We start from the raw sequence: 144,179 nt of genomic DNA, 5'->3' as shown, positions 1-144,179 counted from the left end.
TCCAAATCCTCCCCTTTCTTAGTAAGGTCGGTCAATGGCTTAGCAATTACAGAAAAATTAATGATAAATTTACGGTAGTAATTAGCGAAACCCAAAAACCGTTGTAAAGCCTTTAAGGATGAAGGCCTTACCCATTCCTTAATTACTAAAACCTTACCAGGATCCATCTTAAAGGCGTGAGAAGTCAAAACGTGCCCTAAAAACAGTATCTCCTGTACACCAAAGACACATTTCTCTTGCTTAGCGGATAGCTGGTTCTCCCTCAACACCTCTAATACTTGTTTGACATGAGACACATGAGATTCGAAATCAGGAGAGAATATCAAAATGTAGTCAAGATAGACAATAATAAATTTACCTAAGAACTCCCTAAGAATATCGTTCATTAAGTTTTGGAACACAGCTGGGGCATTGCTGAGTCCAAAAGGCATCACCTGATATTCAAAGTGTCCTATCGGAGTATTGAACGCTGTCTTCCATTCGTCTCCCTCCTTGATTCGGATTAGATTGTATGCCCCTTTCAGGTCAATCTTGGAAAACCAGGTTGCCCCCAAAACCTGGTTAAATAAATCCGGAATCAATGGGAGAGAGTATCTATTTTGGACAGTGATTTTATTTAATCCCCGGTAATCAATACAAGGCCTAAGACCACCATCCTTCTTTTTAACAAAGAAAAAGCCTGCTCCCATAGGAGAGACTGAAGGTCTAATATGACCTTTAGCAAGGCTCTCCTTAATATAATCTTCCATAGTCTTGCGTTCGGGCCCTGAAAGATTATAAATTCGCCTTTAGGAAATTCGGCACCCTCTATTAGCTCTATGGCGCAATCATAAGGTCTATGGGGGGGTAGAACCTCTGGAGTAGGGGACGAGAACACATCAGAATATTCTTTAATAACAGAGGGTAATGTATTAGACCTTACTGAAACCCCAGCCTGGACCACGGACAAGCATGAGTCACACTTAGGTCCCCATTTCACCAACTCTCCTTTGGACCAATCAATTGTGGGGTTATGTAAACGGAGCCGAGGCAACCCTAGTACCACCTCAACCGGTAGGTTCTCCAGGACTAGAAGAGAACATCTCTCAGAGTGGCACACACCCACGGTCAGTGAAATTTCAGAGGTACATGACCTCACCGTACCACCAATCAGGGGAGTAGCATCAATAGCCATGACATGGATAGGTGTAGGTAAAGCAAACATTGGAATACCCAATTTACTAGCAAACTCAAAGTCAATAAAGCTGGCCGCTGAACCGGAATCAATAAAGGCCTTACTCGGCCACTTATTAACCCCCAGAGAAATTGTTATGGGTACCAAAAGCTTACATTTAGAAAAATCAGGGTGTACCTGGTCTTTAGGTTGTCTTGCCTTAGGAGACTTGTCAGAGAGGACCCTCTTAGGACACTTGTTGATCCAATGGCCAGGATCTCCACAGTAGAAGCACTCTCCGCGTCTGCGACGAAGATTACCCCGGGTCATGCCAACCTGCATGGGTTCCTCGGTGGAGACCTCAGTGTCGTCCCTGGAAAAGGCCTCTGGCTGGACCACCATCTGAGAACAGAACTATTGTTCTTGTCGTCTCTCTCTAACTCGTCTGTCAAGTTGGACAACTAGGGTCATCATCTCCTCTAAGGTCTCAGGAATTTGATAATTGACTAATAGATCTTTTAATTTATCAGATAGACCAGACCTAAACTGACTCTTTAGGGCTGGTTCATTCCATCCTGAGGGGACACACCACCGTCTGAATTGGGTGCAATACTCCTCTGCAGGGAGATGGCCCTGAACCAGTGCCCTAAGAGCCGTCTCGGCTACCAGGGCCCTGTCTGGTTCGTCATAGAGGGTACCCAGGGCCTGAAAAAACCCCTCCACAGAAGTTAGACAACTGGCCCCAGGAGGTAACGAAAATGCCCAGTCCTGGGGATCACCCTGTAGTAGAGAAATGATAATCCCCACTCGTTGGCTCTCGGGACCGGAGGACACGGGGCGCAAACGGAAGTAGAGTTTGCAACTCTCCTTAAAGGAGAGAAACTTCTTCCGGTCTCCAGAAAAGGGTTCTGGAAGCTTGATCTGGGGTTCAAAATGTGGACTGGAGGGCAGAGGAGTGGAAGAACCTTGCCCTAACTCAAAAGAACAGAGTTTCTCTCCTAGCTCCTGCACCATCTGTGTCAAGTTAGAGACATGGTCAGTCAGGGTAGTAAGAGGATTCATGATACAGTGGTTATCGGGCCTTTTAATCTGTAACGGTCACGTCCACACATACACACAGGGGGAAGGATAGTGACCACTGCGCTTCACCCTCACCCCTGGCCCTGCCTACTTGCCTCACGAGTCCTGATGACAGGGGACAACTGGACGACAGTCCCTAACTTAGGATACGTGCAGGGAAGACAGACAAGACAAAATACGGAACATGAACGGACCGGGTCAGAACCAAGAGAGCTATGCAGTACAAAGGGTTAAGCAAAGAATGGTCAGGAGAAGCCGGGGTCAAATACCAGGAGAGTAGAGAAGTACAAGAGGAGTCCTAAGAGAGTAGTCAGGTGGGAGCCGAGGTCACAATACCAGGACGGATGCGCAGTACAGGAGGAGCAGGCAAAGGATCGTCAGGGAACGGAATCAGGTGAGTATTCAGTAGTCCAACAAATAGCCAGGAACCTAGAAATTAACAGGCAACCTGTGGCTAGCAGGCTGCCTGTATTTATAGTGGGGAGTGAGGGTCATGTGACGTGGCCAGCGTCACATGACCGACAGACCAACCAGTCGAGCACCGAGTAATCAGCTCGGCGCTCAAGGCAGACTTAGGAGCAGGGAGCCACCCAGCAGTAAAGCCGCCCTGGGAATGAGGTCAAACACAGATCCTCATTCCCAAAGCTAAGCAACAGGTCTGTGGGTAATGGGGGACCGAGTGCACCTTCGGAACCCTGTTACAATAGTGAAGCGGCCCAGACACTTTTCATGCATCCCTACTTCGAAATTCGATGAATGATCTAGCTATATCTCTCTCTAGACAGCGGAGAAGGAAATTGTGGGGACATTACATACCACATGCATCTCTGGAGCTATATGTGAGGGACTTATTTCTATGTGGAGGAGGAGAGATTTAACAAGAGCTAACTGCAATGCATACTGGGAGATGCATGTGCCTGATGAGCTGCTGCTCTCCCACAGAAAGGTAAGAAAGTCATCCAGATAAGTGATAAAAAAAAGATTTAATGAACCAAAGTGCAAGTTTATATGTGAATTGGACTAAATGCATATTGTCCAACCATAAGCCCCATACTGCAACATAAAACATGCAAAAACGCGACTTACATGTAAAAAAAAAAAAAAGATCACTTTGTATGCAGTAAAAGTGTTTATATAAATCAGAAATGAATTGAAGTTTTGGAGAACCATTTGTGCTAAATTAAAATCTGAGGATCTGAAAGAAAAAGACAGGGGACATGCTCAGGGGCAGATACTTGGTTTCCCTATGCGGAGTAGGAAGGGGAGGCTTCCATCCATGTTAGGTATTTAGGGCAGTAGCCATCTTTTGTGTCTTCTGCACTGTAATTTAGCCTTTTGTTAGCCTTTTTATACCCCATACTGTTTTTGTAGCACATTGTTTTTCACTTGCAACACATTTATAAAGAATAAGGACAATCTTTAAAATTTTTTGCTTAGAATATTGTGAGCCTTTGCTTAGTTTCACATAAATCCTCCATGATATTTGTTAATCTTCTTGCACTTTTTCTAAGTTTCATCGTGTTCTTTTTATGAGGCCTGGAATTAAACTTCACATAGAAGATGAGGTGCAACCATGGAGTTGATGAAAGGTAATATCACATCATTTTTCTTGTATCAATAACTACTTTTAAGTACAAAATATGTTTCCGGCAGTAGGACATAGTGGACTATCGCGGAGCTCCCTGTCCATGAAACTCTTCCAATTTTTATATATACTATCCCTCAATATTAAACAATCATATGCTATAAATATTAGCTTCTTTTAGATTAATATTTCAGTTTTATGCTTTACTTCATTAAAGGAGGATTCCAATATTACAATTTTTAGGCATGTTGTGTAGACACAGAAGCCACATATATGAGTGTCAAAAAGCTTTAATAAAATCTTTATGGAGTTATGGAAGCCTGCCCTAATTATCAACAAGGGATAGGCAGAGTTGGCGGACATTGAGGACACTACTGAGGAGGAGCATAATTTATGGATTGCATATGAATAGCAATGTTATGCCTTTAGATATCCCGGTTTTAAGGAATGATGACCATTCCTTATGCAGTGACCCGGTGGTTCACTGCTAAAGAGTTAACATTCTAATTACCAAGGGAGTACTATAGTGGAGCAGGGGAAGCCTCTGCTACTGGACCCAAACTCAGAAGGGTCTTGCCTGGGAGAAGGGCTGACAGGTTTTATTGTCAGGGCCCCTGAACAGTATTTTACAATGATCATACAATGACATTATGAACAGTGACATACAGTATAACTGTGTAGAAAATGGCCTGGTCTAAAAGAGCAATCTTAACTAGCCGCAAGAGTGAGGGTTGGAAGGGAGGAGTGGGTTACTGAGAGGACCCCATTCAAATTTGCTGTGGAGCCCAGTCAGTTGTAGTTACGCCACTGTAATGTACTATGGTTCACTGCTAAAGTATTAATGCCATACTGTACTGTTGTTCATGGCTAAAAGAATTAATGTACTCCTATGTGATTTCAAGAGCTGTATATAGGAGAAATAGTTAATTTCCAGCCTAGACTCAGTTGCTAGGAGTAGGCTGTAGTGTAGAGTGCAGCTAGCTGCCCATGTGTAAGCAGCTAGTTTTTGTAGATGGTGCAGTATAGAAGTATGTAACCTGGAGAGACTGGTCTTAACTTTGCAAGTGTCTGTGCGAGAGATATGCCAAAAGTGCCTCAGTAAAATACTGTGGACTCGTTACCCCCAAATGTGCCTTATTATTGCCTTCCATCGCCTATCTACACTGTCACACCATTGCCCTCCCTGGCAGCTACCTCGAGTGAGCCCTGCCTCGTACCCTGCTGTGCATCTAACACCAAAGGCACCCCAGTCACCACCACCAGATAGGAGCCCAAAAACCAGGATTGCGCCTCTCCCATTAATACAAGTGCGGCACAGGGAACCGCTTGAGCAGGGATTAGCCACTGTGAGGACTACAATAACCTTTGTTGCCCCTGTCACCACTACCACAATCCTCTCCAGCCCGGCACACCTTCCCTTGTGGGCCGGCGAGCTTCGTTTACCATCTTTTGAAGCCATGCCAGCTTTTGAAGCCCCAGCAATGTTCTTTCTAATCTAAACTTTTGTAGCTAATGAGCAGGTTGGTGAGGGATCTGGGTGCTGCTCCCGCTAAACTGGGCAATACAGAACTACATCAAATTAATTAATAAAGAGTGCCCTAATAATTAATTTTAAAGGGAATGTATCATCAGAAAATGACCTATTGTTTAAATTACATTTTTGTGTTCAAACATTCTAAAAAAAAAAAAAATATATATATATATATATATATACAGTTGCAAGAAAAAGTATGTGAACCCTTTGGAATGATATGGATTTCTGCACAAATTGGTCATAAAATGTGATCTGATCTTCATCTAAGTCACAGCAATAGACAATCACAGTCTGCTTAAACTAATAACACACAAAGAATTAAATGTTACCATGTTTTTATTGAACACACCATGTAAACATTCACAGTGCAGGTGGAAAAAGTATGTGAACCCTTGGATTTAATAACTGGTTGAACCTCCTTTTGCAGCAATAACTTCAACCAAACGTTTCCTGTAGTTGCAGATCAGATGTGCACAACGGTCAGGAGTAATTCTTGACCATTCCTCTTTACAGAACTGTTTCAGTTAAGCAATATTCTTGGGATGTCTGGTGTGAATCGCTTTCTTGAGGTCATGCCACAGCATCTCAATCGGGTTGAGGTCACGACTCTGACTGGGCCACTCCAGAAGGGGTATTTTCTTCTGTTTAAGCCATTCTGTTGTTGATTTACTTCTATGCTTTGGGTTGTTGTCCTGTTGCAACACCCATCTTCTGTTGAGCTTCAGCTGGTGGACAGATGGCCTTAAGTTCTCCTGCAAAATGTCTTGATAAACTTGGGAATTCATTTTTCCTTCGATGATAGCTTTGGGCTGGTGATGTACTGTAACAGTATACCTGGTGATGTACTGTTGTACAGTGGGGGGTTAATTACAGTATGCCTGGTGGCCTAAGGCAGTGGAGGGATCAATGTCTGTATACCTGATGGAGCAAAGCAGCCCCAAACCATGACGCAGAAAAGCAGCCCCAAACCATGATGCCCCCACCACCATACTTCACAGTTGGGATGAGGTTTTGATGTTGGTGTGCTGTGCCTCTTTTTCTCCACAGATAGTGTTGTGTGTTTCTTCCAAACAACTCAACTTTGGTTTCATCTGTCCACAGAATATTTTGCCAGTACTGCTATGGAACATCCAGGTGCTCTTGTGCAAACTGTAAATGTGCAAGCAATGTTTTTTTTGGACAGCAGTGGCTTCCTCTGTGGTATCCTCCCATTAAATTCATTCTTGTTTAGTGTTTTACGTATCGTAGATTTGCTAACAGGGATGTTAGCATATGCCAGAGACTTTTGTAAGTCTTTAGCTGACACTCTAGGATTCTTCTTCACCTCATTGAGCAGTCTGTGCTGTGCTCTTGCAGTCATCTTTACAGGATGGCCACTCCTAGGGAGAGTAGCAGCAGTGCTGAACTTTCTCCATTTATAGACAATTTGTCTTACCGTGGACTGATGAACAGCAAGGCTTTTGGAGATACTTTTATAACCCTTTCCAGCTTTATGCAAGTCAACAATTCTTAATCGTAGGTCTTCTGAGAGCTCTTTTGTGCGAGGCATCATTCACATCAGGCAATGCTTCTTGTGAAAAGCAAACCTAGAACTGGTGTGTGTTTTTTATAGGGCAGGGCAGCTGTAACCAACACCTCTAATCTCATCTCATTGATTGAATTCCAGTTGGCTGACACCTCACTCCAATTAGCTCTTGGAGATGTCATTAGTCTAGGGGTTCACATACTTTTTCCACCTGCACTGTGAATATTTACATGGTGTGTTCAATAAAAACATGGTAACATTTAATTCTTTGTGTGTTATTAGTTTAAGCAGACTGTGATTGTCTATTGTTGTGACTTAGATGAAGATCAGATCACATTTTATGACCAATTTGTGCAGAAATCCATATCATTCCAAAGGGTTCACATACTTTTTCTTGCAACGGTATATATTTAAGAGTTTTTTTTTTAATCCTACATGTCACTATCTATATTAAAAATGCATATAATCCTGCAATTTTCACACTGGCCACTATATCTAATAATACATCAATCAGGATTTCCTGTTCTGTACAGGTACCTTTTCAGTAGTGTGAGGCGGTGACAGGAGTCATTTATGATATGTGTCACCCAGAATGTTGCAGGAAGTATTCTAAAGCGGCTTGCTTATCCCAGGAATGTGTCACCAAGGTGTCCCGCCTTGGTGGAATAAAAGCCCTAGTCCAGGTGTCCACTAAAGTATTTGGGGGACACCATATAGATAGTGTATAGATGGTTCAGCTAGTTCAGGGCAGGCTTTTACTGGGAACAGGCAATGTGTTGGGTGGGTGCCTGTTTCCCAGGTTCCAGTCTGGGACTTGAGGCATGCTCATGTCCAGGGATCCTATTTAATCCTGCTAATGGATCTTAGGTGTGTCTCAATCTGGAGGAAAGGCAGACAATGTGAGGTAACACTGTCAGAGTGTGCTACGACTACTGAACCCGGCTGCGATCTGGATGTACTGGCTGTACTGACATGAAAAGCCTAAATAAAGAGGACTTTTAATGAACGGATTGGTGTCCTTGCCTTTGAACACTGGTCTTGTGAGTACAGTTCCCCACAGTAGCTATTATCATTTTCACCATTGGCAGAATTACAATAACAAGTAACACTGCTATATAGATAACACAAGATACAACATTTACTATAGCTGATATCACAGCTTATCTAGTCCCTCCCTGTACAATGACCTCTGTACAGTTTAAAGAGCATGCCTACAAAACTCTCCCATAGACGTCAATAGGGTCCCCTCCTGTCCACTGTGTCTATGGCCCATGGGGCTGCTCTCAAAAGATGGAAAGTCTTAATATTTTAGCTCAGTGGTCAGTGTGAAAAAAGCAGGATTTTAGTTTTCTTTAAATAAAGTGACATGGAAATTTTTTACAAAATTTCCAAAAATTCTTAAAAAAATGTGTTTAACATAAAAACGCAATTTAAACAATAGGTCATTTTATTAGGTCATAGTATTAAACAGCACCCAGGTGTATGCCAGTAGTCTGAAATAACTAAAATAACTTTAGGTCGAGGGCAGTGAAGGAGTTAGTCTGTTGGTGGTCTAGGACAATGAGAGGATTCAATTGAGTACTTCTGGTGGTCTAGGACAGTATATACCCAGTAAAGGTGTTAGTGTCAGCATCCCTGATGATCCAGGCCGGCTAAAGGGTTTTTGTCAATATTCCTGGTGGTCGAGAGCAGTGAAGGAGTCAATGTTAGTATTCCTGGTGGTCTATGACTGTGAATGAGTTACTGTTAGCATACCTGGTGGTCTAGGACAGTGAAGAAGTTAATAACAGTATACCTGGTGATGTACTGTTGTACAGTGGGGGGTTAATTACAGTATGCCTGGTGGCCTAAGGCAGTGGAGGGATCAATGTCTGTATACCTGATGGAGTATGGTCTATGACAGTGAAAGGGTAATGTAAGTATACATGTTCATCTAGGGCAGTGAATGGGATTAATTACACTATCCCTGGAGGTCTAGGGCAGTGAAAAGGTTAATGTTAATATTATTGGTGGAGAGCAGTGAAAGGGTTAATGTTCCATACCTGGGGTCCAGTGGTTACTCACCTCTCTAGGTTGCATTGTTATCCCAGTTGTAACTTCCTGTTTCCTCCCTGAACTGATCATAGACATGAGTTCAGAGAGAGTACAGAGAGGACTGTGCAGCTGTGACTTTACTGCACCACAGTTCTCTCTATGATTAGGAACATTAAAGGGGGATTTTAGAGAGTCGGTGTAGGAGCATGCTCTCTCAGGACTTAAGCCCCTACCCTGCTAGAGAATGGCATTGACAAGGGTTTGTTGTCATAAACTACACAACCTGTGATGGGTCCATCTACCGCCAACATGGCCATTTTTACAGCCAATGAGAAATGATTCATAAAATACTTTCACACGTCCATTTTTTACTTCTAGCGTTCAATATATTTTCAAGTGAGCAGATACATTTGCCATTACTCACTTTTTGGCACTGTTATAATGACCGTGTATGGCAGCCAATGCCTGCTTAACATCTTGTATTGCAATGATCTACAGCCTAATTAACACTGCATGGAACAACATTCTCTGCAGGGATAAGAGATAAAGAGGCTTCTCTTTGACAAATTCTATCTGGGAATGGTAATGAACAGGCCGGGGATGGTCAGGATATTATCCTTTTATAAGGGCGAAGAACAGAGTCATGAGTAATGCTCATAATTTACGGTAGTCTGGCATGAGAAGCAGCACGATAAGCAGAGGAGCAAAGAACTTCAATGACTTCACCTCTAAGTAACTCATAGACCGTTTAGCTGTCATTTTGTCAATTTATAAGAACATCTGTATTAATGATTTTTTACCTTGTATCGCCAGTGGAAATGCTTGGTATTTCTTGACTGAGATCACAATTTATTTTATTTCTGGCATGGAAAATAATGAAAGAAAATCAATTTTCTAATTGTAAAAACTTTCCAAGAGACAGCCAGGTGGAGTACACCATCGGCGCCAAAGACCAGGGACCAACAGGTTATATATATATATATATATATATATATATATATATATATATATACACAGTCAGGTCCATAAATATTGGGACATCGACACAATTCTAATAGTTTTGGCTCTATACAGCACCACAATGGATTTGAAATGAAACGAATACGATGTGCTTTACCTGCAGACTGTCAGCTTTAATTTGAGGATACTTACATCCAAATCAGGTGAACGGTGTAGGAATTACAACAGTTTGCATATGTGCCTCCCACTTGTTAAGGGACCAAAAGTAATGGGACAATTGGCTTCTCAGCTGTTCCTTGGTGTGTGTTATTCCCTCATTATCCCAATTACAATGAGCAGATAAAAGGTCCAGAGGTCATTTCCAGTCTGCTATTTGCATTTGGAATCTGTTGCTGTCAACTCTCAAGATGAGATTCAAAGAGCTGTCACTATCAGTGAAGCAAGCCATCATTAGGCTCAAAAAACACAACAAACCCATCAGAGAGATAGCAAAAACATTAGGCGCGGCCAAAACAACTGTTTGGAACATTCTTAAAAAGAAGGAACGCATCGGTGAGCTCAGCAACACCAAAAGACCCGAAAAACCAAGGAAAACAACTGTGGAGGTTGACCGAAGAATTCTTTCCCTGGTGAAGAAAACACCTTTCACAACAGTTGGCCAGATCAAGAACACTCTCCAGGAGGTAGGTGTATGTGTGTCAAAGTCAACAATCAAGAGAAGACTTCACCAGAATGAATACAGAGGGTTCACCACAAGATGTAAACCATTGGTGAGCCTCAAAAACAGGAAGGCCAGATTAGAGTTTGCCAAACGACATCTAAAAAAGCCTTCACAGTTCTGGAACAACATCCTATGGACAGATGAGACCAAGATCAACTTGTACCAGAGTGATGGGAAGAGAAGAGTATGGAGAAGGAAAGGAACTGCTCATGATCCTAAGCATACCACCTCATCAGTGAAGCATGGTGGTGGTAGTGTCATGGCGTGGGCATGTATGGCTGCCAATGGAACTGGTTCTCTTGTATTTATGGATGATATGACTGCTGACAAAAGCAGCAGGATGAATTCTAAAGTGTTTCGGGCAATATTATCTGCTCATATTCAGCCAAATGCTTCAGAACTCATTGGACGGTGCTTCACAGTGCAGATGGACAATGACCCAAAGCATAATGCAAAAGCAACCAAAGAGTTTTTTAAGGGAAAGAAGTGGAATGTTATGCAATGGCCAAGTCAATCACCTGACCTGAATCCGATTGAGCATGCATTTCACTTGCTGAAGACAAAACTGAAGGGAAAATGCCCCAAGAACAAGCAGGAACTGAAGACAGTTGCAGTAGAGGCCTGGCAGAGCATCACCAGAGATGAAACCCAGCGTCTGGTGATGTCTATGAGTTCCAGACTTCAGGCTGTAATTGACTGCAAAGGATTTGCAACCAAGTATTAAAAAGTGAAAGTTTTATTTATGATTATTATTCTGTCCCATTACTTTTGGTTCCTTAACAAGTGGGAGGCACATATGCAGACTGTTGTAATTCCTGCACCGTTCACCTGATTTGGATGTAAATACCCTCAAATTAAAGCTGACAGTCTGCAGGTAATCTTGGTAACCACGGGCGAATCTAAAGTTACCCTCGGTCAGGAGGGGAATGTAGAGACAAAAGAGAGGTGTGGGGGGCGCACAATAGGGTAGTATGTTCAGTACAAACTGAATTGTTAAACAAGTAGAGGTGCTCACCTTTTTAGGTTGTGCAATAATAGACACAACTCTATTGTAGGTATGTATGTATATAGAGACCTTTCGGATCCGTGAATGCAGCCGCAGAAGAGGTATCTTTGGGATCGGAGGCCCAATTCCCCAAAGGTTGCTTGTACAAAAAGATTTCTGATCAGGCGCAAAATCACAGGCTCCAATACGTCTCTTAATGGTGAATCTTCTTTAATTGCATAAAAGATGAAGATGTGTAGAACAACACAGATGTGCAGGTAAAGAACATCTTGTTTGTTTCATTTCAAATCCATTGTGGTGGTGTATAGAGCCAAAAATGTTAGAATTGTGTCGATGTCCCAATATTTATGGACCTGACTGTATATACTGATGAGCAAAAGGGTAACAATGTTTTTAATATATCACCATTAGGGTTGAGCGAACCCGAACTGTAAATTTCAGGTTCGTACTGAACTTTAGGATTTTTGGACCCCGGACCCGAACCCGAACATTTCCGTAAAAGTTCGGGTTCGGTTCAGTGTTCGGCGGTTTCTTGGCGCTTTTTGAAAGGCTGCACAGCAGCCAATCAACAAGCGTCATACTACTTGCCCCAAGAGGCCATCACAGCCATGCCTACTAATGGCATGGCTGTGATTGGTCAGAGCAGCATGTGACCCAGGCTCTATATAAGCTTGAGCCACATAGCGCTGCACGTCACTCTGCTCTTACTAGTGTAGGGAGAGGATGCTGCTGGACTTGTGATTTCAGGAAGAGAATAGGAGAGAATCTAACTCAGCGATCTACAGACAAATAGTTGTGTGGGTGCAGGGCACTATCGTTTTACCCTGCCCTGAGCTCATTGACCAAAAAATACTAACTTTTAGAATTCTGATAGTTAGGCGGGTGGCGGCGGCAGCCATTTTATGCATGCTCAGTGCACCAGCACTGCATCTGAGCTTTTGGGACATTGCAAATCACCATTTTTTGGGGGCAAACTACAACATCTGTATTAGTCAGTGTGCAATTTAAGGTAGAAATACACCCATCATTTTCTGGGGTTTTAAAAACACACTTTTTTCCCCCCAAAAACAGTATTTTCCAGATCTGAAAGTGTTAAATTCAAGTTTAATATATACAGCTTTCATATTCTGTTAGCAAAAAAAGACTTTTTTGGCAATCTACAACATCTGTATTAGTCAGTGTGCAATTTAAGGTAGAAATACACCCATCATTTTCTGGGGTTTGAAAAACACACTCTTTTGACAAAAACACTATTTTCAGGCCTTGCAGCATCAGCACGTGTGAAATTACAGGCATATATTTTGTTGTCAAATTCAGTTTTTAAACAAACACTCATTTGGGCACCAAAAATTTAGTTGGCAGCCTTTGATGCAGATGTCATTATGAGATACACCCTTAATACATTTGGGTTAGGCCTCATGCACACGACCGTATTTTTTCACGGTCTGCAAAACGGGGTTCCGTTGGTCCGTGATCCGTGACCGTTTTTTCGTCCGTGGGTCTTCCTTGATTTTTGGAGGATCCACGGACATGAAAAAAAAGTTGTTTTGGTGTCCGCCTGGCCCTGCGGAGCCAAACGGATCCGTCCTGAATTACAATGCAAGTCAATGGGGACGGATCCGTTTGACGTTGACACAATATGGTGCAATTTCAAACGGATCCGTCCCCCATTGACTTTCAATGTAAAGTCAGGAGTTAATATACCATAGGATCTGAGTTTTCTCCAATCCAATAGTATATTTTAACTTGAAGCGTCCCCATCACCATGGGAACGCCTCTATGTTAGAATATACTGTCGGATATGAGTTAGATCGTGAAACTCAAATCCGACAGTATATTCTAACACAGAGGCGTTCCCATGGTGATGGGGACGCTTCAGGTTAGAATATACTAAAAGAACTGTGTACATGACTGCCCCCTGCTGCCCTGTAGTTAACACATTGGTGGCCAGTGCGGCCGGCCCCCCCCTCCCTCCCCTGTAGTTAACTCTTTGTTGTCCAGTGCGGCATTATACTTACCTGCGAGCTGCGATGGCTACGTCCGGCCGGGAGCTCCTCCTACTGGTAAGTGACAGGTCTGTGCGGCGCATTGCTTAATGACCTGTCACTTACCAGTAGGAGGAGCTCCCGGCCGGACGCAGACATCGCAGCTCGCAGGTAAGTATAATGCTTCTACAAATTGCTAAGTAACCATGGCAACCGGGACTGCAGTAGCGTCCTGGTTGCCATGGTTACCGATCGGAGCCCCAGCAATTAAACTGGGACTCCGATCGGTACTCTCCGCTGCCACCAACGATAGGGGGGAGATTTTAATTAGGAGGGGGAGGGAGGGGAGAGGGCCCACTGGCCACCAACGAGTTAACTACAGGGGAGGGAGGGGGGCCCACTGGCCACCAACGAGTTAACTACAGGGGAGGGAGGGGGGGGCCCACTGGCCACCAACGAGTTAACTACAGGGGAGGGAGGGGGGCCGGCCGCACTGGCCACCAACGAGTTAACTACAGGGGAGGGAGGGGGGCCGGCCGCACTGGACAACAAAGAGTTAACTACAGGGGAGGGAGGAGGGCCCACTGGCCACCAATGAGTTAACTACAGTGGAGGGAGGGGGGGGGGGCGGCCGCACTGGCCACCAATGTGTTAACTACAGGGGGGGGGCTGCCCCCTGCTGCCTGGCAGCACCTGCCAGGCAGCAGGGGGCAGTCATGTACACAGTTCTTTTAGTATATTCTAACCTGAAGCGTCCCCATCACCATGGGAACGCCTCTGTGTTAGAATATACTGTCGGATCTGAGTTTTCACGGAGTGAAAACTCAGCTCTGAAAAAGCTTTTATGCAGACGGATCTTCGGATCTGTCTGTATTAAAGTAACCTAATGCCACGGATCACGGACACGGATGCCAATCTTGTGTGCATCCGTGTTCTTTCACGGACCCATTGACTTGAATGGGTCCGTGAACCGTTGTCCGTCAAAAAAATAGGACAGGTCCTATTTTTTTGACGGACAGGATACACGGATCACGGTCTCGGCTGCAAAACGGTGCATTTTCCGATTTTTCCACGGACCCATTGAAAGTCAATGGGTCCGCGAAAAAAAACTGAAAACGGCACAACGGCCACGGATGCACACAACGGTCGTGTGCACGAGGCCTTACATTCAGAGATTTTAAATACCGCCATTTGGTGCACCAATATTGAATTCAGGCCTACAGAGGTTCAGGCCCTGTGAGATACTCCCTCTACGAACAGGGGTTTGAATTAGGCATTTGAAATACAGCCATTTGAAATACAGCTATTTTGTGCAAAGATATATTTACTTCAGGCCTACAGAGGTTCAGGCCCTGTGAGATACCACCTCTACATACAGGGGTTTGAATAAGGCTACTTTCACACTAGCGTTCGGGGCTCCGCTTGTGAGTTCCGTTTGAAGGCTCTCACAAGCGGCCCCGAACGGATCCGTCCAGCCCTAATGCATTCTGAGTGGACGCAGATCCGCTCAGAATGCATCAGTTTGGCACCGTTTGTCCTCCGTTCCGCTCAGCAGGCGGACCCCTGAACGCAGCTTGCAGCGTTCGGGTGTCCGCCTGGCTGTGCGGAGGCAAACAGATTCGTTCAGACTTACAATGTAAGTCAATGGGGACGGATCCGTTTGAAGTTGACACAATATGGCTCAATTTTCAAACGGATCCGTCCCCCATTGACTTTCAATGTAAAGTCAAAACGGATCCGTTTGCATTATCATGAACAAAAAAAAAATAAAAAATTATTTATTTTTTGTTCATGGTAATGCAAACGGATCCGTTCTGAACGGATCTAAGCGTTTGCATTATAGGTGCGGATCCGTTTGTGCAGATACCAGACGGATCCGCACCCAACGCAGGTGTGAAAGTAGCCTTAGGCATTTGAAATACAGCCATTTGAAATACAGCCATTTTGTGCAAAGATATATTTACTGCAGGCCTACAGAGGTTCAGGCCCTCTGAGATACTACCTCTACATACAGGGGTTTGAATTAGGCATTTGAAATACAGCCATTTTGGGCAAAAAAATCTTTTATTGAGGCCTTGTCTGTTTCAGGCCATGTGAGATACACCCTTTACATACTGTCGTTCTATTCTACTATTAATTGAACACCCATTTAGGGCAAGATCCTAAATTTAAAAAATATGAGGAGAGCGTCAAATAAGGGACAGGCCCCAGGTCGTGGTGCTGCTGGTGGAGCTCCTGTTGCAGGGAGAGGACGTGGTCAATCTGTGCCGGATACACGCACAAGTGAAACCCCTTCCTCAGGTACGAGTAGGCGACAAAACCTGCAGCGGTATTTAGTCGGGCCTAATGCTGCTCTACGAATGGTGAGGCCTGAACAAGTACAGGCAATAGTAGATTGGGTTGCTGACAGTGGATCCAGTTCCTTCACATTATCTCCCACCCAGTCTCCTGCTGAAAGACCACAGTTGGCACCTGCAGCCGATGTCCATCAGTCTTTCACCTCACCCCCTTGCAAATCAGCCAAGCAGTCTGAGCCCCAAGTCATGCAGCAGTCTCTTCTGCTTTTTGATGACTCTGTTAGCAGGGTTTCCCAGGGCCATCCACCTAGCCCTGCCCCAGAAGTGGAAGAGATTGAGTGCACCGATGCCCAACCACTTATTTTTCAACATGAGTACATGGTGCCAACTGCTGGGGCTTTCGAAAGTGTGCAGACCGACAAGGAAGTCAGGGGTGAAGACTGGGTGGAAGATGATGTGGAGGACGATGAGGTCCTCGACCCCACATGGAATCAAGGTCATGCGAGTGACCGATGTAGTTGGGAGGAAGAGGCGGTGGTCGCACAGAGCCACCAGCACAGCAGAAGAGGGAGCAGGGTGCAAAAGCGGAGCGGCCGTCCTCTAGACAGTACGCCTCCTACTGCCCACCGCAGCAAGGGACTGAGCACACCAAAGCCAGCTCCAAGGAGTTCCCTGGCGTTGCAGTTCTTCAGACAATGTGCTGACGACAAGACACGAGTGGTTTGCACGCTGTGCAATCAGAGCCTGAAGCGAGGCATAAACGTTCTCAACCTGAGCACAACCTGCATGACCAGGCATTTAAGTGCAAAGCACGAGCTGCAGTGGAGTAGACACCTCAAAAACCAAGAAAGGTCTGTGGCTCCTCCTGCTTCCTCTTCTGCTGCAGTCGCGGCCTCTTCATCCACCTCTGGAGTGACAGTGCCACCTGGCACCCAACAAACAGAGGATCTGCCAGCAACACCAACACCTGGGTCACCAAGCATCTCCACAATGTCACACGGAAGCGTTCAGCTCTCCATATCCCAAACGCTGGAGAGGAAAAAGAAGTACCCCCCTACCCACCCGCGATCCCTGAATGCCAGCATTTCTAAATTTCTTGTCTTTGAAATGCTGTCATTCCGTCTGGTGGAGACGGATAGTTTTTAAGGCCTTATGGCGGTGGCTGTCCCACAGTACGTCGTGCCCAGCCGCCACTACTTTTCAAGGCGAGCCATCCCTTCCCTTCACAACCAAGTAGAGGACAAAATCAGGTGTGCACTGCGCAACGCCATCTGTGGCAAGGTGCACCTGACTACGGATACGTGGACCAGTAAGCACGGTCAGGTCCGTTATATTTCCATAACAGCACACTGGGTAAATGCAGTGGCAGCTGGGCCTGAGGCGGATAGCAGTTTGGCGCATGTCCTTCCACCACTGAGGATTGCAGGGCGCTTCAGTTTGCCTACTGTTGATTCCTCCTCCTACTCTGCTTCCTCAACCTCTACCAGCTCCTCATCCGGTCAGCGTAACACCTTCACCACCAACTTCAACACAGCCAGGGGTAAACGACAGCAGGCAGTTTTAAAACTTATCTGTTTGGGGGACAAACCACACACCGCGCAGGAGCTGTGGACGGGCCTTGAACAACAGACCGATGAGTGGTTTGTGCCAGTCAGCCTCAAGCCCAGCCTGGTGGTGTGCGATAATGGGCAAAATCTCGTAGCACCTCTGGGACTAGCCGGTTCGACGCACATCCCTTGCCTGGCGCATGAGCTGAATTTGGTGGTGCAGAGATTCCTTAAAAATTACCCCGACATGTCAGAGCTGCTGCATAAAGTGCGGGCTGTCTGTGCACGCTTTCGGCGTTCTCACCCTGCTGCTGGTCGCCTGTCAGCGCTGCAGCGTAACTTCGGCCTTCCCGCTCACCGCCTCATATGTGACGTGCCCACAAGGTGGAACTGCACCTTGCACATGCTGGCCAGACTGTGCGAGCAGCAGCTGGCGATAGTGGAGTTTCAGCTGCAAGACGCACGGGTCAGTCGCACTGCGGTACAGCACCACTTCACCACTAATGACTGGGGCTCTATGCGAGACCTGTGTTCCTTGTTGCACTGTTTCGAGTACTCCACCAACATGGCCAGTGCCGATAATGCTGTTCTCAGCGTTACTATCCCACTTCTATGCCTCCTTGAAAAAACGCTCCTGGCGATGATGGAAGAGGATGTGGCACAAGAGGAGGAAGAGGGATCATTTCGTAGGGTTTCCGGACAGTCATTCCCAAGTGGCTCCGAGGGTGGGTTCCTGCACCCACAAACCCAAGGTACACAATTGTCCAGCCAGGGCACAGTTCTGGAGGATGAGGAGGTGGAGGATGAGGAGAAGGAGATGCAGGAGGAGGAACCATGTTCACAGCAGGGTGGCACCCAGACCAGCTCATGGCCATCACTGTTGCGTGTATGGGGGGATACAGAGGACACAGACGATAGACCTCCCACAGAGGACAGCTTTTCATTGCCTCTGGGCAGCCTGGCACACATGAGCGATTACATGCTGCAGTGTCTCCGCAACGACCGCCGAGTTGCCCACATTCTAACTTGTGCTGATTACTGGGTGGCCACGCTGCTGGATCCCCGTTACAAGGACAACGTACCGTCCTTAATTCCGTCACTGGAGCGTGATCGTAAGATGCACGAGTACAAGCGCACGCTGGTAGATGCGCTGCTGATGGCATTCCCATCTGACAGTGGGGGCACAGTGTAAGCACAAGGCAAAGGCAGAGGACGAGGAAGAGGTCGCCAACGCAGCTAGGGCACCGCCAGCACCTCAGAAGGCAGGGTTAGCATGGCCGAAATGTGGAAATGCTTTGTCAGCACGCCACAACAACCAGCACCACCAGCTGATATGGAACGTTTTAGCAGGAGGCAGCATTTCACCAACATGGTGGAGCAGTAAGTCAGGCCGGACTGGAGCGCAGCGGTTGGGGAGGACGCGCATGAAGAGGCCGGGCGGTGAAGGACTGGTGAGGAAAGGGTTAGGGGGTTGTGGGGGCGGTGTAAGAGGAAGGGCGGGAGTTGCCAGGGCGGCGGGGGGCGTGGCCGGAGCGGAGTCAGAGGAAGGAGGCGGAAGTGAGGTCAGTGCGGCCAGGGGATCCAAACGGGCGGCCAGGGGATCCAAACGAGCAGGACGTACCTCAAGATGTCGGCGCCAGGGATGTCCGTGGATGAGATGCTGGAGAGGTTGCGGCGAGAGGCGGAGGTGAGGGGGCCTGGCTGGCTGCAGGAACAGGTGGGCGCCTGCATTGTATCGCCTGCTCCGGCGGCTACCCCCATTGCCAGGGCTGCCCGGCTGCGGCGGAGCATAGCGCCGGCACGCCTAAGCCCTGAAATCACCCCCCGGGCCCGGCGCCGAATAGGGAGCCCCCCTGTGGACCCTCGGCGGCGGAGAGCGGCCGCTCAGCCACCTGCGAGCCGCTCTCGCCGTGGGAGGAATCCCGATTCTCGGCGGGGCCCTGCAGCAGGTGACTCGAATGCAGGACCAGGAACGGTGGACCGGCCCAGTCCTTCCTTAAGCGGGCGGTCCACTCGGCTTTCAGAAAGGATCCGGGCTCCTCGGGCTGCTCTTAGGGGAGAGGAATACCAGGGCAGGCCCAGAGAAGATTCCAGCAGTGTGGAGGAAGATCCCCTTGCGGCGGTGGGTGCTGCGGCCTCGGCCAGGCGTCCAGCCAGCGTGGTGCAGAGGGTCGTACAGGTGGTCCAGGAGGAGCAGCCGTCGACATCCAGGAGCTTTGATGGTGAAGTGGCGTTACGGCGGGAGTCAGGATCTACGGCAGCGGGAGTCACAGCGCCCGTGGTGCCTGGTGAGATTGGTTGGGGATCTGTTTTAGCCCAGGGTTTCCCGGGTGAGGGGGGGGGGTGGGAACATGGGGGAATTTGGTAAAGGTTTGGGGCAGTTTTTGGGGGGATTGGCGGGTTGGTTGTCAGGTATGGGTGTTGGTGCTGGGTCTCCATTGCCGGGGTGGGGGGTGGTGCCGGGTCTAGGGTCAGGGACGCAGGTTGTTACGTCAGGTGCAGGGTCGGTGTCGGTGGAGACGCAGGCGGGGGGGGAGGAGGAGGTGCAGAGGTTGGATGATAGGGCTCGGGGTGAGGTGTACGTGTGCTTTGAAGGGCCGCTGGGGGCTCATTTGAAACAGGAGGTGAGAGAAAAGATCTGGAAGGGAGAGTATGTGGAGATATTCTCGCTGCTCCCGTTGGAAAGGTTTAACTTGGATAGGGGTAAGAAGGACGAGGGAAAGAAGGAGGATGAGGATAAGCGTAGGCATCGATTGATTCCACGTACCTTTGCTAATTGGCTACAGGCGTTTGCCATATTAGCAAGTGTAATTGGGGAACGGGCGCCGGAATGTTGTTCGGCGCTTTTTTGTTACCAAGACGCTATTGGGGAGGCTTATAGGGTGTATGGGGGTGTGGGCTGGCTCCGTTATGACGAGCAGTTCCGGCAGCGTAAGGCGGTGAGGACTGATATTCGGTGGGATCATAAGGATATTGGGTTGTGGTTGAGGGTGACGGCGCCTCCTAGGGCTGGGCAGTCCTTTCGTGGGGAGTCCGGGGGGTCATCCCCTGGGGCATTGGCAGCGGCATCGGCAAAAGGGTTGTGCTTCCTTTTTAATGAAGGAAATTGCAGATTTGGGGCCAAGTGCAAATTTAAGCACGAGTGCACGGGGTGTGGGGGAGCCCATGGAGCTAACCGTTGCTTCAAAGGGGGTAAGAATAGGGGGGGTGATGGTGCTGGAAAAGGGACGGACGCCGGTGCGGGTGGAAGAGATGTAGGTGTTCCTAGATAGATATCCGGATCAGGTTGCGGCTGGGTTGTTGGGGGATGGTTTTAGGTTTGGCTTTCGTATTCCGTCAGTTGTCACGGCGGGGCCTACGGTTCTTAGGAATCTTAGGTCTGCGCTTGTTCACGCGGGTGTTGTGGCGGAAAAATTAAAGAAAGAGGTGGAGTTGGGGCGGATGGCGGGTCCATTCAAGGAGCCGCCGATTCTGGGATTGAGGGTGTCCCCGTTAGGGGTGGTGCCTAAGAAGGAGCCGAATAAGTTTCGGCTCATTCATCATTTGTCTTATCCAAAAGGTGCGTCGGTCAATGATGGTATAGATCCTGAACTTTGTTCGGTGGTATATACCTCCTTTGATGCGGCTGTAAGATGGGTGAGGCGGTTGGGGCAGGGGACGTTGATGGCTAAGGTGGATGTGGAGGCGGCCTTTAGATTGCTTCCGGTACATGTGGACAGCATGGGTTTGTTGGGTTGTTTTTGGGATGGCGAATATTTTGTGGATAGGTGTTTGCCAATGGGGTGCTCGCTGTCATGTGCATATTTTGAGACCTTTAGCTCATTTTTGGAATGGGTAGTGGTGGAAGTTTCAGGTTGTTCATCAGTTATCCATTATTTGGACGACTTTTTATGTTTAGGGCCGGCAAATTCGCGGGTGTGTTCTTTGTTGCTGCACACGGTGCAGTCGGTTTTTGCGCGTTTTGGGGTACCATTAGCGCGGGAGAAAACGTTGGGGCCGGTGACGGAGTTGTGTTTTTTGGGGATTGTTATAGATACGGAGCGGATGGAGTGCAGGCTTCCGCAGGACAAGTTGGTAGATTTGCGTTTGGAGATTGATAGGGCCTTGGTCAGGGAGAAGATTAGGTTGAGGGAGTTGCAGTCATTGTTGGGTAAATTGAATTTTGCTTGTCAAATTATGCCGATGGGTAGAATTTTCTGTAGACGTTTGGCTGCTGCTACGGCGGGGGTGTTAGCGCCGTATCATTTTATCAGGTTACGCAAGGAGTTAAAAGGGGATTTAAGGGTGTGGGCGGAGTTTTTGGGTCAGTACAATGGCAGGCCTTTAGTGATGGCGGAGTTGTGTGATAGTGTGGAGTATGAGTTGTACACTGATGCGTCGGGGGGAGTGGGTTTCGGGGCTTATTGCCAAGGCCAATGGTGTGCGGGAGTATGGCCGGATTCGTGGGTAAGTCGGGGCTGGGTCAGGAACATGGCGTTGCTGGAACTTTTTCCCATTGTGATGGCGGTAGTATTGTGGGGTGAGAAATTTGAAAACAGGAAGGTGCGCTTTCATTGTGACAATTTGGGAGTGGTTCAGGCTATCAACAGTTTGTCCGCATCTTCCCCGCCGGTGGTTAGGCTGTTACAGTTTTTGGTATTGCGATGTTTGTCGATTAACATGTGGTTGGTGGCAGAACATGTGGCTGGAGTGTCTAATTCAGTGGCGGATTCTCTTTCTCGTTTACAGTGGGAGCGGTTCCGGCTTCTTGCGCCAGAAGCGGAGCTGGAAGGTCTGGAGTGTCCGTCGTGGCTGTGGGGGATCCTGGAGGAGAAGTGATGGGATGTTGAGGGATTCGTTGAGCCCGGGTACTTGGAGGGAGTATGGTAAGGCGTGGGCGACCTGGGAAACTTGGAACGGAGCTTGGGGGGCTGGTGTTGGGGATGGTGATGTGAGGTTGTTGATGTTGTTAGGGCAGTTGAAGGGTGAAGGGTGGTCGGTGTCAAAGGTGAATCATTTGATAGCGGGGGTAGCGTTTGGCTTTAAGTTGCGGGGGTTGCCGGATTTGACTAACGGTTTTTTGGTTAGGCAGGTGTTGAAAGGGTGGCGTAGGGGGGTAGGCAGGGTGCCGGATTATCGGAGGCCGGTGTCCTTTGAGTTGCTTGTGCAGATGGGTGAGAAGTTGAGTTGTGTTTGTAGTTCTGGTTGGGAGTTAGTGTTGTTCAGGGCTGCATTTGCTTTGGCGTTTTTCGGTGCTTTTCGCTTGGGGGAGTTGGTGTGTGACAGTGTGAGTAGAGCAGGGGGACTTAGGAGTGAGGATGTGGAGTTAGCGGGGGATAGGGTGTATGTCCGGATTCGGAGGTCAAAAACTGATCAGGAAGGCAGGGGGCAGCGTTTTACGTTGTTCCCGGTACCAGGTTGTAGTATGTGTCCGGTGCGGTGTGCAGGGTCTTATGGGGCGGGGCTACAGTGTAATGAGGTTCCTTTCCTTAGGCATGAGGACGGCTCCTTTTTGTCTAGGTTTCAGTTCCTGGCGGTTTTTAAGAAATGTTTGAAGATTTTGGGTGTGCCGGTCAAGGAGTATTCTGGTCATTCGTTCAGAATTGGTGCGGCAACTGAGGCAGCCAGGTGGGGCGCCAGTGAGGAAGTGATTAGGAGGATTGGGCGTTGGGAGTCGGTGCGTTTCAAATCATATGTAAGGCCTGCATTATTATAGGGGTACGGTTGGTGATGGGGGGTTGTTAATTTGTTCCTTTTTGTGTTCACAGGTCGGACGGTGGCGGCTTTGGTATGGATTCTGGGGCACTCCTATGTGTTCTGGGGTGCGATCAGAGCAGATGTAAGGCCGAGTGGGCGACAGTTGGGCTTTAGTCCGGAGTGTGCTACGGTCAGATGGTTAGGGGTTAGAGGTATGTTGTGGGGTGGAGTTTTGCGGGAGGTGCATCATTTTGTGCGATTGGATCGTCCTCCGGATGTGTTAGTTTTACATGTGGGGGGGAATGATTTGGGGAAGCGTCCTTTTAGGGAATTGGTCCGTGATGTCAAGTTTGACTTGCTCAGGATTTGGGCATTGTTTCCAGGGATCATAACAGTTTGGTCAGACATTGTGCCGCGGAAGGTGTGGAGGGGTGCGAGGTCAGTGGAGAGCCTTAATAAGGCGCGGATTAAGGTGAACAGAGCAGTTGGCCGGTTTATGGCAAGGAATGGCGGGGTTGTGGTGCGGCATGAGGTGTTGGAGAAAGGTGAGGGTGCATTTTGGAGAGCAGATGGAGTGCACCTGAATGCGGTGGGTACGGATTTGTGGGCTCTGGGGCTCCAGAGCGGCGTTGAAATTGCTTTGCGTGTGTGGAGGGACGCGCAGGGTTGAGGTGGTCAAGCTGCGCGTTCTTGGAGGCGGGGGAGGTCCTTGAAGTGGAGGAATATGGTGGTACCTGAGGATGGGAGGGCCCCGCGGGAGGGGCTGGACTCTCATTGAGGAGCTGGTAGGAACTAATTACGCGTTCCATCAGTTGCTGCCTCCGAGCTGGGTTCAACGGCTGGGGGCAAGATGGAGACGCAGGTGTTCCAGCGTTTATGGAGTTATTGGGGCTTCTAGGACCTCCCTCGTCATGTGTTAACTTATGTTATATATATTTTGTATGTATTCAATAAACGGCTGCTGTGGCCGATTAAATCCAAGCAGTGGTGTGGTGTGTTTATTTCCTGGGTTAGGAAGTGGGGTTGGGGGTAGGATGATGGTTGAGCTAGTGGGACTGAACAAATAGCCAGTGCCCTCTTCAAGTCAGGCCGGACTGGAGCGCAGCGGTTGGGGAGGACGCGCATGAAGAGGCCGGGCGGTGAAGGACTGGTGAGGAAAGGGTTAGGGGGTTGTGGGGGCGGTGTAAGAGGAAGGGCGGGAGTTGCCAGGGCGGCGGGGGGCGTGGCCGGAGCGGAGTCAGAGGAAGGAGGCGGAAGTGAGGTCAGTGCGGCCAGGGGATCCAAACGCCCACCCACCCGACCCTAGTGGAGGTGGATTGAGGTGAGCGTTGTTGTGTTATATGTCGCGGCAGTCGTGGAGGCGGGGGAGGTCCTTGAAGTGGAGGAATATGGTGGTACCTGAGGATGGGAGGGCCCCGCGGGAGGGGCTGGACTCTCATTGAGGAGCTGGTAGGAACTAATTACGCGTTCCATCAGTTGCTGCCTCCGAGCTGGGTTCAACGGTTGGGGGCAAGATGGAGACGCAGGTGTTCCAGCGTTTATGGAGTTATTGGGGCTTCTAGGACCTCCCTCGTCATGTGTTAACTTATGTTATATATATTTTGTATGTATTCAATAAACGGCTGCTGTGGCCGATTAAATCCAAGCAGTGGTGTGGTGTGTTTATTTCCTGGGTTAGGAAGTGGGGTTGGGGGTAGGATGATGGTTGAGCTAGTGGGACTGAACAAATAGCCAGTGCCCTCTTCATGTGGTGACATGAAGCTAGTTTTGCCGTGACTGAACCCCTGCTGTGCCTTTGTGACAGGGGCCTAAATCTCTCAAAATCCTATGTTCTATTGCTGGGTGACAAGAACCCCCTTTTGCCGTGAATGAACCCCTGCTGTGCCTGGGTGACAGGGGCCTAAATCTCTAAAAATTCTCTGTTCTATTGCTGGGGGACATGACACTAGTTTTGCTGTGAATAAACCCCTGCTGTGCCTGGGTGACAGGGGCCTAAATCTCTAAAAATTCTCTGTTCTATTGCTGGGGGACAAGAACCCCCTTTTGCCGTGAATGAACCCCTGCTGTGCCTGGGTGACAGGGGCCTAAATCTCTCAAAATCCTCTGTTCTATTGCTGGGTGACATGAAGCTAGTTTTGCCGTGAATGAACCCCTGCTCTGCATTGCTGACAGGGAACTAAATTTAGTGAAAACATCTGTTACTGATCAGAAGATGCGCGACTACAAGCGCACGCTGCTGATGATAGCATTCCCACCTGACAGCGGGGGCACAGTGGAAGCACAAGGCGAAGGCAGAGGAGGAGGAAGAGGTCGCCAACGCAGCTGGGGCACCGCCAGCACCTGAGAAGGCAGGGTTAGCATGGCCCGAATGTGGAAAAGCTTTGTCAGCCTTGGAGGTGCTGACCTGCCCTGCAGCCAGTGTATAGTGTGAACGTGTGTTTAGCACGGCAGAGAGCATTATCACAGGCCGCAGCCAATGTGGACAAGCTTACGTTTATTAAAATGAACCAGGCATGGATCCCACAGGACTTGTCCGTACCTTGTGCAGAATAGACATTTATACCAGCCTCAACCATCTATTCTTGTACTCAAGTGCACTTATTCTTTGTTTTATTTTGTTATATGTCCCAATATTTTGGGGGATACCCCAATTTAAAAATAAAAAATAACACAAATCAGTGTTGGCTACCTATTCCTCCTTCACCGCCGCTTCCACCTACACCGTGTCACAGTCGTTACCTCTGGCTGTGACCTTCTGTCTATGCTCTCGCTGCAGCTCCGTTCCTGTGTGTTATTTGTGGTTCTTTATGGGTTAACTCCCCTCTGTGCCTATTAGGAGTTAATCCTCTCTGACTGCTACATGGGTGTGGCCTCTCTGCTGCACCCATGGAACCTGTATATAAGGCTGAGGTTTCCTCAGTTCTGTGCCAGCTTTCCTGGTGTGTGTTGTCTTGTCCTGCTCCTTGTTTGTACTCACTCTCCCATGCTGCTGACCCATGGGATCCGTGTCTGTCTGTGCTCTGTGGGTTTCCTACTTGTTCATTCCCGTCCTCTTTCCTGTCTTTCTGTTATCTGTTCTGCCAGTTATGTTTTAGTTACCTTGTGTGTATTCATATGTCTCTGTTCAGCAAGCCCTAGCTGCAGCGCACCTAGCTGCAGAGTGCTATGGGCAAGGCCAAGCAGTATACCACTGGTGGAGCTAGTCCTTCTCTGCTCATTGCTACTCCTGTTCCCTTGCGTGAACTCCTGCTTGTGTTTTTAGTTGCCTGCTTGTATTTGCCTGTTTATGTTATATGTCTCTGTTCAGCAAGCCCTTGCTGCAGCGTGCCTTGCTGCAGAGTGCTATGGGCAAGGCCACGCAGTATACCACTGGTGGAGCTAGTCCTTCTCTGCTCATTGCCACTCCTGTTCCCTTGCGTGAACTCCTGCTTGTATTTTTAGTTGCCTGTTTGTTATGTTTGCCTATGTACCATCGGTACCTTCTGGTACCTGTTGTCCGTTTGCTCCTGTTTAGAGTTGAGCGAACACCTGGATGTTCGGGTTCGAGAAGTTCGACCGAACTTCCCGGAAATGTTCGGGTTCGGGATCCGAACCCGACCCGAACTTCGTCCCGAACCCGAACCCCATTGAAGTCAATGGGGACCCAAACTTTTCGGCACTAAAAAGGCTGTAAAACAGCCCAGGAAAGAGCTAGAGGGCTGCAAAAGGCAGCAACATGTATGTAAATCCCCTGCAAACAAATGTGGATAGGGAAATGAATTAAAATAAAAATAAAATATATAAAAATAAACCAATATCAATTAGAGAGAGGTCCCATAGCAGAGAATCTGGCTTCACGTCAGCAGAGAATCAGTCTTCATGCCATAGCAGAGAATCTGGCTTCACATCACCCACCACTGTAACAGTCCATTGTCATATATTTAGGCCCCGGCACCCAGTCAGAGGAGAGAGGTCCCGTAACAGAGAATCTGGCTTCATGTCAGCACAGAATCAGTCTTCATGTCATAGCAGAGAATCAGGCTTCACGTCACCCACCACTGGAACAGGCCACTGTCACACATTTAGGCCCTGGCACCCAGACAGAGGAGAGAGGTCCCGTAACAGAGAATCTGGCTTCATGTCAGCACAGAATCAGTCTTCATGTCATAGCAGAGAATCAGGCTTCACGTCACCCACCACTGGAACAGGCCACTGTCACATATTTAGGCCCAGGCACCCAGGCAGAGGAGAGAGGTCCCATAACAGAGATTCAGGTTTCATGTCAGCAGAGAATCAGTCTTCATGTCATAGCAGAGAATCAGGCTTCACGTCACCCACCACTGGAATAGGCCACTGTCACATATTTAGGCCCAGGCACCCAGGCAGAGGAGAGAGGTCCCATAACAGAAATTCAGGCTTCATGTCAGCAGAGAATCAGTCTTCATGTCATAGCAGAGAATCAGGCTTCACGTCACCCACCACTGGAACAGGCCACTGTCACATATTTAGGCCCAGGCACCCAGGCAGAGGAGAGAGGTCCCATAACAGAGATTCAGGCTTCATGTCAGCAGAGAATCAGTCTTCATGTCATAGCAGAGAATCAGGCTTCACGTCACCCACCACTGGAACAGGCCACTGTCACATATTTAGGCCCAGGCACCCAGGCAGAGGAGAGAGGTCCCATAACAGAGATTCAGGCTTCATGTCAGCAGAGAATCTGTCTTCATGTCATAGCAGAGAATCAGGCTTCACGTCACCCACCACTGGAACAGGCCACTGTCACATATTTAGGCCCAGGCACCCAGGCAGAGGAGAGAGGTCCCATAACAGAGATTCAGGCTTCATGTCAGCAGAGAATCAGTCTTCATGTCATAGCAGAGAATCAGGCTTCACGTCACCCACCACTGGAACAGGCCACTGTCACATATTTAGGCCCCGGCACCCAGACAGAGGAGAGAGGTCCCGTAACAGAGAATCTGGCTTCATGTCAGCACAGAATCAGTCTTCATGTCATAGCAGAGAATCAGGCTTCACGTCACCCACCACTGGAACACTTTTTCAACCCAGAACAAAAACTGTGCTTTTACGGTCACTACAAATAATTTGACCAGCTAAAACAGTACTGATTTAGAGGAATATAAATGTCAGGCCTATTTTTTAGGCGCTGTGTGACAGGTATACCTTTAATCACAGAATTAGACTTGTATCTGCACTGTAGCGTGTGTGTTAAGTTTTTCAGAATGACACTATCAGCACCTTGAATCTAATATACCCTTTTTGGGATAGATTTAAAGTAGGCCTGATATAGCAGAAACTACCAATTTAGAAAATGGAAAATTTGGGAATACTTTTTCAACCCAGAACAAAAACTGTGCTTTTACGGTCACTACAAATAACTTGACCAGCTAAAACAGTACTGATTTGGAGGAATATAAATGTCAGGGCTATTGTTTAGGCGCTGGGTGACAGGCTCAACTTGCTCCTGATGTAGTATATGGCCAAAAAATAACCACACTATTGATGGTTAAATGCACTTGGGTGACACAGGCTCAGCCTGCACCTGATGTAGTATATGGCCAAAAAATAACCACACTGTTGATGGTTAAATGCACTTGGGTGACACAGGCTCAGCCTGCACCTGATGTAGTATATGGCCAAAAAATAACCACACTGTTGATGGTTAAATGCACTTGGGTGACACAGGCTCAGCCTGCACCTGATGTAGTATATGGCCAAAAAATAACCACACTGTTGATGGTTAAATGCACTTGGGTGACACAGGCTCAGCCTGCAGCTGATGTAGGATATAGCAAAAAATAACCACACTATTGATGGTTAAATGCACTTGGTGGTAGCTTGTGCTGGCGCACCACAAGCCACAAAATGGCCGCCGATCACCCCAGAAAAAAGTGATATAAAAACGCTCTGGGCAGCCTAAAAAAAGTGAGCAATTCAATATCAGCACTTCAATGATCCACAGCTGGAGATCGATCACTGAATTAAGTCTTTTGGAGGAGTTAATCTGCCTAATCTCGCCCTAACGTCGCAGCAGCAACCTCTCCCTATGCTTGAATCAGCAGAGTGACGTGCAGCGCTACGTGACCCAAGCTTATATAGAGGCTGGGTCACATGCTGCACTGGCCAATCACAGCCATGCCAATAGTAGGCAAGGCTGTGATGGCCTCTTGGGGCAAGTAGTATGACGCTTGTTGATTGGCTGCTTTGCAGCCTTTCAAAAAGCGCCAAGAAAGCGCCGAACACCGAACCCGGACTTTTATGAAAATGTTCGGGTTCGGGTCCGTGTCACGGACACCCCAAAATTCGGTACGAACCCGAACTATACAGTTCGGGTTCGCTCATCCCTACTCCTGTTGTCACTGTCTAGTTCACACTCCAGAGTGGACCCTGGCAACTCCCTGCGGCAAAGCCTAACCCTACCATCTGGGGCCCTAGTGAATACCAGGAGTTGCTTAGTCACGCCCCTCTGGAGTATTATTAGATAGTGGCGCAGTGGGGGTTTTTCTCCCACTGTGTGGATGGTACATAGAGCTCTCAATTTCCCTGTGTTTCCCTCCTTGGATTCTGTTTGTGCAATAAACTCTGTTGTGTCTGTACCGTATTGCTGTGTGTTTTTGCTTGACGACGCAGAGGTCTCTCCTGGGACCTCCAACTCGTGACACACCGCCACGTCAACCTACACCGCCACATCCACCCATCCACCGCCTCCTCAACCTCCTACTCCTAGATCCAGATTGTTATTTTTAATTTTTCTGCATTTTATTTTATTTTAAGTAATTTCCCTATCCACATTTGTTTGCAGAACAGTTGCCATGCTCTTAAGCACATTTTGATGCCTTTTGCAGCCCTCTAGCCTTTTCCAGGACTATTTTAGAGCCATTTTAGTGCCCAAACCCGTCCAGGTGTCCGCTCAACTCTAATCACCATCTACTACAGCTTTGAATGTGAAACTGTCATCATTTTATAGACAATCATCTTGGCTATCTTACACATAAAATGGACTTACATCTATTTAGTATATGATTAGTTATGCAGATTCTTGTCATGTAACTGCATTGTTACTGTTTTGCTCCTAAAATTCTACATTTGTATTTTTATTCTTTTGTTAGGATTTTGTAAATCCACCTTTGGCTTTCAACACTGCCTGAATCCTTCTGGGCATGTCTCGATCAGACTCAAGCATGTCTCGACTGAAATATGTTCCCAGTTCTCTTCTACACGTTCCCAATGTTGGTGCATACTGGTCGACTCACTTGGGTACGATTACAGCTTTTTCTTCAACTCTACCCACAAGTGTTCAATTGGGCTGAGCTCTGGGGACTGTAGAGGCCAAGCCAGCACCTCTACCTTATTGCCATTGAACCATTTCTTTGCCAATCTTGACGTATTCTTCGAGTCATTGTCCTGCTGCAACACTATGTCATCCTTTTCATACCCATAGTACTCGAGTGTACAAAGTAATTCATCTTGTAGGATACTCACATATAGCTAAGCATTGAGACCACCATCAATCCTGGTCAAGTATCCAACGCCTTTGGCTGTGAAATAACCCCATATCATCAGGCTTCCTCCACCAAACTTGACAGTTCCTTCAATTTCTCGCAGGGGCAGACTGGGAACTTAAAGTGGCACTGGAAAAAATACTAAAAGTGGCCCCGTTTTGTAGTTAGGTCCAAATTGATGGAAGGCAGGGTCAGCAATACCATATTGTGGCACATTATACCACCCCAACAGAGCCATATATCACAGTCCATCACAAAATACTGACCCAGCAGCACAAAAAACATCCCTAAAAACCTCCACTGACTGGCTGTGAGGAGGGAAATTTCCCTGTAAGGTCTATGGCCAATCAACCCCTGATTTCTTGATCTTTGAGCCCCCTTTTCCCCTGTTTCTTTCAGACCCATTTGCACCCATCAGAGCCTAGTCTATTGACTTTCATCTCATCGCTCCAAATCACCAGTTTCATCCTTTTTTGCAAACTTGAGCCGACGCTTCTTATGACGTTATTGAAGTCAAGGCTTCTTCACAGTTTTTCAGGCCACTATTCCAGACTTGTTTAATGCATGTTGCTTGCATGGACGTGTGTGATCTCACTATTACGAAGCATAGTTTGTTGCGCCAGAACTGATAGTGTCACGGCTGAGGATGGGGAAAACCCTCAGCCGTGCGATATAGCAGATGACGGTCGCTGCTCGACCAGGGCGACAGAATTAGGGAGCAGGTCACCTCCTAATCGCATCCCTAATCTGACCCTGACTCCTAGCTGCATGAGCCGACCTTGATGGTAGGAGGGCTCATGCTCCGGAACCTTGATGTCCCTGCTAGCCCTCAGTATGGCCCTAAACTAGGAGCAGGGTAAGACGACCTATTCCTTCTGGACACGGAGGAACAGGAGTCTCACTGGCCAAGCTGCAGGGAAAAGGGGAACACAAACAGTCCTATGGATATGGCAGGTGAACTGAACTAGTTCCACCTACCTGCCACAGCCTTGCTGACTGGATCCCTGTGCTGGCAAGCTGATGTCCACACAACATTAAATGAACCCAGCAAACACACATCCACACACAGGAACCCAGATCCATAGCTGCACCAAATAACAAAAGGAAAATATCAACTGAACATCACATAGACATAAACTTATGACCACAAGGGTGGCCCTCACTGGCAGATGTTATATGTGACCAGGAGAGTGCCTCCAGCTTACTACAAGGCTGGAGTACCCCTCAGACATCAGGTCTAAACTGAGGCTATATAGCCCAAGTAGTCACACCCACACAGACACACCCAGTGCACACACACTGAGGGAGTTAACCCTTCCTTAACCAGGGAGTGTAGTGAAACCACAAAGAGGGGAATACACACAAACACTCACTGCAGCTGTTACCGTTGACAACGACATGTGTGGCAAACGTGTCCTGGGAACCGGCCAAAAGGCCGAGACACTGCCACCACATGTACAAAGACCAAACGTTGCCACGGGCAGCCACAGGGGAAGGGAAAATGTCAGAGTGCACACAACATAAAACACAGTGCACACCAGACATTCAGAGTGCATACAAACACCCACACAAACCAAAGGCAACCGCACACATACCTGTTGTCCGCGGCAACCGCACTTGAGGCAAACAGCAATGTGCCCCCAGCTGCGGTTGACACAACACCAAACCGCGGGCAACTGCATGCGGCTCCCAAGGAGTCACGGCCATGAACATGGTCGTGACACTCCCACCCCTCAAAGCCCTCCCACCAAAAAAAGGGAAAACTAGAGAAGGACCCATACAAGGGGATAGGAGAAGGGGAATCAGTGTCAACAATGCGCGTCTCCCCAGGACTGCTGCCGGCCCCTGGAGCAACACACAGGGACCAGGAGCCGAATGCCAGGCTCCGGAACAACACACAGGAACCGGATACCAGCAAAGAAACAGCCCGGGGAGAGCGCACTAACACTGCGTCCACTCTCCACTCACGTCCCCACTCCAGTCGCTGCCAGCAGACACTCCTAACCAGCTCACAGCTGGACCACTAACAGAATGCTGCCAGCAGATGACTAGAGATAGGAACATGGAGAGGGACGAGGGATCACCAACACGGACACGGAAGGTAAGGTGGCGGGGAATATGCCACCAACCGCACCGTTAACGGTGATCCCCAAAACGCTCTCCCTCCGGAGAATGCGTATGCAGGCCAAAAGCAGATGGCACTGCATGCTGCACCCTCTTTCGAAGGCGTGCAACCGCACACCAAACAAACAAACGTGTAAAAATAAGGGGATGCCAAAACAGAACACGGTGAAGGGATGGCGGGGAAAAGCCACTCACCGCGCCGTCAGCGGTGAAACCCCCACAACGCTCTCCCTCCGGAGAACGCGCATGCACCCCATCAGTTATGCTTCACCCTCTTTCGAGGGAATGCCACGTGAGGAGCCTTTGTGGTCATAAGTTTATGTCTATGTGATGTTCAGTTGATATTTTCCTTTTGTTATTTGGTGCAGCTATGGATCTGGGTTCCTGTGTGTGGATGTGTGTTTGCTGGGTTCATTTAATGTTGTGTGGACATCAGCTTGCCAGCACAGGGATCCAGTCAGCAAGGCTGTGGCAGGTAGGTGGAACTAGTTCAGTTCACCTGCCATATCCATAGGACTGTTTGTGTTCCCCTTTTCCCTGCAGCTTGGCCAGTGAGACTCCTGTTCCTCCGTGTCCAGAAGGAATAGGTCGTCTTACCCTGCTCCTAGTTTAGGGCCATACTGAGGGCTAGCAGGGACATCAAGGTTCCGGAGCATGAGCCCTCCTACCATCAAGGTCGGCTCATGCAGCTAGGAGTCAGGGTCAGATTAGGGATGCGATTAGGAGGTGACCTGCTCCCTAATTCTGTCGTCCTGGTCGAGCAGCGACCGTCATCTGCTATATCGCATGGCTGAGGGTTTTCCCCATCCTCAGCCGTGACAGTATGACCACAAGGGTGGCCCTCACTGGCAGATGTTATATGTGACCAGGAGAGTGCCTCCAGCTTACTACAAGGCTGGAATACCCCTCAGACATCAGGTCTAAACTGAGGCTATATAGCCCAAGTAGTCACACCCACACAGACACACCCAGTGCACACACACTGAGGGAGTTAACCCTTCCTTAACCAGGGAGTAGAAACAAATAGAAAGAGAGCTCATAGTACCAAAAATATATATAAATTTTATTGAAGCATGATAAAAATGACAGAAAATGAGTAAAATTAGTACATAAGATGCCGTAAAGCAAGGTGATGAGAGCGTAGAACAAAAAAGAGCGCCACCCTGGGAAGAAAAACACACGGGTATAAAGATGGAAAGATATGGTATATAATGATGTATAACATGGGAACAGAAAGTACTGGGTACAGTGCCCAACCCATGAAATGAGTGAAAAAATGATCAAGCCATAAAGTGCCAGGTAAAGCAAGGTCAACTCATGCACCCCCAATGGCAAAAAATGCAAACACATAAGAGATGGAAGTATGTTGCATAAGGAAAGCCAAGTGCAAGTGGACCAAAGGATCACACAGCCAGAGGGGGGCAGCAGGAGACCGGAGCTCACCTGAACAGACCGTGTGCAGAGAGACCCAGGGTGGCGCTACCCCAACGCGCGTTTCGGCGTGCCTTCGTCAGGGGGTGTAGTGAAACCACAAAGAGGGGAATACACACAAACACTCACTGCAGCTGTTACCGTTGACAATGACATGTGTGGCAAACGTGTCCTGGGAACCGGCCAAAAGGCCGAGACACTGCCACCACATGTACAAAGACCAAACGTTGCCACGGGCAGCCACAGGGGAAGGGAAAATGTCAGAGTGCACACAACATAAAACACAGTGCACACCAGACATTCAGAGTGCATACAAACACCCACACAAACCAAAGGCAACCGCACACATACCTGTTGTCCGCGGCAACCGCACTTGAGGCAAACAGCAATGTGCCCCCAGCTGCGGTTGACACAACACCAAACCGTGGGCAACTGCATGCGGCTCCCAAGGAGTCACGGCCATAAACATGGTCGTGACAGATAGACCTTGTGATGAGCCGACTTGTTGACTTATTATTTTGCCTGGACATCCACCTCTTGGCTTTGGAATGGATGGACGGACTTCATTTCGTATTCTTCCAACTGTCATGGCACTCACAGGATGAAGTTTGGCAATTCTCTTGGCCATGATACCACCATCGATGAGCTGGATGATGCTGTTTCTCCTTCCTTGGGAAATCTTCTTCATGGTTGCTCCTGGATTCAAACCAGTGACCTTTCGCTTGGGAATCAACCTAATAAGACACTGAGCTATTAGAGAATGTGAGAACAGGTTGTAATTTGTAGTATTCAAGAGGAAAAAGATTGTTCCACCATTATGAGCAAAACAATAACAATACAGTCATATGACAAGAATCTGCATAACTAATCAGATGCTAAATAGTTGCAAGTCCAATTTACGTATGAGATAGCCAAGATGATTGTCTATAAAATGATGGGAGTCTCATGTTGAAAGCTGTAGTGGATGGTGAGTTATGGAGCCTGAAAGTTAACAGTTCAAAACATTATTACCCTTTTGCTTTTCAGTATGTGTATGTCTGTATATATATATATATATATACTGTATATATATATTATATTTCTAACTTCAACCCCAATTTTAGCTAAGGCCAGGACAGTGTCGTACAAAATGTAAAAAAGGCACCCATCTCGCCACTCTGTTCCAGCGTTGAGAGTCTGGTCCACCACCTTCTGGTCCTCGATGTGTAAACTTTTAGACAGGGTCACGTGTTAATCACTGACCCCCGCGGTGATGAGTCCCCAAGGTGCATGTTACTGTTGGGTTACGTGCCACTTGGGGACAGATCATCGCTGAGGACAGTGGTGCATGTGATCCCATCTGGAAGTTTATACATCAGGGACTGGAGTATAACACCACAATACCACACCACTATTTAATATTAAGCAACATCTTTATTTAATAAAATCACAATTCATGATATAATTAATGAAAAAAATGGATACCAATGTGGCAGTAAGTAGCGGAGCAGCAGCAGTTCGGTCAGATAATCAAATACAAAAGGAAACAAGGAATGATGATTTCTTATACGTGCAAATAGATTCAATGTCCCCCTTAAAGCCTCACAACTCCATTATATAAATTAGTAGTATACACCAGCCACAATAAGATGACATAACCAAACAGGGAGGGATATGGTAGGATATCTGCACATGTGCGAATACACCGTATATTAATTGCCCCTTAGTATCCTCAACCCTTCACCTGAAATACTGTGTGGGCTATCACAAGAAACAGCAAGTATGATGAGAGGGGTTTGGATTAACACACCTCCCACTTGTCTCTAGTAAATATAAAGCATAAATCATTCATTGTAAAGCCCCACCGTGTAATACATCAATGGCTGATATACAGGATCATATACAGATCATAATAGGGAGGCCAAATGAGAGCGAAAGAAATAAAAAATAACAAAAGAGAAAGAGTACCACCACAACTTCCCTGACGCACGTTTCGCCGTCCAGCTTCTTCCAGGGGACAGCGAAAGGGAAGCTGGACGGCGAAACGCACGTCGGAGAAGTTGTGGTGGTGCTTCAGTGCTGCGGTCGGTACTCTTTCTCTTTTGTTATTTTTTATTTCTTTAGCTCTCATTTATCCCACTTTGTGTAGGCCTCCAGCAATACAATAGAGCTATCATTAACTCACCCAGCATTTAGTGATATTGAAATGACTCTGCTCATTATGACTCAGGCTATATAGCAACTGGAATATTTAAAGTTTTTTTTTAACTAGATATTCACATAAAATAACAAAAAAAAAATTAATATGGGGTAATATAAGGACCACAGAAATGAGGCTCCCTGTACGACTTGGAGCCCCAATAGAATAATAACAAGCCCTTATTGAATGGTAATAACAGCTAGGTCACTTATGTAGCACTATGTGGACTCTTAACCTAATATTAGTTTATAGGCTACCATATTGCTCCCTGGAGGAAGGAATGCATTGGATCATGACAACATTTATTTTATTTTTTCACAGATTTGCATGGAATCAATGAGAATAAATGGGAAAAATCTAACTCCAAAACTACGGCCGGCTTTTAACAGTTCCGGTAGTCTTTATTGCAGGCTGGTCTGACTATAACAGAACGTGATGTACTGCACTGTTATAGCACCTTATAGTATACATTACACTTTTATCTGCTGGGATGCTGGAGCTGGAATCCTAGAAACTGTGAAAGGCTTTAGCAGTAATTCAGACAGGGTTCAGGAACAGGACATTCAACTTGTCATCATCCTATTATTATACGTATATCCCCTGTCCTGAACTGTGCTTTTCATGAAGATAAAATAAAATGGATGGAACTTGAGAGGGCTGTACGGGGTTATAAAAACATGGCAGCTTTCTTCAACAAACAGTGCCATGCCTGTCCACAGGTGGTATTGCAGTTCAAGCCAATTTACTTCAATGAAGCTGAGCTGCAATACCAGACACAACCCACGGATGATGTGGCGCTGTTTCAGTAAGAAAGCAGCCAAGTTTGTGTAATCCTGCACAACTCGCTATGTTATGCTATGTACATTGCATCATCAGTCAGGCTTAGAGGAGTTCAAGTTCCCTCATGGTAGAAAGAAAAAGAAAGGATTGCAAAAATAAAAAGTTTAAAAATATTAGAAGAAAAAAATCATAGAAAACCCAATTCCCCATCAAAAATACTTTATTACATAAAAATTGAAAGGAAAACAAGGACACATAAAATTCTCGTTACTTAACCTCCATGGTGAATGATATACTGTATATAAAAAAAATCAACGCCACAATTGTTTCTTTATAATTTTTTTTATTATATATACTTTATATATTTATAGATTTGAATATCGTGCAAAAGTCCATTTATTAGTAATGCAAATTAAAAGGAATTGCATTAATGCAGCTTAAAATTAGAATTTTGTGAAAAGGTTCAATATTCTAGGCTCAAAGTGTCACACTCTAGTCAGCTAATTAATCCGTACCCCCTGAGCAAAGGGGACCTCAAAATTGTGACTTTGGGGTTTCATAAGCTATAAGACATAATCATCCAAATTATAACAAATAAAGGCTTCAAATATCTCGCTTTACATGTAATGAGTCTATCACATATGTTAGTTTCACCTTTTAAGTTGCATTACTGAAATAAATGAACTTTGCACGATATTCAAATTTTTCGAGTTTCACCTGTATATATACAGTATACCGTATATTATTATATATACTTTATTATTTAATTATTGTTAATTGTGTTGCCTCCAAAAAAAACATAATAAAAATTTGTGTGCACCCAAAAATTGTACCTAGTGTACCTAGGAACTAGTGTCAGTCTACTGGGCTGAGGAAGCTCTGTTTCACTGGGGCAGTGAAAAGGCTGTCTCAGCTTGTCAGGGTATCCCACCGTCGCTCACCCCCCTGCCTTTCTGTGCCCGCGTGTACAGGAGGCGTCTGTGTAAACTGTATCAAGCTGACCTTACGTGCTCCCAGGGAGGGCGTAACATCACGTCTTGGAAACCAGTGACTAAACCGTACCTCGTGAGCTCAACGTAGTTGACGTCAGGCAAGGCCGTGAGGTGAGGTATTGGTCACAGTGATAACTACCTCCAGTGGGATAACCCCTTCAAAAGTCAATGGAGTCTGAAAGATCTAATGCATGTAAGAGCAAAAAGCTCCATATGTCTACCATACTAGTTTTTCTCCCCCAAATTACTGGCAAGGAGCCCTGGCTTTGAAGCAGGCAATACTTAGGAATTTATCCAATAGCTGTGTGGAACAGTATACAGAAACATATGGTCAAAACAGTATTATATGGAATGTCATAATATGGTTAAGTCGTGTGCATGACGAAAACTTTTTGAAAATCTCAATTAAAAAATCCAATACTTTGGCAGGGCTATAATGGAATAATCAGTGCCAGATTAATTTACCGTGGTCTTCAAGCTCTGACAATATAATTGTCCATAATACAACAGGGCTCCAAAGGTCCTACAGAAGACAACCTCATTTTGAGGTGACTTAGGAGACAATCACTTGACACTAGGGTCTAATTTTTATAGAATGAGTGACAAGTAATATATCAGATCTTATTGATGATATATCATATGTGAGCTATGGTAATAACAAAGATTACAATGCTAACTCAAAGTAGACATGTACATGTTCTATATAGATGAATGGTTTGCCCAAGGATCACCAATCTGACACTGTCTAGAAGCCCTAACACACGATTATCACTTCTGATATCATATCAGGTATAAATTCTTGAGGTGAAATTTTACTAAACAAGTACATAAAATTGCATAAAAAAGGAATCAAAGAAATCACAAGTCCCAGTGGACCGAAAGTAAAAGACAGAGGAACTTTGATTTGGAAATTCATAGCTGCTAAGCATAGCCATAAAAATGGAGATGGTGTAAATGCCCAAAGATCCAAAAATATATATATTTCATTTTCCGAGCAGTCAGTGAAGGTTACCATGTTCTCCAGGGATATTTCATACACGTAAAAGAACGGTGTGGACGCAGATCCTAATAACTCAGATGGTCATTTGGTGACAACCATGCAAAAAGGTTTTTATTTCTCACAACTAGGATTGTCTTGTACTTCAAGAGATAAGTAAGATAAGTGAAATCTTGAGAACACAGGGTGCCGATATACAAGGAGATTAGGACTTGATGGAATACCACCAGATTAGTTCATAACATCAATAAATAAAGGAATCCCTGGAGTTTTGAGATTTCAAAATGTTTCAGGACGTGTGAGTAGTGAAAATATTAAGGTTATAAAGTTGGACCCATTGAGTCAGTTTTCTGGTGAACTCCTGACAGGAAAAAACTAATAAAGTTATATATTACATAACAACTACAAGCAGGCAAACTAAAGCATGGTAATGTAAGCAAAAAAAAGTGAAAAAAAATCATGGAAAAAGCAGCAATGAAGTATCACTTAAAGATGAACCCACAGTAATGTAACTGGAGACAATGTAGACAAGCCATCTTTATAAGAACATATCATATGTTGACAAAGAGGTGGAAAAGTATTATAGAAGGCATACGTAATGTCATGTATGCTTATAAGGGTTGTCCCACCTGGACATTTGCACATTTGAAAAAATAGTAGCCCGCCTCCAGCGATAGTATGACAAGATGAACGAGCAAGTGGATTGTTTTTTTTCTAATTACCCACAAGTCACAAAAGATGCTGAAAGTGGTCCCCGTTCAGGTCACTGCATCTTTGGGCAGGTCAGATTATGTTGGCTGATACGCTGTTACCATTTGTGATGCTGCGGATGGTGTTTGTGATGTTTTCATCCAGGGGATGTGGATTGTTAGTGGACAACTAGACAAGTTGCACACTTTAGAATAACTTTATTGCAGGACATGGCCCTCTTACTGATTATGCATGTATTTACTTCCCCCAGGTATCATTAGAGGGACATCCCTATTATATAGTGGTCCACAAAAACCAGTTTTGTCACATCTGGCTTGGAGCTAAGTATAATTTTTTCGTATCACATTTTGTATCTTACTGTATTTATCTTAGTACTGAAATCACCCCCTGATGAGCCTAAAAAGTCCTAGGCGAAACGCGTAGGGTTTCTTTTGGTTTCGATCTCTGTGAGAAAGTGGTAGTGGTATCCACCTATTTGGATAACCACCCACATTCCATTTGTTTATCATCCTTTCCCTAATTAGGGTTTTCTAGGGACCGGATAGCATTAGGTTCGGGGACAGGGAGCCTCCACCATCAGGGGGTCGCCCTGGGCTAAGCAGTCTGTAGGGCAACTAGGGTAAGTGGTCTCTGCCCTGCCCTGTCTAAGAGACCTTGGTCCCTCCGCCGTAACCTCTTGTTTTATCCCGTCACCATGTATGTTTTCTACTAGGGGTCACTACTCCCCTATAGGTTAACTGTAGTGCACAATTGTTGGTATATAATTACCTATACCCATTTGATTACTATTAAAGGTATTTTTAAAAGTCACGTTCTTTACCCCATGAAACCCTGATAAATTAAACAAAGCTTCGTCTGTCATGAAGTACAGCAATGGGTCCAAATGTCTGTCAGCAATCATTGTCAGTAACCAAGTCCAGTAATTTCCGTGTTTAGCTTTGTCACACTCTTTCAATTCCTGCACACACGTTATTCAGTATGGTTTCAGGCTCAGAGATTTCAGCACTCGCTAATACGCTGTTCGTGATACACCAACTTGCTGAGACAGTCTTCGAGTTGATTATTGGGAGCTACTTACAATCCACTGCTGAATTTCATGCACAACTTCAGCCGTCCTGATTGATGGAGGCCTCGGTTTCATTTTTGCAACAGAGCAAGTTTGATGTCATTTCTGAACCAGACTGAATAAGACCTTTAGCTGGTGGTTTTCTTCCTGGGTACTTGTCGGCAAAGGTCTCTTGCGTTTACTTAATCGATCTGCTTCGCTCATAGCCTTCCACAATCACTATTCGCTGCTCCATGTCTTTGGGCAGGTCCCCACCTCATGGACGTGTCCCTATCTCAAGAACTAAGCCCCAAAGTGAATGAGGAACATGCTGCAAATACGTGGAGTCCTCTTCATTCACTGCAATGGAACTTCCGTAAATAGCCAAGCAAGCACTCTCTGTAATTTTCAGAAGTCCCATAGTAGTGAATGGAGAGAAAACTGCCAATATGCGGCCACCTCTCCATTTTCCACTATAGAACTTCCAAAAACAACCAAGCCAGCACTCTGTTACATCCAAGGAGTTAAGGGGGAACCACTAAACTTATCACAATCATTCGCAGAGAAAACTGAACTGAACATGGAATAGGCAAAAACGGTTGGTTTATTCAACAATGGTTACAAGTACAGAATAGCAGAGCATCATACAAACAAGGCTAGAAGTAAGTTAAAGGCAGAGCACACAAATCCCGCTCATAACAGCAAGAGCAAGATCACTCCATACGCTGAAGAAGACAAGCTGGAACCTGCTCATATCACACCGACATAGGATCATAGAAGACCCATAGCAAGTACCTGCACATGGCTTTCCCAGAGAAGAAGAGAGACTCATCTCCCAGGTAGATAGCAGTTTTGTTTTGAATGGGAAGAAGAAAATAATTTAGAACAGAGGTTGGAAATTTGGGTCTAGAATCTTCTTCATCAAATGATGGACTACATAGAAGTCTCTGATTCATCATCATTGACGATCTCAGCCAGGGTAATGTTATCCTATATAGTGTTTTTACTTGGTCACTGTATTGCATGGTTATTTTTATGACAAATATGTGTATAATTTAAGCATATGGGTATCACTGGGCACTGCGTTGTGGTATTATTTGGACACTGGATGGAACTGTTATCTGAGAACTGTATAACGCTGATATCTTGACAGTGTTGAGAGGTCATGATCTATGCACACACACTTAGTCATTAAATGGCAGCATTATATGAGCTCAATATTGCACTGGTAATATTTTGGCATTGTGTAGTCAAGGGCTATTGTGACTGTTGAGAGCTACTGCAAAATCTTAACGTTACACAATCTTTTTGAATATGGATTCAGCCACATTATTAATTGGTCTCTAATTATGCCACATCTGAACCTCCAGTTTCAAAAAACTTTATATACAGTATGTTATAGTACCATGTCAGAAGTTTTGAATGGCAAATCCCTGGGTGCTAAGACCCCCAGTGATTAATCAAATAAGTAGCAGACATGCCACTTATGTGCCCATTCAGCTCTGTTTGGCTGATGATACTCTGAGAGGTGGGGTTAGTGGTGTATGTGTACACGGAAAGTATACTACTCTGTATACCACCCTGCTTTTGCTTTTTTTAAGAGAGTCCAGCAGAACTGAACAAAGCCTCTTTTTTCTGCAATTGCTGTTGGTCTCAGCAATCCAAACCTCCAAAATCTCACAACAGAAATCCAGTTTTCTTGAACTTAAACCGTTTTTCTTACTGACCAATACTGTGAGCTGCTTTCATTCCTGGATCAATAAACTTCATTTCCTTCGCCATGGAGGTAAAAAAACATTTTCAGAATTGGTCTATGCCATTCAGAAGTAGTTTGTCTTTCTCTGGATCCACTGGGGTTTGTAAGTATAAAATGTTGAACTTGATGGACCTTTTTTGGATAAGATACATTATTTTTGGTTTGTTTGTCAAAAGTTCTCTATGGAACTTGGACACTTTGGAAAGTGACTGCAAAAGCATCTCCAACTCCTTCACAATACCCTCTGCCTTGAAGACTCATTTCCAACTCTTTACTAGTTCTTTTAGATTCTAAGTTATCTTGAAATTGTATGTTAGGCTAAGGTCAGGCAATGATCAGCAGAAGGTTGGAATTTATATAGTATGGACTTCTACATATTCGTAAAGTTCCGTAACGAATGGCTGGATGCATCCATGATGCAGTGGATAAAAAAAAACTTAATTTGAACTACAACTCAAAAGCATCAAAACTAAAAGTTTGAAAGCCACTGGTAGACAAAAGTAACACAGTGAGAACTCCAAACAGACCACCACTTTTAGACGACTACCCATGACCTAATCCTGATTTTTTTTGTGATGGGTTTTCAATTCTCTTATGTCCTAAGAATATTGGCCTCTTTTTTCAGAGCACCACTCTTCTAGAAGACCACTTTTCACTCTAATTTTAGGTGGGTATTCTTCTCCATTTTGGATGATAAAAACAATATTAAATAAAGTACATGGCAGACGTGAGGAAGAAAACTGGTAAGTATGTTTCATTCCGACATCACTTTAAATACAGTCACTACTACTTGAAAATACTTGATCCCGGTACAACACAAACTCAATGACCATGTATTTCCATTTTGAATGAGTCAAGCTAATGAGTCAGTGGCAAACTTGCCCTTCCATTGCCTTGAGCCTTCCCCCTCCCCCCTCACCCAACCTTCCTTTCCCAGAAGTTATCAGTGGAAATCGGACCTTGCTTTAAAAAAAAAAGCAAAAAAACATTCCGATTCTGCTCCATCTCCAACCAGGCAAAAGGAAATGGTGTCATTGGCCCCTGAAGACCATTGATGTTCATACATTATGATCTGTAACACGAAAGCATTTATTTCATTCAACTTTTGGTCACATAGTAAGGATTTTTTTTTACTTTTTTGGACATTGAAATAGAATAGAAGGTAACTTCATGCAGGAAGTTCAAACATCTGTTACATCAATGTTTATTTTTGTACATGCTTGATGTTCAGCAAAAATGCTATTCATAATAACAGTGTGCTGTCGGACTGCATTTCAATGGAAAAAAAGGGTCAGATTTACCAATGTTGTACCTTTTAATGAAAGCATGACTTTTTAGTGTTGTAACTCAATTCTCCTCCGCTTCCAGGTCTGTTTTTCACATTAATGTATGCATTCATGTCCTACAGACTGACTTTCTAGGATGATGAAAAATGGCCTTTGAGTGTATTTTTATTGTAAACTTGGAAGTGGGTAGAGATCCAAATCTTAAAAGAGCATTTTTGAGCATGATCACTGAGCAAGGGCAGTTATTGGTGCAAATGCTCCATTGACACTATGAAGTGCCCCTTAGGAACCCAAAAGATTCCACTGACTCCATAGAAATACAGTCAGGTCCATAAATATTGGGACATCTACACAATTCTAACATTTCTGGCTCTATACACCACCACAATGGATTTGAAATGAAACGAACAAGATGTGCTTTACCTGCAGACTGTCAGCTTTAATTTGAGGGTATTTACATCCAAATCAGGTGAACGGTGCAGGAATTACAACAGTTTGCATATGTTCCTCCCACTTGTTAAGGGGCCAAAAGTAATGGGACAGAATAATAATCATAAATCAAACTTTCACTTTTTAATACTTGGTTGCAAATCCTTTGCAGTCAATTACAGCCTGAAGTCTGGAATGCATAGACATCACCAGACGCTGGGTTTCATCCCTGGTGATGCTCTGCCAGGCCTCTACTGCAACTGTCTTCAGTTTCTGCTTGTTCTTGGGGCATTTTCCCTTCAGTTTTGTCTTCAGCAAGTGAAATGCATGCTCAATCGAATTCAGTTCAGGTGATTGACTTGGCCATTGCATAACATTCCACTTCTTTCCCTTAAAAAACTCTTTGGTTGCTTTTGCATTATGCTTTGGGTCATTGTCCATCTGCACTGTGAAGCACCGTCCAATGAGTTCTGAAGCATTTGGCTGAATATGAGCAGATAATATTGCCCGAAACACTTCAGAATTCATCCTGCTGCTTTTGTCAGCAGTCATATCATCAATAAATACAAGAGAACCAGTTCCATTGGCAGCCATACATGCCCACGCCATGACACTACCACCACCATGCTTCACTGATGAGGTGGTATGCTTAGGATCATGAGCAGTTCCTTTCTCCATACTCTTCTCTTCCCATCACTCTGGTACAAGTTGATCTTGGTCTCATCTGTCCATAGGATGTTGTTCCAGAACTGTGAAGGCTTTTTTAGATGTCGTTTGGCAAACTCTAATCTGGCCTTCCTGTTTTTGAGGCTCACCAATGGTTTACATCTTGTGGTGAACCCTCTGTATTCATTCTGGTGAAGTCTTCTCTTGATTGTTGACTTTGACACAGATACACCTACCTCCTGGAGAGTGTTCTTGATCTGGCCAACTGTTGTGAAAGGTGTTTTCTTCACCAGGGAAAGAATTCTTGGGTCATCCACCACAGTTGTTTCCCTTGGTTTTTCGGGTCTTTTGGTGTTGCTGAGCTCACTGATGCGTTCCTTCTTTTTAAGAATGTTCCAAACAGTTGTTTTGGCCGCGCCTAATGTTTTTGCTATCTCTCTGATGGGTTTGTTGTGTTTTTTCAGCCTAATGATGGCTTGCTTCACTGATAGTGACAGCTCTTTGGATCTCATCTTGAGAGTTGACAGCAACAGATTGCAAATGCAAATAGCAGACTGGAAATGACCTCTGGACCATTTATCTGCTCATTCTAATTGGGATAATGAGGGAATAACACACACCTGGCCACGGAACAGCTGAGAAGCCAATTGTCCCATTACTTTTGGTCCCTTAACAAGTGGGAGGCACATATGCAAACTGTTGTAATTTCTACGCCATTCACCTTATTTGTCTGCAGTAAAAGCACATCGTGTTCGTTTCATTTCAAATCCATTGTGGTGGTGTATAGAGCCAAAACTATTAGAATTGTGTCGATGTTCCAATATTTATGGACCTGACTGTATGACTCCTGTTTCTGAAAAGTGAAGATTGCAGTCACTTGACCTCTCTGGTTTTTGAGAGTTGTAGGTCACAAACCGGTGGAATATACTTAGTGTCCTGTTTTCAAATCCAGAGTTTTACAAGAGAAAGTACAATATAGACTGAACAGAATTCACTTTTTTTGTATCTGTATAATAGAACCATCTAAAATGTAGAAAATCTGGAACATATAAGCAGTGACGTAGCGTGGGGGGGGGGGTTCTGTTGCCCTGGGCGCAAAACCATAGGGGGCGCCAGCAGGGCTACACCGCCAAGTAGGCGAGGTGTGGCGATCGCCTCAGGCAGTGCGGCCCTGGTGACAAGTGGGGGGCGGCAGCAGGGCACAGGGAGATCAGTGCTTCCATAGTAGCGCTCATCTCCATAGGATGTGCTACGACGGGGTAGGGGAGGGAGAGGCATTTCCCTTTCCTCTGATAGGCTGCAGGCCAGTACGCTGCCTGAGAAGTACAACGCGGGACACAGTCCGGAAGAGGCCTGCATCGCATCGTTGCCAGCCTGACGGAGGTAAGTATAAGTGTTTATTTTTTTTATATGGTACAATACGCAAATTCCATAAAATCTCAGTCATATAAAATAAGTGGCCCTCCTCTTGCTGATTGCCCAACCCGGGTTTCGCCTCCGCTTCATCAGGGGCATCTGCAAATCCTATTAGGTTCCTCCTTTTAATAGCGATGTGGGCGTTAACCCAAAAGGTCTTTTTACAATTAGAGTAATATCCAATCCACATCAACTACCCTATTTTCTCAATGAGTTCACTACCACGTGTCTAATAGTTCCCAGGATCACATGTTCCTCTCTCAATTACTAGCCACACATTTCATTCATTGCTAATGACCCTCCCGATCACATATTAATAGTAGCCAATGAATACAGAAACATCTAGCAACCATAGTAAAGTATCTGTAATCCTCTCTATCTCCCTACTACGCAAGCCTTGATGTCAAACTCTACATTCAATCCATCCGGTTGCAAGGTACTAAGTCTATATATCCACTCGACTTTCTTTCTATTTATTTTCGCCACCGGATTTCCTCTTATCCATTTCCCACGGGCACATTCCAGCCCTAGAAAACCCAATTCCTCCAGGTTTTTATTATGCACCTTTTTAAAATGGGCTGAAACACTATGTGTTTCTAGTCCTTTCTTAATATTGCGAATATGCTCTTGAATTCTTATCTTTAATTTTCTCGTTGTACGTCCTACATACTGGAGGCCACATGGGCACTCCAGCATGTAGCCGACTCCCATATGTTCCCGTGTGAGCTCTCCCGTAATTCTACATTTAGCCCCTTTACTTCTAGACACTACTTCTAGATAGTGTTGGGCGCGAATATTCGAATCGCGAATATTTAGAATATAGTGTGTGGCAATGTGAACATTGAGGTGTTGTTTCCCCAGGTTCAAGTCCGGGACTTAGGGCATGCTCATGTCCAGGGATCCTACTTAATCCTGCTACTGGATCTTGGGTGTGTCTCACTCTGGAGTGTCTTGTGAAGCAGAGTCCTGATGAGGCTCTGTGTGAGTGGTCTCAGCCGGGTGGGCTGAGGGGCCACGAGGCTAGGCGATAGCCTGAACTTTGGGGGACGCGGTGACGCCTGTGAAACAAGGATCACGAGGCCAGAGTCGGGAGGACTACTGAGCCACAATCCCCCAAAAGGTATTGAAGTGTCACAGCCTGGAGGTTGCTGGACTGAATGGCTGAGGAAAGCCGCATTTGTGTTCCATGTGTGAACAGGGCTCTCTAGGTGAGTCAGGGATACACTAATGTGTTTAGTTAGAGCCTAGCCAGGCAAGGGTTTTGTTATTTTGCGTGGATGTCACACGTGATAAGTTGAAGCTGCGACTTCTTAACCTGTGCTTTGCTAAAGTGTCTGAAATAAAGCAAGAGTTTGGACATTATAATCGTGTCTGCGAAGATATCTGTGAGTGTGACCCCCTGAAAAGAGACGATCCCCTACAAGTGATATATATTCGTATTTTCGAATATTCTAGATTTTTTTTCATCGGTAACCTCCCTTCTTGCTTATGGGCCAATGAGAAGGCTGCAATGTCTTTGTCTGAGCTTAGCAACATCCCTAGCAACCAATAGGAAAGCTGCCTGCCCCTTACTATATAAGAACCTCCCCAGCAGCCATTTTCTAGTTTTTTAAAGTTCTGAGAGAGAGAGCAGTGTCATTGCTGTGCTCTGTGCTTTCCACTCATTACATTAGAAAGTTAGTTAGATAGCTTATATATATATATATAATACAGATAGTGGGAGATAGTCAGTGTAGGTTATATCCTGATATAGTGTAGCTGTTGCAGTGCAGTGTGTTAGGTAGTGCTGTCCATACATACATGCTACAGACATAGTGCTGTGATGTCACAACAATACATAGTGCACCAATCAGTAATATGTAGTCAGACCTGCTAAAATGTGAAGTTTCACGTATTGCATAAAAATATTCGCATCATTAGTGCCGATTAGCGCAATCATGAATATATTGGAGCATTCTATCTGCATATAAAGTTATTTTTAATGTTCTGCCGTGCCAACCATTTTCTACAGTCAAAAAAACTTCTAGCAGCTTGGAAAATGTAGCAAAAGGGACCCATGCCTGTATTGCGCTCGCATTACGCAAATATTACATTGACGATTTTCGCAATCAAGAAAATAATCACGAATTCTCGAATATATGACGAATATTTTACAAAATATTTGAGAAATATCACTATCACATATTCACAATATTAAGAAAGGACTAGAAACACATAGTGAGTGTTTCAGCCCATTTTAAAAAGGTGCATAATAAAAACCCGGAGGGATTGGGTTTCGTAGGGCTGGAATGTGTCCGTGGGAAATGGAGAGGAGGAAATCCGGTGGCGAAAATAAATAGAAAGGAAGTCGAGTGGATATATAGACTTGGCACCTTGCAACCGGATGGATTGAATGTAGAGTTTGACATCAAGGGCAGGTGGCGGCCATGCCGGTGAAGAACCATGGCACCTTTAAACAGGGGCTGTTTCTGGTATGGGGTTTGGTTGGTTAGTTGGGGGGACAATATACATATTATTGCTGTTCTGGCCTGCAATCTCCTGCAGGTTGACAGTAAACACAGAATATTAATCAGCTCTGGCATACCCACTTCTCCAACCCCAGCGCTCTCCTGCCTTACAGGTGGGAGCCCTTCTTCTGCCATCGGCTTTTCCTCCTAATATTGATGAGAATATGTCATGAGGAACATCCAGCTCCTCCTCTCTCTATATGTTGCTGACTTTTCTAGGACATGGAGACTTTGAAGGATTATTTGGAAGAAGCCAGGAAAACATGAGGATGGTCATCATTAAGACCTGGCCCCCCTAAGGGGTGCAGACTAGATGGTATTAATTGGCACACTGGCACCGGAATAATAAATTCTTCCACTTATTGGTATTGAATTACCTATCTTAGTGATCAGATAGGCAATTTTGATATGGTGATCAGATGGGCAATTTTACAACTGCACGAGCTCACCAAAATTGGACTGTTGAAGACTGGAAAAATGTTGCCTGGTCTGATGAGTCTCGATTTCTGTTGAGACATTCAAATGGTAGAGTCCGAATTTGGCGTAAACAGAATGAGAACATGTATCCATCCTCTGATGGCTACTTCCAGCAGGATAATGCACCATGTCACAAAGCTCGAATCATTTCAAATTGGTTTCTTGAACATGACAATGAGTTAACTGTACTAAAATGGCCCTCACAGTCACCAGATCTCAACCCAATAGAGCATCTTTGGGATGTGGTGGAACGGGAGCTTCGTGCCCTGGATGTGCATCCCTCAAATCTCCATCAACTGCAAGATGCTATCCTATCAATATGGGCCAACATTTCTAAAGAATGCTATCAGCACCTTGTTGAATCAATGCCACGTAGAATTAAGACAGTTCTGAAGGCAAAAGGGGGTCCAACACCATATTAGTATGGTGTTCCTAATAATTCTTTAGGTGAGTGTATAAAGCTAAGTGTATGTGTGTGTGTGTGTGTGTGTGTGTGTGTGTATGTATGTCCGCTAAAAGAATCTGCACCTAAACATTTACAATCACGAAATTTGGCACACAGATACATCAGGTGTCTAGGAAGGTTTTAGACCGGGTCTCAGCTCTCTAGCACGTACCGTTCCTGAGATATTCCCAAAAAATGTATTAGCCAATAGAAGCCTGGTCATATGACTCTTATCAGCCAATAGAAGCTCGCAGGCCCTTAGTCTCCACATATACACAGTTTTACACCAGGTTTCTATAACAACCCAGCCATTTTTCTTTACTGCTGTAGGTCAGCTTTAACCACTTCAGCCCCCTTAGCTTAACCACCTCCGGACCGCCTAACGCAGGATCGCGTTCCGGAGGTGGCAGCGCTGCGCACAGTCACGCATATACGCGTCATCTCGCGAGACTTCCTGTGAACGCGCGCACACAGGCGCGCGCGCTCACAGGAACGGAAGGTAAGAGAGTTGATCTCCAGCCTGCCAGCGGCGATCGTTCGCTGGCAGGCTGGAGATGTGTTTTTTTTAACCCCTAACAGGTATATTAGACGCTGTTTTGATAACAGCGTCTAATATACCTGCTACCTGGTCCTCTGGTGGTCCCCTTTGTTTGGATCGACCACCAGAGGACACAGGTAGCTCAGTAAAGTAGCACCAAGCACCACTACACTACACTACACCCCCCCCCGTCACTTATTAACCCCTTATTAGCCCCTGATCACCCCTAATCACCCCTGATCACCCCATATAGACTCCCTGATCACCCCCCTGTCATTGATTACCCCCCTGTCATTGATCAACCCCCTGTAAAGCTCCATTCAGACGTCCGCATGATTTTTACGGATCCACTGATAGATGGATCGGATCCGCAAAACGCATCCGGACGTCTGAATGAAGCCTTACAGGGGCGTGATCAATGACTGTGGTGATCACCCCATATAGACTCCCTGATCACCCCCCTGTCATTGATTACCCCCCTGTAAAGCTCCATTCAGATGTCCGCATGATTTTTACGGATGCACTGATACATGGATCGGATCCGCAAAACGCATCCGGTCGTCTGAATGAAGCCTTACAGGGGCATGATCAATGACTGTGGTGATCACCCCCCTGTCATTGATTACCCCCCTGTAAAGCTCCATTCAGATGTCCGCATGATTTTTACGGATGCACTGATAGATGGATCGGATCCGCAAAACGCATCCGGACGTCTGAATGAAGCCTTACAGGGGCATGATCAATGACTGTGGTGATCACCCCATATAGACTCCCTGATCACCCCCCTGTCATTGATTACCCCCCTGTCAAGCTCCATTCAGATGTCCGCATGATTTTTACGGATGCACTGATAGATGGATCGGATCCGCAAAACGCATCCGGACGTCTGAATGAAGCCTTACAGGGGCATGATCAATGACTGTGGTGATCACCCCATATAGACTCCCTGATCACCCCCCTGTAAAGCTCCATTCAGATGTCCGCATGATTTTTACGGATGCACTGATACATGGATCGGATCCGCAAAACGCATCCGGTCGTCTGAATGAAGCCTTACAGGGGCATGATCAATGACTGTGGTGATCACCCCCCCTGTCATTGATTACCCCCCTGTAAAGCTCCATTCAGATGTCCGCATGATTTTTACGGATGCACTGATAGATGGATCGGATCCGCAAAACGCATCCGGACGTCTGAATGAAGCCTTACAGGGGCGTGATCAATGACTGTGGTGATCACCCCATATAGACTCCCTGATTACCCCCCTGTAAAGCTCCATTCAGATGTCCGCATGATTTTTACGGATGCACTGATAGATGGATCGGATCCGCAAAACGCATCCGGACGTCTGAATGAAGCCTTACACGGGCGTGATCAATGACTGTGGTTATCACCCCATATAGACTCCCTGATCACCCTCCTGTCATTGATCACCCCCCTGTCATTGATCACCCCCCTGTCATTGATCACCCCCCTGTCATTGATCACCCCTCTGTAAGGCTCCATTCAGATATTTTTTTGGCCCAAGTTAGCGGAATTTTTTTTTTTTTTTCTTACAAAGTCTCATATTCCACTAACTTGTGTCAAAAAATAAAATCTCACATGAACTCACCATACCCCTCACGGAATCCAAATGCGTAAAATTTTTTAGACATTTATATTCCAGACTTCTTCTCACGCTTTAGGGCCCCTAGAATGCCAGGGCAGTATAAATACCCCACATGTGACCCCATTTCGGAAAGAAGACACCCCCAGGTATTCCGTGAGGGGGCATATTGAGTCCATGAAAGATTGAAATTTTTGTCCCAAGTTAGCGGAACGGGAGACTTTGTGAGAAAAAAATTAAAAATATCAATTTCCGCTAACTTGTGCCAAAAAAAAAAAATTTCTATGAACTCGCCATGCCCCTCATTGAATACCTTGGGGTGTCTTCTTTCCAAAATGGGGTCACATGTGGGGTATTTATACTGCCCTGGCATTCTAGGGGCCCCAAAGCGTGAGAAGAAGTCTGGTATCCAAATGTCTAAAAATGCCCTCCTAAAAGGAATTTGGGCACCTTTGCGCATCTAGGCTGCAAAAAAGTGTCACACATCTGGTATCGCCGTACTCAGGAGAAGTTGGGGAATGTGTTTTGGGGTGTCATTTTACATATACCCATGCTGGGTGAGAGAAATATCTTGGTCAAATGCCAACTTTGTATAAAAAAATGGGAAAAGTTGTCTTTTGCCAAGATATTTCTCTCACCCAGCATGGGTATATGTAAAATGACACCCCAAAACACATTCCCCAACTTCTCCTGAATACGGCGATACCACATGTGTGACACTTTTTTGCAGCCTAGGTGGGCAAAGGGGCCCATATTCCAAAGAGCACCTTTAGGATTTCACAGGTCATTTACCTACTTACCACACATTAGGGCCCCTGGAAAATGCCAGGGCAGTATAACTACCCCACAAGTGACCCCATTTTGGAAAGAAGACACCCCAAGGTATTCCGTGAGGGGCATGGCGAGTTCCTAGAATTTTTTATTTTTTGTCACAAGTTAGTGGAAAATGCTTATTTTTTTTTTTTTTTTTTTTTTCATACAAAGTCTCATATTCCACTAACTTGTGACAAAAAATAAAAACTTCCATGAACTCACTATGCCCATCAGCGATTACCTTGGGGTCTCTTCTTTCCAAAATGGGGTCACTTGTGGGGTAGTTATACTGCCCTGGCATTCTAGGGGCCCAAATGTGTGGTAAGGAGTTTGAAATCAAATTCTGTAAAAAATGACCTGTGAAATCCGAAAGGTGCTCTTTTGAATATGGGCCCCTTTGCCCACCTCGGCTGCAAAAAAGTGTCACACATCTGGTATCTCCGTAATCGGGAGAAGTTGGGGAATGTGTTTTGGGGTGTCATTTTACATATACCCATGCTGGGTGAGAGAAATATCTTGGCAAAAGACAACTTTTCCCATTTTTTTATACAAAGTTGGCATTTGACCAAGATATTTATCTCACCCAGCATGGGTATATGTAAAAAGACACCACAAAACACATTCCTCAACTTCTCCTGAATACAGAGATACCAGATGTGTGACACTTTTTTGCAGCCTAGGTGGGCAAAGGGGCCCACATTCCAAAGAGCACCTTTCGGATTTCACAGGTCATTTACCTACTTACCACACATTTGGGCCCCTAGAATGCCAGGGCAGTATAACTACCCCACAAGTGACCCCATTTTGGAAAGAAGAGACCCCAAGGTATTCGCTGATGGGCATAGTGAGTTCATGGAAGTTTTTATTTTTTGTCACAAGTTTGTGGAATATGAGACTTTGTATGAAAAAAAAAAAAAAAAAATCATCATTTTCCACTAACTTGTGACAAAAAATAAAAAATTCTAGGAACTCGCCATGCCCCTCACGGAATACCTTGGGGTGTCTTCTTTCCAAAATGGGGTCATTTGTGGGGTAGTTATACTGCCCTGGTATTCTAGGGGCCCAAATGTGTGGTAAGGAGTTTGAAATCAAATTCAGGAAAAAATGAGGAGTGAAATCCGAAAGGTGCTCTTTGGAATATGGGCCCCTTTGCCCACCTAGGCTGCAAAAAAGTGTCACACATGTGGTATCTCCGTATTCAGGAGAAGTTGAGGAATGTGTTTTGGGGTGTCTTTTTACATATACCCATGCTGGGTGAGATAAATATCTTGGTCAAATGACAACTTTGTATAAAAAAATGGGAAAAGTTGTCTTTTGCCAAGATATTTCTCTCACCCAGCATGGGTATATATAAAATGACACCCCAAAACACATTCCCCACCTTCTCCTGAGTACGGAGATACCAGATGTGTGACACTTTTTTGCAGCCTAGGTGGGCAAAGGGGCCCATATTCCAAAGAGCACCTTTCGGATTTCACAGGTCATTTTTTACAGAATTTGATTTCAAACTCCTTACCACACATTTGGGCCCCTAGAATGCCAGGGCAGTATAACTACCCCACAAGTGACCCCATTTTGGAAAGAAGAGACCCCAAGGTATTCGCTGATGGGCATAGTGAGTTCATAGAACTTTTTATTTTTTGTCACAAGTTAGTGGAATATGAGACTTTGTAAGAAAAAAAAATAAAAATAAAAAATCATCATTTTCCGCTAACTTGTGACAAAAAATAAAAAGTTCTATGAACTCACTATGCCCATCAGCGAATACCTTAGGGTGTGTACTTTCAGAAATGGGGTCATTTGTGGGGTGTTTGTACTGTCTGGGCATTGTAGAACCTCAGGAAACATGACAGGTGCTCAGAAAGTCAGAGCTGCTTCAAAAAGCGGAAATTCACATTTTTGTACCATAGTTTGTAAACGCTATAACTTTTACCCAAACCATTTTTTTTTTACCCAAACATTTTTTTTTTATCAGAGACATGTAGAACTATAAATTTAGAGCAAAATTTCTATATGGATGTCGTTTTTTTTGCAAAATTTTACAACTGAAAGTGAAAAATGTCATTTTTTTGCAAAAAAATCGTTAAATTTCGATTAATAACAAAAAAAGTAAAAATGTCAGCAGCAATGAAATACCACCAAATGAAAGCTCTATTAGTGAGAAGAAAAGGAGGTAAAATTCATTTGGGTGGTAGGTTGCATGACCGAGCAATAAACGGTGAAAGTAGTGTAGGTCAGAAGTGTAAAAAGTGGCCTGGTCTTTCAGGGTGTTTAAGCACTGGGGGCTGAGGTGGTTAAAGGGACACTGACAGGCCCGATAAACATATTTAGTTATTCCTATGCAGTCATAGGTCTATTAAAGTGTATTACAATCACATAAGAGTACCCCCTGTCCGCATTTTAAACCATGTAAAAACGACTTTATAATCATCTGTCAATCACCTTCCTTTATGCCCAAGGGGCGGTTTTTCACATCTATTTATGCCCAAGAGGCGTTTTTACTCCTACCTTTGTGCCCAGCCGCACCTCAACTATCGCTTCCTAGCGCCGCCCAGCTCATTATTATTCACTGGCTGGGCGGCTTTTACAGTCCCCGATCCTCCCGAGCCGACGCAGGCGCAACAGGAGACGCTGACATTGAATAAGGGACGCAGGCGCACTGCGAGTGAGGGTGCCGGGCAAGTTATCCGGCGCACGCGCAGAAGGTACAAGTGAGTCCAATGCCAGGGTCTTCTGCTGCATTGAACTCACTTGTACCTTCTGCGCGTGCGCCAGATAACTTGCCCCAGATAACTTGCGCCAGATAACTTGCCAGATAACTTGCCCATCACGAAATACCTTGGGGTGTCTTCTTTCTAAAATGGGGTCACTTGTGGGGTAGTTATACTGCCCTGGCATTCTAGGGGCCCTAATGTGTGGTAAGTAGTTTGAAATCAAAATGTGTAAAAAATGACCTGTGAAATCCAAAAGGTGCTGTTTGGAATGTGGGCCCCTTTGCCCACCTAGACTGCAAAAAAGTGTCACACATGTGGTATTGCCGTACTCAGGAGAAGTTGGGCAATGTGTTTTGGGGTGTCATTTTACATATACCCATGCTGGGTGAGATAAATATCTTGGTCAAATGCCAACTTTGTATAAAAAAATGGGAAAAGTTGTCTTTTGCCAAGATATTTCTCTCACCCAGCATGGGTATATGTAAAATGACACCCCAAAACACATTGCCCAACTTCTTCTGAGTACGGCAATACCACATGTGTGACACTTTTTTGCAGCCTAGGTGGGCAAAGGGGCCCACATTCCAAAGAGCACCTTTCGGATTTCACAGGTCATTTTTTACACATTTTGATTTCAAACTACTTACCACACATTTGGGCCCCTAGAATGCCAGGGCAGTATAACTACCCCACAAGTGACCCCATTTTGGAAAGAAGACACCCCAAGGTATTCCGTGATGGGCATAGTGAGTTCATGGAAGTTTTTATTTTTTGTCACAAGTTAGTGGAATATGAGACTTTGTAAGAAAAAAAAATAAAAATCATAATTTTCCGCTAACTTGTGACAAAAAATAAAAAATTCTAGGAACTCACCATGCCCCTCACGGAATACCTTGGGGTGTCTTCTTTCCAAAATGGGGTCACTTGTGGGGTAGTTATACTGCCCTGGCATTTTAGGGGCCCAGATGCGTGAGAAGTAGTTTGAAATCAAAATCTGTAAAAAATGCCCTGTGAAATCCGAAAGGTGCTCTTTGGAATGTGGGCCCCTTTGCCCACCTAGGCTGCAAAAAAGTGTCACACATGTGGTATCGCCATACTCAGGAGAAGTTGGGGAATGTGTTTTGGGGTGTCATTTTACATATACCCATGCTGGTTGAAAGAAATATCTCGGCAAAAGACAACTTTTCCCATTTTTTTATACAAAGTTGGCATTTGACCAAGATATTTCTCTCACACAGCATGGGTATATGTAAAATGACACACCAAAACACATTCCCCAACTTCTTCTGAGTACGGCGATACCACATGTGTGACACTTTTTTGCAGCCTAGATGCGCAAAGGTGCCCAAATTCCTATTAGGAGGGCATTTTTAGACATTTGGATCCCAGACTTCTTCTCACGCTTTAGGGCCCCTAAAAAGCCAGGGCAGTATAAATACCCCACATGTGACCCCATTTTGGAATGAAGACACCCCAAGGTATTCAATAAGGGGCATGGCGAGTTCATAGAAAAATAAATAAATTGGCACAAGTTAGCGGAAATTGATTTTATTTATTTTTTTCTCACAAAGTCTCCCTTTCCGCTAACTTGAGACAACAATTTCAATCTTTCATGGACTCAATATGCCCCTCAGCGAATACCTTGGGGTGTCTTCTTTCCAAAATGGTGTTATTTGTGGGGTGTTTGTATTGCCCTGGCATTTGAGGGTCTCCGCAATCATTACATGTATGGTCAGCATTAGGAGTTTCTGCTATTCTCCTTATATTGAGCATACGGGTAATGAGATTTTTTTTTTCCGTTCAGCCAAAAAAAAGGGAGGGGAAAGGCGTCTGCCAGGACATAGGAGCTCCGCCCAACATCCATACCCACTTAGCTCGTATGCCCTGGCAAACCCGATTTCTCCATTCACATCAATCGATGTGGATGAATAAATCATTGCCGGGATTTTTTATTTTTTTTTATATATACAAAGTGTTTGCCAAAGCATATGAACACCGCCGCCTCCTCAGCTCATATGCCTCGGCAAACGTATCTTTTACTGCAGAGGAGAAATCTCATCTTGCAGCGCCGCATACACCGACTTTTGTGTAATCTGACAGCAGCGCAATGCTTCTGTCAGAATGCAGATCAGTGCTGCAGCTAGTCGATCGGTTGGTCCACCTGGAAGGTAAAAAAAAAAAAAAAAAAAAAAAAAAAAAAAAGAAAGAAAAAACCAGGCCGCATTGCAATAAGTTTTATTAACTTTATAATTACTTTTGAACGGAACATATAAACTTTATTTAACTTTTTGAACTGAACGTTAACTTTTTTGCTTACTGGTGTTTTTTTAATTTTTTTTTTATTTTTTTACCTTTTATAGGACAAACCTCTCCTTCCCCATGGGACAATGTGCAAAGCGCAAATCGCCCAAAGATGTGGCAAAGTACATTATGCACTTTATCCCAGGTGAAAGGAGAGGTTTGCAGCAGCTGTGAGTGAAAGGGCCCTAATAGCCTTGTGTGCCTGTCCTGTGAGATGCAATCCCTATGCTAAGTGTACCTGTGTGTGGTACTTCCGGAAACACTCTCCAAAGCATAGGGCAGGGTGGTCAGGGCAGTCAGGACAGAAATAGCGGGTGTCACGCCTTATTCCACTCCTGCTACAGACACGACATCTTTTTCGGGGTGACGGTTGGGTTGAGGTACCGGCAACGACATTGGGGAAATGTCGCTCGTGTAGACGGCTAACTACACTGGTGGATGGGGTCACGGAACCTCCTGGATACAGGAGGTTCTCGATGATCTCTTCCTGAAATTTGAGGAAGGATCGTGTTCTCCCAGCCTTACTGTAGAGAACAAAACTATTATATGCAGCCAATTTAATTAAATATACAGACACCTTCTTATACCAGCGTCTGGTGCGTCGGGAAACTAAATACGGAGACAACATCTGGTCATTGAAGTCCACCCCTTCCCATGAGCAAATTATAGTCGTGGACACAGAGGGGCTTTTCAATGACACGGGTTGCTCGCTCAATTTGTATTGTCGTGCCTGCGTGAATGGAGGAGAGCATGTAAACATCACGCCTGTCTCTCCATTTCACCGCGAGCAGTTCTTCGTTACACAAGGCAGCTCTCTCCCCCCTAGCAAGACGGGTGGTAACGAGCCATTGGGGGAAGCCCACGCGACTAGTTCACGCGGTGCCACAGCAGCCAATCTGTTCTAGGAACAAATGCCTGAAGAGGGCCACACTTGTGTAGAAATTGTCCACATAAAGATGGTACCCCTTGCCAAATAAGGGTGACACCAAGTCCCAGACTGTCTTCCCACTGCTCCCCAGGTAGTCAGGGCAACCGACCGGCTCCAGGGTCTGATCTTTTCCCTCATAGATCCGAAATTTGTGGGTATAGCCTGTGGCCCTTTCACAGAGCTTATACAATTTGACCCCATACCGGGCGCGCTTGCTTGGGATGTATTGTTTGAAGCCAAGGCGCCCGGTAAAATGTATTAGGGACTCGTCTACGCAGATGTTTTGCTCAGGGGTATACAAATCTGTAAATTTCTGGTTGAAGTGGTCTATGAGGGGCCGAATTTTGTGGAGCCGGTCAAAAGCTGGGTGGCCTCTGGGACTGGAGGTGGTGTTGTCGCTAAAGTGCAGGAAACTCAGGATGGCCTCAAATCGTGCCCTGGACATAGCAGCAGAGAACATGGGCATGTGATGAATCGGGTTCGTGGACCAATATGACCGCAATTCATGCTTTTTGGTTAGACCCATGTTGAGGAGAAGGCCCAGAAATTTTTTTAATTCGGAAACTTGGACTGGTTTCCACCGGAAAGGCTGGGCATAAAAGCTTCCCGGGTTGGCGGATATAAATTGAGTGGCATACCGATTTGTTTCTGCCACGACTAAGTCCAAGAGCTCCGCAGTCAAGAACAGCTCAAAAAATCCCAGTGCCGAACCGATCTGAGCTGTCTCAACCCGAACTCCAGACTGGGCGGTGAAAGGGGGAACTACAGGTGCGGCTGAAGTTGGGGACTGCCAATCAGGATTTGCCAGCACCTCAGGGACTCTAGGGGGTCTACGGGCCTGTCTGTGCGGTGGCTGCGACGGGGTAACTATTGCATGTGCCACCGTACCAGCTTCAACTGCCCTTCTGGTGCTCGCCACTTCACCATGTTGTACGGCAGTGCTGGTACTAGGTCCAGGGAGGGCTGCGCTGCTGGTGTATGCCTCACCACGTGATCCGACAGCGCCAGCCCCACTCTGCTGCTCTTGAAGCGGATCCTGCGCAACCTGTGATCCAGCGACACGGGGCCGGGGAAGCCTGGTGCTATCTGGGACCTTAACCTCCTCGTCCGAACTTTGGGTCAGACTGCCACTGCTTTCTACCGGTTCATATTCTGACCCGCTAGATTCGTCAGATGAGGGTTCCCATTCCTCATCCGACTGGGTCAGAATCCTGTAGGCCTCTTCAGAAGAATACCCCCTGTTTGACATTTGGACTACTAAATTTAGGGGTATTCCCTGAGACTACCCAAGAAAAAAAGCAAACCTGTCTTACAAATGGGAGGCTAGCGAAGTACCGGAGGCCGCTACGATTGATAAAAAATATCAAAACTGATTTTTTTATCGCCGCAGTGCTTGGAAAGTGATTGTGCAGTGATCAAAAAAATATATATTTTTTGTCACTGCGGCGGGGCGGGCGTGGGTGAACGCACGTGTGGGCGACCGATCAGGCCTGATCGGGCAAACACTGCGTTTTGGGTGGAGGGCGAGCTAAGGTGACACTAATACTATTATAGATCTGACTGTGATCAGTTTTGATCACTTACAGATCTCTTACGCTAATCAGCGAATTAGTGACTGCGGTGCGGTGGGCTGGGCGCTAAACGATCGCTAACTACCTAACCAAGGGACCTAAACTATCCTAAAACCTATCAGTCAATACCAGTGAAAAAAAAAAGGGACAGTTTACACTGATAACTTTTTTCTTTTCACTAGGTGATTGACAGGGACGAGCAAGGGGTGATCAAGGGGTTAATTGGGGTGATGGGGGGTGATCTGGGGCTAAGTGTAGTGTTGGTGGGTACTCACAGTGATGTCTGCTCCTCTGCTGGAACCAACCGACGAAAAGGACAGCAGAGGAGGAGAGAAGCCATTTAACACATCTGGCTTCTGATTAGATTTTTTAAAAATCATCAGCTTGCCAGCGACGATCATTGGCTGGCAAGCTGATGACGTGACCCCCCTCTAACTTTTGCCGGCCCGCGATGCGCATGCGCGGGCCGGCTTTGAGCGAAATCTCGCGTCTGTCTCGCGAGATGACGCATATATGCGTGACTGTGCGGAGAGCTGCTGCCTCCGGAACGCGATCCTGCGTTAGGCGGTCCGAAGGCGGTTAAAGGAAATCTGTCACCAGGATAATCGCTATTGAAGTAAAGCCATAGCCTAATAGCACTTAGTACCTTATTTGTAGATATGTCTTTGTTTCAGCAATAGATGTTTTTTATCTTCTGAAAATCTAGTTTATTTGGTATGCAGATGAGCCAGTAAGGTGCCCAGAGGGGCGTCACTCTTGCAGGAAGGAGCCCAGGCACGCCTCCTGCCACAATGTGTCCACCCTCCCCTCCTACATCACATTCAAGCCATAACTCTGCCCCCCCTTTTCCCTGCTCCCAGCATAAGGGCGGGCTTGGGCACTAGCAGGAGGAGTGCCTGAGCTCCTTTCTGCAAGAATGACGCCCCTCTGGGCACCTTACTGGCTCATTTGCATACCAAACTGGATTTTCTAAATATAAAAAAAAACATCTATTGCTGAAAGCCTGACTGTCCTGCCTAAAACCGTACCTCTGGCAACCCTAGGGGCTGGCTGCTGTGGAGGTCACAATTAAGGGGACGGTCCGCTATAGAGGTCAGTGTTAACATAATAACATAGTATATAAGGCCGAAAAAAGACATTTGTCCATCCAGTTCGGCCTATTATCCTGCAAGTTGATATAGAGGAAGGCAAAAAAAAAAAACTGAGTTAGAAGCCAATTTCCCCCACTTGAGGGGAAAAAAAATTCCTTCCCGACTCCAATCAGAATAACTCCCTGGAACAACGACCCCTCTCTAGTAGCTATAGCCTGTAATATTATTACACTCCAGAAATACATCCAGGCCCCTCTTGAACTCTTTCAGTGAACTCCCCATCACCACCTCCTCAGGCAGAGAGTTCCATAGTCTCACTGCTCTTACCGTAAATAATTATCTTTGTGTACAAACCTTCTTTCCTCCAGACGCAGTGGATGTCCCCTCGCCACAGTCACGGGGATAGATAGATGATGGGAGAGATCTCTGTACTGACCCCTAATATATTTATACATAGTAATTAGATCTCCCCTCGGTCATCTTTTTTCTAAAGTGAATAACCCTAATTTTGATAATCTTTCAGGGTATTGTAGTTCCCTAATTCCAGTTATTACTTTATTTGCCCTCCTCGGAACCCTCTCTAGCTCTGCTATAACTGCCTTGTTCACAGGAGACCAGAACTGTACACAGTACTCCATGTGTGGTCTGACCAGTGATTTGTAAAGTGGTAGGACTATGTTCTCATCACGGGCATCTATGCCCCTTTTGATGCAACCCATTATCTTATTGGCCTTGGCAGCAGCTGCCTGACACTGGTTTTTACAGCTTAGTTTGTTGTTCACTAAAATTCCTAGGTCCTTTTCCATGTCAGTGTTACCCAGTGTTTTATCATTTAGTATGTACGGGTGACTTGCATTATTCCTTCCCATATGCATAACCTTACATTTGTCAGTGTTAAACCTCATCTGCCACTTCTCTGCCTAAGCCTCCAATCTATCCAGATCCCTCTGTAGTAGTATACTGTCCTCTTCCGTGTCAATTACTTTACACAGTTTAGTGTCATCTGCAAAAATTGATATTTTACTGTGCAAGCCTTCTACAAGATCATTAATAAATATATTGAAGAGGATAGGGCCCAATACTGACCCCTGAGGTACTCCACTAGTGACAGTGACCTAATCTGAGTGTGTACCATTGATAACCACCCTGTTTTCTATTACTGAGCCAGTAACTTACCCACATGCAGACATTTTCTCCCATTCCGGGCATTCAAATTTTTTATACTAACCTTTTATACGGTACAGTGTAAAATGCTTTGGAGAAGTCCAGATATACGACATCCATTGATTCGCCGCTGTCAAGTTTAGAACTTACCTCCTCATAGAAACTGATTCAATTAGTTTGACATGACCGATCCATCATGAAGCCATGCTAATATGGCGTTATTTGCTTATTTCCGTTGAGATGCTCTAATATAGCATCTCTTAGAAAACCTTCAAATAGTTTACACACAACGGATGTTAAACTTACCAGCCTATAGTTTCCGGGCTCTGTTTTCGGACCCTTTTTGAATATTGGCACATTTGCTATGCGCCAATCCTGTGGAACATTCCCTGTCAGTATAGAGTCCTTAAATATCAAAAATGAGGGTCTGGCTATGACATTACTTAATTCCCTTAGGATACAGAGGTGTATGGCATCTGGCCCTGGTGATTTGTCTATTTTAATCTTTTTAAGACGCCGCTGTACTTCTTCCTGGGTCAGACAGGGCACTTTTAATGGGGAATTTACTTTTACATTTTGCATTTCATCTGACAGTTTATTTTCTTCAGTGAATATAGTGGAGAATTTTTTTTTAATAGCTTTGCTTTCTCCTCTTCGCTCTCTGCAACTCCCCCCTCATCATTCTGTAAAGGGCCGACACCTTCAGATTTATATTTTTTACCATTTATATAATTGAAAAACCTTTTAGGGTTAGTTTTGCTCTCTTTGGCAATTAATCTCTCAGTCTCTAGTATGGCCGCTTTTATTTGTTTTTTACATATTCTATTTTTTTCCTTATAGTTTTTTTAGTGCTTCCTCGCTACCCTCCTGTTTTAGTGATTTAAATGCTTTCTATTTGTCATTTATTGCTTTCTTTACAGTTCTATTTATCCACATTGGTTTCTTCTTGTTCCTTAACCTTTTATTCCCATAAGGTATGTACTTCTCACAATTAGATTTTAGGATGCTTTTAAAAATATCCCATTTTGTGGCTGTATTTTTATTTTTGAGGACTTTGTTCTAGTTAGTTAGGCCTATGGCCTCGCTTAGTTGGCTAAATTTTGCTTTTTTGAATTTTGGTATTTTTGTTCCTCCCTGAAGAAACACTCTTTTGAATGATAATTGAAAGGTTATTACTTTATGGTCACTATTTCCCAGCTGTCCCCCAACGTGCACATCTGTTGTTCCGTCAGGTCTATTGGTTAATACTAAGTCCAGTATGGCTGTCCCTCTAGTCGGGTCCTGAACCAGTTGGGAAAGGTAATTGTCTTTGGTTATTGCCAAGAACCTGTTTCCTTTATGAGATATACAAGTTTCAATTTCCTAGTCTATATGTGGGTAGTTAAAGTCCCACATAATAACGACCTCATTATGATTTGCCGCCTCGTCTATCTCGTTTAGTAGTAGATTTTCTGTGGACTCTGGTATATTAGGTGGTTTATAATAAACTCCTATTAGTAATTTATTATTGTTTTTGCCTCCATGTATTTCAACTCACAGTGACTCCACATGTTAATGTCCCTCACTTATATCTTCTCGGACTGTGGGCTTTAGACAGGACATTACATAAAGGCAGACCCCTCCCCCGCTCCGGTTTTGGCGATCCTTCCTAAACAGACTGTAACCCTGTACATTAACTGCCCAGTCAAAGCTATCATCCAGCTATGTCTCAGTTATTGTCATAGTTCTCCTCACACATCACTAACTTCAGTTCCCCAGTTTTATTAGTCAGGCTTCTGGCATCAGTATACATACAATTAAGAAGTTTATGTATATTTTTTACCCTACACTTTTCCTTCTGAACTGTTCTAGTCCCTCCTTCCATTCCTCCCCCAGTCCCATTACCTTGCCCCTGGTCTCTATCTGCACTATCTTCCCATCCTATAATGTAATTACCCTCCCCCCCAGTCCCTAGTTTAAACACTCCTCCAACCTTCTAGCCATCTTCTCCAACACGTTCCCCTTTCCCCATTGAGATGCAGCCCGTCCCTATGATAGAGCCTGTAGCCGACAGAGAAGTTGGCCCAGTTCTCCAGGAACCCAAACCCCCTCCTTCCTACACCAGTTCTTGAGCCACTTGTTAACCTACCTAATCTCCCGCTGCCTTTCTTGGGTGGCTCGAGGTACAGGTTGTATTTCGGAAAATACTACCTTTGAGGTCCTTGCCCTAAGCTTTTGACCTAAATCCCTAAATTAATTTTTAAGGAAGCTCCACCTACCTGTAACTTTGTCATTGGTTCCGATATGGACCAGGACTGCTGGATCTTCTCCAGCCTCTCCCAGTAATCTGTCAACCCGATCCGCGATGTGTCGAACTCGAGCGCCAGGAAGACCACACACCGTTCGACGGTCCCGGTCTCTGTGACAGATTGCTTTATCTGTACACCTAATAATTGAGTCTCCCACTACCAGCACCTGTCTGGCCTGCCCTGCTCTCCTGGTCCCCTGCTTACTGGAGCCGACATTCCCCTGACTGGCAGAGGAAGTGTCCGGCTGCAGCAGTGCTCTCTCTGAACTGTCGTCTACCTCATCTCCCAACTTTGCAAACTTGTTGGGGTGTGTCAGATCAGGGCTAGCCTCCCTGGCACTCTTCCCTTTACCCCGCTTTCTAACTGTTATCTAGCTAGCTATCTCACTTTCCTCAGCCTCCTCGCTACTACACTCCCCCAAATCTACCCCAAAGAGTGCTTGCTCAGTGAGCAGCAAACTCTTTTCCAAATTGTTACCGCCTCTCAGTGTTGAAACTCACCCGTTTCGAGACTCGATGTGCGATTCCAAACGGGCAATTTGCTCACATTTTAAACAAAGATTTGCACCCTCAAACGGCTGTTCCAGGACTGCATACATTAGACAAGATGTGCACTGGACTGCGCTGTCAATAATGGAACACATACTAAATGGGGATTACGCAAGAAAATACAATAAAATGCATTGATAAGAAACTGATTAACTGCAGTCCCCCACTAAAGTCACTTAATCTAAAGTCACACACTTAAAAATCAAACACGCGAACGCTCACAAACTTGCGTTATTTGCCTGCTAAATGGAGCTCTCAAAACAGGCTGCTTTTTTTCCCTCTGGATTCAAAGGGGCTGATTGCTGTAGAGGCAACTGTTAAGGGGGCGGGGTGTTGTGGAAATCACTGTTAAGGAGACTGGGTACTGTGGAGGTCACTCTTAAGGGGACAGGATGCTGTGGAGGTCACTGTTAAAGGGGCGAGCACTGTGGAGGTCTCTGTTAAGGGGGCAGGGAACAGTGGAGGTCACAGTTAAGGGGACAGTCTGCCATGGAGGTCAGTGTTGAGGGGCTGGGTGCTGTAGTGGTCACTGTTAAGGGGGCGGGATGTTGTGGAGGTCACATTTTAAGATAACGGAGCTCTGTGGAGGTCACTGTTAAGGGGCGGGTTATTGGGGAGACAGGGTACTGTGGAAGTTACTAATAAAGGGGCGGCCGCTGTGGAGGTCACTGTTAAAGGGGAGGGCGCCGTGGATGCTACTGTTAAGGGGGCAGGCCGCTGTAGAGGTCAATGTTAAAGGAACAGGCACTGTGGAGGTCACTGTTAAGGGAGGAGGGGACTGTGAAGGCCACTATTAAAGGGGCAGCGGGGTACTGTGAGGTCACTGTTAAAGGGAACCTGTTATGAACTCAAAGTCAGCATAAAGTAGTGACAGATGCACTGATTTCAGCAGTGTGTCACTCATGAGCTAAAGGTAAGTAGTTGCCGAGAACCAGAGTCATAATCATTGGAGCCCAGGCCTTGAAAGAGGCAGAGTTATTTATAATCTCCTGCTCTCCTCGCCCATCTGCTGATGATTGACAGTATTCTCCTTACTTTTCGCCCTAGAATAGAACTGCCAATCATCAGCAGATGGGTGAGAGAGCAGGAGATTATGAAGAGCTCTGACTCTTCTCAGGTAGATTTGACTCTTTTCAAGGCCTGGGCTGTAATGATTATGATGCTGGTTCTGGGCAACCACTTACTTATAGCTCATGAGTGACACACCGCTGAAATCAGCGCGCCTGTCAATACTTTATGATGCTGTGAGTGATGGCAGCATAAACAGGTTCCTTTTAAGGCAGCGGGGTACTGTGAGGTCACTGTTAAGGCAGCGGGGTACTGTGAGGTCACTGTTAAGGCAGCGGGGTACTGTGAGGTCACTGTTAAGGGAGCGGGGTACTGTGAGGTCACTGTTAAGGCAGCGGGGTACTGTGGCACTCACTGTTAAAGGGGCAGTCGCTGTGGAGGTCTCTGTTAAAGGGGCCAGGAATGGTGGAGGTCACAGTTAAGGGGACTGTAACCTATGGTCAGTGTTAAGGGGAGGGTGCTGTAGAGGTCACCATCAAGGGGGTGGGGTGCTGTGGAACTCACTGTCAGTGAGTGAGGGGGGTCAGTGTTAAGGGGTGGGGGCCTGTGGAGGTCACTGTTATAGTGGATACTGTCGATATCTTTTAACGACACACACAAACATTAAATTAAATAGATGAAATATACACGTGCAAAGTCGGGTCCTTCAGCTAGTAAATAAATAAAACTGACGCAGAGTAAGGGTGGGTTCACACTAGTGTTAGGGATTCCGTTATGGCTATAATGGAAAATAACGGAATCCATAAGACGGAAGGATGGATCCGTTCTTCTGCCCATAGACTGGTATTATGACGGAATGCAAAACAGAAGCCTTTAAAAGGCATTCCGTTTGCACTCCGTCCTAATAGAAGTCTATGGGAATCAAAACGGATCCGTTATGCTTTCCCATAGACTTCTATTAGGACGGAAAGCAAACGGAATGCCTTTTAAAGGCTTCCATTTTGGATTCTGTCTGGGCATTACGTTATAAGCATGTTATAATGGAAAGCCATAACGGAATCCCTAACGCTAGTGTGAACCCACCCTAAGTCTCCCGGCCCTCTTCCACTCAAATATTCTTCAATTAATTGTCTTCAGCAACACTGTCCCTAGCGCATGAGCGTATCAAAGTCTCTCCCTATGCTCAGCTCAGAGGACAATGGTGGAGACTGCACAGGATGAGGGTTTTATAGGGCTGTGACATCACAGGGGATGGCTAACTGCGGATTGGCTGGCTGCACGGCCTCATGGATGGTATCGCGTTCCTAGGCTTACTTTCACTTTTTAACACATGCAGTCGCCATTTTAACAAAAAGTGATTTGTTACCGCGAAGAGTGAGGAAATTCAGGTTTGCTGCAAATTGAAGTTTTCCTAAACATCCGGCCGAATTCCACTTCGAATGCTTCGCTGAACACTACTAGAGCATTCCTGAAGTCTGAAGTAGCTGGTCATGTATACTGCACACTGAAGACCTATCGGAGGAGCCTGGAGGCTAGAAAACATCTAGCTACAGTTGCAAGAAAAAGTATGTGAACCCTTTGGAATGATATGGATTTCTGCACAAATTGGTCATAAAATGTGATCTGATCTTCATCTAAGTCACAACAATAGACAATCACAGTCTGCTTAAACTAATAACACACAAATAATTAAATTTTACCATGTTTTTATTGAACATACCATGTAAACATTCACAGTGCAGGTGGAAAAAGTATGTGAACCCCTAGACTAATGACATCTCCAAGAGCTAATTGGAGCGAGGTGTCAGCCAACTGGAGTCCAATCAATGAGATGAGATTGGAGGTGTTGGTTACAGCTTCCCTGCCCTATGAAAAACACACACCAGTTCTGGGTTTGCTTATCACAAGAAGCATTACCTGATGTGAATGATGCTTTGCACAAAAGAGCTACGATTAAGAAGACCTACGATTAAGAATTGTTGACTTACATAAAGCTGGAAAGGGTTATAAAAGTATCTCAAAAAGCCTTGCTGTTCATTAGTCCACGGTAAGACAAATTGTGTATAAATGGAGAAAGTTCAGCACAGCTGCTACTCTCCGTAGGAGTGGCCGTCCTGTAAAGATGACTGCAAGAGCACAGCGCAGACTGCTCAATGAGGTGAAGAAGAATCCTAGAGTGTCAGCTAAAGACTTACAAAAGTCTCTGGCATATGCTAACATCCCTGTTAGCGAATCTACGATATGTAAAACACTAAACAAGAATGGATTTCATTGAATACCACAAAGGAAGCCACTGCTGTCCCAAAAAAATATTGCTGCACATTTACAGTTTGCACAAGAGCACCTGGATGTTCCACAGCAGTACTGGCAAAATATTTTGTGGACAGATGAAACCAAAGTTGAGTTGTTTGGAAGAAACACAGAACACTGTGTGGAGAAAAAGAGGCACAGCACACCAACATCAAAACCTCATCCCAACTGTGAAGTATGGTGATGGGGGCATTATGGTTTGGTGCTGCTTTGCTGCGTCAGGGCCTGGACGGATTGCTATCATCGAAGGAAAAATGAATTCCCAAGTTTATCAAGACATTTTGCAGGAGAACTTAAGGCCATCTGTCCACCAGCTGAAGCTCAACAGAAGATGAGTGTTGCAACAGGACAACGACCCAAAGCATAGAAGTAAATCAACAACAGAATGGCTTAAACAGAAGAAAATACGCCTTCTGGAGTGGCCCAGTCAGAGTCCTCACCTCAACCCGATTGAGATGCTGTGGCATGAACTCAAGAAAGCGATTCACACCAGACATCCCAAGAATATTGCTGAACTGAAACAGTTCTGTAAAGAGGAATGGTCAAGAATTACTCCTGACCGTTGTGCACATCTGATCTGCAACTACAGGAAACGTTTGGTTGAAGTTATTGCTGCCAAAGGAAGTTCAACCAGTTATTAAATCCAAGGGTTCACATACTTTTTCCACCTGCACTGTGAATGTTTACATGGTGTGTTCAAGAAAAACATGGTAACATTTAATTATTTGTGTGTTATTAGTTTAAGCAGACTGTGATTGTCTATTGTTGTGACTTAGATGAAGATCAAATCACATTTTATGACTAATTTGTGCAGAAATCCGTATCATTCCAAAGGGTTCACATACTTTTTCTTGCAACTGTATGTAATAAAGAGCTTAGCTCCATTGAAGACATCATCAGAGTAAGACGTAATAATCTTTTACCATAGTTTTCTGAACTTTTTACGCACCTAAGTCATGTTAAGTCTATTTTTTCCTGAATCTCAGATCTCAAGGTAATTCAGGGATTAAGTTGATATAATGGGACAACCTACTTTCAAATTCCTAATCTCTGCACCAGATTAGGGCATGCAGTAGTAACCAGCTCCGTTCACTACACTACAGATGGAGCTGTGTAGTTCTAGCGTCCACTTCCGGTACCTGAGCAACTGCAAAACAACCGATCAACAGGGGTGCTGTAAGTTAGACCCCGGCCGATCAAATATTGATGACCTATCTTGAGGATAAGCCACCAATATTAAATCCTGGAAAACCCCTTTAAGGACCAAGCCAATTTTGGCAGTGACATTTTCATTTAGTCTTTGTATCCCCTCCTTCAAAGAGTCATAATCTTTCTATTTTTTCATCAATTACCACCTGGGTAATAAGAGCAGTAAGATGGCAGACCTTTACTAGGTCCCCGGCTGCCGTGAGCACTGATCGGAACAGTGATTGCTACTGACCAAGCTTCTGAGGGTTTAAACGACCAGGATCAGAACGATCTCCAATCTCGGCTGGTGAAGGCAGGGGTCAGCTATGTAACAAAGCTAGCACCTGCTCAGCTCCTAAGCTCACTCCTTACGACCAATGTCCTACATCACTGGTCGTTAATGGGTTACAACTGCATAAAGTCGTCACGAGACGATTTGTTTACTATTCTTTTCCATATCCTCTGAACATTTTACTTGAATTATAGCGTACATGACAACACAAACTGAAACCCTGAATAAAATCTAAACTCCCCTTACACCGTGTTCCTTCCCCGATACAACGCGTGCTATTTATCCCTCTCTATCACATCATCAGCTTTCCTCCTCATTAGCTTTAGATGAAACATCTGGATTCTTCTTTAGTTAAGAAAACTATTAAAAGAGCCATATTTGCTCCTTTTAATAACAGTTTAGTTACGTGAATATATTTTTATTGGAAAACTCATTTGCTGAAAGTAATTGTGCTTTATCGGCACAGCGTGTGCCAACGATATGTGGCCTACTTTGCTTGTACAATGGTCAGGGAAGTGTTCTTTCAGTTTAGAACTTAATCTAATCTTGAAAAAAATTTAAATAGTTTTTGTTTAGAAAAAAACCCAGCTTTATTTAAAATCATTTAACGCACACACAAAATACAAATGCAATAGCACTCTGCAACCAGCATTCTGCCCTGCCTCTATGCTGGATGAGGCATTGGTGTACATTTTGGCCAAAGCGTAATAAGCCACTCACCACGTCAAGGTCGCCTCTATGGAGTGGTCCCTAACACTAGTTCCTACCTGTTTATGGGCCATGACAGCCACACAAAGTCCAGGGAATGCAGGTGCAGCATGCACGCCAAGCACACTCTGCTTTTAACCCTGTCCGGTGCCATTACAGCTTTCATCGGATCCAGGGATGCAAGTGCCAACATGCATGCTGAGCCCACTATATACTTCTTCTGGAGCCAAATGGCTACTGGTAGGTTCTATATAAGCAGACTCAGTTTTATACGGACTTTAAAACCAGCCTCCAGGACAGATTGACTGGTCAGGTGTGCATGACTGCATGGAGATCGCCACGCCATTTGGCTCCAGGAGAAGTATATAGTGGGCTCAGCATGCATGTTGGTACTTGCATCCCTGGATCCGATGAAATCTGTAATGGCACCGGACGGGGTTAAAAGCAGAGTGTGCTTGGCGTGCATGCTGCACCTGCATTCCCTGGATTTTGTGTGGCTGTCATGGCCCATAAACAGGTAGGAACTAGTGTTAGGGACCACTCCATAGAGGCGACCTTGACGTGGTGAGTGGCTTATTACGCTTTGGCCAAAATGTACACCAATGCCTCATCCAGCATAGAGGCAGGACAGAGTGCTGGATGTAGAGTGCTGTTGCATATGTATTTCGCCATAGCGATGTGCACCTGCATATAGGGTTGTGCTGACTCAAATCACCCACATTTAACGCACACAGTCTCGCGTTCTGTGCGTGGACTGAAGAGGGTGTCTGTCCAAGGAGCTGTCAACCTCTATGGTCCTAACTTGTACTCCATTAAATAAAAAAAATAAGAACTCTACATAAAAAATGAATTCAAGCGAAAAACTAATATTTTGCTCATTCATTTGGTGATCTTCGGCACCTATACACAGGCAGATTATTGGGAACCTTGTTATATGCATTATGTGAAACACTATATTCTACTATTATATACACATATATATATATGCGCCATATTTTTCGCTTATAAGACACAGAAAAAATGGTGGTCAATGGCTTGCATTATGGAATGCTCATTAGTATGCAGGAAGCACTGGGAGTGGTGAGTGCAGCGCTGGCTGTACTCACCGCCTGGGCACTTAGGTCAGGGAGCGGTAAACGTGGGAAAAGAGTGGCAGCACCGTCCGAAGCAGGAGAGGGAAGTTCGTTTATTTATTTTATGTCTGATCTGAGGTCTAATACAGATTGGGGGGTCCTCATCAGACCCAGAGGTTTAATACAATTTAGGTTTGGTCTGAGGTGTGAAAGTTTGAAGGCCTCATTGGGAGGTTGGGTAAAGATTGGGGGTCTGATGAGGATTGGGGGGTCTGAACTGAGGTCTGATGAAAAATATTTTTTCAGATTTTTCTTCTCAGTCTTATAAAGCAAAAATACTATAAAGCAAATGTGTTTTTCCTTCCTATTCCTCTTGGCTAAACATATCCTGAGATGTGTGTCATGAGATGACCAGTTTTCTCAAAACTTCCACGATTTTGTGTCACAAGAGGTCTATGTTATATGAGTCTATGTGCGGCCTCCAAGAGGTTGTGATGTGAACTGCAGCCTGTCAGGAGTTTTGCTAGCATCACCAATGAATGGCGAAATCTCTGGATCCATGTGAGGTACAGGGCTGGTTCTAGCTTTGTGACAGAGAGATTGTTATGTACTATATGTCAGATTTTTATTAACCCTTTTTGAGATGGGAAAGATACCAAAGTGCCCTCAAGACGAAACACAGGAGCTTTTCTGTTCTTCTCCCCCCAGGCCATCAGTGGTGTACCATCACCCTAGGTAAAACAAAAATGTGCATTGCCACATAAATCTTGGTTTACTTTGATATGCAATAGTCGATGTGTGCTACATACTGTATATTATTTCTTGCTGCTTATATAACACCAACATATCCTACATGACAGTACAGATTGTCCCCATTCATATCAGTCCTTGATCCCAATATCTCAAACACATTAAGGCGTAGTTTCAACGGAAGCCATTTATTCATCAGTATGTCTTGTAGTATGGGAGGAAAGTGGAGAACCCAGAAGAAACCTACTAGGAGAACATACAAACTTCATGCAGATGTTGTCCTTTTGTCCTCGGCTGGATTCAAACTGGAGAACCCAGTGATGCAGGGCAACAATACTAACCGCTGAACCACCATGCTGCCTACATAGTAACACAAACAACCTTGTAGCCGGAACATGGCAAAGGTTCAAACTAAACCAAGACAGGGTTAAAAAAAAATTATAATGAAGAGACGCAGAATGTGAAAACGAGACTCTGGACCAAAATACAAATTTCTCTCTGCTCACAACCATTTATTACATTTCTTCTTCGGGTTTACAGCACGTTTGCTGTGACCTCGGGCAATTTCTTTAATATCCAAGACCGTAACTGTTCTAATTCTTGTAGGCTGAGTTCATGTAAAAGATTCGGGAAACTGTGGAAAGATGAAGTCACGCCAAGACCTTTCATCCGTGTGCAAGTCTTCTCTCCCCACTGGTGAAAGACTAACTCATCGGCCTGTCCGTGGCACTGAAATAATTCTGGTAGGCTCTGCTGAGATGCTTCAAGTTCCTGCAGAATACGGAAAAAGAGGGATGAAAATAAGGAAAAAATACTGTATTATTTAAAGGGATAGTTGAAGTTCAGCAAGTAAAGACTATTCAGTTTCCCAGTATACTTTCTGTTCTAATTCTAATACTATAATAGTTACTATTAGAAAGAGTTCAAAAAGCCCAGCTTCCAAGAATAAAAATTCAGCCTTTATTGTTCCATAATTTTAAAAAACAAGGTAGCAAAAAGTCTACGTGTTTCGACTCAAACAACGACCCTTGATCATGACAAAATAATACTCCAGGCTGTAGGTGCCTATATATCCCTAACCAACAATCCAAAAGGTTGGGGCGGAACATACGCACCTGCAATCTGGCATAACATGCAAGTTAAAGACACAGTGTTATAAAAAAGAAAGACATAATAGAAATTTAACTTTATGCTACCCATACTAACGGCAGAATAAAGTAGAGGCAGGTGAGTTGATTTCAGCGGTCTGTCATTTATAAGTTAAAAGTAAGTGGTTACCGAGAACCTACATCACAATCATTGCAGACTGGGCCTGGAAGAGTCACGGCCACCTGAGAAGAGTCATGGATATTCATGAATTCCTGCTCGCCCACCTGCTGATGACTGACAGTCTTCTACCTAGTTTTCTCCCTTTCTCTCTAGGACAGAGCTGCCAATCATCAGCAGATGGGTGAGAGAGCAGGAGATTATGAATAACCAGGACTCTTCTCAGGTAGATTTGACTCTTTTCAAGGCCTGGGCTGCAATGATTATGATGCTGGTTCTCGGCGACCACTTACTTTTAGCTCATGAGTGACACACGGCTGACATCAGCATTTCCCTCCGTGAGGTCAGCATAAAGTTGATGACAGGTTCCCTTTGAGAACACATGCTAATAATGTAAGATTAAGTTGTGTCTTTTGTTTAATCCCGCTGGTATACGAGTATTCATCTGAAAAACCCCAAAAGACTCCATGTTGAGAAGTTTTTGTTTGCGATCCCCTCCACTTGCAGGGAGAGAGACTCGCTCTACCCCCTGTGCACGAAAATGGGTAGTGCTGCCTCCATGGACCACCGTAAATTGAAGACTAGCTGCAGAAACATTTCAGGTGTTTTCTAATACGAACTTTCAGTTCATTGGTGGTGCAGCCTATGTACGGTAAATTCCAGATTGTACAGGTGATACAGTACACAACATAGCTAGTATATACTGTTTAATAGGAAAAACTTGTCCACTAACCGTTGACTGTATCTCCCGTTGAACCTGCATATATTGGCAACAAGTGCAGACACGATGTCCACATTTGAAGCTACCTGGATGCTGTAACCAAGTGGGTGAGGTTTTCTTACGCTCAGTAAATAAACTGGGACTGAGCTTCTGTCGTAGTGTCGGGGTGCGACGTGCCACACATCTAACCCCCACATAAAGTAACTTTCCACCAGTCTTGCTCTAACAATAGTTACTGTTATTACAGTTTTTCTAATATGATTTCTGTATAAATTGCTCTTAGTTTTCAAGATCTCTGCTTGCTGTCTTTCCAAGATCTGTCCCGGTGATGTGATGGACATAGGTGCACAGCTTGGTACATGACAGAGCTGTGATAACTGTATGAGCAGGGAGTCTGCGTGTTTGTATCATGACCATGGCAGATTTTTATCCTCTGGAATGACAGCAAGCAGAGATCTTGAAAACCAAGCACAATTAAAGGAGTCGTCTCCCTTCGGCAAACAGCATTTATTATGTGGAGGAAGTTAAAACAAGGCACTTACTAATGTATTGAGATTGTCCATAATCCTTCCTTTGCTGGCTGGATTCATTTTTCCATCACATTCTACACGGCTCGTATCTGAGAGTTATGACCACCCTGCAATCCATCAGTGGTGGTCATGCTTGCACACTATAGTGTACGCTCACTCCCACGGTCCGACCACCAAAGAGGCTGGCGCTTTATACTACACGACCACTGCTGGATTGCAGGGTGGTTGTAACTAGAGATGCGCGAATTTCATGTTATGAGATTCGTTCACGCTTCGTTTGGTGGTAAAAGTTGAATTGCATTATGGATTCCGTTACCACGGACCATAACGCAATTCTAAGACGGAATGCATAACGGAATGTCTTTAGAGGCATTTTGTTATTCATTCCGTCATAATAGAAGTCTATGGCCTGCATAACGGATCTGTCCCGTTTCCGTTATGCAGGAGAGGACTCCCCTGCATAACGGAAACGGGGCGGATCCCTTTTGCAGCCCATAGACTTCTATTATGACGGAATCCATAACGCAATTCTGCTTTTACCACCAAACGAAGCGTGAACAAATTTCAAAATATGAAATTCGCTCATCTCTAGTTGTAACCCCTGAATACGAGCAGTGTATAATGTGATGGAAAAATGAATCCAGCCAGCAAAGGAAGCAATACGGACAATCACAATACATTAGGAAGTGCCTGGTATTCACTTCCTATACATGATAAATGACACTTGCTGATGTGAGACAATCCCTTTAATACAGAAAGTATATTAGAAAACTGTAATAATGGTGATTATTGTAATATTGTTTTCATAACTATTGCGCTTTTTCATTAAAATCTTTCAGTTTGTATGCAAACCATCAACAAGTAGGCTGATGGAACCCGTTTTAGGCTGATTGTAGACATTAGATCCGCATCTATGGAGGCTGCAGTAGTTGCTCTGCTGTCGGAGGTAACATGGACCAGACAGGTTGGATGATATGTACCCGATATTACCTTTGGAGATTGGTGGCAGCGGTTCTGGCAGCCGCCCATCCCCCTCCTGACAGGCCGATTTCAGCAAATGTTTGTATTCCCCATAATATAACACGTTTGTTTCATCCTTTTCTTAGAACCCAAGTTGTGTCATTTCTCTAGTTATTCCTACTAGAAGTTTTTAAATAAGTTTGACAGCTTCACGTTACATGTTGGGGGAGTGTCCTTACAGACCGATACTGTCCAATCAGTGCTGTGTAGGGACACGCCCCTTTGTCAAGCGCAACAGTATACAGCCAATCCCAACTGCCTCGGAGACACAGAAATTGCAGCTGCATTCCCTCCTCTCCCTCCTCTCCCATTCTCCATCTATCTGTGAGTGATATTCATGACCAACAGCAGAGAAAAAGTACAATAATTTTATTTGTGACTGGTACCTTAAACACGACTGAGTTTTCATTGAGAAAGCTTGAGAGAGCAAACACTCCCGCGACATCTCTATGGTATCGATAAGCCAAATGCATTGCCATAGCGCCACCCATTGAAAATCCTCCTGAAGAAGGGGGGGAAAAAAACAGCAAGGATGCTAAGAAATCTAGAAAACCGGATGTGTACAAAACACAGAAATAAGCAAAATGAGAACATCCAAATCAATAAAATCTCTGTACAGCACCACCTGCTGTTTTGTTCAATTTAATATTTCTCTGTCCACCTTGATAAAGTGGACACACATGCTCAGTTCCATCCTATAACTGACAGCAGCCATATCTACTGTTAGAAGCTGTGATAGAGAGCTGCAGCAGAAAGGACATTGCTTGGAAAAGAATGTTTTATTGATATGTAAACGAGGTAACTGGGGCACCGAGAGGCAGGTCACAGCCCTTGGAGCACTGGTTAGTAACACCGCTACAGATTTAGTCTCTCCGCCCTTCCCCTGAATTGTCTAGCCCTGTCCTCTTGTGCCTGCGCCATGTCCCCCGGTCTCAGTGCTTGCGCAGTAGATTTTCTGATGCTGCTCTCCAAGCAGCATAGATTCCAACTAAGCAAGTACAGAGACATGACACACGCGCGAGAACACAGGACGAGATGAGATGTCCAGCCCTGAAATCCAGAAGGGGGAGAGGACCAAAGCAGTAGGGGTGCTACTAACTCCGAGGACCGTGGCTGGCCCCTTATCAGGGTATCCTTTTTGTCAGCATAATGAACCCTACCAGGCTTTATGCCTGCTTTAATAGGGTTGACCATGCTGACAGATGTTCTTTAAAGGGTTTCTGTCACCCCGCAAAACTCATATTTTTTTTTTTGGATAGTTAGATTCCTCATAGTGCGATATAGGAGAATATAATGCTCTTACTTACTTTCATGCGGCCGATTCTTTATAAAACGAACTTTTATAATATGTAAATGAGGGCTCTACCAGCAAGTAGGGCGTCTACTTGCTGGTAGCTGCTGCAGAAATCCGCCCCCTCGCCGTGTTGATTGACAGGGCCAGCCGTGATCTCCTCCTCCGGCCGGCCCTGTCAGTAATTCAAAAATCGCGCGCCTCGCGTCATTCGGCGCAGGCGCTCTGAGATGAGGAGGCTCGTATCCTCAGCACTCCCTCAGTGCGCCTGCGCCGATGACATCACCGAAAGAGAAGACGTCATCGGCGCAGGCGCACTGAGGGAGTGCTGAGGAGACGAGCCTCCTCATCTCAGAGCGCCTGCGCCGAATGACGCGAGGCGCGCGATTTTTGAATTACTGACAGGGCCGGCCGGAGGAGGAGATCACGGCTGGCCCTGTCAATCAACACGGCGAGGGGGCGGTTTTCTGCTGCGGCTACCAGCAAGTAGACGCCCTACTTGCTGGTAGAGCCCTCATTTACATATTATAAAAGTTCGTTTTATAAAGAATCGGCCGCATGAAAGTAAGTAAGAGCATTATATTCTCCTATATCGCACTATGAGGAATCTAACTATCCAAAAAAAAAAAAAAGTTTTGCGGGGTGACAGAAACCCTTTAAAAATAGACTGTGAAGTACTATATGGTGTCTGATTTTTTTCAGTCATGAGATAAACCCTTTAAATAGATAATGCCAGGTTGTCAGACCTAAAGCACTTATACATCATGAGGACATCTAGAGGACAATATCCTGTAACCTAGAAGCACGCATGACGAAAGGCTCTCCAGCAGCTCTGAGAGCAGGAATCAGAAGTAGGGATCGACCGATATAGATTTTTTAGAGCCGATACTGATAATCTTTGAACTTTCAGGCCGATAGACGATAATTTATACCGATATTCTGTGCATTTTCATTTTTGAAAAAACAAAAAATTCCTACACAAATCTGCTGAAAATGAACATGTTTATTGTTAAACGTGTAGCTTTTTTTGTAAATCTTTCTTTTTCATTTCTACTTAATATTTTGGTGTTTGTGTTTTTTTTACTTTTATTTTATAACTTTTAGCCCCCTTAGGGGCTAGAACCCTTGTCCTATTCACTCTGATAGAGCTCTATTAGGGTGAATAGGACTTCACACTGTCCCTGCTGCTCTGTGCACACAGCAGCAGGGAGCTGACTAGGGCTTCAGTAGCGTCCTGGCTGCCATGGTAACCGATCGGAGCCCCAGACTTACACTACTGGGGCTCCGATTAGAAGCTGCCACTGACACCAATGAGGTGGAGGGGACCCTGTGGCCACTGCCACCAATGATTAATACTGGGGGGCTTGGGTGGGGGCGCACTGCGCCACCAATGTCTTTAATACTGGGGTTGGGGGGGGGGCGCACTGCAACACCAATGAAGATAACTCGCCCATTAATTCATATACAGGAGGCGGAAGCTGGCTGCAGAATCATATAGCCGCACCCGACCTGTATGAGCGGTAGCTGTGATCCGTGGCAGTTAACCCATAAGGTGTGGCAGGGGTTAACTGCCGCGGATGGCAGCTACTTGTCAAAGGTCGGGTGCGGCTATGTGATTCTGCAGCCAGCACCCGCCTCCTGTTGAATTTGAATAAATGAGTGACTTGACATCATTGGTGGCGGTGACCACAGCCCCTCCCCTCCCTCCCCTCCTCTTCTCCTCTCATTGGTGGCAGCGGCAAAAGCGGCACAGGGGGAGGGAGACACTGCTTCCTTCTCCCCTGTGCTGCTGAGGGAACACGGAGAGCGCTGGCAGCAGAGCGATCCATGTTCCCGATTCGTTATCGGCATATCGGCAAAATAGATGCCAATACCGATAACTTTGAAAATCCTGAATATCGGACGATAATATCGGTAAAACCGATAATCAGTCGATCCCTAATCAGAAGCGTGACTGTTTTGCCTGAGGAAGAGGCTGGTTCAACCCTGTGACCTGTTGCTTTTAAATATGACTAATTCAATAACTTAAAGCGAACCTTTCACCTCATTTTCACCTTATAAACCAGCAACAGTACCTTATAGATTATCTTGAGTGTGTTGTTATGCATGTTAGTGCCGCTTTCCTGGGCTCTTTATACTTCAAAAAATCGTCTTATAATCTTCACATTCTGTGCTCCAACAGTCATGCAAACAGTCAAGGGGGTAGCCCTTCCATCTCCTCTGGCCGTACCGCCCCTGCCCTAACCCCTCCTCTATGCTCCTAACTGACAGCCGGCTCAGTCGCCGGGACGGCGCTTCTGAAACGTGCGCATGCGCCGTCCTCCTGATTCGCCGCGCAATCCCGTCTTTCTTGCTGACAAAAGCGCGATCATGTAAGAGAATCGCGCATGCGCCTTACGCAATGCCGGCCTGTCTGCTCTCCCTCCCGTGCGCGCGCTCCACTATTGTGAGCAAGAAAGACGGGGTTGCGCGGCGAATCAGGAGGACGGCGCATGCGCACGTTTCAGAAGCGCCGTCCCGGCGACTGAGCCGGCTGTCAGTTAGGAGCATAGAGGAGGGGTTAGGGCAGGGGCGGTACGGCCAGAGGAGATGGAAGGGCTACCCCCTTGACTGTTTGCATGACTGTTGGAGCACAGAATGTGAAGATTATAAGACGATTTTTTGAAGTATAAAGAGCCCAGGAAAGCGGCACTAACATGGATAACAACACACTCAAGATAATCTATAAGGTACTGTTGCTGGTTTATAAGGTGAAAATGAGGTGAAAGGTTCGCTTTAACTTTCTTTGCATCCATTCACACTGCATCCCATAGTTTTAAATAAGACCCCATTCACACGACCATATGACATCCGTGTCGATGTTGTGGACCGCTAACTGCAGGACCGCAAAACATGGGCACCGGCCGTGTGAACTCTGTGCTGCGGTGTGGAACCATTGACTTAAATGGGTCTGCGATCCGCAAGATATGGCGAAAGATAGAACACGCCCTATCTTTTGCAGTGCAGGTCCGTGCCTCCGCTTCGTAAAAGATAGAACATGTCCTGTCTTTTTCGGTATTATGCGGATCGTGGACCCATTGAAGTCAATGGGTCTGCAACGTGATGTGGAGTTCACACCGCTGGCGCCAATGTTTTGCGGACCCGCGGTTTGCAGCTCAGCCAAAAAATGTTGACATAATGACTCTACGTGGAGTAACCGTTCATTCATTACATTTAAGGGGCTCTGTACCTTTTTATTACTGATGATCTATCCTTTGGATAGATCATCAGCATCTGATCGGCGGGGGTCCAACACCCGGCAGTGGCGATGCGGCCTTCTCACTGTTTCCCGTGACGAATGTGACAAAACAGATGACTATCTAACAGATGACTACTGAATCTTTTACTATTTTATCTCCCCTGGGCATATTTTGCCCGATCGTATAGATACTAGTGTTAAAAAAGCTAAGTTAACCTCCTAAGGACCACCTACCGTCTTTTGTCGTAGCAGTTTTAGAGGGAGGCTCTTTTGCTTTACAGCCCAGATTGGAAGTGGCTCCAATCCCAACTGTTAACCCTTTGATTACCACAGCATGCTCAAAAGGGGATTTCCCCCTCTAATTGGGCCCCAGTGATCTGATCAGGGGCTAGGTACGCCCTCTGCAGTCAGATCTGGGAACTTAGAAAGGACCCCAGGACTGTAAATTCAGTAATCCTGCTGTTAGGGCACACTAAATTTGCCCTAAATGCAGCCTGCGCCATAGAGACATCGAGCATAATGGGTTAGAATACAGGAGTGTGCTAATGTGTTACAGGTATAATATACATATTTAACACAGTAATTCCTTATTGGGATTTAAAAAGAAAAATTAAATAATTTATGAAAAATCGATAAATAAAAAAAGCATGCAAAAAAAAAAAAAAAAATGCTATTATTTTACGTAATACATTACACAAAAGCAAATAAAAGCAAAAAAAACCCCCACACTTTAGGTATCAACATGACCGAAAAAACGAAATAACCTGAACTTATTTAAAGGTGTTGTCTCATCTTAGACAATGGTGGCATATTGCTAGGATAGGTCACCAATGTCAGGTTGGTGCAGGTCCCACCTCTGGGACCGCCACCTATCTCCAGAATGAAACCCCCGAAGTGAGCAGAGAGCAGCCAGCTGTTTTATCCATCTACAGGTTATCTGCCATTGTAATCCTGTGCTGATAATGAGATGACTGCTGAAAAGTGATCTGTACAGACCAAGAACTGGTGTCTATTATTAGGCTTAGGGGCCAGGTCAAAAACTGCAGGATTTAAGGATTAAAAAAATAAATAAAGTGGCATGGAAAATTAAAAATAACGTCAACAAAAATTCTTTAAAAGTATCTTTAACATAAAAGACTTGTTTTCTGATGCTACGTTCCTGCTTACTGAAACCGAACCCAATGAGAAGCTCCGAAATAACCAAAGAAGTTTCATCCTGAATCTGTTCCTCTACTTTCCATCTGGTCAGGGGGCATGAAGAGTTTAACGCTGCTGTAACCTTATATCTACTCTCTCACGTACCACCCCATCACATTTTATGGGCACCATTGCATCAGCAGGTTCACATTGTGAACCCATTGAAATCGCATTACTTCGGAGAAAACCCAAAGTTACATTTTACACCCCGTTAGTCACCATCTGGCAGATACAACGGGGATGACTCACTTACAATCTTCTAAGATGCAGTCACCTCCAGCGTCGAAAATTATGTCATGAGACTTTCATGTGGTGAATGCAACAAAAAAGGAGGCTAAACGCATACACAGGACCTAAAAAAAAAAAAATTCCTACCTCTCGAAACGTAATTTTCCAAAGGAAAGAAAAAAATATATATATAAAAAAAACTCGTTGAGCGTATCACTCGATATTCCCGGGGTATGGAGTGTAGTAAATTCTTTGCAGACCGTGATTTCAATAAATATTTATGGTTTGTGGCAACATTTCATGATTCACTGAGATAGTATTTCATGGTCGGGGCTGACATGATGCATAAAACACATGCTTTTGTAAAGGGCTTCTTTCTTTCTTCTCGGGAACGCTCGGTAAAAATAATGTGCGTCTTCCTTGGCATCTTTTCTAAAAAAAAATGTTGACATGATGACTTGCCCTCTACGTGCAGTAACCGTTCCTTTATTACATTAAGTCTTCACAAGAGCAAAAGGTAATTTTCTGTCAGAAGCCAAAGTTCTCCGTCTCGCTCCCGACTCAGGACACACACACAGGACGAGGCAGAGTTAATCCCAATCGTCTTGGATTGTCTATCAGCCGCGTGTTACATCTTCTCTGATCTACTAAAAATGTGTTTGGGTTGTGTAAAGCGACCGGAGAAAATCACAAGGGGGTATCGGGGGTTTATCCATGAAGTGAACTCTTCTTTATCCTTACGTTTTGTTGTACATTATAATTTGTTTTATAGAACATTTTTTTTCTTTATAAGTTTTTGTTGCTTCTTTTAGGCTTGTTTTACACTAGCTTTAAATTCATGGAAAACCTTGCATCTGGCATAACTGGATACTACCTGACCCTGCCACTAGTAGGAAATTCTTCCAGCAGAGGAACAGGCTGTTTACAAGACATCATATCCGGCATAGCCAGAAAAGGCCAGTGAACCACCAGGCTCCATTGACTATAATGGGACTCGGTGGGGATCTGCAGTTTGCAGCGGCATTTTTCCAGCCGAATCCTGGCACTAATGCCGGAAACGAGCCGGATCCCAGCCGAGTCCCATTATAGACAAGGTGGCCTGGTGGTTCTCTGGCCTTTTCCGGCTATGCCGGATACGATGTCTTCTGAAAAGTGTATTCCTCTGTCGGGAAGCCTGCCGAAAAAATTTACTACTAGTGTGAAACTAGCCTTAGGGCTCTTTCACACTTGCGTTCTTTTCTTCCGGCATAGAGTTCCGTCGTCGGGGCTCTATGCCGGAAGAATCCTGATCAGTTTTATCCTAATGCATTCTGAATGGAGAGAAATCCGTTCAGGATGCGTCAGGATGTCTTCAGTTCCGGACCGGAACGGTTTTTGGCCGGAGAAAATACCGCAGCATGCTGCGCTTTTTGCTCCGGCCAAAAATCCTGAACACTTGCCGCAAGGCCGGATCCGGGATTAATGCCCATTGAAAGGCATTAATCCGGATCCGGCCTTAAGCTAAACGTCGTTTCGGCGCATTGCCAGATCCGACGTTCAGCTTTTCTGAATGGTTACCATGGCTGCCAGGACGCTAAAGTCCTGGTTGCCATGGTAAAGTGTAGTGGGGAGCAGTATACTTACCGTCCGTGCGGCTCCCCGGGCGCTCCAGAGTGACGTCAGGGTGCCCCACGCGCATGGATCATGTGATCACATGGACACGTCATCCATGCGCATAGGGCGCTCTGACGTCATTCTGGAGCGCCCGGGGAGCCGCACGGACGGTAAGTATACTGCTCCCCCGCTCCCCACTACTACTATGGCAGCCAGGACTTTAATAGCGTCCTGGGTGCCATAGTAACACTGAACGCATTTTGAAGACGGATCCGTCTTCAAATGCTTTCAGTTCACTTGCGTTTTTCCGGATCCGGCGGGCACCTCCGGCAAATGGAGTGCACGCCGGATCCGGACAACGCAAGTGTGAAAGAGCCCTTAGAAGGGTATTTCCATCTTAAGCATTTATGGTGCATCTGCAAGACAGGTTTGAGACCGGTGACCCCCATTCTTGCCCGTCACACTCTTCATATTAATCAGTGATCCTCTCAGATGGGAATCTGTGGACAGGTATAGCTAGACCTCCATATTCCCCATAGGTGAGGATCCCCAGAAGTGGGACCCATGTGTATTAAATAGGTTTGTCCCAACTAGGACATTGATGGACCTCACTGTGAAAGGACAGCACATTGCGCATGCACGCACACCCCTCCATTCACTGCTATGAGCCAGTGCTCAGATATTTTCAAAAGTTCCACGGCGATGAACGGACGGTGGCTGCGCATGCGCAGCTTGCTCTCCGTTCACCAAGGAGTTCTGTTCCTGAGATAGGAGTGGGCCTCACAGGTGGGACCTGTACATTACCTGTCAATATGCCATCAATATTCCAGATGGAAATATCGCTTTATGCATCTATGCCATAAAGTTTAATGATTATTTCACCTTGTTTGCATTCTCCTCAGCGTAGGAACATAATGAATTAAAGTATTTTAACTCTTTTTTCAAGCAGCTTCTGAGGTGAAGCTGCTTGGGTAAAAAAAAAATCAAGGATGGCCATTCCCAAATCCCACCCAATCTGGTTTGATTGACATCGCTGAGGACAAGATGTGTCATCTCAAGCCTGGCTGATTCCAGTACACGCGTGGTGTGGCTGGCAGTACTTGCACTGCTTTATCGGGGCGCTGCACATGTGCAAAGGATTATTTGCACTGCAAGTACTCTCAGCTTCACTGCACGTGACAGAACCAGTAGATGACTGCGCATGTGTGGGATATTGGATGGGCTTGTGATGATGTACACTGTCCTCAGGGACATCGATCAGGCTAGACTGGAGGATTTTGGGCACGGTCATCCTCAACTCTTCTCCCGAACAGACCTATGTCCTTGACCTCTGTGAGGAATATGGATTATCATTTACTGGCAGCCCTGATTTTCAATTGATTCAGCTTTTGCATGTACACAGTCAGTGTACATGCAAAATATGTTTTCACCCCCCCAGCCATCTGCTGTCAGATAGCAAGGGAGAAAACCCCCCAGGGGTCCGGGCTTCAAGGAGGCCCCAGGTGGATAAAGTCACACCTCTTCCAGCTGACATGCACCAGGAGGATGTAGCAGGAAAACTCCCTGCAGGAGGTCTCAGCCCTGGACCAGATCTATCACTTTCCCACAGACATGTTGGCACCGACATTTCATAAGGAATTATGAATCGTCTATCCATCCCAGGCATAATTCGGTTGTCTTTTTGCGATCCTGGGGCAAAGCCAAACATCCACGTGGTCCTGGCTTGATGCTAGGACACCCGGGAGGGGAGATATACATAACTCCCCACAGAAACCACATAGCGGCACCATGTTTGGACTCTAGTTGTAGCCGGAACCCAGGCGGATCAATTGGGCCCGGAACCACCTCCCTTCGACATTCTGGCCTGGAGCAATGAGACATCATCAGTTTTGTGGCTCATTTGATGCTAGTCCCAGAACAGGAGGAGGGGAGCCCTCCTGGAGGCAGGGAGGGTAGGGGCCAGCTACAGTTTAAAGGGTTTCTATCACTTCGTATCACATATTTAGGTGTCAGACACTAGCGATCCGCTAGTGTCTGCTCTAACAAACCATCCTAATATGATAGGTTTTGGGGCATCCGTTTCGCTAAAATAAGAACTTATATCTATATGCTAATGAGCCTCTAGGTGCTATGGGGGCGTCATTAGCACCTAGAGGCTCCGTCTACCTTCATAAACTGTCGCCGCCCAGCGCGTCCCTCCAGCCCGCCCATCTCCTGCTGAATGCGATCCTCTCCGTGCGCGTCTCTGTTCGGCGCATGCGCAGTGAATGTCTGGCCGCTTCCCTGCACAGACATCTCCACTGCGCCTGTTCCTCGGAGCACTATGATGTCATCGGCGCAGGCGAAGTGTAGATGTCTGAGCAGGGAAGCGGTCAGACATTCACTGCGCATGCGCCGAACAGAGACGCGCACGGAGAGGATCGCATTCAGCAGGAGATGGGCGGGCTGGAGGGACGCGCTGGGCGGCGACAGTTTATGAAGGTAGACGGAGCCTCTAGGTGCTAATGACGCCCCCATAGCACCTAGAGGCTCATTAGCATATAGATATAAGTTCTTATTTTAGCGAAACGGCTGCCCCAAAACCTATTATATTAGGATGGTTTGTTAGAGCAGACACTAGCGGATCGCTAGTGTCTGACACCTAAATATGTGATACGAAGTGATAGAAACCCTTTAAAAGGCTTGTGCCAGCAAGCAGCGTGTCTTTCTCTGAAGGAGGGTCACATCGTGCCATGTGTTTAGAGGGACCTGCAACCAGCTGACATCACTGCCCTCCATGTAAATACAGCAAAGGAACATTCATCTACCTGGTAACTGACTTGTCCTCTGTGTAATCCTGTTTGTACCATATTACCTGTATTTGTAACCTCAGACCACCGTATATATTCTTTGTGTATAGTTTGTTATCTAGTGTGCCCTTAAGGCGATTAAATATATAATTTAATCTTGTGCTGTCTTGTATCTCGATCACGAATCCCCACGTCCGTGTTTCGGCCTAGTTATAAGCAGGACCGGGCTTATATCAAACGGGCAGCTGGTGGCAGATTACCCGGGCTGAGAATGCGCTGTTTCACTGCGGCAGGAGGTGTCTGTGTAAACTGTACCAAGCTGACCTTACATGTTCCTCCAGGAGCTCAAAATGTTAATTTGCATACGATGCATGCAGGGAGTAGAAGGCTTTGTTTAAAGGGGTTACCCCATTACAAACATTTATTTAGTGTCTGAGTGGCAGGGGTTTGGCCACTGGAGCGGCTGCTGATCATGAGAACTCTGAGTTTCCCCGTTTGAATGGAGCGGCAGTCATGGATGTGCTCTGCTGATCCATTCAACTCTATGGGATTGCCATGGGGCAATCCATTGAATCAATCCTAGACAATTCTGAAGGACCACTTAACAATTACATTTTGGGGCGGTCATCTCCTCTGGAAGCTCGTTCGCCACACGTGCTGTACAGGAATGGACGAGCTCCCGACTTCAGGGCCAGGCGTTAGTATGCCTTCGCTGCCTGGCCATGTCAGTCAGTGCTGGGGGCGCGGCATGAAGGGCAGTGAGCAGAGCCTCGGGGAGCAACGAGGTGCACCAGCACTGCCTTCATTGCTCCTGGGGGCTCATTTGCCTATTATAAAACCTACATTTTCTCAAGAATGTGGGTACCTCAGAAGATGGGACCAAGACCATGATGTTCAACTGTGAAGTGCAGACATCTCAGGCAAGACTATTTTATTGCGACACATCTGATGGCAGAACCCCTTTAATTCTAATTCTACACTAAGCTAAAGACAGGAATCTAAGACAGACTGGTTGCTAGGAATAAGCTTCTGGACAGTGTCACTGAAAAGGCTCCGGTTGTTAGGAACGAGTGTCATATATGACAGCTTTTCACCTCAAACCTGAACTGGGACTGTCCTAAATCCCAGTAATTACCCATACTTCTCAAGTGTTGCAGGATTGTCCCACAGAAAGAGCATCACGGGGTGGGACTTGTACACCCCAAATGAACTTCATGTCTGGGCAAACCTGGGCCAACAATGTACAGAATAACGAGATTTTTGTATAACTTACCAGTAAAATCTCTTTCTCGCTCTTCCTTGGGGGACACAGGAAACCTTGGGTATAGCTCATCTCCATAGGAGGCGTGACACTAAGTGAAAGACTGTTAAGCCCCTCCTCCAGCAGCTATACCCTCAGCCTGGAGCGAGCGACTACCAGTTATGTGCCCAAGTAGTTAAAACAAAGGCAAGGATTGACCAAATTAACACCAACAAGTCAAAAACTCCCGTCAGGGCAACCAAAACAATGGGTGAGTGCTGTGTCCCCCAAGGAAGAGCGAGAAAGAGATTTTACTGGTAAGTTATACAAAAATCTCGTTTTCTCGCCCAATTCCTTGGGGGACACAGGAAACCTTGGGACGTTCAAAAGCAGTCCACAAATAGGGAGGGACCACAACCCAAGATGAATTAAATCACCGCAGGTATCAAGAAACCGCCGCCTGCAAGACCAGGCGGCCCAAAGCAGCATCCGCCGATGCATAAGTGTTCACCTTGTAGAACTTGGTGAAGGTGTGCAAAGAAGACCAGGTGGCCGCCTTACACAATTGTTCAGCCGAAGCTCGATTCCGCTGAGCCCAGGAAGCCCCGACCGCTCTGGTAGAATGAGCGGTAACACCAAAGGGCGGTTCCCTGCCCTTAGCACGGTAAGCCTCAGCAATAGCCATCTTGATGAAGCGGGCAATAACCACTTTAGATGCCGCCAGCCCCCTGCGCGGACCCTCCGGAACCACAAATAGAGAATCCGAGCGCCGAAAGGGTCTAGTTACATCCAAGTAGATCCTCAGAGCCCTAACAACATCCAGACGGTGAAGATCCCGTTCCCGAGGATGAGACGGGGACGGGCACAGAGAAGGAAGGACAATATCTTCATTCAGGTGAAAAGCGGACACCACCTTCGGAAGGAAGTCCGGAACCGGGCGGAGAACCACCTTGTCCTGGTGAAAAACCAAGAGGGGTTCTACACAAGAAAGTGCCGCCAATTCAGACACACGCCGAAGAGACGTGATGGCAACGAGGAAAAAAACTTTGCAAGACAACAAGCGAAGGGAAACCCTGCGCAAAGGCTCGAAAGGAGAAGATTGGAGAGCCGTCAGCACAACATTAAGATCCCAAGATGGAACGGGAGCGCGATACGGGGGAACATAGTGAGCAACCCCCTGAAGAAAGGTCTTAACTGGACCGAGCGGAGCCAGAGGTCGCTGAAAAAGGATCGAAAGCGCTGAGATCTGACCCTTTAGGGTACTGAGACCTAAACCCAAGTCCAGACCAGACTGCAAGAAGGATAAAATCGTGGGGAGAGAAAACCGAAGGGGATGAACATCTAAGGTCTCGCAGAAATTCAAATAGGCCCGCCAGGTTCGGTAATAAATCCTGGACGATGCCGGTTTACGCGCACGAATCATGGTACGGACCACGTCAGCAGAAAACCCCCGCCGCGTTAGGACCGCGGTTTCAATAGCCACGCCGCTAAACGTAGCGACCCTAAATGCTGGTGGAAGATCGGCCCTTGAGAGAGGAGGTCTTCTCTTAGAGGCAGAGGCAAGGGGGCGTCTGCCAGGAGCAACATAAGGTCGGCGTACCAAGGACGACGAGGCCAATCCGGGGCTATTAGGATCGCAGGCGTGCCCTCCGCCGCGATCTTCCGAAGGACTCGTGGAAGAAGAGGCAGGGGCGGAAAAACGTAGAGGAGAGAGAACTCCGTCCAGGGAAGGACGAGCGCGTCCGCGCCGTAAGCGTCCGGATCCTTGGTTCTGGCCATGAAGGTGGGAAGTTTGTGGTTGAATCTGGAGGCCATGAGATCCACGTCCGGACGACCCCAACGAAGGCAAAGAGACTCGAAGACGTCGGGGTGCAGAGACCACTCGCCCGGGTCGATCGTCGTCCGGCTGAGGAAATCCGCCGCCCAATTGTCCACCCCCGGGATGTAAATGGCCGAAATGGCTGGAACATGAATTTCCGCCCAGCGAAGGATTAGAGACACCTCCCTCATCGCCGCCGCGCTGCGAGTGCCCCCCTGATGATTTATGTATGCCACAGCCGTGGCATTGTCCGATTGGACACGAACAGGGAGAACCTGAAGCAGCGAAGTCCAATGCCGGAGTGAAAGGAGAACCGCCCTCAGCTCCAGAACGTTGATCGGCAGTTTGGACTCCGATGGAGACCAAGTGCCTTGTACGGACCGAGGAGGAAACACCCCCCCCCAACCCCGCAGACTGGCATCGGTGGTAATCACCAACCAAGTTATCGGCAGGAAGGACTTCCCTTGGAGAGGGGTCCGTAGCCACCAGAGGAGAGAGGAGCGAACCTGGGGGGGGAGGGGAAAGTGCTGATCCAGACTTTCCTGGGACTTGTCCCATGCGGACAGAATGGCAGTCTGAAAGGTGCGGGAGTGATACTGCGCGTAGTGGATTGCTTCGAAACAGGACACCATCTGTCCCAAGACCCGCATGCTGAACCGGAAGGAAGGATGGCGGTGGGTCAGAAGGCTCCGAACCGACCGATGAAGGAGCTGGCGCTTCTCTGACGGAAGCCGAACCTCCGCTGCATCTGTATCCAGCAGCATCCCCAGAAAGATCAATTGCCTGGATGGAACAAGAGCGGATTTGGGAAGATTGATAATCCAACCGAACCGGCGTAAGGTTTGTAGCGAGAGGTCCACACTGGCGGATGTCAGTGACAGAGAGGGTGCCTTGATAAGGAGATCGTCCAAATATGGAAGAAGAAAAACTCCCCTGGAACGAAGTAAGGCGAGGACAGGGGCAAGGACCTTTGTGAAAACGCGAGGGGCCGTCGCCAGCCCGAAGGGGAGAGCAACGAACTGGTAGTGGTCGGACCCCACTGCAAAGCGCAGAAAGCACTGATGACACCGAGCGATTGGAATATGAAGGTAGGCGTCCTGGATGTCGATAGAGGCCAGGAACTCCCCTTTTTCCAGAGAGGCCACCACCGACCTGAGAGACTCCATCCGGAATCGCTGAAGACGAAGGAAACGGTTTAACCGTTTTAGATCCAGAATGGGACGAACCGAGCCTTCTTTTTTGGGGACCACAAAAAGGTTTGAATAGAACCCCTTGAATCTTTCTTCCATGGGAACCGGAGCGATGACCCCTTTGTCCAGAAGGGTGCGAGTGGCAGTAAAGAAATCGGCCGCCCCTTGGGGATCCCGGGAGCGAAAGAACCGAACTGGGGGGAGGGACGTAAACTCGAGTTTGTACCCGGAAGACACAACTTCGAGAGCCCAGGCGTCGGAGACGTGCGCCTGCCAGAAGTCCCTGAACAGGAAGAGACGTCCCCCCACCCGGGCGGGTGGGGGCGCACCTTCAGGTACTGTAGTGTTCTGCTTGGTCGCGGGAGGGCGAGCAGGCTGTGACTTGCGCCAGGAGGGCTGGGTCCGAAAAAAAGGTTTCTTACGTCTGTCTTGGACAGAGCTAGGGGATGGACCTGAAGAGGTGCGAGGTGCGGGAGCCCTGCGGGAAGACTTGAAGCGAGAAAAAGTGGGACGGCCTCGAGTGGTGGTCCTAGTCCTAGATTGAGGAAGATGCGTACTCTTCCCCCCCCGTGGCTTCGGATATGATTTCATCCAAGCGGGTCCCGAACAATCGAGAACCAGTAAAGGGAAGGCCAGTAAGAGACCGCTTTGACGTGGAGTCCGCCGTCCAAACCTTTAACCAAAGCTCCCTCCTGGCCGAAACGGCCAGGGCAGACGAACGGGCTATGAGAGCCCCCGCATCAAGGGATGCTTCACAGACGAATTTGCCGGCTTGAACGATAAGTTGGGCTAGAGCACGGAGGTCCTGAATAGGGACGTCGGATTCAAGCTCCTGATCCAGCTGAGAAGCCCACTCTGAAACCGCTTTTCCAGCCCAAGCGGAAGCAAAGACCGGCCGGAGGGCGGAACCGGAGGCTGCAAAGATACCTTTGGTAATGGCCTCTATACGGCGATCCTCAGTGGATTGTAAGGAAGAGCCATCAGCAACGGGAATAGCCGTGCTTTTTGCCAAACGGGCCACCGGGGGGTCGACTTTGGGTGGTGACGCCCAGTTTGTAATGCAATCCGCCGGGAATGGATAACAGATATCCAACTTCTTAGGCGGGGTAAAACGGGCATCAGGGCGGGCCCAGGCCTTGGAAACCACCGACGAGAAGTCAGTGTGGAGGGGAAAAACTGCAGACGTCTGTTTTTGGCGAAAAAAGGAAACACTGTTTTTTTCAGAATTAGGAGGATCATCGTGAATCTTAAAGGTATCACGAATATTGTTAATAAGATGGCCCACAGCAGAAGCCAGTTTTGAAGGCAAGGCCGAGTCCATATCACAATCTGAATCAACTAGTTCCCCTTCAGAGGGCATATCCTGTATCGAGGAAGGGCCCGACTGAGAGCGCACCCTTGGGGGTGATACTGAAGCATCCGAGGATGATAGGCGCTCCGCCCTAGACCGCTTCTGGGGTTGACGGGCTCTGGAGGTGTCGCCTGGAGAGAGGGACTCAGACGGGTCAGCTAAGATAGCGGACCCGGAGGGCCCAGCAGGGGAAATATCCGGCTGCGATAAGGGCAATACCTCTGCAAGGCGGCCCACAACGTTAGAGAGGCTGACCACAGCCTGGGAAAGGGACCTAGCCCAGTCAGGGGGATCCAATAGGCCAGGGGGTGACACAACAGATGGCGGACCCTGTAATGGGGCTTTGCAAGCCGAGCAATGCGGGTCAGGCTGCCCTTGAGGGAGGGGCGCCTTACATGCGGTGCAGGTGTGATACCAAGGACCGGCCGCCGCTGAGGGGTCAGACATGTTGGCTGAAGTAATATAAAAGCGTCCAGGCCAGAGGGCTGCAGAGCTAGAAAGGGTCAACAGTCCTACCAGGTCACAGTGGGAGCGGACGACAACAGCAGCGACAACAGCAGCGGCAACAGCAGAGGTAAAACCTGAGGTAAAAACGATCCGTCCTGAGAGCAGGCACGAAGAGGAGGCGGGGCCAGCGAGGAGCGGGAAGAAAGACGTCCGCCCCCCCGACTGAATGTCTAACATGTACAGGAGAAGCGGAACGAAGCTCCGCCCCCCGCCGGAACTTTCGCGCGCGCGCGATTCAAACAAATCAACCTCCTTATACACCGGCGGCGAATGACACACCGGTAGCCGGCAAGAGAAGTCAGCTGGCAGCTGAACACAGCGGCAGCACTGGCCGAGATAACAAAAGGCGGCCCCACAAGGCCGCAGCACCTGAGGTAAACTTGTGCAGTAAACCCTCCCCCACGAGCACCGCTCCGTCCTGCTCCACACACAAGGGGGGGGAGCCGACAGTAAGCCTTGTAATGTGACAAGGCTAGGCAGAGGGAACACAGAAGTTAAAACCCTAACGGGGGGGGGGGGGGGGGGGGGGGGGGTTGGAACGGCTGCATAGCCACCTCACCAGTCGACGTTTTCACCCTCAGTCCATCCAGCAGGGACGCCCCTTCAGCCACTGGCACCGAAGTGGCAGGAAGCTGGAGAGGGGCTTGCAGGCGGGCGACCCTTGTGCTGGCGGGATGCAGGGGAGCTGGGCTGCCCTGGTCCTCCTTTTCTTCTGTGGGGGAGGCAGCAGTGCGGATAACCGGCACTGGCGCAGCTCAACCCCGGGAGAACAGAGAGGTCTTTGCGACTCTGTTGTCCCTGTTGAAAAAAAGGAAAAAGGTTGAAAATAATAAAAAGAGAAAAAATAAAATCTTTAGCAAAGACAGCTCTGCAGTGCAGAGAGTGTCTTGCCTCCTTGACACTAAGCAAAAAACTGGTAGTCTCTCTCTCCAGGCTGAGGGTATAGCTGCTGGAGGAGGGGCTAACAGTCTTTCACTTAGTGTCACGCCTCCTATGGAGATGAGCTATACCCAAGGTTTCCTGTGTCCCCCAAGGAATTGGGCGAGAAAATGTATTTATCTACTGAGGGTTGAGCTGCAATACAAGACACAGCCTATAGACAAGAGTGGCGCTGTGCCTGGAAAAATCGTCCCATACCTTCTAATGCCATACCGCCCCTTTAAATGGCGTGTGATTACCACTTACAGTACGTCTGTGAGGAACTTGTGTGGAAAGCTTTGCTCCGTGACAGCGCAACCTTCTATTATCATTGGCCATGCTTACCCTAAATCACAATTTTAATATTGCAATGCGAAGGACCAGATGTCATGTGACCGGCGCAAATCTTGATAAATGATCATCCTGACAGTAACTACTATGACAATATTTCTGCACCTTGATACTTAAAGGGGTTATCCTATGAGTAACGTAAAAAATGAGAATCAGACATCATATAGGACATGACAATCTCTATCTAACAAAGCTAGAACCAGCCCTGGACCTCACATGGATCCAGAGATCTCCCCAATCATTGCTCCAATTGCTCTGCTAGATTTATTTCAAGCTGACAACTCGGGGGACGTGTCCTTTCTTCTAGAGCTCTCTCCCTCTCACAGCTGAGGAGGCAGCACAAGGATGGAAATGAGCGTGTGCGTCCACCTCAGCGACGTGGACAGAGAAATAAGCAAAAGAACAAACAGCAGGTGGCGCTATACAGATACATTTTATTGAATAGCTCACTGGCTATGCTAAATGTTTAATTACATCTAATTACAAAAGTATTCAGTTCCAGGTGCTGGTTTGAAAACTGCAGAATATATTTGGTAAGACAACCCCTTTAATGTGAGGCAAACTACAGAGAGTCAATGGGATACGGCCCAGAGGATCTTACCCAGCAATATTCTGTTTTTGGCAATCCCAGATGCCACTTCTTCTTTGATGAGATCGGTTAATACTTGGCACATGGGATTGATGGAGTCGAGATGTTCGGGGCTGTCCATGGAGATCTTATACCTATCGAACCAAACATTGGAGATGCCTCCCTTCATAGGTGTGTAGGGCCTAGAGAGAAAGCACATCTGGCATCGTGAATATGTAGTAAAGTCTCAGAAAACCCTGAGTAAACGTGCCCCCCCTCCCACCCAGTTACAAAAAAACAAAAACAAAACAAAAAAACACAGATTTTTGCACAAAAATGTCTTGTGCCCAAATTTGTGACTTTTTGCCACAGAATTCTGGCGTAAATGGAAGGATATAACATCCCCCATGATGTCTGTGTAGCAATAGGGACGAAAAGGCGGTGATGTCTGACACGGACACAAGCTAGAGACCATACTGTAACGGAGAATACATGTGAACAGTAAAGGAACATTATGGAAGAGTCACAGCTTAGTTTTCCTTAAAGGGGTTGTCCGCTTTCAAGTAGTTCCGCCGCAGACTTCTGGTGAACAGCTAATTGTCGTTGGGGTGCGAGGTGTTGGACACTGCCGATCAGCTAATGATGACCTATATTGAGGATAGGCAATCACAGGCTGGACAACCCCTTTATACGGCAGCTGTCAGCAGTTTTGTACCTAGTGGACCTGTTACATGTGCGCTTGGCAGCTGAAGGCATCTGTGTTGGTCCCATGTTCATATGTGCCCGCATTGCTGAGATTTTTTTTTTATATATGCAAATGAGCCTCTAGGAGCAACGGGGGCGTTGCCGTTACACCTAAAGGCTCTGCTCTCTCTGAAACTGCCCCAACCTGTGTACTCTGATTAACAGGGCCAGGCAGTGAAAATGTCATGGCCCTGACTTCTCCTAAAGTCAAGTGCAGAGGGCGCGGCAGTTGCTTAGAGGGCACAGCCTTTAGGTGTAACGGCAACGCCTCCATTGCTCCCAGAGGTTCATTTGCATATGTTAAAACTTCAGCTGCCAAGCACACATGCAATAGGTCAGCCAGTGTTATAGGCATCTGTCAGCAGATTTGTGCCTATGTTTGTCTGTGGTTTTTTTTTTTTTTGGGGGCTATAAACCACTGCCTCCCGTGGAAAGTAATGGGAGGCGGTTCCCATGCTGCTGTCCGCATGAAATTCTGCTGTCAAAAAATCCCGCACTTTAAGGGGCATTCCGGCTTTTCGATATTACAAACCTATGCTCATCCATATCAGATTGGTGGGGATCCAGTACCTGGCATCCCCCAACGATCAGCCGTTTTTGGAAGCCGCCACGCAGCAGGAAGCAGAAGACTCTGGAAGGCCACTGTACCAGCCCAAAAACAGCTGATCTTAGGGGCTGCCAGGTGTTGGACAGCCACGATCTATTATTGATGAGGGTCACCATCTATGAGCTGGAATACCCCTTTAAGAGCCTGGTTTTCACCCTTTGCTCGGAGTATGCCTACGCAGTGGAACACGTTGCAGCCGTCGGAGGTAGCGTATGGATGGAGAGATCCTCCTGACGCATACAGCACCTCCTACAGAAGGCTGAAAACAGATGTGAACAGGGCGTAAGTCACTTGGAAAGCTCCTGCTATTATCTTCCGTATTATCCACTGTTTATCTATGAAAACCACACACACACAATACAAGAATGCAAAAAACAGAACTAAAACAACCTCCGGCTACAGCTCCACCGACCATCAGATAAAGGATTAGCGTCTCGTACACTCACTTACCTTTCATATCATCTGAACCGTGAAAAGTAAAGAAAAAAAAAAAAAGCCCCTGCAGTCTGAACAGTCGTTTAGATGTTTATCTGAGCCCTTGTGTCTTTACAGACGATGGAGATTTTGCCAATTTTTTTTTTTCTATTTTTCTTGGGTCGCCAATAAACGTGTTGTTAAATCTAGAGCCGTCATGTTAGAGCGCGGGGCCGGCCCTCTGAAGTGCTCTAATCATGGAAACTATTTCATCAGATTACAGGACAGGCTCGGGCTTTGATGGTAGACTTCAGAGGCCGCCTTACTACACTGATCCTGGGCAGAAAAACTATGGGTTAGGGTTAAATTGACCTACACAATTATAATCTTGGGCACTTAAAGGGGTCCAGCAAATAGCACTTATCATGTAGAGAAAGTTAATACAAGGCACTTACTAATGTATTGTGATTATCCATATTGCTTCCTTTGCTGGCTGGATTCATTTTTCCATCACATTATACACTTCTTGTTCCCATGGTTACGACCACCCGGTAATCCAGCAGCAGCGGTGGTCGTCCTTGCACACTGTAGGAAAAAGTACCAGCCTCTCTGGTGGCCGGGACCGTGGGAGCTCACATAGGCAGCAGGTGCTTTTTCCTATAGTGTGCAAGTACGACCACCGCTGATGGATTCCAGGGTGGTCGTAACCATGGAAACGAGCAGTGCATAATGTGATGGAAAAAATGAATCCAGCCAGCAAAAGAAGCAATATGGATGATAACAATACATTAGTAAGTGCCTGGTATTAACTATGTCTACACATGATAAATGCCATTTGCTGAAGTGAGACAGCCCCTTTAAGAGGGAATGCTTGAGAATGGGAAAATGGGTCTAAAATAGCGCCACTCTTGTTTATAGGTTGGATTTGGTATTGCAACTACGCTATACTTTCTCTTCTATAACTGAAACGTAAGCACAATGTGTACTCCTCAGGGTGAAACTTTATGAATTCCCTTTTACAACAGGGCACAAAATTGCATGAAGGTGCACCAAAAAATCTGCAAGAAATACGCAACGTGCGAGCTTATCCTAAGGGAGCACTCGCACGTCCATATCCGTTTTGCGGCCCACAAAATAGCCATGCGGTCCGTGTACATCCCTCACTTTTCGCGGGCCTCATTAAAAAAAAAAGCCTATTCTTGTCCGCAAAACGGACAAGAATAGGACATGTTCTATCATTTCTGCAGCACAGATGACAACTCTCCGCATGTTTTGCGGCCCCGTAAAAATGAGGTCTGCGTCTTATCTGCAAAAAAAAAAAAAGCGGATTGGAGCAGACCGAAAATACAGTGGTGCGAATGCTCCCTGATCGTAACACATTATTTATTCTGCACAGTGAATAGAGCAAAATTGTAAATGTAACCAATGGCATAACTGCTGCTTGTTCCATCCCTCCATAGAGCGTTAATACATGACGCGCCCCCTAAAATCCCACCTGTTCCACAAACCCTCTTTATGTAAAATATTACAGACATTGATGGCTTATCCTGGGGATTTTCTTGCAGATTTAACCCCAAAGTTCCCAACGTGCACTGCAAAGGGTGAAATCCGCAGAAAGAATGAAAGGGTTTTTTCGAATCTCAAGATTTGTGGCATATCGCTAAAGTCAGGCGTGGGTCCCACCTCCGGGATCAGCTCCGATCTTCAGAACAGGACCATGAAATGAAGGGACAGGAGCCATGCAAGAGCGGCCACCCTCTTGGGAGTTCCGAAAGTAAGCGAGCGCTGGCTCAGGAATTTCCAGCAGTCCCATGGCAATGAATGGAGAAGTGGCTATGGGACTTCCAAAGATCATGCTCGCTTGGCTATTTTCGGGAGTCCCATAGCAGTGAACGGAGAGGACTCCCGAAAAGTGTGGTGTGCTCTCCTTCATTTCAAGGGACCCGTTCAGGAGTGGGTCCCAGAGGTGGGAGCTGCACCTATTTGACATTTTGAGATGGGGAAAACCCCTTTAACATGCTGCAAATTTCAAATTCTGTACAGCAGGACGATTATTGCAGCGTATAGACCAGAGTCTTAAAGTCTTATCTACTGGAACTATACTTGGTCGTGGATTTCCCACATATATATCTGCTTCGCAACGTGTGTATGGGGCCTAACGGTCATCAAGCTTCAGCTTCTATGCACTGATCAAAAGTCTCATGTGAACTGCTGATAAACTGCCTTTTCTCACTGTACCAACCTGTAACAGGCAGCAGCATCTATGTATACAGTGTGTATATATATATACTGTACATACACACTGATTGACAAAAAATACATCCCGCACCAAGAAGGATTTGTTGGAATGACGCTTTATACGTGTGACCGTAAGGGCCCATTCAGACGGCCGTAGTGCTTTGCGGATCCGCACTTTGCAAAACACGGATACCGACCGCGTGCGTTTCGCAATTTGCGGACTGCACATGGCTGCAACCATAATAGAAAATGACTATTTTTGTCCGCATAGAATAGGAAATGTTCTATGTCTTCCGTGGAGCTGCGGAACGGAACCACGGATGCAGACAGCATCTTTTGCGGCCCCATTGAAATGAATGGAACGGTTGCGGACTCATTCATACGGTCATCTGAATGAGCCCTAATGATGATAAATGGAAGTGATTCCAATATTAGAGGAAAGGAGAAGTTTATTGGGGAATACTGTACAATTGAAAGGAGGCTTTAGGATACAAGATGAGATACAGCCTCTAGCCTGGATACAAGATGAGATACGGCCTCTAGCCTGGATACAAGATGAGATACGGCCTCTAGCCTGGATACAAGATGAGATACGGCCTCTAGCCTGGATACAAGATGAGATATGGCCTCTAGCCTGGATACAAGATGAGATACGGCCTCTAGCCTGGATACAAGATGAGATACGGCCTCTAGCCTGGATACAAGATGAGATACGGCCTCTAGCCTGGATACAAGATGAGATACAGCCTCTAGCCTGGATACAAGATGAGATACGGCCTCTAGCCTGGATACAAGATGAGATACGGCCTCTAGCCTGGGTACAAGATGAGATACGGCCTCTAGCCTGGATACAAGATGAGATACGGCCTCTAGCCTGGATACAAGATGAGATACGGCCTCTAGCCTGGATACAAGATGAGATACGGCCTCTAGGCTGGATACAAGATGAGATACGGCCTCTAGCCTGCATACAAGATGAGATACGGCCTCTAGCCTGCATACAAGATGAGATACGGCCTCTAGCCTGCATACAAGATGAGATACGGCCTCTAGCCTGGATACAAGATGAGATACGGCCTCTAGGCTGGATACAAGATGAGATACGGCCTCTAGGCTGGATACAAGATGAGATACGGCCTCTAGCCTGGATACAAGATGAGATACGGCCTCTAGCCTGGATACAAGATGAGATACGGCCTCTAGCCTGGATACAAGATGAGATACGGCCTCTAGCCTGGATACAAGATGAGATACGGCCTCTAGACTGGATACAAGATGACATACGGCCTCTAGCCTGGGTACAAGATGAGATACGGCCTCTAGCCTGGGTACAAGATGAGATACGGCCTCTAGCCTGGATACAAGATGAGATACGGCCTCTAGCCTGGATACAAGATGAGATACGGCCTCTAGCCTGGATACAAGATGAGATATGGCCTCTAGCCTGGATACAAGATGAGATATGGCCTCTAGCCAGGGTACAAGATGAGATACGGCCTCTAGCCTGGATACAAGATGAGATATGGCCTCTAGCCTGGATACAAGATGAGATATGGCCTCTAGCCTGGATACAAGATGAGATATGGCCTCTAGCCTGGATACAAGAGAAGATATGGCCAGTAGCCCAGACACAAGATGAGATACGGCCTCTAGCCAGGGTACAAGATGAGATACGGCCTCTAGCCTGGATACAAGATGAGATATGGCCTCTAGCCTGGATACAAGAGAAGATATGGCCAGTAGCCCAGACAAAAGATGAGATACGGCCTCTAGCCTGGATACAAGATGATACGGTTGGGAATGGAGGCATACAAGTTCTGTATGGCATCTTGCGGCACATTTGCCCACAGATGTCACAGCTGGGCCTGTAGACCCTGCACACTTGTAGGTGGCTGAAGCTGGTGCCCCAGCTGGTCCCATAAATGCTGGACTGGTGATAGATCTGGTGACCAGGAGGCCAAGGAAGTGTTGTAATCTAGAGAAGACATTCCTGGGAAACCCTTGCTGTGTGTGGGCATTATCCTGCTGATAAATGCCAGTTGGAATCCCTGCCATGAGAGGACCACACGTGGTGGCAGTATGTCCTGCATATATCACTGAGCTGTTAGTGTCCCTCATATCACTTCTAGGGGTGACCGACTGTCATATACGATGGCTCCCCAGATGATCACACCAGCAGTCGGGGCAATATGTCGCTCCACAGCATGGGCAGGATTCAAGAGCTCACTACAAAGCCTCCATATTCGAACCTGACCTTTGTGGGATCCCAAACAGAACCTGGATTTATTGCTAAAAATCATATGGTTTTAGTCCGTAGCAATCCAGGTTTCTCATTCACGACACCTCTGCAAACTATGTATTAGCAATGTCAATAGCAGGACGTGTAATTGGCACTGTGACACGAACTTTCCTTCTGTTAAGTGTCTGGAAATGGCAGAGACAGGTGTGTAATGAAGGTGCCACCTGTGTCTGGATGGTAGACAAACATCAAACAACCCTATCTACCGGTGGTCTGTCTGAAGTCTGTTTGCCATGTGTGCATGCCCTCACTTAAAGGGGTTGTCCCATGAAAAATATTCAACAGTTTTCAAACCGGCACCTTGATCTGAATACTTTTGTAATTGCAGGTCATTAAAAATTTGGTATAGCTACTGAGTTATTCAATAAAATGTATCTGTATAGCGCCACTTAATTTCTTATTTCTCTGACCGGCTCATTAAGAAGGCGACACATCTCTCAACTGCCTCCTGAGCTGTGATAGGTGGAGCATGGACACGCCCCCTTAGCTGCAGCATAAAAGCCACTCCTCTTCAGGTGCAGCTTGATATAAATCTAGCAGAGCAATGAATGGGGAGATCTCTGGATCCATGTGAGGTCCAGGGCTGGTTCTGGCTTTGTTAGAGATTGTCATGTCCTATATGATGTCTGATTTTCATTTTTTACATCAATCATGGCATAAACCTGCTACAAGAGGACATAGTTTTAAATTAGAGGGGCAAAGGTTTAAAAGTAATATCAGGAAGTATTACTTTACTGAGAGAGTAGTGGATGCATGGAATAGCCTTCCTGCAGAAGTGGTAGCTGCAAATACAGTGAAGGAGTTTAAGCGTGCATGGGATAGGCATAAGGCCATCCTTCATATAAGATAGGGCCGGGGGCTATCCATAGTATTCAGTATATTGGGCAGACTAGATGGGCCAAATGGTTCTTATCTGCCGACACATTCTATGTTTCTATAAACCCTTTAACCACTGCTCCCAGCACCTAGTAACAGCTAGGTCAAAACATCGAAACAATCATCTCAGTCCCCTCAAAAGTATGTCAACTGGACAAAATATCCTTGAGTGCGTCACAGACACACGTCTGGAAGTCAACGATCTCTCACCAAAAGGTACACTCCTCCAAAGTAGCCTCTGAGAGCCTTTTTATAGGGCGCCGGGGGAAGCACTTTTACGTCTACCGATTTGCGCTTGGCAAATCATCATTAAAAGAATTCCCTGTCGATAAGCTGATCAAAAGGGGTTCCACTACTAAGACCTTCAGTGATGAACCACAACCGATGGAGAAACCTGCAACAAGTGCTCAATTCCCCTGCAGTGCCACCACTGGTGGAACGAAGCGTTGCACAATTTGCATTGAAATCAATGTGCCGGCCATGTAATGCACAGACACGCCAGATCCTCCCTCTTGTTACTGCCCTCCACTTTGGCTAATAGATCTGGAACCTGAATGGGGGGGGGGGGGGGGGGGGGACAAGATTCTGAATTTCCCGGTAGAGTATTTGAAAATTAGTTTTACATTTAAATGAACTTATCACCAGGAAATTCACTGTTGCAGCACTCACAATGCCTTGTTGGGCTAGCTCAGCTGAATGCAATGGCACTTTTCTCTTAGGCCTCTTTCACACTTGCGTTGTCCGGATCCGGCGTGTACTCCACTTGCCGGAATTACACGCCGGATCCGGAAAAACAAAAGTGTACTGAAAGCATTTGAAGACGGAACCGTCTTCCAAATGCGTTCAGTGTTACTATGGCACCCAGGACGCTATTAAAGTCCTGGTTGCCATAGTAGTAGTGGGGAGCGGGGGAGCGGTATACTTACAGTCCGTGCGGCTCCCGGGGCGCTCCAGAGTGACGTCAGAGCGCCCCATGCGCATGGATGACGTGATCCATGTGATCACATGATCCATGCGCTTGGGGCGCCCTGACGTCACTCTGAAGCGCCCCGGGAGCCGCACAGACGGTAAGTACACTGCTCCCCCGCTCCCCGCTACACTTTACCATGGCAAACAGGACTTTAGCGTCCCGGCAGCCAAGGTAACCACTCTGAAAAAGCTAAATGTCGGCTCCGGCAATGCGCCGAAACGACGTTTAGCTTAAGGCCGGATCCGGATCAATGCCTTTCAATGGGCATTAATTCCGGATCCGGCCTTGCGGCAAGTGTTCCGGATTTTTGGCCGGAGCAAAAAGCGCAGCATGCTGCGGTATTTTCTCCGGCCAAAAAACGTTCCGTTCCGGAACTGAAGACATCCTGATGCATCCTGATGCATCCTGAACGGATTTCTCTCCATTCAGAATGCATTAGGATAATCCTGATCAGGATTCTTCCGGCATAGAGCCCCGACGACGGAACTCTATGCCGGAAGACAAGAACGCAGGTGTGAAAGAGCCCTTAGCGATCTGTTGCTTCATTCTGGAGAAGAAGGATTTTTAATCCGTATGCAAACGAGCAGTTAAGTGCACCAAGAGCGGGCCCAAACACTTTGTGCACACTTGCTCCTCTTTCTTCCTCTTGCCAGCCCCTTCCTCTCCTTCTTGATTTATATGGTCAGGCGAGATGACTACGAAGGAACCTGGCTCTGTCAATCAAGGAGATGGCAGAGGAAGCAAAAGGAGCAAAAGTGCACAGTGTGGCTTAGGACCGCCCTCAGTGCACTTAAAGGGGTTCTGTCAGCAGATTTTACCCCTATAACCTAAAGATATCCTCATGTCCGGACTAATAAGAAGAATCCTAAGCTGGCCTTATTAAACCTCACTGAGGCTCTATTTGTCCAAAAAACAGCTTTTTATAACCTGCCAATCACTTACTTAAGGTGCCCAAGGGGAGGTCCGTTAATACAGGGTGCCCGTCCGCACCCCTCGCCGTCCGGTGCCCAGCGCCACCTTCCGTCTTCATTGCTGCCTTCCCTTTCTTCAACGCCGCCTTCTACAGCACAGCGCCGCCTTCTACAATCCTCCCGTCCCTTTGCCAGATCCCGCGCCTGCGCACTAGGCTCGGCCTGATGCGCCCGTGCGGACTCCTGGCAGCGGCTTTATTGAGCGAAGTGCGCATGCGCCGGCCTGATGCGCACTTCGCTCAACCCTAATATGACCTGCAGATTGGCTGAGCTTTGTGCGCAGGCGCGGGATCTGGCAGAGGGACGGGGAGGATTGTGGAGGCGGTGCTGAGCTGTAGAAGGCGGCGCTGAAGACAGGGAAGGCGGCGATGAAGACGGAAGGCGGCGCTGGGCACCGGACGGCGAGGGGTGCGGCCGGGCACCCTGTATTAACGGACCTCCCCTTGGGCACCTTAAGTAAGTGATTGGCAGGTTATAAAAACCTGTTTTTTGGACAAATAGAGCCTCAGTGAGGTTTAATAAGGCCAGCTCAGGATTCTTCTTATTAGTCCGGACATGAGGATATCTTTAGGTTATAGGGGTAAAATCTGCTGACAGAATCCCTTTAAGTGCTAATTTGCATATAAATTAAAAGTACCTTTTCTCCAGAATGAAGCAACAGATCGCTTAGGCTGGGTTCACACTTGAGCGTTTTACAGCGCGTTCAAACGCACTGTAAAACGCTCAACACATGAAAACCAATGCTTCCCTATGGCCCTGGTTCTCACTTGAGCGTTTTACAGCGCGTTTGAACGCGCTGTAAAACGCCCTACGCTCAAACAAGTACTTGAGCTTCTTTGGGGCGTTTTGACGCGCGTTTGTGGCCATAGGACATTGCAGTCAATCACACAAACGCGCGTCAAACGCGCGTTTACTATTGCAAAAAACGCGCATAAAAAACGCGCATCAAAAACGCGCATATCAAAGACGCTCAGGTCTGAACCCAGCCTAAGTGAAAGGTATCATTACACTCGGCTGTGCTAACCCTACAATGTGTTGTGCCTGGTTTATCAGTGAATTTCCTGGTGACAGACTCCCTTTAAATAAAATATTCAAGGTGTGCACCTTGCAAAACCAGATTCCTTCCTAAGGCCGAGCCATGTTTTGGAGCAGCCACTAGATGGTATTGCTGGTTTGCAGAACAGAGAGCAAAGTCTGGGAATCCATCTCTGGTGCCGAGTTTACTGCCCTATTACATTACCTTGACCGTTCTATGAGGACAAGCGGTTACTTCTCGCTGCTGTGCTGAAAACCCAATAACCTCACATTTGGAGCAGATAAAAGTCTAGTAATATCCCGAGCGCTGCTCTGGGAGGATCAATAATGCTATTAATAGCCAGTCAACAACATTCTGCAACCCTAGAAAAGCAGGACGATGGATGGGAGAACTGTCCAATCTGTAACGCTGATCAAAAAGAAGCAAAGAATGAAAAAGAGATTTGTGTACGGGCCAGAGGTTGAAACGCCAAAAATTCCTCCACAAAACCTCAAATGTAAACTAAAAAAGAAGGGATAAAGGGGCCATGTATGAAGCTGTGCACAGCCGGGCTGCATTCACTCCATGGGAAAGATGGAGATGGTCAGGTTTAACACAGGTCATGGCTTTCCTCGCATGCTACCAGGTCGTGCTTTAGGCCTCTTTCACACGAGCGTGACGGATTGGCTCCGGATGCGGTAAGTGAAACTCGCACCATTTTGTAAGCAAGTTCAGTCAGTTTTGTCTGCGACTGCGTTCAGTTCTTCAGTTTTTTCCGCGCGGGTGCAATGCGTTTTGATGCGTTTTTCACGCACGTGATAAAAAAACCCGGAAGGTTTACAAACAACATCTCTTAGCAACCATCAGTGAAAAACGCATCGCATCCGCCCTTGCTTGCGGATGCGATGCGTTTTTCACGCAGCCTTATTCACTTCTATGGGGTCAGACTATAGAACATGCTGTGTTTTTCATGCAACGCAGAACTGATGCGTGAAACAAAAAAAAAAAAAGAAAAACGCTCATGTACACAGACACATTGAAATGAATGGGTCAGGATTCAGTTCATGACGTTTACGTCACGCATTGAACCCGCGCGAAAAAACTCGCTTGTGTGAAAGGGACCTTAGGGTCGAAAGCATCTTATCTGCTGGATGGGCCACACATGCTGGATCAGTGGAGATCCGACCACTGGTAACCCCATCGATCGCCACAACAGGGGACACGACGAAGGAGCGGCGGTCCACCATCAATGCTTCCGACAGCGCAGTAGAAGAGTTTGAATGGTGAAGCCCCTTTGTCTTTCACTGGCTGATTATTTTCAGCCTCTGCTTGCTGTCAGTGAATGAGATGTTCTTATGTATATCCAGAGGCTAAAAACGGTAAGGTCTTAATTAGAGGTGAGCGAATCGATTTGTACGAACCAAATTCATTCAAAGTTCAGTCTCCTTAAGCACAGATGCTCTGCCGCTACCTGAGCAGCGCAGATACCGACTGTGCACGCGCCGCTACACTTCCGGTATCCCCAGACGTGTGCTGCTCGAGGAAGCCGATTCCTGAACGAATTAGATTCATACAAGTCGATTCCCTCATCACTAGTCCAGCCGGGCTCTTCCGTTGTTACCGAACTACATCCCTCAGCGTGTCCTGATGGTCACAGGATGTCAGCGCATGAGCATTGTCTAGACTAGAAACCATAAAAGCAAAGTCTCAGCTCCGAGAAGTATCAGATCACTACAGGTCTTATGCCTCTGGCTATAGCTGGGTGAGCGGCACTGGTTCTCATTGAAGAGACATTTACTCACACGCAATGCTTCATGGGAGAAAAATATGCAAATTAGCCGTCCTCCAGAAGGTAGAAAACTGCCATATCGGCCAAACCAGAAATGCATCCACAACCAGTACCCTGCTCTGCACTGACGATGGGCAAGAACGCCCACACGGAAGAAGCCTTACAGAAGTTTACAAAAGGAGGTCTATTCTTTTAGGAGAAATCTCTGGTTTGCTGTTTCTATTCACTGTCAAGCAAGCAATGATCTTAACCTCTTAGTGACCACGCACATTTTTTTTAAATCACATTCCAAGAGCTATAACTTTTTAGTATTTTCATCAATGTACTTGTATCAGGTCTTATTTTTTGCAGGACAAGTTATAGTTTTTAATGCACCATTTTGGGTACATGTAATGACTGATTAAAGCCAGCTGTTTAGCTAAAACCCCCTTTGTTTACGTCAGTAAAAAGGCGTATTAGCGGTCACTAAGGGGCATCTGTCAGCAGTTCTGCACCTATGACACTGGCTGACCTGTTACATGTGCACTTGACCGCTGAAGGCATCTGTGTTGGTCCCATGTTCATATGTGTCCGCATTGCTGAGAAAAATGATGTTTTAATTTATGTAAATGAGCCTCTAGGAGCAACGGGGGCGTTACTGTTACACCTAGAGGCTCAGCTCTCTCTGCAAGTGCTGCGCCCTCTCCACTTTGATTTGACAGATACGGGCATGATCACGTTTACACTGCCTGGTCCTGTCAATCAAAGTCCAGAGAGCGCGGCAGTTGCAGAGAGAGCTGAGCCTCTAAGTGTAACGACAACGCCCTCGTTGCTCCTAGAGGCTCATTTGCATATATTAAAACTTCAATTTTCACAGCAAGGCGGACACATATGATCATGGGACCAACACAGCTTCAGCTGCCAAGTGCACATGTAACAGGTCAGCCAGTGTCATAGGTACAAAACTGCTGACAGATGCCCTTTAAAGTAAATAGGCAGGCAAAGTAGTTTTGGAGATATCACAGCGATGGTTTATCCTTAAAACAGGTCATCTATGTGAGATTGTTCATGTCTTGTGGGTTGTCTTTTCATAATGCGGCCCCTGGGTTACGGTAATCATCTCGTTGATTTGGCTACCACTAACAGCACGCAACTTATTTTAACGGGGGAAACCATGGCCAGCCCACCATTTCCCCTGCAATGGGCGCCGCAGGGGAAACATAGTATTACATGGCAGTGTTTCAGATAAAGGGCCGAAAACAAGGATGGCTCAAGTCTGCAAAAAGAGGTACCACTCCTGAGGAATAGCTATGCTTCCTAGCTTTTAGACGGTGGTCCCAAGTGGAGCATGCCCTAAGAGGGCCTATGGACTGGGGCAGCCTTCACGGGACATGGTCGAAGTTCTAAACTTTTAGGGAAAAAGAAAAATCAGATGCTGCGCGCAGTCGTGGTGTATCGGCATGCCTAAAATGACGTAAAAAATGTAATATATGCACAAGATAACTAAGCAGATTTTCCAATGTATTTTCAATCCAAACTTCATTTCTTTTAGCCATGAACTTGAGCCACGGGCCTAGGAGTGGCAGGACGGCTTCCTGACACCATGGCGGGCTCTTTTAGTAAACCGGGTGATTAATATCTCTCTCTTGCTGGTAAGTAATTTGAGGAATTTGGCATTGGGAATGTTTTGAGTTACCGGCAGGTTTTGGCTGGCTCTTCATACTTTTTATGGCCCTCTGATTTATTTATTTTTTACCAGTAATAAAAAGGCAAAGGATGGGACCCATGGCCAAGATCGGGATCCTGCTCCCAGCCAGTACCTGAATCTGTTCTAGAACCGCTACGATGCCGGCAGATAATACTAGCAGATGCCATTGCATGGAGGTAATGCATTCCCGCTGCCTGGAGAACACCAATGTAATGCTGTGCGCGTCCTCATTTATGGGAAACAAGCACATGAATCACCATCGTGTGATCCAAGCAGTAACACACCATCCCGAAAAAAAAAAAAGAAAAGAGAATAGGGTCTCGGGATTCCAATAAGTGATTCATCTTTTAGACGTTTTCCTGGAATGAATCGAGGAAACAGAATGGCGTCAAACGGGCCGGATTCAGAGTTTTTGTAACAATTCTGTAAATTGATTTAATGAAGACCGATCATGCTAGGGGAGGGGATAGAAATAGGCATTTGATTTAAATGCCTTAAAGGGATTTTCTGGGATTACTATGATTTTATATGGCTTACCTAATATACATATTCCCTGTGTTTTTTTTTTTATTTGGACTATCCTGACCTGTTTTCACCATGTAAACCAATCCCTCTGGTTTGTTCCCATCCTGTATGTAGCACTTCCTGTTACCGTATCCAACCAAACCCATGATGCAATTCTCTTTCCTATTCCACAGCACCGCCCCTAACATCGACCAGCTAGTTTAAAGCTCCTCCAACCCAGTTTTATAAACACTCCCCTATCACTGCCCATAACACCGTCCAGCTAGTTTATATCTCCTCCCACCAGCTAGTCATATAGACACTCCCCTATCACTGCCCCTAACACCCAGCTAGTTCATAGCTCCTCCCACCTAGCTACATAGACACTCCCCTATCACTGCCCCTAACAATACTCAGCTAGTTTATAGCTCCTCCCACCTAGCTAATTACATAGACACTCCCCTATCACTGCTACTAACACCCAGCTAGTTCATAGCTCCTCCCACCCAGCCAGTTACATAGACACTCCCCTATTACTGACCCTAACAACACCCAGCTAGTTTATAGCTCCTCCCACCCATCTAATTACAGACACTCCCCTATCACTGCTCCTCCCACCCAGCTAGTTTATAGCTCCTCCCACCCATCTAATTACATAGACACTCCCCTATCACTGCTCCTCCCACCCAGCTAGTTACATAGACACTCCCCTATCACTGACCCTAACAACACCCAGCTAGTTTATAGCTCCTCCCACCCATCTAATTACATAGACACTCCCCTATCACTGCTCCTCCCACCCAGCTAGTTTATAGCTCCTCCCACCCATCTAATTACATAGACACTCCCCTATCACTGCTCCTTCCACCCATCTAATTACATAGACACTCCCCTATCACTGCTCCTCCCACCCAGCTAGTTACATAGACACTCCCCTATCACTGCCCCTAACAATACCCAGCTAGTTTATAACTCCTCCCACCTAGCTAATTATAGACACTCCCCTATCACTGCCCCTCCCATTGACATCACAGGAAATAAAGAGCTGCATGGACACGGTCATGTGACCACACCCCAGAAGGGAACATAGGAGCAATAAAGGTAAACTAAACATATATACCCAACTCCATCTGCATTGGAGGCTTCGTTCGTGGCCTCCATAGCAGATTCTATTTAAAAAATAAAATAAAACAAACAAAAAAGTCCTGCGGAAAAAAAAGATCCTGAAGGGAAACTGATCGGACTTTATTGTAGTCAATGGAGCTTGTTCATCTTTGTTTGTGTCGAATGTGGCACTTCCGTTATTTTTGTTCTTCTGCTCCTCTAGCAGAATAATGAAAGAATACAGCAGTAGTGTGAACTCACCCTTAGGAATCACTCAGACGGCTGTTGTTCGGCCGTTCCGTGCACTGGGGGGCGCGATTTGCGGTCTCCAATGCACGGGCAACATCCGTGCGGCTGTCGCGATGGATCCAGACCCATTCAACTTGAATGGGTCAGTGATCCGTCTGCACTGCAAAAAAATAGAACATGTTTTATTTTTTTTGCAGTGCGGAGACACGGAGAGAAACCCCACGGAAGCACTACAGAGGTTCTGTGCCTCCGTTCCGCACGGCCATTCTGGATTGCGGACCCATTCAAGTGAACGGGTCCGCATCCGTTATGTGGGGTGCACGCGGCTGGTGCCTGCATATTGCAGACCCACTGTTTGCGGGCCGCAATGCAGGCTCGGCCGAACAACGGCCGTGTGAACTCACCCTTACAGCTACCTTTGTAAAAGACTATTTTAAAGAACGTTGAAACTGAACGGGGGACAAATGACCATTAATACTATCATTCAACCCCCATAAAGTTTGCATATTGCCGGCAGCACTCCAGACAGCAAAAGAGAAAGTGCTGATCGTGGGGTGTTTTTCAATGGGCCAATTATAAGGTAAAAATAAATAAAAAAATAATAATTTCTGATCACTGACCCGTGTAAAAGGCCCTTTAGATCCCCCGCCTCTGTAACATGTGGGGTCAGTACTGGAAAGCTGAGGTGCACCGAGGGGAACGGCCCCGCCCTCAGTGCACTGAAACCCTCATTAGCATAAAGAAATCAATGTTTTATTTAATGAAAACCACAATCGATTTTCTCAAGACAGGTATCACTTAGCAGGATCGCCCCTACCGGGGACAATAGATTGATCCTGCTGATGTGCTCTTTAAGGAGAATGCGACAAAAATGTGTTACTATGACTGACATATTAGTAAGTAAGGACTGAGTATAATTGCATCCACTAGACAGCCTTCCAAAGTGGCGTGCCCGGGCTCTAGGGAGGCACATCGCAGGATTCACCTCAATGAGTCACATCTGAACACCATCCAACAGCACAAATAGTGGACGTCACATGAACACTGTCAGAGCTGCTGACTGGCTGAGAGGGGACATGTGACACACCATGTGACTCCACAGAAAAAGGAAAAACTTTTTTTTTCATCCCACCACCTTTTGGCACTTTTTTTTAGGTTGTTTTAAAAGGGTTTTTTCCGACATTTTCATACTGATGACCTATCCTCGGTTGGGGTCCAACACCCAGGAGCCCTGCCGATCAGCTGTTTCCAGAAGGCACCGGCGGCGCTCCTGTAAGCGCTGCGGCCTTCTCTCCTCAAGCACAGCGCCGTACATTATATAGTTGCTGTGCTTGGTATCGCACTACGCCTAGGCCATGTGACCCCTAGGAAAAGCAGCAAGAAGGCTGCAGCACTCACAGGATCACCGGTGACTTCACGAAACAGCTGACTGGCGGGGTCCCGGGTGTCAGACCCCCATCGATCAGATACCGATGAGGATAGGTCATCGGTAAAAAAAAAAATGTAGGAAAACCCCTTTCATGCATGTAATAAGACCCAAAGCTCTATTTCACGAGCATGTCTAGTGTGGAAATCACGCGCCGTGTGCGAACACGATCCTCCATTCTGGACACTGCTCGTCTTGCAGGAGCGCGCGGCATTATACCGATTTATAACGCTGTGTGCCTCTGCATGAACTGATTGCTACAGGAACACCCTGAAATAAGTAAGGTCATGCAGAGTCACACAGCATTATAAATCCGTGTAATGCCGTGCGCTCCTGCAAGAGCGAAGGATCACGCTCACACACGGACACACTTTGCGTAGCAGCCCTAAAAAGAGGTCATTCATAGTGATGGTTTTCCTTTAAGAAAGATATTTTGTATGTGAAAAAATACAGCTATCAATCTGCTCAGAGAGAAAAAGTCTCAGATGACATTATTGAAAGTGCTACTTCCCTCTACCAACAGCGCCACTCTTATCCAATGGCTGGGTCTGGCATTGCAGCTCATTCCCATTCAAGTATCTGGGGCTGAGCTGCGATGACAACAAGCCTATGGACAAGAGTCTATGTATATATAAAAATAAAAAAAAATGACAACACATTTGTTTAAAATCCTGGACAACCCCTTTAAGTCCTCAAAGAGAATAAACTCACCGGGCCGGAGCAGTAGGGAATATGACTTTTACGTGGCTAAATGCGAAATCCTTCTTCAAGATTTCCCGTATCCATGATTTAATTCCTGGTCCTGTGTCACCTGTAGAGGACAGGGACAGACGTGACTTTTACCATATTGGGGGGGGCACAGATTCATTTTATATCTAAATTTTGACGAATAAACATATGCAAATTTTGGGCAAAAACAGACACATCAGGGTAGATTAACAAATCCCACCTTAACCCAGGTCCCTCTCCCCCCACCCATTGCCTAGTGAGGCGCAAAAGAGTCTAAGACACAGAATAAATGTGTCGCGAGGCACGTACAACGTTTCTTTGTAATTGGCAGGTAGGCGAATTAAAGGGTTTATCCAAAACTATAAAAAAAGAGAGAGTGTCCAACCCGCGCTAGTGATCATACTTACCTGGTCCCCACCGATGGGTATGGTCTCCATTGCTCCACAGCCGGCTCTTTCTCTCCCTGCTGCGCTGAACCCAACCTCCTGTTCATGGAGGGGCACGTGACCGCTGCAGCCAATCAGCCCTGTGATGCGAGGGGAGCAGGTCACTACCCTGGCCTGCGACTGGCTGCAGTGGTGGTGTGCCTCCCCCTCCATGAACTAGATGAACAGCAGAGAGATAAATGGCCGATCTAAGAGCGATGGAGACCAAACCCAGTGCTGGGACCAGGTAGGTATGATCAGCAACGTGGGTCGACAACCCTGGGAGGTCTTTCATCATTTTGGGTAACCCTTTTAAAGTGACGCCATCAAGTACGTGACGTGTTTCGGCTCATGCAGGTCCTTTCTTTCTGCATTTTCAGACTGTTCAGTAAAGCTGGCCATAAACATTAGATGGGTATTGGCCGAACCTGATGATTTTGGCAGCTTCAGTTGAACATTGAATGTGTATGGGGCCTCCAAACTCTCATCAGCAGTCAGGGGAGATAAGAATCAGGCATGTTGGATTTTAACAACCCACTCTTTTTGTTCTCGGGGAGATAAGCCGCTGTCAGAGGAGTTTGGCAGTGGCTTTCTTCACTACATATGCACACTTGGCCGAGCTGAGCATACATGGTGGGAGGATCAGGAGAGATCAGCCATCATGTACGGCCAGCTTAAAGGGGTATTCTCATCTCAGACAATAGGGACATATCGCTAAGATATGCCCCCATTGTCTGATAGGTGCGGGTCCCACAGGTGGGACTCGCACCTATCTCTAAAACCAAGCTTAACACGAGGCCGGCAAAGTGCTGGCCGACGGTGCCGGGTCCGGCCACCACCAAGCCTTCTTATTGGCCCATTGAAAATAGCCGAGCGATGTGCTCGAGTATTTTCGGAATCCCCATAGAAATGAATGGGAGCGCACCTCGCTTGCATGGCCACCGCTCCCATTTATTTCTATGTGGCCGACGGAAGTAGCTGAGCCAGTGCTCGGCTATTTTTGCCGGCCATATAGAACTGGGAGGAAAGCCGTGCATGCGCAGTGCGCCCTCCCGGACTTTGCTGGCTCCATTCATGAGGTAGACCCGCGCCTATCAGACAATGGGGGCATATCCTAGCGATATGCCCTCATTGTCTGAGATGACACAACCCCTTTAAGTTTATGCTGACCGAATAGTTGAGAGGATTACTCAATTGTGGTGCCCGTTATATTGGTTTTCCCCGGAGTGTTCCTTGAAAAAAGCGGATCCAGGCGTAATTATTCTGCAGACTGGACTTCCACCAAGAAAAGATGGGACCTAATTGAACTTTTGTTTATTACACGTTTAGTAAAATTGTGAAAAAATCAAAACTGCTAAAAGCTACAGAAAAAGACCGTAAAACTGACAAAAAACAGCATCGATGCCAGCCGCTGGCAAACTAAAGACATACAGTACAATGAAATTAAAGGCATGTTTCCAGTTTAAGGGATTGGTAAATGATCAGGTCCATTGTCTTTTCTGGGAAGCTCTACCCCAGAGGATCAGCTCGTACGCACAGATTACTGGAGAATTTCACGTTCCCGAGCTAATCACGGAGCTAAATGAAAAATTCCTGACGACAACAACCAGCAAAATATATTCCACACAACAGTAATAAGGCTGCGGAATTCTGCCAGTGCTAATCTAAAATAACTCCAAAAACATGTAAAGGGCTTATTCTGGAAAATTATTATTGTGCAAGGAATAAAGAATACCAAAAATAAAAATATTCCTTTGGCATGGCGCCCCCTGCTGTATCTCCTGTGGCTGAAATTCTGGTCCACCTTCTGCCTTCGGTGGTAACTTCCCTGCACTCTTCCTCCAGTCATAGTGATGTGGCCCAGACATCGGTCATTAATTCCTCCCTACTTCTAAATTCATCGAAATATGCAGTTCTCTCTCTCTCTCTCTCTAGACCAAGGAGAAGGAAACTGCATTACAGACCATAGTGCTATTTATTTGTGGAGTTGCTGCTGGGGCTGTGTGTGATGGACTATTTTCTACAGGCAGGGGAGGGAAGGGTTAACAAGAGCTGATTGCAACGCACTCCTGGGAGATGCAGGTGCCTGATGGTCATCTGAGATGACCTGCTGCCTGTCCACAGAAAGGGAAGAGACCAGAGCTGCAGAGGGGTGAGTAAAGAAGCTTTACCCCTTTTCCTGACCGGAGGATTTTCCATTTTTTCTCTTCACTTCTGGTCTTTCCGGAGTCATAACTTTTTTATTTACCCGTTCACATAGAAGTATAAGGGTTTGCATGTTTGTGGGACCAGTTGTACTTTCTAATGGCACCATTTAAGATTGCATGTGATGTAGTGAAAAGCTGGAAATTTTTTTCCAAATGGGGTGGAATTGGAAAAAAAGGCAATTCTGCCACAGAATTTCTGGGTTTTGTTTTTACGGTGTTTCCTGTGTGGTAAGACTGACTTGTGCCCTTCATTCCCTGGGTCTGTACATGCCCTCATTATCTCTCGCCTAGACTACTGCAACATTCTCCTCTGTGGCCTTCCATCTAGCACTCTCGCACCCCTCCAATCTATCCTCAACTCTGCTGCCCGACTAATCCACCTCTCACCCTATTACTCCTCTGCCTCTCCCCTCTGCCAATCCCTTCACTGGCTCCCCATTGCCCAGCGAATTCACTTCAAAGTACTAAGAAATACATACAAGGCCGTCCACAACCTGTCCCCTCCCTACATCTCTGAGCTACTTTCCCGATACACCCCCACACGCACTCTCCGATCCTCACAAGACCTCCTTCTCTCTTCTCCTCTTATTGCCTCTTCCCACAATCGACTCCAAGATTTCTCCCGTGCATCCCCCATACTCTGGAACTCGCTACCCCAACATATCAGACTCTCACCGACATTGGAATCCTTCAAAAGAAACCTGAAAAGCCACCTCTTCAGACAAGCCTACAACCAGTGACCCTGCTGCCTCTATACCGCCATGACCAGCTTCACCCTCACCTACTGTGTCCTTCTCCCATACCATGTAGATTGTAAGCCCCCACGGGCAGAACCCTCTCTCCTTCTGTACCAGTCTGTAACTCGTCTTGTTTATGATTAGTGCAATTGTCTGCATTATGTATGTGCACCGCTCATCATATGTACAGCGCTATGGAATGAATGGCGCTTTAATAATAAATAATAATAATAATTACAGAGATACCACATTCATAGTTATTATTATTGTGTTGTAATACTGGAAAAAAAATCGAAATTTTGGAAAAAAAATTACGACTTTGTTGCCCTATAAGATGCACTGCTTTGCCCCAAAAGTGGGGGAAAATGTCGGTGCATCTTATAGGGCGAATACGAATGAGCAATTCCATTATGGAAGCACTGATTAGTACAGCAGGACTGGGGAGCGGTGAATACATATGGACATATGGTTCTTGGCATGCGTTTTCATCAAGATGTTTGAGCCCACTTGTACATCAAGGCGATGTAGGTCCCTACTCTACTGAATGCAGCAATGCACGATGACTACCACCACTGCCGCCACATAGCACCTGTAGGGCGGTGGTGACTCAGGAGCCTAACAGCACCCTTGAGGTCAAGCTAAGTTGGGACCCATTCAAAAGAGGTTGACATGAAGTGGCAAGCGGGCTTAGAGTAGGTTCACACAGTTTTTGTCTGGCAGAAAAGCGGCACTTATGCCGGAGAGCACCTGCATCCCATTGGCGTCCAGTGGTGAACCGCAGTTTCCAGCTAGGCCGGATCCGGTGAGCTCCACCAGGCTGTTATCAGCCCGAACAGCCTGCCGGATCCGTTTAACATGTGAACTTTATCAAAATGTATACTCACCAGAGCACAGGAGAATCTCTACACGTACGGGGATGATCACTGTGGTAAATGACATTTTGGCCCAAGTCTAAAACTTGATAGCGAGTACTCGTTCAGATAATGGCTTGGGCGTATGGCAGAGTTGTGTGCCCAAAGCCTGTACAGCACTGACCAAGCGACTCCTTAATATGGAGCTGCACAGCCTCCGTGTGCTGCCATACAAGCCGCATTGGGGGCCATATATACAGATATCCGGCCCTTCCAGCTTCTGTATATACAGCACAGGATGGATACCTCCTACGAAATCTGACAGGAGAAACTCCATACACCTCGGCATGAAATCTGAGGCACACGAGGTACAGTAGAGTGCACTGACTTCAGTCATCGCCGCTGAACTTTACCTACTACAGATGTTCACATCTAAGTGATTATCTCCTGAAGGCCCCCCATCACTGAGGGGTTAAATGATGGTGGTTCAGAACAAGCTGGAGGCTCCCAGTCCGCTTCTTGGGTCACGAGTCTCCATGCAAAACCACTCAAAATATTCTGTCAGTATCTAAGCCTCATCAGCATTTTATTTTAAAATCACTTTAAAAAAATTGTGAAAAAAAAACAAAACAGGCCATTTACAGGGAACCCGAGAGAGTCCCTCATGACAAAATTTAAAGGGGGATTTACATATTGATGACCTATCCGCAGGACATCATTGATATGAGATTGGTGGGGGTCCGACTGCTTGCCCCCCCGCTGATCCGCTATTTAAGGAGGCCAAAGAGCTCACAGGAGTACCCCGGCTCCTCGCAGCTGAATATTGAGAAGGTGGGGAGGATGATGGAGAATCAGGAACCTAAGATGTCTGTGTGACAAACTCTACGGAGTCATCATGGTGGTCTGGTCCAAACGGAGAAGATGAGGAACGAGAACATTTATATCAAAGGAGACTTCACTGAATGTATCCCTGTTCTCCTGTATGTTTGGTAGTGCGGAATGTAAATAAAATAAAAAACTGGCATCCATCAGGGGTCCTAATGTGGTGTCATTTTGACAGGAAGATAAGTGCTGCATGCTGCGCCATTCTTTCTGTCAAATCTGAAGGACGGAGGCTGAGAACAGAGCCTGCGAGGGCAGTGAGAGAATAGTCTTATTTTGTTAACATTTATCACTGGTCGCTTCCTTGGGTGGGAGGACTTCTTGTCAATGAAGAGGTTGAGAACCATTGCTATAGATGACATCATGGAACATCCTCAAAGTCAATCAGTTCACTTCTATGTGGAGAGGGCGTGATGCCAATCCATCAAAAAACATCAGGCGACCTCGGACCGGAGACCATTGACATAGTACAGGCCTGCAAGACATCATACAAAGACCCTGGTTCTGTGCAGTTCCCCTTAGTATTTCTTAGGGCAGCTCCGAGGACCCGTTCGGCTCTGCTGCGTCATGTCGGCTTAGCCATATTGTTACCTTTGAGTCCTTAATTCCAGATTAATCAAGGGTCAGAAAGCAGGGCAGACATAACGCAGCGCCTGAACCGAAACCCTTCATGCTTAATAAGAATGCAAACTCGTGAAGTGAAAAAGACATGAGCGCTGGCCGCTGACTCACAAACAGCAAGCGAATGACCTCATGCCCATTAGTGGCGCCGAGCTCGTTAACATCAGCATTACTGTACGTTATGATCGTCGTCTGCTCCAGGTACAAAGAGAACTAAGGTCTTTAAAATGCATGACTGAAAGACGCGAACGTTCAGTTTGGTTTAAGGGGCAGCAAACAGTGCGGAACATGGAATAACAAGGGGGCGTCACCCTGACCAATGACATGAGGGACGGTCATATAAAGCCACTGGGCTAATTATCTGCACAAGTGGAGACTCTTCACAGAATTCTCTAATGGTCACAGGTCTCTGGTTGCAAGGGTGTGTCAGCAGTTTTGACCATATTAAACTGCTGACAGCACTAAGTAGGGGCTGGGGAGCACAGTACAAACATATCTTTTGTGGAGCTTTTCTTCTCAGGAGCAGTGTGAATATGAAGTTTTGTTCTGCCCCTGCAAGTGCCCAGGGGAGGGAGCTTTCCTGTGAAGTGCTCTCTGCATGAAGCGGCTTCACTGCCCCTCCTCTCTAAGGGACAGCTGTAGCATCCAACCAGGAGACTACTACAGCTGTCAATCAGCAGAGGGGAGGGGTTGTGAACCTGCTCACTGCAGAGAGCGCTTCACAGTGAAGATCCGCCTCCTGGCCACTTGCAGGAGCAGAAACTGGCAGAATAAAACTTCATATTCTCACTACTCCTGGTGAGAAAAGTTCCACAAAAGATATGTTTGTACTGCTCTCCCCAGACCCTACTTAGTGCTGACCACCCTGTAATCCAGCATCCGTGGCCACTCTATATTGAAAAGCTCCGACCTATGTACACGCCCACAATTCTGGCCACCAGAGAGGCCGACACCTTTTCCTATAATGCGCAAGCACGAACACTGCTGCTGGATTGTGGGGTGGTCATAACCCCTGGAAACAAGCAGTGTATAATGTGATGGAAAAAATTAATCTAGCCTGCAAAGGAGGCAATATGGACAATCACAATACATTAGTAAGTGCCTTGTATTAACTTTCTTTACAAGATAAATGCCATCTGCAGAAGTGAGACAACCCCTTAACGGTAAATAAGTAAAAAGGGTGTTTTTATTTTTGGTTTTTTTAATAAAAACTGTCCCCTGTCCAATAATTTTAATAAAACTTGGATCACCCCTTTCATCAAGTCTCAGACTATTTGCGCGGCACACAACGGTTTGTCTCTTACAGCGAGAATCATCCAGCTGACAATCTACTCACACATTTCCAGGAAGAATAATAGAGGAATAACACAACACACGGTTCTAAAAGGTAATGTATGTTATTATAAATGATATGCAATTATTCCCAGACACGTCAGGAGAGCCTTACAGGCCCTGTTTTAAGAGGTGCACCCATCATTTGGGGAGGATAGGCTATCTGGGCACTCCATGGCACCGCTATTACAGGGCACTGGTACTTAGCGCTGTGACTAAATTCAGCAATGACATTTCTGAAGTCTGGCATTCGATAATTCGTCAGCTCCGATAATGTGGCACTTCTGCCCGTTTGTGGTAGAGAATGTCGTGACTTTTATAACCCACTTATGTCCGTCCAGTAATTCAGAAAACTTGAAACCTACCAGAGCCGACTGATGTTATACTGCAGGAATATTACTGGATACACCGTAGACTACCGCAGCAATTCTATATACCATCATCTAACAGCAGCAGAGGTATTATATATTCTGTAACAGGAGGCGCATACTCTGCCGCAGGGGCCTGTGTCCTGTAACAGGAGGCGCATACTCTGCCGCAGGGGCCCGTGTTCTGTAACAGGAGGCGCATACTCTGCCGCAGGGGCCTGTGTCCTGTAACAGGAGGCGCATACTCTGCCGCGGGGGCCCGTGTTCTGTAACAGGAGGCGCATACTCTGCCGCGGGGGCCTGTGTCCTGTAACAGGAGGCGCATACTCTGCCGCAGGGGCCCGTGTCCTGTAACAGGAGGCGCATACTCTGCCAAGAAGCCTGTGTTCTGTAACAGGAGGCGCATACTCTGCCGCAGGGGCCCGTGTCCTGTAACAGGAGGTGCATACTCTGCCGCAGGGGCCTGTGTTCTGTAACAGGAGGTGCATACTCTGCCGCAGGGGCCTCTGCTCTGTAACAGGAGGTGCATACTCTGCCGCAGGGGCCCGTGTCCTGTAACAGGAGGCGCATACTCTGCCGCAGGGGCCTGTGTTCTGTAACAGGAGGCGCATACTCTGCCACAGGGGCCAGTGTTCTGTAACAGGAGGTGCATACTCTGCCGCAGGGGCCCGTGTCCTGTAACAGGAGGTGCATACTCTGCCGCAGGGGCCTGTGTTCTGTAACAGGAGGCGCATACTCTGCCACAGGGGCCCGTGTCCTGTAACAGGAGGTGCATACTCTGCCGCAGGGGCCCGTGTTCTGTAACAGGAGGTGCATACTCTGCCGCAGGGGCCCGTGTCCTGTAACAGGAGGCGCATACTCTGCCGCAGGGGCCTGTGTTCTGTAACAGGAGGCGCATACTCTGCCACAGGGGCCAGTGTTCTGTAACAGGAGGTGCATACTCTGCCGCAGGGGCCAGTGTCCTGTAACAGGAGGTGCATACTCTGCCGCAGGGGCCTGTGTCCTGTAACAGGAGGTGCATACTCTGCCGCAGGGGCCTGTGTTCTGTAACAGGAGGTGCATACTCTGCCGCAGGGGCCTCTGCTCTGTAACAGGAGGTGCATACTCTGCCGCAGGGGCCCGTGTTCTGTAACAGGAGGCGCATACTCTGCCGCAGGGGCCCGTGTCCTGTAACAGGAGGCGCATACTCTGCCGCAGGGGCCTGTGTCCTGTAACAGGAGGCGCATACTCTGCCGCAGGGGCCTGTGTCCTGTAACAGGAGGCGCATACTCTGCCGCAGGGGCCTGTGTTCTGTAACAGGAGGCGCATACTCTGCCGCAGGGGCCTGTGTTCTGTAACAGGAGGCGCATACTCTGCCACAGGGGCCCGTGTCCTGTAACAGGAGGCGCATACTCTGCCACAGGGGCCCGTGTCCTGTAACAGGAGGCGCATACTCTGCCACAGGGGCCAGTGTTCTGTAACAGGAGGCGCATACTCTGCCAAGGAGCCTGTGTTCTGTAACAGGAGGCGCATACTCTGCCGCAGGGGCCTGTGTCCTGTAACAGGAGGTGCATACTCTGCCGCAGGGGCCTGTGTCCTGTAACAGGAGGTGCATACTCTGCCGCAGGGGCCTCTGCTCTGTAACAGGAGGTGCATACTCTGCCAAGGAGCCTGTGTTCTGTAACAGGAGGTGCATACTCTGCCGCAGGGGCCTGTGTCCTGTAACAGGAGGTGCATACTCTGCCAAGGAGCCTGTGTTCTGTAACAGGAGGTGCATACTCTGCCACAGGGGCCTGTGTTCTGTAACAGGAGGTGCATACTCTGCCGCAGGGGCCCGTGTTCTGTAACAGGAGGCGCATACTCTGCCGCAGGGGCCTGTGTTCTGTAACAGGAGGCGCATACTCTGCCGCAGGGGCCTGTGTTCTGTAACAGGAGGCGCATACTCTGCCGCAGGGGCCCGTGTCTTGTAACAGGAGGTGCATACTCTGCCGCAGGGGCCCGTGTTCTGTAACAGGAGGCGCATACTCTGCCGCAGGGGCCCGTGTCCTGTAACAGGAGGTGCATACTCTGCCACAGGGGCCTGTGTTCTGTAACAGGAAATGCATACTCTGCCGCAGGGGCCCGTGTCCTGTAACAGGAGGCGCATACTCTGCCACAGGGGCCAGTGTTCTGTAACAGGAGGCGCATACTCTGCCGCAGGGGCCTGTGTCCTGTAACAGGAGGTGCATACTCTGCCGCAGGGGCCTGTGTCCTGTAACAGGAGGTGCATACTCTGCCGCAGGGGCCTGTGTTCTGTAACAGGAGGTGCATACTCTGCCGCAGGGGCCCGTGTTCTGTAACAGGAGGTGCATACTCTGCCGCAGGGGCCCATGTTCTGTAACAGGAGGTGCATACTCTGCCGCACAGAAAAGGTGTCTAAATACTGCAGCAGAGGCCAAAATAAAGTGTGGTGATGGAGGTTTTATTGGAACAGGGTAAAATAACAATGCCCTAGTCCCCCTCGGAGCGGCCGGTCAAGCATGCGCACTGCTGCTCCATTCATCTCTATGGGAGTCCTGGAGACAGTGTCCGATATCATGGGAACTCCCATAGAGATGATTGGAGCAGTAGTGCGCATGTTCTGTCCATTTCAGGGGGCTCCCCGAGGGGTACACGGAATCCGGGTCCAGGCAGAAGGACCCCCATCAGTCTGTTATCCCCTATGTGGAGGGTGAGGAATACCCCTTTAAGTACAAACAAAGGAGGAAGTTAAAAGAGACAGAACAGGAAGAAGAAAACAAGGAGAGTCGAATATTATATCCACAAAACATCCACTCAATTTAATTAAAAAGAAAAACCCATAAAACATTTACATATGTTCTGCTAATATGTGATTTGTGTCCCCCCTCAAGGGAATCCCAGGCAAATGGGGGAGATTTATTAAAACTGGAGTGAAGGAAAACCGGCCTAGTTGCACATGGCAACCAATCAGATTCCTCCTTTTATTTTCCAAAGGAGCTGTGAAAAATTAAAGCAGAAATCTGATTGGTTGCTATGGGCTATCGGTTACTGCGAATGCTATGAGGGCAGTGAGGCTAGAACTGCTGTAGGGAGGGGGCGGGGCTTCTATCTGGCAAGGGGCCCAGTACAGTACAACACATCACACTGTATATACAGACAGCTGCAGAACTACAAGTACCAGCGGAGCCGGTGATGGCTGGAAGTAGGGACAGCACCTGATCCGTGCAGGAAGATGACGGAAGCCGAGTGCTTCCCTGCAGGAGACACCACACACCGCGCTAAGGAGCCGGAGGCCGCCATGACACCCACGTGACTGCAGGGCTAGCTGCGCATGCGTGCTGTTCTTAATGTGCGGATGCTCCGCGGCACGTTACCTGACAGTCTTGTGAGAGGAGAGACTGCTCTGCCTGCTGCTCTAGAGTGTCCTGGACAGTCAGAATATAAATATACCCCGAGCTGAGCACCCCCCATAAACTGAAAACTAATTATATACTGTGACGTCCCGGAATTATCCCTGTACAATGACATCACTGTGTATGTTACCTCTGTACTGTGACATCACTGTGTATGTTACCTCTGTACTGTGACATCACTGTGTATGTTACCTCTGTACTGTGACATCACTGTGTTTATTATCCCTGTACTGTGACATCACTGTGTTTATTATCCCTGTACTGTGACATCACTGTGTTTATTACCCCTGTACTGTGACATCACTGTGTTTATTATCCCTGTACTGTGACATCATTGTGTTTATTACCTCTGTACTGTGACATCACTGTGTATATTATCCCTGTACTGTGACATCACTGTGTGTATTATCCCTGTACTGTGACATCACTGTGTGTATTATCCCTGTACTGTGACATCACTGTGTTTATTATCCCTGTACTGTGACATCATTGTGTTTATTACCCCTGTACTGTGACATCACTGTGTTTATTATCTCTGTACTGCGACATCACTGTGTTTATTACCCCTGTACTGTGACATCACTGTGTTTATTATCCCTGTACTGTGACATCATTGTGTTTATTACCTCTGTACTGTGACATCACTGTGTATATTATCCCTGTACTGTGACATCACTGTGTGTATTATCCCTGTACTGTGACATCACTGTGTGTATTATCCCTGTACTGTGACATCACTGTGTTTATTATCCCTGTACTGTGACATCATTGTGTTTATTACCTCTGTACTGTGACATCACTGTGTATATTATCCCTGTACTGTGACATCACTGTGTGTATTATCCCTGTACTGTGACATCACTGTGTGTATTATCCCTGTACTGTGACATCACTGTGTTTATTATCCCTGTACTGTGACATCACTGTGTTTATTATCTCTGTACTGTGACATCACTGTGTATATTACACCTGTACTGTGACATCACTGTGCTTATTATCTGTGTACTGTGACATCACTGTGTTTATTATCCCTGTACTGTGACATCACTGTGTTTATTATCCCTGTACTGTGACATCACTGTGTTTATTATCCCTGTACTGTGACATCACTGTGTTTATTATCCCTGTACTGTGACATCACTGTGTATATTATCCCTGTACTGTGACATCACTGTGTGTATTATCCCTGTACTGTGACATCACTGTGTTTATTATCCCTGTACTGTGACATCACTGTGTTTATTATCCCTGTACTGTGACATCACTGTGTTTATTATCCCTGTACTGTGACATCACTGTGTTTATTATCCCTGTACTGTGACATCACTGTGTATATTATCCCTGTACTGTGACATCACTGTGTATGTTACCTCTGTACTGTGACATCACTGTGTTTATTATCCCTGTACTGTGACATCACTGTGTTTATTATCCCTGTACTGTGACATCACTGTGTTTATTATCCCTGTACTGTGACATCACTGTGTTTATTTTCCCTGTACTGTGACATCACTGTGTTTATTATCCCTGTACTGTGACATCACTGTGTTTATTATCCCTGTACTGTGACATCACTGTGTTTATTACCTCTGTACTGTGACATCACTGTGTATATTATCCCTGTACTGTGACATCACTGTGTGTATTATCCCTGTACTGTGACATCACTGTGTTTATTATCCCTGTACTGTGACATCACTGTGTTTATTATCTCTGTACTGTGACATCACTGTGTATATTACACCTGTACTGTGACATCACTGTGCTTATTATCTCTGTACTGTGACATCACTGTGTATGTTACCTCTGTACTGTGACATCACTGTGTTTATTATCCCTGTACTGTGACATCACTGTGTTTATTATCCCTGTACTGTGACATCACTGTGTTTATTTTCCCTGTACTGTGACATCACTGTGTTTATTATCCCTGTACTGTGACATCACTGTGTTTATTATCTCTGTACTGTGACATCACTGTGTTTATTATCCTGTACTGTGACATCACTGTGTTTATTATCCCTGTACTGTGACATCACTGTGTTTATTATCTCTGTACTGTGACATCACTGTGTTTATCATCCCTGTACTGTGACATCACTGTGTTTATTATCCCTGTACTGTGACATCACTGTGTTTATTATCCCTGTACTGTGACATCACTGTGTTTATTACCCTGTACTGTGACATCACTGTGTTTATTTTCCCTGTACTGTGACATCACTGTTTATTATCCCTGTACTGTGACATCACTGTGTTTATTATCTCTGTACTGTGACATCACTGTGTTTATTATCCCTGTACTGTGACATCACTGTGTTTATTATCCCTGTACTGTGACATCACTGTGTTTATTATCCCTGTACTGTGACATCACTGTGTTTATTATCCTTGTACTGTGACATCACTGTGTTTATTATCTCTGTACTGTGACATCACTGTGTTTTATTATCCCTGTACTGTGACATCACTGTTTATTATCCCTGTACTGTGACATCACTGTGTTTATTATCTCTGTACTGTGACATCACTGTGTTTATTATCCCTGTACTGTGACATCACTGTGTTTATTATCCCTGTACTGTGACATCACTGTGTTTATTTTCCCTGTACTGTGACATCACTGTGTTTATTATCCCTGTACTGTGACATCACTGTTTATTATCCCTGTACTGTGACATCACTGTGTTTATTATCTCTGTACTGTGACATCACTGTGTTTATTATCTCTGTACTGTGACATCACTGTGTTTATTATCCCTGTACTGTGACATCACTGTGTATATTATCCCTGTACTGTGACATCACTGTGTTTATTATCCCTGTACTGTGACATCACTGTGTTTATTACCTCTGTACTGTGACATCACTGTGTTTATTATCCCTGTACTGTGACATCACTGTGTTTATTATCTGTGTACTTGTAGAAGAAAGCTCCGAAGAGCGGTGGTCCGCCGTCTTTTTCAGGCTCCTTCATCAAGGTAGGTACAAGAATACACAATGCTGAATGTTACATACATTGGTTGTAATGTGTGAAACACTTCTCGGACATTACAGAAGATGGAGGGCCGCCATTGAAACGCGTATCTCTTTGTCATGTTTTTATACACCAGTACCCAGTGTAGCACACTTTTTCTTTTTTAGCTCTTCTGAGCTCTCTTCTCCATGTGTCTCCTCTGGCATCCACCGAGATGTTTGCAGCCAATGAGCGCAGCAGCCCGGTGTTGTTCCTTGCCTGCACAACACTATCCGGGAAGGTATAGTTACCTGGGTACTGGGGTATCTGAAGATATTACACTAGGGAGTGCCCCCCTCTTCTTTCTTGTACTGTGACATCACTATGTGCATCATCTCTATCTATGTGCCCGTATTGCTGAGAAAAGTGATGTTTTCACTTTTCACATCACTGTGTTTATTTTCCCTGTACTGTGACATCACTGTTTATTATCCCTGTACTGTGACATCACTGTGTTTATTATCTCTGTACTGTGACATCACTGTGTTTATTATCCCTGTACTGTGACATCACTGTGTTTATTATCCCTGTACTGTGACATCACTGTGTTTATTATCTCTGTACTGTGACATCACTGTGTTTATTATCCCTGTACTGTGACATCACTGTGTTTATTATCCCTGTACTGTGACATCACGGTGTTTATTATCCCTGTACTGTGACATCACTGTGTTTATTATCTCTGTACTGTGACATCACTGTGTTTATTTTCCCTGTACTGTGACATCACTGTGTTTATTATCCCTGTACTGTGACATCACTGTGTTTATTATCCCTGTACTGTGACATCACTGTGTTTATTTTCCCTGTACTGTGACATCACTGTGTTTATTATCCCTGTACTGTGACATCACTGTGTTTATTATCTGTGTACTTGTAGAAGAAAGCTCCGAAGAGCGGTGGTCCGCCGTCTTTTTCAGGCTCCTTCATCAAGGTAGGTACAAGAATACACAATGCTGAATGTTACATACATTGGTTGTAATGTGTGAAACACTTCTCGGACATTACAGAAGATGGAGGGCCGCCATTGAAACGCGTATCTCTTTGTCATGTTTTTATACACCAGTACCCAGTGTAGCACACTTTTTCTTTTTTAGCTCTTCTGAGCTCTCTTCTCCATGTGTCTCCTCTGGCATCCACCGAGATGTTTGCGGCCAATGAGCGCAGCAGCCCGGTGTTGTTCCTTGCCTGCACAACACTATCCGGGAAGGTATAGTTACCTGGGTACTGGGGTATCTGAAGATATTACACTAGGGAGTGCCCCCCTCTTCTTTCTTGTACTGTGACATCACTATGTGCATCATCTCTATCTATGTGCCCGTATTGCTGAGAAAAGTGATGTTTTAATATATGCAAATGAGCCTCTAGGAGCAACGGGGGCGTTGCCGTTACACCTAGAGGCTCCGCTCTGTCTACAACTGCACTTTGAGTGACTGGACCAGGTGGGATGACGTTTACATTGCCTGGACTTGTCAATGTGGAGAGGGCGCGGCACTTGCAGAGAGAACAGAACCTCTAGGTGTAAGGGCAACGCCCCGTTGCTCCTAGAGGCTCGTTTGCATGTTTTTTTCCCAATCGTCCATGACAGGACCAGGAAAGAGAGGGTCCACCTCCCAGCACAAAAAACCCACGGGTATAAAAAAGGAGGAGCCTCTCCCTTTCTCAGTGGTTTCCTGTCCTAGAGAGTGAATCCTACAGGTGTGTGCCATAGAGGGGAGTAGTTTCTCCCTGACAGCCCATATTTTTTCAGCTGGGTTGAAGAACGCAGGAGGACACAAGCTGAGAAAGCTGGCCACTCTGCAGGGGGCGCAGTGTGACAGCTTTGGCGGCGCTGGGTAGCGCTATCGCAAGAGGGGACCTGGAGTGCCCTTACAAACCTGTAAGGCATATGCTGGTCTGGAAACGCTCCAGCAGGGGGCCGGCAGCGGAAGAGTCAGGGTCGAGAAGGGGGCGGAGCTACATAATAATGTGAAGAAGTCCGTCCTCTGTGAGCGGTCACATGACTCGCGAGGCCTCAGGATGGCGTGTGACGTCAAAAATCCCGAGATTTCGTCTCTGCACCCAGGAAGTGCTGGAAAAGTGATTTTGAATTTAAAGACCCATCTAAAAGCCTAGGATCCTTGTTGGGAAGGTCCGGATCCAGGCTACTAAAGGTCATGGAGATCAAGCAGACATGGCGGCTCACATAAGGGAGAAAGACATTTTGTTTATCCCATACTTGGACTGCAGTGGCTCCGTCCAGGCAGATTTATCTTTCGCAGGTGAATCAAGTAATTCATATCCTGACTTCATTGGGTTGGATCGTGAACAGGGAAAAATCCAGAATGATCCCCCAGCAGATACAGAGGTTTCTGGGCATACTGTTGGACTTTGATGTCCCAAAAATCCTTTTTGACCTTGGACAAAGTGGAAAAAGTAAGGTCAGTGGTGTGGGATCCCTACATCCCAGTCAGAAAAGGTATGTCCACCCTAGGTACCTTAACATCTTCCGGTAGTTCTATGGGCACAGGCTTATTCCAGGTGACTCCAGTGGGAGATTCTCCAGTCTTGGTCAGGGAATCTGGAGGAATTGGACAACAAAACCGTCATCTCATCAGTCGCTGGAGTGGTGGCTGCTGGAAGAGAATCTAGATCAGGGGGTCCCATGGAGAGTGGTAAACCCCTTAGTAGTTACTACAGATGCCAGCCCTTCTGGTTGAGGGGCCTATGTTCAGAACAGGGTTTTTCAGGGGTCCTGGGACAGTTCAGATTGGGAGATTTCTTCCAATGCAAAGGATTTAGCTGCATTTTCTGAAGGTCCTAATGAGGATTCTGCCTTGGCTTTAGAACCGACATATAAAAATGTCTGACAGTAGTTCCGTGGTAGCCTACCAATAGGGGGAAGGTATTGTCTTTATCTGCCCTGCATATCAGGGGTGCGGACAATTAAAGGGCGGATTACCTGAGTCAGCACAGGCTGGACCAGAGAGAATGGTCATTAAATCAGGAGGTCTTTGCCAAGATAGTAAGTTTGTGGGGGTTGCCGGATTTAGACCTTTTCGCTACAACAGAAAGGGAACAGAAAGGTGAAAAGATTCTTTTCCCTTTGTCTGGGGGATTCTCCCACATCAATAGATGCCTTCCTCCAGCCCTGGAACATGGTTCTTCTGTATGTGTCTCCTCCTCTGCAGTAAATCCCCAGAGTATTAAAATAGATAAGGGAAGACAGGCCTTCTGTGGTATTAATAGCCCCTTTTCGGCCCCCGTCGAGCATGGTTTACCTGGTTAAGACTACTGTCAGTCAGGGATCCATGGGCGCTTCCGGAAATCCCGGATCTCTTGTCTCAGGGCCCAGTGATACATCCCCCAATCAAAGGTCTACACTTGATGGCATGGATTTTGAGAGGTCTCTTCTAATTCAGAAAGGATTGTCGGACACAGTAGTCTCTACCTTGTTAAAGAGCAGGAAGGAATTAACTGCTGGCATATACGCTAGGATCTGGTCTGTGTTCTTTAGGTTCTTAGGGGTCCCTCCTTCGCCTGCCTGTCAGCTTAGGCTACTTTCACACTCGCGTTTGGTGCGGATCCGTCATGGATCTGCAAAAACGCTTCCGTTCAGATAATACAACCGTCTGCATCCGTTCAGAACGGATCGATCCGTTTGTATTTTTGTAACATAGCCAAAACGGATCCGTCTTGAACATCATTGAAAGTCAATGGAGGACGGATCCGTTTTCTATTATGTCAGTGAAAACAGATCCCCATTGACTTACATTGTGTGTCAGGACGGATCCGTTTGCAAGCAGCATTTTGGTGTCCGCCTCCAGAGCGGAACGGAGGCAAACTGATGCATTCCGAGCGGGTCCTTTTCCATTCAGAATGCATTAGGGCAAAACTGATCCGTTTTGGACCAATTGTGAGAGTCATGAAACGGATCTCACTAACTGAAACCAAAACGCCAGTTTGAAAGTAGCCTTAGGGTACTTTCATACTGGCGGCAGGATGGATCTGACAGGCTGTTCACCCTGTCGGATCCGTCCTGCCTCTATTTTGCCGTGCCGCCGGACCGCCGCTCCGTCACCATTGACTATAATGGGGACGGGGGCGGACCTCCAGCGCAGCACGGCATGCAGGACTTTTAGTCCGGCGGCCTCTCACCGCGCACTGCCGTGCTGCGCCGGAGCTCCGCCCCCGTCCCCATTATAGTCAATAGGGACGGAGCAGCTGTCCGGCAGGGTGAACAGCATGTCATATTCGTCCTGCCGCTAGTGTGAAAGTAGCCTCAGCATTCCAAAGATTTTAGAATTTCTCCAGAGGTGGTTAGATAGAGGGTTGGCCTTGAGTACACTAAAGGTTCAGATTTCGGCCTTAAGTGTCCTGTTTGATACAAGTTTGGCTGCTCATCCTCTAATTGCTAGGTTTTGTAAATATGTTTCTAGGAACATCCCGGCCAAGGTCGCTAGAGTCCCTCCTTGGGACCTTGGCCTGGTTCTACAGGCCCTGGTTAAGCCACCCTTTGAACCCCTCTCCGATGTCTCCATCAAGATCTTGACATTAAAATTAGTTTTTTTAGTGGCCATCACATCTGCCAGGAGGTTAGGTGAAATGCAAGCTCTTTCCATTAACCCTCCTTGTATGTCCATTCAGGAGGATAGGATAACTCTTCGTCCCGATCCGGCTTTCCTCCCCAAAGTAGTTTTGGATTTCCATAAAGCCCAGGAAGTGGTTCTCCCTTACTTTTGTAATAATCCTAGAAATCTGAAAGATATTAAATTCAGTCATTTGGACGTTAGGAGATGTGTGTTAGCTTATTTGGAGGCTACTAAAGGATGGAGAAGATCAACTTTGTTGTTTTTACAGTTTGCAGGACCCAATAGAGGGAAATCAGCTAGTAAACGTTCCGTAGCTTGGTGGATAAGGCAGGCTATCTGTTTAGCTTATGTTTCCCTGCAGAAGCCTGTTCCCTTGGGATGTTCAGCTCACTCGACCAGAGCGGTGGCTACTTCTTGGGCAGAAAGAGCTTAGGCATTAATTCAAGATATCTGCAAAGCCGCTACTTGGTCCATTGCATTAACCTTCTATAGGCACTACAGGTTGGATCTTTCCATCTTTCCTCAGCTTCTGACTTGTCCTTTGGGTGTAAATTTCTCCAACCTGTGGTCCCACCCTGACTTCTTCTCCGGGATCTCTCCTGGTGCTGTCATGGACGATTGGGAAAAATGATAATTACACTCACTGGTAATTTGATTTTCCAGAGTCCATGACAGCACCCCTATATTTCCCACCCTTCTGCTTCGTGTGTTTGGAGATGGTTGGGTACCGTCACAGGGTGTGCAGAAAAAAAAAAAGAGAAAAGAGGAAATATGTAAATATAAAGAGAGTGTAGTCCTTCAGACAAGCAAGCAAGAATAGTCGGATGATTGAATTGAGGAGGGCTTCTTGAAAACCGGGGGACGGGAGAGGCTCCTCCTTTTTTAAACCTGTGGGTTTCCTGTCCTGGGAGGCGGACTCTCTCTCACCTGGTGCTGTCATGGACGATTGGGAAATCAAATTACCAGTGAGTGTAATTATCATTTTCTCAGCAATGCGGGCACATATGAACATGGTAGAAGTATATATAGAGGGCGGCTCACTAAAGCCCAGGAGATGGAATAAGGTGCTCTATCCGAACAGAGCGTACCCAACGCTCGTGTGTGAGGAGTAGTTATAGGAAAAAGTATAGGGATGGCACTCTAGTCATAGGTAATGCATGGAAATGAGTATTTTATTAGTATTAACTGGCTTGTTTATGCCAGCTGTTGACAATGGATACAAGTATAAAAGTTGTCTGATTAGATCATGTAATAGAACTTAGGTATGGAATCTAGGTTCCATACCTAAGTTCTATTACATGATCTAATCAGACAACTTTTATACTTGTATCCATTGTCAACAGCTGGCATAAACCAGCCAGTTAATACTAATAAAATACTCATTTCCATTCATTACCTATGACTAGAGTGCCATCCCTATACTTTTTCCTATAACATATGAACATGGGACCAACACAGATGCCTTCAGCTGCCAAGCGCACATGCAACAGGTCAGCCAGTTTCATAGGTACAAAACTGCTGACAGATGCCCTTTAAGTACATCCCAATGGCCTGTGAATTAATTGTGCCAAGCGGTTCAGTTATGGGAAATCTGACCTTGTCAAACTCCTGACCGTCATCAACTTCTGTGATTATTTGTATTTTTGGCTTTTCGGATGGCGTCTTAAAGGAATTTTATAGGGGAGTATTCCCCTTTTTTTTCTTTGCTTTTTCATCTATGAGCTGATTTTTTTCAGACCCTGGGAAGACGTCTCTCTGACTGGTGAAGTTAATGGAAGTCAGTGGAAATTCTATTACCTGAGGTCAAAATTATGTCGTTACAATGGAATTTGTCAAGGGCCCAAAAAACGATTCTGACGCTTGAACTTTGACAGCCATATTTAAATAACTTTATTTTAACTTAATAACGGAGATGTCTCCGGGGAAATCTATGAAATCACAATGAAACCTGTTTGGGGGAGAACATCTGACAAAATGACAAACATTCTTCAAAAAAAAAAAAAAAGGGCTGAAATGAGGCGATTTCTGGAAAACTGCAAGACGTTGGAGAAGAACGCTCTCGAAGTCGTGTATTTCTGTCAAGGAGAATGCTGTTTTGACTCAACAGTTTTTATCAGGTTCATTCAGTCAGGTTTATGATGACTTTGCATTAAATTGCATTTCTTCATATTTCTTTTTCTTTTTGCTGTATTGTATAACTCCCTAAAGGGATTTTCCAGGAGTTCGATTTTGAAGGCCTGTCCTCAGGATAGGTCATCAATATCTGATCGGTGGGGGTCTGAATCCTGGCACCCCTGCAGGTCAACGTTATGAAGAAGCTCCAGTGAGCACCGCAAGCTCTTTCTAGGCTGTTAACATCACTTTCATTGGTCATATGGCCTACGTGCAGGTCAGTCCCATTCAAATGAATTTGCCTGAGTTGCAATACCAAGTACAGCCACTATACAATGTATGGCGCTGTGCGTTGTATGCAGTGAGTAAGCTGCAGCGCTCACCAGATCCCGCGGCCTTTCCAAGCAGCTGATCGCCAGTGGTGACGGGAGCCGAACCCCCAACAATCAGATATTGATGACCTATTCTCAGGATAGATAATAGCAAGAGAGATACCACCGCACACTCAGCGTTATCATGCAAATAAAGTTATTTTATTGTGACATATCCTCCAATGAGTACATAACGGAAGAATGCCTATATTGTGACTCCGAGTCCTGATGTTTCGGTCGCTTCGGACCTTGGTCACATAAGTCAGAAGAGTAGGGCTCAGGATTTCGGGAGGACCCCCGTGGTACAGAGTAAACGCGCTGCGGGGGGAGGCCATAATTATTGGCTATATGACCCATTGAATCTCTCTCCACCGATGTGTATCCTCAGTACTGTAAGAAATACAAAAAAATCCTAATTAAATAAAAATATTACCAATAATTCACTTTTTACAATTACGTGACCGAAGAAAGGACAAGGGTGTACATCAAGGGGCACCTCAATTTATTATACCAGCTGTAACTCTAAAGTCTACATTGAGACCTTTTGGTTTTAATGTATTTAGACATGTGATTCCTCTTGGGTGATTTACGTGTTATGGTGTCCCTGCAAATTATTGTATGTGGGAGAAACTACCTGTGATATGAAAACCAGGTTAAATAATCATCGGCAAACCATTAGAAACAAGAGAAAGGATCAACCAGTATCCAAACATTTTGTAGATAAGAAACATAAAGAGCATGAATTGAGATTTATGATATTGGATCAGGTATTGATGCCCAAAAGAGGGGGTGACAGATTATCTATTTTGAAGAAAAATGAGTTAAGATGGATTTTCCGTCTAAATACATTAAAACCAAAAGGTCTCAATGTAGACTTTAGAGTTACAGCTGGTATAATAAAATGAGGTACCCCTTGATATACACCCTTATCATTTCTTCGGTGACGTCATTGTAAAAAGTGAGTTATTGGTATTTTTCTTATTTAATTCTTTTTATTTTTTACAGTATTGAGGATACACATCGGTGGAGAGAGATTCCATGGGTAATATAGACAATAATTATATGAATACCTTTCTATATCTATTAATGTCTTCTGTCGCAGATGGTGAATACATTTGAAAAACGTGTGCAAGGGGTTAAAATGTCCAAATCTGTCATATGTGAGTTTCATATTTAAAGGGATTCTGTCACCACATTTTACCCCCTACAGTAAGGCTGGGTTCAGACCTGAGCGTATTTGATATGCGCGTTTTTTGCAATAGTAAACGCGCGTTTGACGCGCGTTTGTGTGATTGACTGCAGTGTCCTATGGCCACAAACGCGCGTCAAAACGCCCCAAAGAAGCTCAAGAACTTGAGCGTAGGGCGTTTTTCAGCGCGTTCAAAAACGCGCTGTAAAACGCTCAAGTGAGAACCAGGGCCATAGGGAAGCATTGGTTTTCATGTGTTGAGCGTTTTACAGCGCGTTTGAACGCGCTGTAAAACGCTCAAGTGTGAACCCAGCCTAAAACATAGCTACTTGTAGGTCTCCCTGAGCTGTAATAAATGATGCCCTTATTAACTAATAGTCTTGATTTATTTCTTTATAAAATCGATTTTAGTGATATGCTAATGACTTACATAAGGTGCCCAAGGGGATGTCCTTTCCTAACTTGGTGCCCAGCCGCACCCCTCGGTCCGGTGCCCAGCGCCGCCTTCCTGAGTCCAGCGCTGCCTCTAATATAATATATTCAAGAGCCGGCGCGCTGACGTAATCCCTGAGCCTGTTTGAAATCCCGCGCGTGCGCACTACACACTGTAGTCTGCGCCCATGTGGACTACAGGTAATGGCATAGTCGAGCGAAGTGCGCATGCGCCGGCAGGGATTACGTCAGCGCGCCGGCTCTTGAATATATTATATTAGACTATTAGTTAATAAGGGCATCATTTAATACAGCTCAGGGAGACCTACAAGTAGCTATGTTTTACTGTAGGGGGTAAAATGTGGTGACAGAATCCCTTTAATAAATGTGACGTACCTCCCGGTAATATCACTGTCTCCGGGAATATATAGGTAATAAAATGTGGGCAATATGTATAGGCAATGATCATGTGCTCTAGCTCTTTAAGAGTGTCTTCAGTACGATAGACCCGTGAGGGGTTAATGTGATTGAACTGCGTAGGTTAAATAGTTATATATAGTTATCCTGGAGTGGCAGGAATGTCTGTTTGTCTCTTTGGGATTATGGCTAGTGAATTATTATCTAAACATAAGTACACTTATACTATAGATAAGAGTTTGCCCTTAGATTTGCCCTTAGACAAAATGGCGTGCGGCATTGCTGAGTGCATGGGGTGTTGGCGCATGCGCTCTGTGATCAGTGGTGCGCTGGCGTCCACTTGCGGTGCAGCTTGCATTGCATAGACCCGCCCTTAAGTAGGATAGCGCGAGACAGTGATAAGCAGGTGAGGTACGGACACATGCGCAGTACGGGGAGTAGCACGCCGAGGCCGGCGAGCGGCGTGGTACAGATTGTGGGACCATATTTATAAGGTGATTCAGTACTGGTTATAGGACCTGGATGTATTCTCTCTCTTTTAGTATAGTTATAATGGCCAAGCGGTTTTTAATACACAATTAATTGGCACTTTTCAATATGAATTATCACTGAGATGGATGCTACACGTGTGAAGAGTAATCATGTTGTATTGGCACTGAATGAATTTTATATTGAGCACACACTTATGTATTGAATCATCATGATTGTAAATTGAGGATTTTTTAATTGATTGATTGGATTGTATAAATGTATGCACTTTGTAATTCGCTAGCACATCCGCAATACCCAGTCCCCATAGCTCTGTGTGCTTTAGTTGTGTAAAAAAACCGATTTGATACATATGCAAATTAACCTGAGATGAGTCAGAGCTTGAAAATATGACTCTTCTCTGGTCACACAAGTAAGATATGACTCTTTTATGTTAATTTGCATATGTATCAAATCGGTTTTTATACACAATAAAAGCACACAGAGCTATGGGGACTGGGTATTGCGGATGTGCTAGCGGCCATCTAGCAACCCATGTCCTCAACTCTATACACAAAATCCCTGTGACAGGTTCCCTTTAAGTCCTCATGCACACAATCGTATTTGTTTTCCACATCTGATCCGCATTTTTTGTGGTCTGGGTGCGGACCCATTGATTTCAGTGGAACCACAAAAAATGCAGACCGCACACTGTGTGCTGTCTGCATCCATACGTCCGTCCCACAGAATGTTAGAACATGTCCTATTCTTGTCCGTTTTGTGGACAAGAATAGGCATTTTGACAATGGGTCCTGTGGAAATACACATGGGATATGCAGTTTGTGGACAGCAAATTTAATATGGTTGTGGGAAGGTACCTGAGCAATAGATTATTGTCTATGTTCTACTTATCTTGTTTGCTCTCCTGTGTACTAACGTCTGCCAGTGTCCAGATTTGACCCTTCCTCACCTGCCCTCTGCATGAACTCCATACTGATCCTAAGCTGCCTATCTTGGCCCTTAAACATGGATTGGAAGAACTCTGCCTGCCCTGACCTTGGCTTGTTCCTGACTACAGTTTTGCCTGATCCCACTGTGTTTTGCACCGGTGTCTCTGCACCAGTGAGTCAGCATTCTACTGAACAGAGACTACTCCAAGAGGTAGCAGCCTGGTGGTTCCCCTGCAGCAGAATCCAGATACATGTCTAGGGGTGAAACTCCTAGATTAACAAAATGTGTTCATTTCTTAATAGGAGTCGTTATGATTGAAGCAATGCTAATTATGTATCTTTTGTTTCATTTGATTTTTTTCATAATAAAACTTTGAACATCGGATTTGAACATACAATCCTTTGATCACTTTCATGATACATTGCCTTTCAATTTTGGGTGGCCATATACATCAAACTGATATTGTTGGAAGCAACTGACCATTTAGAGTGTATGATATTGCCCTGACTCTCCTTTAAGACTGAGCATGCATGTATATGGAAGATGGGGAGGATTACAGTAGCTGTCGGCTGAAAGGGAGTTAGATTGCCTCAACCAGTGAGCAGTGATTTCCAGTATCTCCAGAGGGACCGGGAAGCAGAGACTGGCGGAGCACCTGGAAAATGTTTAAAAAGGGGCTACGGGGGTCGATGAGGTGAGCGTCACTTTTAAAAAAAAATCCATTGGCACACGGGATTGTGTCACGGGGGAGCCAATAGGGTGACAGAGGGAGCTCCCTCCATCTCCCCGTCCTCTTAGATGTTTCGATCACAGTTGACAGCCGCATCAGAGGGGTTAAACTTAAAGTTACCGCCGATCCTGGCTGTTGCAATGGGATATCAGCTGTATTATACGCAGGCAATATACAGCATAATGTAATTATCTATGCAGGAAGTAGATCTTACCAGTTCTGTAAATGTATGGCGCTGTCCGGGAAGGGGTTAAAAGGAGTAGTATCATTGCATATTGGAGCTCTGGATTGTGTTTTTTTTTCTACTAGCAAATGTAGCTTTTTGAAATTACACTAAAAGCGGGTTTATTGTATATAATATGCTCGAGTTCCCTTTAACATAAAGCACATAAAGATTTTACTGCCCAGGTGCAGTCTGTTAGGAGTAAAACAAAGATCACAGAATAAAAGACTGTTCTCTATGGCTTGTGTAATAATAAACACGAGCCCCAAAGAATCTATAGACTTTTTATTATTAAGAAAACCTTCCATAGAACATTACAAGTAAAAACATTTAATATGAAAATCATTTGAAGCAACGTGCCTCCCCCCCCCCATACATTTAATAACACCACTTTTTCGCCACTTGCGTTTCAAATCTTTGGAAGTGAGAATAGCATAAAATCTTAACTTGATCTGCATCTTACCAATTTAGTTTATTGCAGGTAAGAAATATTATTTAAAGGCTGTGTACAGCTTTGCAACCAGTTTTATTGCTTCAATACACTGAAATGAAAAATGAAGCAACTTTGCAACCAGTCTTCCTTGAAAAAACTCCTAGCGTTTTGCATATACAGCTCTTATACAGGTCTAAGTGTCTCCACGGCAACAGACTACCAACAATGCTCTCTGTAGTCTGATAATGCAGTCACACTCCCATCTTTCCCCTATAGTTTACTTATATTCTGAAGTATAGGAGTAAGTAGTATGCAAGTGGGCCTTTCAGCCTCTACTAGATTTTTGTATGTAGTCAAGGAAGAAAGAGCTTATATCCAGTTTCAGCCCTGAACCCAGGGAACCCCTTCAATGCTCAGCCAAGAAGTGTGGACATGCATTCTAATTTACATGGGACAATATAAAGGCACTTATTCACAATAGGCACTATAGTGGAACTTATTTTCAGGGGGTTCTATGATAGCAAATATTTACAGGGGCATTATGTCTGGCACTATTGTTTTTGGGTGCAGTATATGTAAGTATATTCAAGGGGCACAGTCCAAAACAAGGAGAGATGTCCAGCTTCTTATAAAAAGTGATTTATCCTTTAAAGTGATAAAATATCCAATGACACAGTTCAGACACACAGCATTAGCTTCTACGCATTTCAGGTCTTAAAATCTGACCCTTAATCATGAGTAAGGGTCACACTTTAAGATCCGAAATGCGTAGACATTAACGTTGTGTGTCTGTACTATGTCATTGGATACTTTATCGCTTTAAAGAATAAAGGCTATTACTTTTTTATAGGATTATGATCTGAGCCTCCCCAAGAGATTGCAGGTGAGCTGAGCCCTTTACTGCTGTTGAACTTTTTCAGGGGGCACAGTGTGTGATACTATGAGAAACTGCCTTAATATAGAAGGCGTGGATGTGTAAAAATGAGGAGCTGAAGACATCTGGACAGAAACAAGTCATGAAAAGGAGAAGTCATTATGGGGGTCTGGACAAATAGAGAAGAAAGAGAAAGAAAACAGCTAATCCAAGAGGATGTCACCTGTGAGTGGAAAGGTTTGTTCTACCGGTGGCTGTGTGAAAATGGGTGGTGCGATTCTTGTGTGTAAAACAACATACACCATACCCTTACCATTGCTCAAGTCATGCTGGGAGGTGTAATATTGCAGGGTTCAAACTTTAATTGCAAGGGATAAAGGGATCATACTTACCTGATCCCTGCCACTGGGTTCTAGTTCCATCCCACCACTGCTGGCTTTGCAGGTCCCGGGTCTCCTGGCATCAACAACCAGTGGCCGCAGCAGTCACATGTCACCCATGTGGCATGTGACCGAGTGGAACCCACATGTACTCTGCAACTTGTTCATAGACGTTAACTTCCCTTTGCAAAATGGTAAGAGATAGAAAGGATCAGACTACACAGGATTTATTTGTAGTATGTTACCATGACATTAATTCTTTAAGGACTCATCTTCTTTTGGATAAGTGCCGTAGCATTCTGAGAGCTGTAACGTTTTCTACTTATTTAGCCTTATAATTTTTTTGCAGGACGAGTTATAGTCTACTTACAGAAAGTTAGGGTTATTTGGCTTTCGGGTGAAATTTATGGAAAATGTAAAAAGTTCCCGCTTCAGTGATATTCTATCATGAAATTAGGTCATTTAAGTATAAGCAGCAATGGCGATTTCCTTATCTCAAACTATTTATTGAAACAAAAGCCAACACCAGTGGTAGGTATACCCCCACAACAATGTCAGTGTCTCAATAACTTGTCATTTGGCCATCAGCAACAATTACAGTTTGACAACGTCTCCTGCTGTTCACAAGTCCACTTATTGTCTGCAGAGGCATGGCATCCCACTCTTTTTGAAGGACGGCCCTCAGGTCATTGAGCTTCTTGGGTAGAGTTATGAGCCTCTACACGGCAACTCAGCTGATCCCATAGGCCTGTGTTGTTCATGCAGAGGTACAATGACTACACAACGTGTAGGGAAGTTCTGTATTGACTAGACACACCTGCCCATACTGTAACACCACCAAAGGCTCATCTGGCTGATGCATGGAGCTCTCCTTGATGTCTCCAACATCGTTGGCGGCCATCATTTCTACTCAGGGGGAATTGAATTTCATCAGTGAACAGCACTTAGGCCCACTGGTCCCTTGTCCATTGTAGATGCTCCCTGGCCATGCAAGACGATGACGCCTTTGGTCACGTACCCTTGCAGGTCGTCTAGTACAGAGACAATGCTGATGTAAAAAATGTTTAATGGTCTGACGTTTCACTTGGGGGTGCTTCTCAGCTCCCTAAATGTGCCTAACTCATCATCCGCTTCCATAGGGCGTTTTTCACAATGAAGCAGTCATCAGTGTGGGATGTGGCCAAAGGACGTCCACTTCTAGTCCTTTCTTAGACTCTTCCAGTCTCTCTGTATCTCTGTTGCAATCCTGCTTGAAGCCTCGCAATGGTGAGGTACTGTTGATCAATTGTTAGATGTCGTCTTGGTCTCATGATGTCAAAATGTAAACAGCATGATGAGGAGGAAGACTGTTTAAATACAAATTCTATTGAACCAGGAAATTTTTTGGGCGATTCATGGATCAAACACCTGTTGTAAATTTTGCCATTAAGCTCCTTGTTAGAGAACAGCAAGTTTTGCAAAAAGTACTGAAATGTTGAACAGTTGGACATCTGCATTCAAAAGTTCACGTTAGGATCACCTATAAAGGTTAGAGGGCATTTTAGGTTCATCCTGAAATTTCACCCACAAGCCAAATATCCCTAACTTTTTGTGAGTAGTGTATGTTTGAAAAGCACCATTTTGAGTGCAGGCAGTGTAATTTTTTGATTAATGTTTATATATTTTTTTTAATCATGTGGGGGATGGAAAAAAAATTATTGCACCGTTTTAGGTAATTTCCTATATGTTGTAAATAATATGGCTAACATAAATACAACTATATCAAATATGAATTTTTGGTACATTTCATTATTTTTGCACAAAACAATGTTTTTTTAAGCTTTTGTATGTTGCATTTATTATTATTTTTTTTAATATGCTTTACCTTTTTTTCAGTCCCATTAGCAGATCCTGTAATCACTTGTGTGAATTGTGTAGGGAATGTAGCTAGTTACTTCAGCTGACCTGGAAGGGTGCGGGGCATTAGACCATCAATATATCATCAATATAAAAATCCTGGAAAACCCATTCATAGGTCTGCCCGTATAAAACAAGATTGCAACAGAATAAAATAAAATCAAATTCAATATTTTTGGGCGGCGTTACATTTCAAATAAAAAATTCTGCCAAATAATTTTAAAAAAATTGAAAAAAAGCTAATGCCAAATATTATTAAATTTCATTTTCTATTTATCTGATCTCAGGTAATGATAAATGATACGTCCGTTTTGTATGACAAGTCTATAAATATGATTTTGGCCCTCAACAATGTTCTGTAAACTCATTTTAGATCCCACAACGTAAGAAATTCCAAAAATATATAAGGGAAGGAGGTTGGTTTGTTTTCCCCCAGCCGCTGCCATGTGCTCTGGAGATATTCCCAAGCTGTTCTGTTAATGCAACAGCCCCAGTATTCTCAACTGTTGATAGTAGGAAAATGTAATGTGATTGGATTTGGACAAGAGCCTTAAACAGACCACCCTTTCTATTTATTTTCATGCCAATCACATCACACAGTCTCTGGTCCAATGTTGAAAGTATCCCGGGCTTTACATTGTGAGACATTCCTACGCATCATAAATATCTTTCTTCATCTCATTAGAAAGCAATACGACTACTACTCTCATACTTTCTGGAACCTTTCAAGAATAAAATAGATCCCACGTTTACATCAGCAGCAAAGGGGATGAGATTTTACCAAATGTCATCCACATGTGGCTGAAAAAAACCTGAGCAGAATATGGTCAGAAATTTCATGCTTTCTGCAGCGAGCCCTTGAAGAGCCGTATCGAAGGATGGAATACGTGGTGGCTCCTGTTCTGACACAATCTATCACAGTGGCTTTCCTCTCACCATTGCTCCCTAGGGCCAGTGCAGTGCAAGGAGCGGGCGCCCTTTCTTCACTCGGGGCACACCCTGATTCCGGCGCTCCTGCCTGATGGTAGATGGGTTGCTAGTGATGTTAAGTGGATGGGTGCAAGGCAGGGCGTGTAGAGTACAATGGCTGGCGTATGGTGTAGAAAGTGGTGTTAGAAGAAAACTGTCTCTCTTTACTCAAGTGCAAAGGAGTAGGAGAACATCCAACGATAGCTAAAACACAGTTCCAGCTGTACACAGTGCAAGTCTCTCCCAGATAGCAGTGTATAGATTTAGGGTGGGAGTTTTTGCTCTCTTTCCTCTCTAACTTGTTAAAGTCTCTCTCTCAATAGAATCTATGATAATGAAATTATGCCTGTAATGCGCACGGCGGGTACAAGTCGAACGATACAACTGGCCAAGCGTTCCTTAAGTGTGTAAGGTGTCCTAAGTGTAATCCCTCCATGGCAATAAAGTTTGTACTGCCCTCAATGGCGGTTACCTTAGTGGCTGATTCTTGTCGCTCAGCCATGCAGATTTCTGAGCTCCCCAATTCCCTCCTTCTCTCTTGTAGACAAAGAGAGAGTATTGGCGTGCTCAAACCCTGTCACACCAAGCACGGACCACGCCAAGAACCACAGCGTTACTTAAGTAAAAAGAGAAAAAGGTCCAGCTCGGTTAAAATGTTACCTTTATTTTTCAGTGCAGATAAAAGCCAGTTACAGTCCTGTCTACATGTTTTGGATCAGAGACAATAGCGATCCTTCCTCAAGACATACACATACTGAGGAAGGGGTTGGATATATAGCGCCTCCACTTGAAAGCAGGTGGACACACCAACTACAAGCCCCTCCTTCAAATGAAATTGACAACATGTGCTAAAAAGCATGGTTGATTAAAACAAAAGAACACACACAAGTCATGGATCAAAAATTCAATAATGTAATATCAGGTCATGTTTCCGATTGAGTCCACTTGGTGTAGTGGAGCCCATTTTAAAGATCCAAAAGGACTCGCAATTCAAAAGCTTCTTCTTGTAATTACCACCCCTATTGTGTCGGGCATTGGTTCGTGGAACATCTCTCAGCCTGGGTTGACTCTCTGCTGCAGGAAATACCTGGTTTCCTACAAGACACTAGGAGTGTTTTACAGGCTTTTCATAGCCTGAAGTGGGAGCCACGTTTTGCATGGATCACTGCAGACGTGACTTCCCTCTACACCGTCATTCCACATGACTTGGCCGTATGGGCATTACGCTGGTTTCTTGCTGTATATTCAGATTTTTCAACCCCCCTTTCCAGGGCTACGTGTGCGATGTGGTTCTTTTCCTATTAAAACACAACTTTTTCATGTTCAATGACAGGTTTTTCCTGCAATTGTCGGGAGTTTCCATGGGAGCCAAATTCTCCCCCTCCCTGGCCAATGCGTACATGGCCTGGTGGGAACATGCATTTTTATTCTCCCCGACCAATCCCTGGGCATCCTCGCTGGAGTGGTATGGTCGTTACATCGACGACCTGCTGTTCATATGGTCGGGCGATGTGGCGACCATACCACTCTTTGAGGAGTTTTTGAATTGCAATCTGTGCCATTAGAAATTTACTGTGCACTCTCATGCCACTTATATTTCTTTTTTGGACTTGTCTCTGGAGGGCGACGAGTGCACTGGTTCAATTAACACCCGCCTTTTTCGCTAAGAAACCGCGGGTAATACAACTCTCCATGCGGCATCTTGTAATATAGTAAGAAAACACTTACCTGTACTGTCAACAGATGACCAATGGTGCAGTGTCTTGAAGGGTGGCATCTTGTGCTCAGCCCGTAGAGCGCCCATACTGGGCAACAGAGTCTGCCCCTCTTTGTATTCTGAGGGGGCACGAGCCTCTCCAGTGTGGTTGCGGTTTCTCGGAAACTACAAATGTGGGCATAAAATTTGTATGTGTTGCTCTTATATGCGACCTGGCAAAAAAGTTTGCCATGAATCAAAGTTTTTCCATCAAACAATACATCAACTGTAACAGCACTCATGTGGTGTATTGTATCTCATGCACTCTCTGTTCCCTCCAGTATATTGGTTGCACCACCAATGGCCTCAAGGTTAGACTGTGCAGCACATCTCTGACATCCCTCATTCACATGCCAGGAACGTGTCTGCAGTTAGCCTGCATTTTTCAGTGGTGCATGGTGGC

The 144,179-nt window shown here is 46.0% G+C and overlaps 1 protein-coding gene across 1 annotated transcript; it reads right to left on the bottom strand.

Moving 5' to 3' along the window:
• Positions 1–72,906: 72,906 nt before the first annotated feature.
• LYPLAL1 (lysophospholipase like 1) lies at positions 72,907–122,890 on the bottom strand. Its single transcript, XM_040430447.1, has 5 exons — positions 122,791–122,890; positions 112,156–112,255; positions 94,585–94,754; positions 76,658–76,773; positions 72,907–73,505 (listed from the first exon to the last, which is right to left on the bottom strand). The coding sequence occupies exons 1-5, from the start codon at positions 122,873–122,875 to the stop codon at positions 73,269–73,271; spliced, it is 708 nt and encodes a 235-aa protein (XP_040286381.1). The 5' UTR covers positions 122,876–122,890; the 3' UTR covers positions 72,907–73,268.
• Between the last annotated feature and the right edge of the window lie 21,289 nt (positions 122,891–144,179).

This window comes from Bufo bufo, chromosome 4 (genome assembly GCF_905171765.1).
Source record: "Bufo bufo chromosome 4, aBufBuf1.1, whole genome shotgun sequence".
Classification (NCBI taxonomy): domain Eukaryota; kingdom Metazoa; phylum Chordata; class Amphibia; order Anura; family Bufonidae; genus Bufo; species Bufo bufo.
Note: the sequence above shows the minus strand (reverse complement) of the source record. Positions and strands in the feature narration are given on the sequence as shown.

Coding starts and splice junctions, on each gene's coding strand:
- LYPLAL1 (XM_040430447.1), bottom strand. CDS start 122,875: ATGGCGGCCTCCGGCTCCTTAGCGCGGTGTGTGGTGTCTCCTGCAGGG. Junction 94,755..112,155: donor TTCCCTACTGCTCCGGCCCG/GTGAGTTTATTC, acceptor CTTTCTCTCTAG/GCCCTACACACCTATGAAGG. Junction 73,506..76,657: donor AAAACTCAGTCGTGTTTAAG/GTACCAGTCACA, acceptor CGTATTCTGCAG/GAACTTGAAGCATCTCAGCA.